The 144,179-nt window shown below is 41.5% G+C and overlaps 2 long non-coding RNA genes and 1 pseudogene across 4 annotated transcripts; all 3 read left to right on the top strand.

Moving 5' to 3' along the window:
- The first annotated feature begins 37,637 nt into the window (after window positions 1–37,637).
- Window positions 37,638–60,603, top strand: LOC110291792 (uncharacterized). The gene is made up of 4 exons (XR_002377614.3): window positions 37,638–38,165; window positions 42,435–42,593; window positions 58,827–58,915; window positions 60,311–60,603. It is a non-coding gene; the product is annotated as an uncharacterized LOC110291792 (long non-coding RNA).
- A 7,811-nt stretch (window positions 60,604–68,414) lies between these two features.
- LOC110291721 (small ribosomal subunit protein eS7 pseudogene) lies at window positions 68,415–69,045 on the top strand (annotated as a pseudogene).
- Window positions 69,046–87,544: 18,499 nt separating this feature from the next.
- LOC147005636 (uncharacterized) lies at window positions 87,545–114,822 on the top strand. Of its 3 annotated transcripts, none has more exons than XR_015046624.1 (3): window positions 87,545–87,630; window positions 113,683–113,834; window positions 114,682–114,822. It is a non-coding gene; the product is annotated as an uncharacterized LOC147005636 (long non-coding RNA). The 3 variants fall into 3 exon arrangements; XR_015046623.1 differs by lacking the exon at window positions 87,545–87,630 and adding an exon at window positions 107,356–107,403; XR_015046625.1 differs by lacking the exon at window positions 87,545–87,630 and adding an exon at window positions 111,043–111,091.
- Window positions 114,823–144,179: the final 29,357 nt, after the last annotated feature.

The raw sequence follows: 144,179 nt of genomic DNA, 5'->3' as shown, positions 1-144,179 counted from the left end.
GACACTCCACCCTATTTGAAGGGATAGTCGTCTGCTAAATGGGCTGTTTGGCAGCTCTGTATTAGACTAAAGTGAGTAAATGTGTTTGAAAGCCTTTCAGAATCCCATGCTAGAGTTTGCCCATCTACAGAACAGGGTAGAGAGAAGTAAATTAGACTACATTAATGAAGGGTGCTGTAATAACCTGTCTCTTGGTAGAAAGTTCTGAAAATGACAAATGCAAATTATTGTAGAAGCCACTGACAATCTTACACAGGCCATTGACTTCTTGTATCATAAAACTAGACATTTAATAACTCACTAGCTAAAAATATATTATATGTCACATCCCTGTTCTATTGGATTACTTTGTAAATTCCTTCTGAGATGACATTTCCTTGGCTAATGTGAGGATATCCCTGTCAGGGTTAGCAATTGTCATGGTTCCGATTGTTACCTTGGCACACCTGGGTAGATGGGCTCCCAAGTAAAGAATTGCCTATATTAGACTGATAGGTGGGAAAGGTGGTATATGGCAAGTGCCACTTCTTTTACATATGCCCACCTTTCAAAGTAAATTGTATATAACACGTCATCATGGCTGAGAACAGGAAGTTCAGGGCAGGGTGAGTAGACAGAGGAAACATGGTAAAGGATATTCTTAAAATCCAGCACCTTAATAGCTTGATTTTACCATTTAATATTAGTTTCTACACACGCACACACACACACACACACACACTTTTTTGAGACAGGATCTTGCTATATAGCCTACAATAGTCTCAAAAACTGAATTGTTGCAATGTTTATCCATCTGCTATTCATTCTTAACAGAGTAACATCCATGAAGCACAGTTAACATAGCAGACAGGATCCAGACTATTTTATTTTATGGAAACCTTTAATTCCTTTTAAAATATGAAGAAAGGGTTATTTTGTCTTTATGGGACTACAATAACATAGTAAAATACAATTTCATGTTTGTATCTATAGAGGAAGGAATGTATAGCATAAGAGTACCCAGGGATCCAAAGTCATCATGTGATTCCCGAACTCTCAGTTCTCTGATACCTGCTGCAGAGAAAATTAAGAAAACACAAGTTACCATTTCGTTAAAGAAATAAAAGCATTTTTTAAATTTTTATTTTATGTGTATGTGTGCTTTGCCTGAAGGTATGTTTGTGTATCACTTGTCTATGAGTCAGACATAGGCAAGTGATACACAAATGTATCACTGATGTCTACGGAGGCCAGAAGAGGGCATCAGATCCCTTGGAAATGGGGTTATAGATGGGTGTGAGCTGACATGTGGGTGCTGGGAATTGAACCCTGGTTCTCTGGAATCCAGGTCAATGCTCTTAACTGTTGAGCTATCTCTCCAGTCCAGTATGTTACCACTTTTTATTCTTTCTGTTTCAGTCTGATTTATTTTCTGTAACAAAATATTCAAGACTGGGTAATTCACAACTGAGATTCTTAACTCATGATTCTAGAATCTGTGCAGTCTGAGAACATGACACAAGCATCTGCTAAGCATCTGGTGAAGGCTTTCTTTCTTCATTTAGTATCATGGGTGTTATCATACCACTTGGTGTGCCTACTTAGAACCCTTTCTCTACTCCCCCTCATTCCGCTGCTTCTCCCCTCCTCCTCCCCTCTTCTCCACCTTCTCTTCCAACCACTAATGCTGGGTATAATACTTGAAAATAATCCCCAACCACCTTCAACAAAATAGGTTCTCTCACTGGCCTGAAATTTGCCAAATAGGCTGGGCAGGCTTACCAATGGGCCTAAGTAATGTGCTTGCCTCTGCCTCCCCAGTGTTTGGACTACCAAAGTTCACCATGACACCACTTTTTAAAAGATGGGATTTAGGGAACAAACTTAGATCTTTATGCTTGCAAAGTAAGCACTGTACTGATTGAACCATTTCCCCAGTCCATCAGTAACTTTTAAAATATCTACTTTTTGAGAATGGGCATGATTTTAAATTTCCTTTAGGAGGTAGATTACACTCTCATCAAACAGAAATATTCTTTACAATTGTAAGCAATGCTATTACTCCACAGCACATTTAGGAACGTCATTGTCCATACACCTCTTTAAGATTTGGAGGTGTGGTCTTTTCCCAGGAAAGATCGTGCCATAGTTCTTGTCCCCACTCAGCGTATTGTCCACGTGTATCTGCAGGAGCCACAGGACCAGAATCCTCTTGAGGCAAGCCTACTGCTGTGCTGTGCCTTCCAATAAAGCTGGTCAGGCATTGCTGTTAGCTTCAGGGTGAGATTGTGGCACATAAAATCCAACTTTATATTACGGGGCAAACCTCCTTTAACTAGGAGCTAGCAAAATCTTCAACACTGGAGATCACATTCTAAGTGGGTGGCAACTTGACATCTAATATGAACTTTATAAAGCACCCTTCAAGGTCAGATTAGGAGCAGAAATGGCCTCATTTCCAGGGAACTGTGGCTACATGGGATGCAACAATCACCCCTTTTTTAACCATTCTAAATGGTCAAAACACTACACAGAATTTGACCAGTCTTCCAGTCTTTTTCTTTGTGTCCCTACCCATTAATCTTTGTGGGCTTCTCTGTTTATTATTATTATTAATAATTTATATTTATTTATTTAGCCAAAGAGACAACCCCCAACTGACTCCAAGGAAGAAGAAGCACTTAACTAACAACCCTCTAACCTAAAAGGAAAAGTAGACCTTACTGGGGGAGAGGAAAAATATGAATTAAATCAAAAGTTAATATGCTTCTTTACATTTATCTCATGTTTTCCAACTCCGGTATTTTCCTAAAGTACTTTATAAAACATCACTTCTGGGGCACTTGGTAGATTAAGAAATTGATTTAGTGGGGCATAGCCATTTTTATTTTTTACCTTTATTGTAGAAAATACCAAATATATGAAGTATTAGAGAGAATACTAAAATCTCCTTTCAGGTGTCTGATACCCACCTTCAGCATGATCTCTTTCCGACTGCACCCCAGTCCCTTTTCCCAGATGTTTCCCAGCGAGTTCTGGAGCATTTCTAATTTGATTTGTATGTATGTAGCGCTAAAAGATGGCAAATGCCACTTTTCAATGGATAAATGGATACTGAAGGAAAGAAAGCTGTTTGATAGAGTGAAGCCACATTTTGTCAAACTTTCAATTGTGTGAGAGTGTACACACATAATATACTTGGCTGCAATATACAAAGTTTATCTCTTAGTCTCAAAACAATTCGGAAGCCACTGTTCTAGAAGAAAGCCTGGTGGAACCAGTCCTCATCAGCTGCATCAGCATCTTTCATTCCCCACCTATCCTTGTGTAGAGCCAAAGAGTCTGGATCAATTGAAAGGAGAGAAGTGAGTAAGGAGGTACCCGAGGGTTGGGGGAGGTACAGAAGTAGGGGGTGGGGGAGGTGCAGGAGTGGTGCATGGGGGAGGTACCTGGGGGTGGGGGTGGGGATCGACTTTGAGTTTAGGATGCGATTTTTCAGAGGACAATGTTTCTTGCAAGGAGATTTTGTGTCCCAGGTTAAACAAAAAGTTTCATCTGTCACATGTTTACAGCCTAGCCTTCCCTTTCCTTTTTGAAGGAGGTTTTGTGCCGCCACTTGTCCTGGATGGGCTCTGCTGTTTGGAATGCTCAAGTTCAAAGAGGCCTCGCAAAGCGAGCTGCGTTTCCTTAGTGAAGAGTTGCACAGAAACAAGGAGGGAAGTGGGAAACAGCCAACTTTGGAGGAGTTTAGAGGAGAGCTTGCAAGAGCAAGAGCAAGGAAAGGAGCCAGGAAGGCTTTCTGAATGGCTGTTGTGGAAGGATTGTAGGGCGAGCCGATACGAGCCATGCATTGTATATTACTTCGGGACTAGTAAAACAAAACAAAACAACAACAAAAAGCAAACAACCAAAGCCCCAAATTCATCATACGATAGCAATGCAGCCAGAGGATGGAACAGAGACCACTGTGGAGATGATAAAGTTGAAGGGGATAGGAGGGACCCATGATATCTTTTGAATGCAAATCAATAGCCTGTTCACAGGATTGAATACAGTGTGACTGTCCCCCCAGAAAACAAGTCCAAAAGAAAAACATTGAAACCATGGACTACAGAGAATGTTACTTTTCACAGGAATCCCATGCTGGAGGAAGGGAAAGAATGCAGACACTGTGCTAGTAACAAGGGGATGGAGCCTCCCAGGGAGAGTTTTTACTTAGAACATCCTGACAACTTAACAGCCCGGTATTTCCTGGCCTTTGTTAGTGTTTTCTATAGAACTGTAACACAGTTACAGCAAACATAGACAATGTTGTCTTTCTTTCCTCACTTTGTCCAAACTGTAAATGAACCAGTTCCCTTGGTCAATTTGCTTCCTCCCACCCCCTTCATTAGCAAAAAGAGAAGTACCTTATGTGCACTGCAGGGGGCAGCCGGCTGCTCAAGAGCAAGTCACCACCTGCTTTGATCTTGGTTCCCTTTGCTTCTTTGGTTTAGGGTGCTGGGGATTCATTTGTGCTTTATGGGTACTGGGTAAATGCTCACTCCTTAGGCATTGGAAGAGTTGAGGGTCATTCAGGATGGACTGTCCCACTCCCCTTTTCATAGTCAGCTTCGGCCAATAACTCTTGTGTCCCTGGTAACACCGAGCTGAGTTAGAGTCACACTGTGCTTCAGAAACAAATTTGAAGACAGAAGTACAGAACAGAACGGTCCATCCAGGCAGATAAATGGGCAGATAGCTGGACAGGTGCCATCAGGCGTATGAACAGGCAACAACTGGAGCAGGTTACATCAACATTGGGAGCTGGCAGTTCTCTGCTCTTAATGGCCTAACAGGTGGTTATCTAAGATGTCCTCTTCTCTATAGGGTCTGGGAAAGGACCTTTTCTTTCTCAGTCTGGTATGTTCTGTAATTTCTCAGGCTTGATTTTTCTGATAGGAGTCTACTATGACCCTATGCTTATCTGGGCCCCACTTTACTCTGATAAATTCATAGAGTGTCATCCATTTCTCTTTTAGAAATGTTATTTATTAGTCTGTGTCTAGTGTGTAGTGTCAGGCAGATGGTGTTGGTTACATGCCTACAACTGTACCAAGTCTATGTTCACACTCAAAATGAAGTCAAATGCTACTTGTAAAATTGTCTCTTTCGGGCAAGGCTCTTTCACTCTCCAAAGGGATCACAACCTACAGGCTGAGAACCACTGTTACCTAGAGGGTTTGCATTGAGAGAACAAACCTACTCCATCTTGGGACCCGACTCTATCTTAAAAGAAAAGGCCTGAGAACTTGACTTGCAGGTGAACCCAAACTATACCCAAGTACCAGGAAGCACCCCATGGCTTGTCCTTAGCCCATACCCCAGAATTACTCCCAGTGAAGTAGAAAATTCTAGTTTCTTTGTAGAGTAGTTATGTTAAATGATGTTTTGCTGGGGCACACAGAAGGAAAGGATGTCTTGCTAAAGCAATCATGTGAAAGACTATTTTCCTGAAGCAGACACAGGTGGAAGGATGTTTGGGTATGGCAAACCTGTGAAAGCACACTTGATGAAGGAATGTAAAATATGACCCCACAGACAGTGGGAGGTGAGCACTGAGCATTGGTTTGGTTTGCTCTGCCTTGCTATTCTTCACTAAAGATGCACATGTACTGGTTTGCCTTACATAGCATAGTAGAGCTCAATTTGTGGTGATGCTACTACCATTGAGAGAAACTTGCCCAAGAACTTGCCCAAGAACAGCTTGTGAGGTTCCTTCGGCAGCTTGCTGCCTCTGTGGCCTTGTCTTAGGCTGGCTGACAAGACTGGTGGTTTCTTCAGGATTGAACTACAGCTGCCTGATATCTGTTTGCTGAAAGGACTGGACTGTAGCTGCTGGTTCATGCCTGGTGTCTGCCTGCTTAGAGGACTGGTCTGCAGCTGCTGAATTGTATTTGGTGTTTGCTGCAGGACTGAACTGCTTCCAAAGAAGATCAAACTTGCCCCCAAAGAACTATTGCTGGACAGGTTCACTTTCCCCACATGCTAATAACTTTTCTCTTCTTCTCCCTCTGCGGGGTGGTGGGCTAGGGGAGAGGGTGAGCCCTTTTTAAAAGTAGGTTGTAAAAAATTTATGCCTACATCCTAGCTACTACCTAGCAACAGCCAATCAAGATAAGTATGATTGTTTCAGATGTAGTTTCAGACCATTTGTGACTGTTTATGGTTTTGCTTCAGAGCACCCACCTGTCAGCTTACAATAGTCATTCAGTTAGATGCTTGCCAGGCTAGGCACCCACTTCCTTGCTCACTGTTTCCTATAAAACCTTGTCCCACTAAGGGTTTGTGGCTGCTTCAACCAAACTGTCCTGCTGCGCCAGGATCAGTGTTGAGTAAACCCAAGCTTAAGTTTGTAATAAGAGACCCTAGTGCGATTATATCTGAGTCAGCTCCTGGGTGTTCTTTGGGGGTTTGAGAATGAGGCTCAGTGGTAGGCCTGTCTGACATGGGAGGGAAAATGATAGGAAAAGAAAGAGGGAGAAGAAAAGGATGCAGGGATTTTATTTTCTTATTTTATATGACTTTCTTCAATGTAGTTTTTTTTTAAATAAAATTTGAATCATTTTAGTAATTCAAGTGCTTATAGTTTAAGAACAAGAAAAAATTTTGTCCCAATCACATTTATAATTTCTTGGTTGCTTTGTTATATTTCTCAGTTTGTATGTCTCCTATTAGCTTTAGCCTCTGGTGGGACATTATTTTTCTCATCTCTCTGAGCTTGGGGAAGTGTTACCTCACAGCCAGCATTCAAATAATTCACACCATCCCTGCAACATCTAGAACTTTCTGTGGAAAGTGGTTTTAATATATTTACTTTTTAAAGTACATAGAATGACATCATCATCATCATCATTATTATTATTGACATTTGCAGTGCTCCCAGTATGATTGGAGTTCAATAGTAGGTTGCTGGAGCAATTGAAGCAGTTTCTATTTGAATAAACTATGGGTTATTTATCCCCTTTAGCCCTAGTCCAATATTGAAAATATAGTTCTTCATCTCCTCTCCAGCACAGAGTCTCTGGAACTGAAACTCAGACACAGGCACTATACATTTTTATAAGCTTCCCATTCTACTGAATCATCAATTGAGAAGTTCTAGGGCAAATATTTTTAATTCTAATAGCCACATGATTATTCCTTTCTAGTATTGGGGATTTTGCTCTCTGTTAACTACATATATCTATCTATAGGCAAATGAAGGCAGTATGCTCTGAGATTGCAGGAACAAGTCCACTAGATGCTTATTAAGTACTGTCTTAGTCAGAGTTTCTATTCCTGCACAAAACATCATGACCAAGAAGCAGTTTGGAGAGGAAAGGGTTTATTCAGCTTACATTTCCATACTGCTGCTCATCTCCAAGGAAGTCAGGACTGGAACTCAAGCAGGTCAGAAAGCAGGAGCTGATGCCCAGGCCATGGAGGGATGTTCTTTACTGGCTTGCTTCCCCTGGCTTGCTCAGCCTGATCTCTTATAAAACCAAGACTACCAGACCAGAGATGGTCCCACCCACAAGGGGCCTTTCCCCCTTGATCACTAATTGAGAAAATATCCCACAGCTGGATCTCATGGAGGTACTTCCCTAACTGAAGCTCCTTTCTCTGTGATAACCCTAGCCTGTGTCAAGTTGACACATAAAACTAGCCAGTACAAGTACCCATACTATTTTCTAGGTCAACTAGCATTCCTTTCTCTGAAGCTTAAGACTGCCCAAGAAGGGAGTCATGTGACCTCTGAGGAAGCAATAAGATAATGTGGCTGTGTTCATTGCACTTTTTTTATTAGATATTTTCTTTATATACATTTCAAATGCTATCCTGAAAGTCCCCTATACCCTCCCCCCGCCCTGCTCCTCTACCCAGCCACTTCTGCTTCTTGGCCTTGGCATTCCCCTGTACTGGGGCATATAAAGTTTGCAATACCAAGAGGCCTCTCTCCCCAGTGATAGCCGAAGACTAGGCCATCTTCTGCTACATATGCAGCTAGAGACACGAGCTCTAGGGGTACTGGTTAGTTCATATTGTTGTTTCACCTATAGGTTTGCAGACCCCTTCAGCTCCTTGGGTGCTTTCTCTAGCTTCTCCATTGGGGGCCCTGTGTTCCGTCTTATAAATGACTGTGAGCATCCACTTCTGTATTTGCCAGGCACTGGCATAGCCTCATACGAGACAGCTATAACAGAATCCCTTCAGCAAAATCTTTCTGGCATATGCAATAGTTTCTGGGTTTGGTGGCTGATTATGGGATGTATCCCCGTGTGGGGTAGTCTCTGGATAGTCCATCCTTTCATCTTAGCTCCAAACTTTGTCTCTGTAACTCCTTTCATGGTTTTGTTCCTTATTCTAAGGAGGAATGAAGCATCCACCCATTGGTCTTCCCTCTTCTTGATTTTCTTGTGTTTTACAAATTGTATCTTGGGTGTTCTATGTTTCTGGGATAATATCCACTTATCAGTGAGTGCATATCTAATGACTTCTTTTGTGATTGGGTTACCATACTAAGGATGATATCCTTGTGATACATCCATTTGTCCAAGATTTCATAAATTCATTGTTTTTAATAGCTGAGTAGTACTCCATTATGTAAATGTACCACATTTTCTGTATCCATTCTTCTGTTGTGGGACAACTGGGTTCTTTCCAGCTTCTGGCTATTATAAATAAGGCTGCTATTCATTGCACTTCTACTGAGAGTCCTTTTTGTGGCACTTGTAGGACCATAATCATTATATGTGGATTACATCTAACTGTGGTTTCCTGTATCTTCAACCCCGACCCTCTCATTAATCTCTCCTTTAAGAACTAGGCAATGTATATTGATGATGCCCCTATGCATAACAGATCCTCTGTACTGCAGCACATATATTGTGAAAATAGAGGTTGGGTATGGGGGGTGGTAGCAATGGAGATAAAATGCATGTTTTGTTCTCACAGTTGGATGTTTACATAAACATTTATGAGCACACATATTTTCCAATTTGAGTTCTGTGCTTGGGAATAAGGCCAATGACTTCTGTGGGAAATTTCAAACTCCAGGTCTTTTCCCAGACATCACAACCTCTCATTTGGTCTGGGTGCACATAAAATGCAATGTCACTGGAATGGCTTATGAAGATGCCCAAGATAGAGCCCTGCCTGGGAGGAGCTTGTGGCACCTGGCAAAGGAGAGTTTGCTAAGAGGCGAAATCATGGGTTCAAAGATTGTGTGGTGAACAATTGCTGAAGATATTTTCAGATTCACTACTGAAGGCATCTTAACTAGAAACATCAAAAGATAGGAGAACCAATACATGTAGCCAAGGGAACAAAAGACAATGTTGAAAAAACAGTGCAAAGTCAGTACAAAAGGATTAACGTCTTCAGTACCACAAAGGCTTGATCTTTGGGCTCTTTCTTTCCCTTTTTAGATAGAGTCTCACTACATCATCCAGATTGGCCTGGAACTCACTCTGTAGTTCAACCTAGCCTCAAATGTGCAACAAAACCTCCTGTCACCATCTAAGTGCTGAGTTCTCGTGTGAGTGTGTGTGTGTGTGCGCTCACGCATGTGTTTATCTGTGTACTCACATGGGTGTATGTTCCTGAGTATTTGTGTGTGCACTCAAACATGTGTATGTTCCTGTATGTGTGTATGAGTGTGTGTATGTGTGCACATATGTGCATTATGTGTGTATGTGCGTGTGTTTATGTGTGCACTCACAGGTGTGTATATTCCTGAGCATGTGTGTATATATGTGTATTTGTGCCCTTGAATGTGTGTGTGTTTCTGAGTGTGTCTTCCTGTGTGTGTGTCTGTGTGTGTGTCTGTGTGTGTGTGTGTGTGTATCCAGCTAAAGTGAGCAAATACAGGTTGATGATGGACTTCAGTGCAATCCAATTTCTTCTTCTTCTTCCCCACCCTCCCTCTCTTCGTTGCTTTTTTATTTACATATTGTTTGAGACAGGATCTCATGTAGCCCAGGCTGACTAGAACTTACTGCTATGCAGCTGAGAATGACCCTGAACTCTTGATCTCTCTGTCTCCATCTCCAAAGACTGGGGTCACAGAATTATGCAGTGGTACCCTAAAATCTGAAATAGTCACTGAGCTGTGATGTGGCAGTTATCTTCATGCATGCTGCCTCGAGACCCTGGCTCTCATGCTTTGCCAATTGGCCTGATGCTCCTGGAACTTGAACCCCATGTCAGCTCATCATAGCACTGAATCCTGTTTTATGGTTCCTGGCATGTCTAGCAGAGACAAAGGGAGACCTGGACATGTTATAATTTAATGGGTTGGATGCATCATTGTTCTTGGGGAAATAGAGCCAATACAAAACAGAATTTAAAAAAAAATCTGGTATTTTCTGTAAAGCTGGGCATTTAACTAGAGAGTTCTATGGTTTGATCTGGTGTCTAGATACAACGTTGAAAAAGGTAAGGCAGTAGCTAGGAGGAGTTGCTCTTTCTAAATTAACCTCACAATGTAATCCTCTAAAGATGTATGCGTAGTAGTAGGACTCGGCCTATTGCAGGCAGTTGATGTTGCTGCACTGTCCCACTGTTCTTCCTTCTGGTAGCTGGCATGTGTATGAAGCCGGAGCTATGATTTCATGAGCCAAATTCTCCTCCCTGGCTCCCTTTGTTTTGTCACAATTAGGTTGCACGTGCAGAATGGTTTTCGTGCATAATTGCTCCCACAAGAGAGTAATTGCACCCTAAAGTGGCTGGTTGCACCAGTGGCAGGAGCAATTAGCAACCAAAATGCAACTAATTGCAGCCATCTGAATTGTGGGCTTCAGAGAGGGACATCCAGAAGCCCAACTTAAGATCTGGCCTGTCCTTCTGCACCCTCAAAATCTATTTGTAATCTGAAATCAATATTGTAATCTTGGGACCCACCTGGGCTTTCTACTTTTGTAAAGACCCCCTGGAAATACTCTGAATTATAGGACCAATGTAGGGGGGAAAACAGACTGATTTGAACATATCAGCTCATTTATCAACTAAAAAAATACAGTAACTTGGAGTGAAATTATATTCTGTAAAGGGCTGGAATGGGGAGGTGAGGCAGGCAATTGAATAAATGTATTTTTATTACGTGCCTGATTCATGCCTTCCCACCAAATTTGGATAAAACAGGGCTGCAGAAATGGTAATAATGTGATTTATTTATTCTTTTAATTGACGGGGCCACTCATCATGTAATCAAAAGAACTCTAACTGCACATTTTTCCCGTTTCCAGCTGGGGGAGGCAAGTTGAACCTGTCTCTACAGCTTTGCATGGGCTGTCTGCACCCCCCTCTTCCCTTTTCCATCCACATAGCACAGCCGTGGTTTGGAGCTCTGCTGCTCTGAGTAGCAATAGTGAGCTCAGAAATTGTGCTTATGGCTTGAAAATAAGATACTTTCTTTTTTTCTTGTGAGTGAGGAAGAAGACTGTCTCCCTGCTGGTAAAGCCTTACAGAGCTGTGAGTGAATAGCTTCTTTGTTTTTTACTTTCTTATCTTCACTCTAAGTAGAATTCTAGATGTTTGTTGGATGGTGATGAAGCTAAAGGTCAAGGGTATGGCTGACATGAGCTCGGCACTGCCAGTCAAAATCAAAGTGACCTCTTCAAGCACTGATGTGCACGGGCAGAACTTCCTCCTTTTAGATGCTTCTTCCCATACGCATCTTAAGGTGTATAAGCACCCTTCTACAAACAGTCCTTCAAAGGGATCCCTGTTATAGTTCCATAGTGTTCCAAAGGAACCTATATGTGCACGAGGTTTACAGAAAAGGCACCCTAGGTTGTTCTGAAGTCCCAACTTTGGTGGTACTGGCTGACAGAGCAATGTTGTCCCAAGAGAGACACGGAAGGGAAAGAATTACATAGCAAAGCTTTGTACAGGAAAGAGCACACAAGCTCCAACTGACTAGCAGCCCACAGAGGCCAATTTCTTCAAGACAATGAAGGAAATAAGGTGTAAGAATATCTACATTGCTAAGCATTCATGTATTAGCAAAGCTTCTTCCCTGGGGAGTATTCCCTAAAGGAACTAGTGCTAATCCATCCAGAGAATGTGGAACAAATAGAAGACCTAAAGTATGCCTCTCCTCTAGAAATATCTCACTTTTGTTTTGTCTGCAAGGGAGCGGTAGAAATTGGATTACTTTGGAGGGAGAAATAAGGTGTGGGAAGTGAAAGAAAAACAGTTTGGAGAAATTACTGAGACACCTGTGGGCAGAATGTATTTAAAAACCAAAGGTTGGCTCAGCAGTGCCGCTCTCCAGGCCAATGCTCTAAGTGTGAACGTCTCCCTCCTCTACCCAAGGCTGGACAAGAAGTGGGCCTTCCATCTCTCTTACTATTTGCAGTGTCTGGGATGTTGCTCCATCATCCAGCTAACATAATTCTTTTATAACTGTAGACCGCCCTTGTCTATAAAATTTACCCAGCAGATTAAAGGCTTTCAGTGGTCAAGAATGACTAAGGGTGAGGGGTTATGAAGCAATTTTGCTGCAACTAACAGAACTATAAAGAGATTTGTATAAGTATATTTAAGAGGGCTGTTCAGATGTGGTGACATCAGCTCAGATATAGTGACACCGGCTCACATGTGGTCAGGCTAACTATTTGGATTGAGAAACTGGAGAAGCTAAGGTCACTCTAAGCACTTGTAAATCTCTTTGTGGGAGAAATGGCTGTACATGTGTCCCTGACCTAAAAGAAACCCTATGACTGTCTGTGGAAGGAATTTCCTGGATATGAGGTGCATTTAAATGAGGCGTTGATGATTTATTATATGAACAGTAGATCCTATCCTCAGTGACTCCATGACAGTGGCTTACAGAGGGAAATCCATAGCTGCTGGACTGTTGCAGAGTACCCCCGCTCCATGTTTCTTGATGTAAAAATGTAATTTAATCAGGGAATAAATATTTTAATTGCTGAACTTGGGTTTTGAATTCAAATATTGGGAGACAAAGTTTATTACCTAAAAGAAAATCAAATTCAAATTAAAACATGATTGACATGCAAATCTAAATCAGAAGGCAGACTTTAGAGATGGGAGTAGCAAACTAGAAATGTAATTTGTTGAGAGTTCTGGGTAGAGTATAGGACTAGGTATGAGATGACAATTTCCCAATGAGACAGGAGTTCTGGGTCAGGAGGGTGTCAGGAGTATCATTTCAGGATGTCATTGTCTTGTTTTCTCAAGTAAGGAACACTTATAAAATTGTTCTCTGTACAGGGCCTATGCTAATTTTCTTGATGTTATTCTAGTTTTAGGATTTGTGTTGCCCAAGTAACTACAAATCTGATGCTGTTTTACATTTATTATTATTATTAATTATTATCATTATTTGTGTGTGTGTGTGTAAATTAGAAGACAGCCTGTGGGACTCAGTTTTCTACCATGTGGATCCTAAGGATTGAACTCAGGCTATCAAGTTTGGCAGCAGGCATTATCAGCTCTATTGGTCACTTAGTCAGCTCTATTGATTTCTTGACTGTTCTGCTTTTTGAGACAGGGTCACATATAGTGCTGGTTATGAACACAGGCTTTAGGTAAGAACTCTCTCAAATGAGCTACACCTAGACCTTGAAGGTATCTCTCCATTTCATCAGATTGGTGTGTTTTCCCTTTTGTCAAGTAACAGTACTTCGTCATTGGAGACCCCAAAAAGAGGAAATTGGTGAATAGATGAGGCCAAAGAAGAGAAGCTCTATTTTTAGAGTTTTATGTTTCTCCTTGGTGTCCTTTTAACTCTTGCTTTGCTCTCAGAGAGGAATAGGTAGTCTTTGGCTTTACCTGGCCAAATTCTTTATTTTTGATTTCTCTTAGAACTCATCGATAAAGCTATCCTTGGGTAAGTTCCTGCAGGTATAGCAGCATCTCCCAAGGCTGGTGGGACAGGTAACTGTTCTCTGAGTCCTGCAGGGCATTCTGAAATGCCCTTGCTGCAGGCAGTTTTAAAGTCTCTAGTATTTAAGAATTCCCTGTGTGTCTTCTTTCTCTTTTCCTTTTCCTTCTTCTCCGTATCTCATCAAAAAGATGGACATGTCTGCTAGGGCAAACCCGGCTAGGGTGAGGGGCTGGGGAGTGGCTGTGCTGTTAAAGGCAGAGGCCTCATTAGTGAAGGCTGGCAAGAATGTACATTCACTGAAAAACTACATCACATGGACAATGCACAAGAGAACCGATTTGGGGACACTAGTCCTTAATGTCTTTTTGTCCAGTGAAAATTCAGAGCCTGCACGTATTTCCTAGACAATTTGTCCAATCAAATCATTCAGCTTAATAACAGGGCTCAGAGAACAGAATGATTCCAGGGTGATGCAAAATGCTACCTAATTTACAAAGCACAGGGCTTTCAGTTCCTCTTATGTACTCCAATTGTACTTAAAGGTGTTTTGTTATAGAACACTTGAAAAAATACTTGAAAAATCAATAAAGACTCCTGAGCATGGTGGCTTCCAATGCTTCACAGTGATGGAAACAATGTGTTCTTATATTCACATGTTTGTGTGAGATTTTTAAAAGTAATATTTGTGTATCTTTTTTTTTGAAAGACCCCAATATGTATGTCAGCTACTTTTCTGTTGCTGTGACAAAATACCAGGACCAAAAGCAACTAAGGAGAGTTTATTTTTCCTTATGATTCCAAAGGATTAAATGTACATAATGTCAGGGCTGCATTGCACTCAGAGACCACATGTCAACCACACACGGGAATCAGAGCAAGGGAACTAGAAACAGAGGAGGCTCTACATTCTCAAGGTCTGCCTCTTGATGTGTGCTCTCAAACAAGTCTACACCCCCTAAAGTTTGCAGAACTTTCCCAAACAGTTCCCAGGCAATAAGTGTTCAAATACACGAGCTATTGGGGGGGGAGGGGGCAGGGTATTTCTCATTCAAACAGATGGGATAACCCTTAAGTCTGACGGCCCATGAAATGGGACTCCTGCCTTACTCTTTCAGGAATTTTGACATTATTATAAAAGGTCTTCTAACGTATTAATAAGAAAAATAAGCCGACATTCAAAAATAAGACTAAGAGAGAAGCCACACCCTTGTGATGTCCTGTTTAAATGTTTAACAAACTCACCAATGAATATTTACTTACCCAAGGGAATATTATCTTTGACTCCTTTAAGATGCTTAAAGATCCTAGACATTGTGAAACTACATTTTAACTTATGATTTTTTTTAGGTGGTGTCTGGTAGAAATGCAAATGACTTCTGATAAAAAAAAATGACGATTTTGATTTTATTGCTCTATGAAACATTAACCAATTTTGTATCTATTCAAGTGAGCTCATTCTGTCTCCATGTTTAGTTGCCAACAAACATCCAGTTCTTCCAATATTCTTTGCACCAGATTTACCATTTTTCTAGTTCCTTTACTAATGAAGTAAGTAACATGTTTGACATGTGTTCATTCTATATTTATACGAGTTATGCCTTGACTTTTTGAAAATTCCATTTTGACGGTATATTAACTCTCCAAAGGAAATCGTTCTAGTTACCATTTACCATCATATCCACAGTATCTATCACACTTTGTATGGTTGCTATTGAATTCAGGATTCAGGATTCAAGCTTTTACTAAACAATCTGAGACTTTCTTTCATTTTTATTTGCCTGTGGTTAAGCATAGAACCCCAACATGAATACATGTGAACAGCCTTTCTGTCCCTGCTGACTTATAAATTATAATCACTGCCATTACCGTATGATAATGATACCGTATGAAGTTTTCAAAGCTCTGAGGCCTGATCCACCATACCCCATCCCCATCCCCACCCCACCCCACAACCCCCACCCAAAGAAAATTGCAAAGGAGTCCTCAGTAAATGTTAGTGTCTTTCCAATTACCTAAAGCAACTTAGAACTCAAAGTTGCCACATGTCTCTAGTTGTGTTTCTCTGGCAAATAAGCAGTGGTAGCAGAAGACACACATGCCTCCCAACACTTCTCCCTGTCATCCCTTCTTCCAAACTAAATGTCTTCTTCCATGACTGGACCGAGACATCTCTATCAGACCTGAGTCACTCAGAAACAAGTGGCTTCTCTCCCAAGGTCAGTGTGGCCTCCTGAACATACTTGGCTCCCACATGAGTTGAGACCACACCCATTTGTCCAACTTTCTACCATTTGGTTGGATCCCTTTAAATCAAGTATTATCTAGTTTCCCGCCATCTTGGATTTTAATTTTGAAGGAAAAAAAAATCCCATCTTTTTCCAGTTCAGTTTTCTAATTCTTTGAGAGAAGTGTGTCATGGAGTCTATCTGCATTATGCCAGTCTCCACAAGCCAGTCTGGTGGGGGAATTTTTCTCAGCTGAGTTTACCTCTTCCCAAATAACTCTATCTTGTGTCTTGTTGGAAAAAAAATTCTAACCAAGACAATTGATCCCTTGTCCACTTGACAAATCAATAGAACTTGAGGAGGAAAGATTTTACTGTATCTAACACTTCAGCATTTTATCTCTGAGGGAAGTCAGAGCAAGAAGCAGGAAATGGGAACTGAAGCAAAAGCCATGAAGGAGTGCTGCTCACTGGCTTGCTCCCCTCCACAGCTGTTGCTCTCTGCTGTGATCATCCATACCACTGGCATCTCCAAAATGCTGGGTCTCTGCTTCACCTGGGCTGCAGTTTCACCATAGACTCTCCTCTGCTATCTTCAAGGATGCTGGCCCTATCACATAGTGCCTCGCCTCAACCTCTCTCCAAGATCCCTTCAATCTTAGGGCTCTTAAAGCCACTAAGACTGTACCTTCACCAATGGCCTCTCCTGGCCTCTCTTCAGTGACTCCAGACCTGTCACAAGTGCCAAGCTCCAGCTTTTCTCTACAACCCCTTCATGAGCTTGAAATGAGTACCACTCGAGTGACTCTCATTCACTTCAAAATGTGGCTGTCAGCATGAGATGCAGCCTCCGCCCACCTCCCCCACTGCCCACCCCCATCCCTCACCCCTGGACCATATGCTAACTCACTCAGGACCACAACTGCTGTGTGCTCACCTCCTCTGGACTATAACCTCTGTGTGCTAATTCAGAGAAATCCCAGATTTCTGATCCTCAATGATGCTGTTCTATTCTTGATCATTGCTAATTTCTCAGCTCTAACTAACCAGCATCAATTGTCCTAGGAAAGCCAAGATTTCACTTCAGTGATTCTGCTCTCTTCTTAATCACAGCCAATTTTTCAGACCTAGCTGACCAGAGCCACAGATTCTTAATTGAAAATATCAAGTAGCCATAATAGTCCTTAAGGGACTTCCAACCCTTCCTTATGATGATTGAGCCAGACCATCATCCACACCACTTCCGTGATTATCTTCTAAGTTCTAACAATAACTGATCAAGGTCTGAACAGTCCATAGCATTTCTGGCCCAAAGTTCCAAACTCCTTCCACAATCCTCCCTAAAACAATACAATAAATAAAGTTCATCACAGAAATACCATACAACTAATTTCTAGCTTAGAGGTTTTGTGATAAAATACCATGTTCTAAAGCAACATGAGGTAGAAAAGGTTTATTTCAGCTTACAAAATCAAGGTCCTTCACTGAGGGAAGTTAAAGGCAAAAACTCAAGGCAGGAACATGAAGGCAGGAGTTGACATAGAGGTCATGGAGGAATGCTGCTTACTGTCTTGCTCTCAAAGGCTTTGCACAGACTGCTTTCTTAAACACTCCAGGAACATCTGCCTAAGGATAGCACGACTTGGCTCTCTCGCATTAATTACTAATTAAGATGCTCCACCGGCCTGCCCATGGCCCAATTTTATGGATATATCTTCTCAATTGTTGTTCCCTCTTTTTAGATAACTCTAGTGAAATGGAAGTTTCTGGTTAGGTCATATCATGCAGACTTACGTGTTGAGGCCAACTCACATGGTGTTTTGCTGAGTCAAGACCTGTGGGAGGACATGTGATATTTGGAGAAGATATAAATAGAACTTAAAAGACAGTGACAGGGCTCTTGTATAGCTAGCTTTGCAGTGCTTCATTGGTCTCCTGTCTTTCTGCTGATTCTTTACTTTTTTGAGAGAGGCATGGCAAAGAATTTCTCCTGGCATCCCAGCTGATCCTGTCCCCCCCCCCCCACACACACACACATGAGAGGTGCGGGGGGGGGATAAACATTATCAAAGGGGCAAAAGACCTCTATAGTGAAAAAAAGAAATTGAAGAAGATACAAGAAAATATCCATGTTCAAGTATTGGCAAAACTAGACTTACTATTGTAACAAATGACTACATTGATGAAAGCAATCTAGAAATTGAATGGAATGCTCACTGAAATTCCTGTTACATTCTTCCTAGAGCTTAAAAAAATCCCCAAATTCTTATGGAAGCAGAGAAGATCCCCCAATAGTTAAAGCAATTCTCAAAACAAAACAAAACAGAACAAAACAAAACAAAAACAAGCAACAACAACAAAACAGAACAGAGCAGCCCTAACAACAGCCTCAGCTGGAAGTGTCATGATATCTCATCTCAAACTATATTAGAGCAATGATCACAAAAATGTCACAAACCAAGCCACTAATAGACTAGAACAGAGGACCTAAAAATAAACCCATATGACTACAGCCTCCTGATTTTCACAGAGGTGTCCAAGACATACCAGAGAAAAGAATGCCCATTTAATAATTAATGCCTATAAGAATACAACTATGTAAGGTGAGAATCTTTATTTCTCACCCCCATATAAGAATTAATTCAAAATAGATCGAATACCTTACTGGAGGAGCTTAACATTAGAAACTGTGAGAGGATTCGCAGATAAATTGCATCAAGCTATAGGCCTGAGAGCATTTTCTGTCAAGGACTGACTAGCACAGGAGCTGTCCCAAGAACTGATGATGACATTATATGGGATTAGAGTTTCTGCAAAGCAAAGGAAACCATTAGAAGAGGGAAGAGACCCATGCATATTTTGCCACAGGTCTTTGGCAATTACATACCAGACAGTAGATTGCAAATAATTCAATACCAAGCCCCCATCTAATCAGCATACAGGTTAATAAACTGAACAGACAGTTCTCAGAAAAAGAAATGGAAATGGGCAATGAATGCCTCAAAGGATAATTAACATTCTTACCCATCAGGTAAGTGCAAATTAAAACAGCTTTGAGACTCCTCCTCCTCTTTTTTGTTTGTTTGTTTGTTTGTTTGTTTGTTTTGTTTTGTTTTTGTTTTTCGAGACAGGGTTTCTCTGTATAGCCGTGGCTGTCCTGGAACTCACTTTGTAGACCAGGCTAGTCTCGAACTCAGAAATCTGTCTGCCTCTGCCTCCCGAGTTCTGGGATTAAAGGCGAGCACCACCACCTCATTCTAGTCAGAATGGCTAGCAAAATAAATAAATAAAAAGCCCCAAACCCGTGGCAACAAATGCTGGTGAGGATGTGGGGAAAGACGAACACTTATTTACTCCTGGTGGGACTGTAGCCCATACAGCTATTGTGAAAGTCAGTCATACCAAAGACTCTCTTTGTCTTTAATTGAATTAAATCAGAAAAAAAAGTAGAAAGCTATCTGGGAAATCTCCAAATATTTGAAAGTTCAACAATACAGTGTTAAATAACCCACAGGCAAGAGAAGAAGTTCTAAGATAAATTACAAAATTGTTTCAATTGAAGAAAAATAGAAATATAACACTTTAGCTTTAAAATAATTCATACAGTAAAATTTACAGAGCTAACCTGAGTTAATTTTGATGTTATTTTTCAACTTCTAGTTCCAAAGGCTAGAAAAAAAGAGGGTATACTAAAATCCAGTGCAAGAGAAGAAAGCATATGTTTGTGGAAAGAGTAGAAATAAATAAAATTTAAAGTGGTAAAATAGAGAAAAGAAAATAAGTAAAAAAAAAAAAACAATAAATGAACAGATTTCATTAAAGAGAGGGAGGGAGGGAGGAAGAGGAGGAGGAGAGGGGGAGGGAGGAGAAACTAAGGCTGTAACTATGTTCTTGAGACACCAAACTGTATATTAAAAAGCTGTGAACCACTCACTCTTCCTGGACAAGTCAACTGAAGTAGACTTAAACTTCTTGAAAGGGCAGAAAGTACTGCATCCAATACAAATATGTGATTTGAGTATTCTTAAAACTGTTAAGGAATTAAATTGATGACTACAAGCCCTTCTGACAAAGCAGACTTCCACCTCACTGGGTTACCTTGATGAACGCTGCCCAGCATTAAAGGGATAATAATCTAGAAAACAGAAGGAGGAAAAGTTACCCAACTCACTAATGCCAGTTGACCAAGGGACCAGAACCCTCAAAGATATTGCAAGGAAAGAAAATCCAGACCAAAAAAAAAAAAAAAAAAAAAAGAAAATCCAGACCAATATCCCTAACTACCAATCTTCCTAGAAACAAACATTAACAAAGTACTAATAAACAGAATCTAGGGATATATAAAGATAATATGTCACGAGCAGGTCGAGTTTACTATAGAAATTTAAGAATGGTTCATCTTTTGAAAATCAGTCAGCAATAATTCATATTATATATGTATATATAATGTATGTTTCTATAAACAGACTACAAAGAGAAAACCCTCAAGATCATTTTAGTAGGCACAGTAATAGAATTTGACAAACTAATGTAGAAAAACACAGCAATCAGTTATCCAATATCAAATGGTCAGCCATGAACATTAATAAATTATGTTGTACAAACTGAGCAAGTTATGTTTATGTCTTTAGGAACAAAGTGTGTGTATGCATGCATGTATGTATGTTTTACAAGAGCTGAATAACAAGAGAGCATGAATTTGAAGGAGAGCAAAGAGTTTATGGGAGGGTTTGGAAGAGGAAAGGGAAGAAAGAAATGATGTGATTCTATTATAATCTCAAAAAATAAAAGAAAACTTTTAAAACAACAATGTAGATCTGTAATAGAAACACTCAAAAATCTAGAAACAGAACAGAAAGATCTTACCTTTGAAGAAAGTATTAGCTTGACCCAATTTGATATTTATTGACTGTTCCACCCAATGGTTAAATAAACAATTCTGTCTAATGTGAGTGGAACATTTGCCAGAGCCTATAAATTCAGTGCTATTATCATCCTTAATGGTGAAAGGTTCAACTACTTAACACCTGCATTAGTCAGGGTTCTCTAGAGGAGCAGAACCAATGATGTGTGAGTGAGTGTGTGTGTGTGTGTGTGTGTGTGTGTGTGTGTGTGTGTGTGTGTGTGCCCACACCTTACTAAGTCAGCTTACATTAAAATAACAACAATAGCTGAATCACACCTGAGAGACTGACACTTGGTAGTTGCTCTGTCCTTGAAGATTGGTGCCTCAGAAATTGGAGCAGGCACACAAAGGCTGACTTATTGGGAAGCAGAAACTGACAACCTGGTAGTTGTTTGGTTCACAAGGCTGTCCCAATCTAGTGCTGAAAACTTGAAAGTGTCCTGGAGAGCCAGTAGTCCTTAGTCTATGATGGAAGCCTAGATACTTCTGATATCAGTAAGGAAAGCAGCAGCAGCAACAGCAGGATAAATCAACTTTGAGGAAGAGGAAAGGCCAAACAAGCAGAGAGTGAGTAATCTTCCTTCTGCCATGCCCTTTTTATATACCCTTACTGTTACTATTGCTGCTGATAAAACTCCGGGCTCCGGATGAGAGGAGACACTATCTCCAGCTGTGTAGCCACTGGTGAACTCATCTGTCTCCAATGAGGAGTTTGAATTTATGGGCACACAAATAATACTGGTCAAATCTGGAGGGACACAAAAACCCCAGAAAGATATGAATGTGAGGAAGGGATAGCAAGAAGGGATGTGAACACAGGAAGGTGGGTGGTGAAAGAGGGTGGAGATAAGAGCAAAAAAAGAGGCTTTATATGAAATTGCCAAAGGACAAATTTAATTAACTTTACCAAGTGTAAGGGTTGGTGAGCGATCTTGTCTCAAAAAATAAGGTGGAAAGTGATAGAGAAACATGCCTAACATTGTTATCTGGCTCCACAGGAACACACCAGCACCTGTATACACACACACATACACACACAGCATTATTGTTAAAATACCATATTCTGATACCATATTCATAAAATAAGCTAAATGTATAATTATAATATAATCCAGAGATTTTACTTGTAGCTATTTACCAAAAAGAAAAAAAATATAACATTTACAAAAACTGTTGCTTGAATATTGGAAGAGCCGTCTATGTATTTGCCTCTGATTTGAAATAACCCAACATCAGTTTATCAGTTATTGATAGATAAATGAAAGAGTATCAGTATGATTGGATATTAGTCAACTGTGAGGAAAGAAGGAATGAGTGATATACAAAAGCATAGAGTAATCACAAAAGCATTTACAAAGTGAAAGACTTAGACATCAAAGATTATATGCAGTTTAATTCCTCTTAATGGTGGGATAAAGCAGGTCACCATTGCCACCATCCTAGCATAGGAGTTTTTGGCATGGTTTAAGTGTCCTGTAATCTTAATTTCAGCAATGGTTATCTGACCATATACATTTGACAAAGCTCTCAGAACTGTATACATAAAATTGGTGATTTTATAATGTATAGATCAGTAATGCTTGTTGAGAGGGAGCGATAAGGAGACCTAATGGCTACAAAGGGAATGGATTGATGATGATCAAGAATTACAGTATGTGTAAAGATGGAAGGCCCTGCTTGCATTGTAAAGATCCATCTTCTTCAGCCAGAGGACAGAAACTGCTGGAAATCAAAATAAATTCAACCATGAGGATGGCAGAAAACAGGAACCTAGCATGGCTTCCCTCTGAGAGGTTCTACCAGCAGCTGACCCGAGACTGATGCAGATATTTACAGCCAACCATTGGACTGAGGTCCGGGACCCCTATGGGAGAGTTGAAGGAACTGAAGGGAATTGCAACCCCATGGGAAGTCCAACAATATCAACTAACCAGGACCTTTGGGAACTCCCAGAGACTAAACCACTAACCAAAGAGCATTCACGGGCTGGTCTGTGGCCCCCTGCACATGTGTAGCAGAGGACTGCCTTGTCTGGCCTCAATGGAAGAAGGTATACCTAATCCTGTAGAGACTTGATGCCCCAGGGGAGGGGAATAGGGTGTTGGGAGGCTCATGGGTGACTGGGTGTGAGTGAAGGAGCATTCTCTCAGAGGAAAGGGGGATGGGAAATGGGCTGAAGAACTCTTGGAGGGGGGACCACCAGGAAGGGGAGCAACATTTGGAATGTAAATAAATAAATTTAAAAAGGGAATTAAAGCATGAGCATTAATTATCTAGAGATAAATTGAAAAAGCTCACAAAGATACTTGACTGAGAAACAAGGGAAATGTACATGAGACAAAAACGGAGAGCACAGAAATCCCAGGCGCAGATGAGCTTCTCAGACACAGACTTGGTGTCTAAGAAACAGGCATGATAGACACTCTCTTGGTACACAGTCCCCTTGTTCCTTCTTTTGTCCCACTTTGGTGTTTCTTAGATGCAGTGCCAAGCTGTTCAGGCTAATTGCAAGGCAGGCTTGTGCTAGCACCAATGTTTCTATTTTCAGGAACTTTCTTGGGTCCCTTGAGAACTGTTTCTTCTGTTGGTGCATGGTGGTTCTACCAGCTGGAGTGGGGAGGGTCACATGGTTACTCAGTTGCTAAGTCCTTATTCCTACTGTGTTCTCACCCTTTGACAATTTCCTGTGTTCTCATGATGCCGCAGAGGTAGTGTCCTATTCAATATCGGAACATACCTTATTTGTCTGAAAAATTAAATTTAACTGAGGTCTTTTTCTCTGTAATGTAAATTTAAGAAAACATCATCATCATTATTATTAATTATTATTATTATTACTATTATTATTATTATTATTTTATTGTGAAATTTGACAACAGTAATACTCCAGATTACTTCCCTCAAGGGTCTGCCCACTTTCTTTCCATTGCAATCCTGAGCTGCTGCCCTCAATGAAGCTTGTCATTTAGAGTTTAAGTGAAAGTGTGTTTGCATATCCCAGAGTAAAACCAAAACCAGGTTAGCCTGGGGACTGAGGGAGGTGGATATAGTCCTCTCAAGTTTCAGGCCAGAGAGGGGCATGGAGCCTCCTATCAGGATGTTGGCAGAAGGAGGTGGGGGGGCAGGATTTTGAGAGGGAGAACAAGAGAACCAGAGAGTGAGAGAGCCAGAGAATAACACAGTGGGATGTTAAGGAGACAACATTTTTATTCAGCATGTGGGAAGGGGTGGCCAGCACTGCCCTGAACCAAATCTCCATGGTCTGCTTGGACAGAAGGTGGTCTGGCTGCTGGCGTTTTTATTTCTTCTTTACACAGATGCTAAAAGAACAAAAAGTCTCTTACCTGGGGAGACCATCAGAATCCCCTAAAGTACATCCCTGGAACAGAAGGGACCTTTGTTGGTGTTATGAAAAGTGGGAGAAAGGGGAGCTTTAGAAGCTACCAATAAGAAACTGTTGGGTATCTTACCAGAGAAGACTGCTCAGAAGACAGGTTTAAGACAGTAGAAAGCCTTTATTAGGAGGCCAGCAACTACACTGGGTGTTAAACTATAAGCTTGTCACTTGTAGTTTAAGTGAAATTGTGTTTCCATGTTCCAGAGTGAAACCAAAAACTAGTTAACTGCAGCCCTGAGCCTTTCTCAGGGTGAGGTTTTTAAGAACAAGAGAGAGAGAGAGAGAGAGAGAGAGAGAGAGAGAGAGAGAGAGAGAGAGAGAGAGAGAGAGAGAGAGAGAGAGAAAGAAGAAGAAGAAGGAGGAGGAGGAGGAGGAGGAGGAGGAGGAGGAGGAGGAGGAGGAGGAGAAGAAGAAGAAGAAGAAGAAGAAGAAGAAGAAGAAGAAGAAGAAGAAGAAGAAGAAGAAGAAGAAGAAGAAGAAGAAGAAGAAGAAGAAGAAGGTGGAGGAGGAGGAGGAGGAGGAGGAGGGAGGAGGAAGGAAGGAAGGAAGGAGGGAAAGAAAAAGAAAAAAGGCAAGGGGGAAAAAAGCTAAATGTATCAGAAATATTAACCAGACATCAATGTTGACAAAATGACAAAGTTAAAGACTAAGACAGATTCAGGCTAGACAGATGACACAGACACACAGGTAAGGATCCTTGATACTCATCTTAGGATGCTGTGATGAAACACTATGACCAAAGCAACTTTGGGAGGGAATGATTTATTTGGCTTGTATTTTCACAATCTAGTTCACCATTGAAGAAAGTCAGGACAGGAATTCAAACAGGGCAGGAACTGATGCAGAGGCCATGGAGGAGTGCTGCTTGCTCTATATAGCTTGATCAGCCTGCCTTTTTATAAAAGCCAGAACAGCCAGCACAGGGATGGCACCACCCACAACGGGCTAAGGCCTCCCACATCAATCACTAATTTTAAGATGTCCTACAGGCTTGACTCGGCTCAATCTTCTGGAGGAATCTTCTCAATTAAGGCTCCCTCCTATCTGATGACTCTATCTTTAATGTGTTTAGGTTGTAAGCACTCTCTGCTCCTTGTTACTGTGCTGTGTGTGGAACTTTTGAGGAGGGGTGAGGAGAGTTAAGAAGAGTCAGTTGTTCTTGTATATCTGCAATGCAAACTTAGAAGGATAAGTAGGAAAGCGAGACTTTCTGCTTTAATCCGGTGCTCTGTCATGCTTTTAAAAATAACTAGGCAATGCATAGGAGATGAGTGGGCTTCATTTGGCCCAGCAAGGGTTTTCCCCCATCAGTCAGGAGAACATGAATTAATCAGAACCACTTTCTATAGTCATTTTCCCAAGAGTGTACTTGAGATAAAAAACCGAATTGAGGCTTCCATCTTTAGGAAGAAGGGAAACAACTGCACTTATTTATAAAGTGACAAATGACAAAATAAATATAGTTTTGGTTTCTCCTCATATATCACTCAAATAACAAAAGATGCATATTTGTGCAATTTAGTTAGGAAAGAGGCAAAATTGTGATGTAAAAAGCAGGTACCCTGGAGCCAGTGGCATAGGTTCAGTCCTTAGGTCTGCTTCCCACTAGCTGCTATTGAGCATCCCTGCCTCAGTTTTCTCACCCGGAAAGTGGGCTTAAAAAACCTATATACCTTGATATGGAAATGTGGATCAACTGGTGGGGAACTTGCCTAGCAGGCAGAAAACTCTTGGTTTAATCCCCGGCACTGCACACTCTGGGCATGATGGAACACATTCATAATCCAGGGCCTCGACCTCAGCCAAGAGCGCCTGCAGTCTGCTCTCTAATCAGGTCAAGCTTGATGCTGCCCCAGGGCTTGATACCTGCTGTCCAAATCACCTTACCTTCTATATTCCCACAACATCTCCTCTGGCAGGTGTGGCTGCAATTATCTCTCTAGAGAGATCTCCCCTAACAATCCACACATCACCATTGTATCACCGCGTTTCATTTTTTTCCTATGATTTATGAATGTCTAAAAGTTATCATTATTTTTTCATTTTTGCCTGGCATTTTCTTGCCACTCACATATATCCTCCAGGAAAGCAGTAGTGCTGGCTTATTTTTCTTGTCTCCCAATGCATTCCCTGCTTCTAGAATGTTCTAGTAGAACAGAGGAGCTGAGCGAACACTGAATACACAAAGGAAGAAAAAGAGCTGCCCGTTGTCTTCTGTCTACTTGGCTGTTGTGAATATACCGTATTTTGGTTTTAGTATAGCATATTGATAAGTATGATTAGTTGAGAACATGTTTCTCAAATGTTATTTCAGGCTTATATAGTTTTCTGGTGTGGCAAAATACCTGGCAAAGAAATTTAAGGAGGAAAGTGTTTATTGGGGGTCACAGTTTGAGGATGCAGTCTATCAGAGTGAGGACATCATGAAGAGGAAAGTGTGCCAACAGTAGCATGTAACCTCCAGTTGCATTGCATCTGCGCGTTTGCAGGAGGCAGAGGGTAGTGAATAATGATGATTGACACACATTCTTGCATTTAATCAGCCCAGAACACTAGCCCATGGATCTGCACTGCCCCAACTTGGGTGCCTCTTCTCACTCCGGTTTATAAGTCTGTAAACTTACAAGGTATGCCTCATAGGAGGTTCTAGATCATGGCAGCTTGACAATCAATACTATGGCATTGTAAGTCCTTTTACAAATCTCATCTCATTTGGTCATCACAACACAGGTCAAGTTGTAGATAAGGTAACCATTTTACTGATGTAAACGGAGCTCAGGGAATTTCAGTTGGGCTCAAACCTGAGTTAAGCTGACTTGCGCGTAAACAGCCTAAGATTTATGGCACCATTTATTTCAAGTGCTCAATGTCAGTAAATACACTTTTGGAAAACTTACCAGATTTTAAGAGCTCAAAACAGGTCTCAATTTTTGTATAAATAATGAAGCAGTCAGTTGAAAGGACATATAATTGCATTGATTTCTAAATATTCAGACAAGCTTGATCATCTTACTCCTTTAGGTTTTGATTTGCTTGCTGTGTCTGCTAGAGCTCAAGAAGAAAAGAGAACCAGAATGTTCTATGAAGAAAAAAAAAGTGCTGGCTCAGGCCTAAGAGCTCGGGAAGGTCAGATGTAACACTTTTGGCTCAGTCTTGGGATGTGAGATTGGGATTTCTCAATTTAGATTTTGAATTAGGATCTTAGCAAGAATCGAAACTGGGTGTGGTGGTACGTGTTTATAATTATAACACTTGAGAGGAAAGAGCAGGAGGGTTATGAGTTCAAAGCCAGCCTATGCTAAGTGAGACACTGTCTCAAAAACAAAAACAGAAACAGAAACAGATGAAAACAGGACATGTATAATATTGTTTTAGTACTATGAATCAACTGGGTTTAGCTTCTAACTTGTGAATGTGGACCTTGTGTCAATGTAACCTGGGGAATGATTGAAAATTGAATGGGGCTCAAAGCCTTTTTTTCCCTAAAAATCTAATTTGCCAGTTAATTTTTATTTTATGTGAATTAGTGTTTTTGCCTGTATGTGCATTGTGTGTATGCCTGGTTCCAGTGGAAGCCAGAAGAGGGTGCCAGATGCCTTGGAACTGGAGTTACTTATGGTCATAAGCTGCCATATGGGTGCTAGAAACCAAACCTGGGACTAAAGTAAGAACAAAATGGGCTCTTAATCATGGAGTTGTTTCTCCAGCTCCAAGACTTTAAATTTTTTTCCAAGGTTAATATAATTTCCTATTTTCAAAATGTATATGTTTGTGGGTGTGTTTTGTTTTTGAGATTTGCTGGGGTGTCATTGATAAAATTATATACATTCAAGTTATCCACTAAGATAATTTACATTGAATCATGACTGTTACAATCAGCTTAACTACCTCATCACCACCCCATTGTCATTCCATGTGTGTCTGTATTCTGCCTTGGTTCTTCTCTTTCATCCATCATTAGAGAAGGCAGGAAGAAAACAGTTGCTCACTTCAGGTTCAAGGCCATTTCTAATCTACTCCAAGAACCCCAGGACAATCAGGCTCAGGACTGGGTCACTGTCTGTCTTAGGATTTCTATTGCTATGGAAAAACACCCTGACCAAAAGAACTTAGTGATGGAGGAACAGGTTTATCTTGCTTACATATCCTAGGTCACAGCCCACTGAAGGAAGCCAAGGCAGGAACTTAATGACAGAAACCTGGAGGCAGATGTTGGTGTAGAGGCCATGGAGGAAGGTTGATACCAGCTTGTTCTTTCTGTTTTGCTCAGCCTGCTTTCTTACAAATTCTCAGGACATTTACTCAGTGGTGGCTCCATGCTTAATGGGCTGGGCCCTCCCACATCAATCACTAATCAAGAAAATGTCCCACAGGCTAATCTGGTGGGGACATTTTCTCAGTTGATGTTCTCTCTTCCCAAATGACAAACCTTGTGACAAGCTGATTCCCCAAACTAGTCATTACACTGGCATTAGGCTTGTTAAGGTGCCATCTCCCATATGTAAACAAGTCACACATCCCCTGGAGTCTTTCTCTTCAGATCATGTTTTTTCCTTACTTAGAGCCTCAATCCTTTATTGTCCCAGCCTTTGTTTTTCTGCTGCCTTTTCTCCTGGAGACATTATGCTTGGGTCACTTTCCTAACCTAAACTTATTTCACAAAAGTCCATGTCTATGATGGTAGCACCAAAAAGCATATGACCATTACATTTGCATTACCCTACTTTGGCAAAAGTTCTGCATTTGATGGTCACCCACAGTTACAAGAAACTTATAAAAAAGAGCATCCAAGGACTCATTGGAAGGGAAAGAGAATGGTTTCAGGATCCTGTAAGTTCTAGAGCACCTCTTGTGCTGAAAAGGCCTTTGGGGAATAGAAAGTGAATTGTCTCCCAATTATGGGCTTCCTGGACATTACAGAGCAGTGGGTTGCAAGTAAAATAAAGTGAAAAAACAAGATTTTAATATATTAGTGAGAGGAGAAAAGAACATAGACTCTAAAGGAAAGGGGAGGGGCGGTGTCTTCTTACAAGACACCCTGATGCTTTGGATGACACTGGAGAGTAAGCAGGAGGTATTAATGACACTTGGTGGCTTTTATAAAAAAATAAATAAAGAGAGAGAGAGAGAGAGAGGAAGGAAGGAAGGAAGGAAGGAAGGAAGGAAGGAAGGAAGGAAGGAAGGAAGAAAAGGAAAGGAAAGGAAAGGAAAGGAAAGGAAAGGAAAGGAAAGGAAAGGAAAGGAAAGGAAAGGAAAGGAAAGGAAAGGAAAGGAAAGGAAAGGAAAGGAAAGGAAAGGAAAGGAAAGGAAAGGAAAGGAAAGGAAAGGAAAGGAAAGGAAAGGAAAGGAAAGGAAAGGAAAGGAAAGGAAAGGAAAGGAAAGGAAAGGAAAGGAAAGGAAAGGAAAGGAAAGGAAAGAAGCCTAGAAGAGAAAGCAGGCTGTGCTGATTGGGACTGGAGTTTCATCTGAGAGATGCCCTTCAGATCAAGACATATAGGAAGCTGCTTTAGAAATTTTTGCTTCCAGAATCCTGTTATATCAGGGGCAGCTATGAGTGTCCCAATGTCAAAAGGTGATCTGGTTCTCCCAGATAGGAAAGGGTTCCAGGTAAGTTAGATTTGATTTCCATTGACCGGGGCCAGGAAAGAGGATAGTTTCAAAGTTGGTATGCAAAGCAGTCATTGTCACTCTGGTGACAAATCAGTCATGTGGTATTCAGAGATGGCACAAATAAAACCAGCTGTTCTCTGGTTACCAAAGGGTGAGAGACACTTAAGCTATGGACTCATCATGCATGCTGAGTCTTAGTGTCCCAAAGGAATGAAGGTAAAATTGGGTCAGGAGTAGGGTTTACCACATTGGCACATGTGAGAGGCTATGGGGCTCAAGGGGAGGGAGGTTTCAGAATCTCGATGCCTACCAGGAAGGAAATGAGTGCACATAAGTCTCCAGAGAAACTTACACCAAAACACCCCTTTGCTGTACTTGATGGGCTGAGCCCTGGTGTAACCTAGATAATCACTAATTGAGCTGTCTGAGAGCAGTGTGGACAACTGGTTTCATGGAGGGGAGCTTAGTGAGACAAAAGAATAATGTTTATCCTCGTTTTCCTTCACCATTGATCCGGTGCTTAGAGCAAGGAAGCTCGCTGGAAGAAGCCTACAGGCTAAAATAGACTGATGATTTATGCTCATTTCAAGCTCTCAGAGTATCCGAGGCTGTGGACTGGTCACTCCCATGAGCACTTGGTATTAACAATCACTGACTTGGTTAAAGAGGAAAGCTCTACAGCAGAAGGAAGAAAAGGACTGATGGATACCCATTCTGAAACTCAGTTCCAAAACAATGAGGTATTAGTCTGGGACCCTGGATCTGTTCTGGGTCCAGAAAAGTATGTAGAAGATAGGGCTCTGTTTTAAAGATCATGTCAAGGTGAAAGTCAAGAGGTCAGAAGATCAGTCAATATAACTTGTTGCCAGAGTTTAGCAAGAACTTAGTTTCAGGTAGAGGGGGAGGTCAGCCTCATGATTTGGGTGAGCTCTACTCTGTTCTCAAGACACGGATTAGTTTAGCCTGACTGACTGAGCTCTGAGATTAGTTCATAGGAATGTTAAGAAACCAGACACAAGATAAAACTTTCAGGAAAGAGACTATCCCTTTTCTGCTTGACAAGACTTTCCCTGGGCAATGGAGCATGAGGCCTGTAACTGCTAAAGACATGGGGACACATGAACAGGGTGGACCAGGTGGGTTGCTGTTGCCCATCATGTGCAGCCTAATGGTGGAGCTTATGTTGTAACTAGGCAAGCCCAAGAATTTCTGTAGTATCACCCAAGTTCCTGAGTGAATCCTCCAGTTCCACATAAAAATGGCAGCAGATTTCAAATATATAAACCAAGGTTTAGAGTTTCCATAAATTTTATTGCTATGTGAGTTTATTTCAATGGAATTTCTTGATCATCGTTGCACTGGCTGGTTTTGTGTGTCAACTTGACACAAGCTGGAGTTATCACAGAGAAAGGAGTCTCCCTTGAGGAAATGGCCTGTAGGACTGTGAAGGGCAGCCTGGTTCCTGGTGGAGCACAGGCTGGAAACCCCAGTAACCCTGAGGAATGGCAGGGGTTTCGCCTGGTTCCTGGACACTAAGGCTCCCGGCACAAGGCCATAGCTCTCCATAGATTTGTGGCCATCAGTCACATAAGGGAAATGCTCCAAGCCCCTCCACAGGTAGAGGATGTGACCTGTGGTCAAGTAGCCTCAAGACAGATCTCCGTTTTAATGTGGTTCCTAAAGGCCTGGAGGCTTAGCCAGTTAAGCTATCCTTCCCAGACACTCCTCCCTGCATAAGGTATTTAACCGCAGGCCCGCGAGGTGAGGCGAGGTGAGAGGTGAGGTATGGTTTCACTCATCCACTTTCCACCAAGACAATAAATGCCTTAAAACCCATGGACTGCCTCTTTTCATTGGGAGCAATGGAGAAGGCTTTCGTCTAAAGAGCCAGCTGTCTAATCTCCTGTGGAAGGTCTCTCTGTGCCCCCAGCCACGACCACCAAGCCAAGCCAGCTGCTGGCAAGCCAAAGACTCTGTCCCTGTGGGACACAGCTGGAGCTCTCCCTGATCCTCCCTTTGGCCCCAGGCTAGATGCAGCCTGCAGGCCCCCACTCCATTCTCAGCTCTTCTGCAGCATCCAGCAATGCCTGGATGCCCAAGAGCCTGAGAACCAGATGGCCCTGGCCTCCCTGCAGACCCCAGAACCCTTGAGCTAGCTCCAGGGCTGCATTCACCCACCCCAGGAGCCGGGTCCCGTGGCTTCCCCATAGCCTGACACCAGCCTGGCACTAGCAGGGGGTAAGCACAGTCAAGACTCCTGAGTCCTGCCTCCTTGAGGGGCTGGAGCCTTGTGGTGGTGTAGAAATGGGACCCCATTTAACCCTACAATGGCCTCCATGAGATCCAGCTGTAAGGCATTTTCTCAATTAGTGATCAATGGGCAAGGACCCAGCCCATTGTGGGTGGTGCCATCCCTGGACTGGTAGTCCTGGGTTCTATAAGAAAGCAAGCTAAGCAGGCCAGGGGAAGCAATCCAGTAAGAAGCACCCCTCCATGACCTCTGCATCAGCTCCTGCTTCCAAGTTCCTGCCCTGTGTGAGTTCCTGTCCTTACTTCCTTTGATGATAAACAGCAATGTGGAAGTGTAAGTTGAATAAACCTTTTCCTCCCCAACTTGCTTCTTGGTCGAGATGTTTTGTGAAGGAATACAAATCCTGATTAAGACAACAGTCTTACCTGATACACTGGAGGAAGAGGTGAAGGGACAAAGCCTGTCAGAATCATAATGGCTTAAGTCAGCTTGACACAACTAGAGTCATCTGAAAGGAAGAAACCTCAATTGAGAAAATGTCTCTGTAAGATCCAGCAGTAGGGCATTTTCTTAAATAGTAATTGATGTAGGAGAAGGCCCAAACCATATGGGTAGTATCATTCCTGGGATGGTGGTCTTGGGCTCATGGCTGAGCAAGCCATGAGAAGCAAGCCAGTAAGCAGCACCTCTCCCTCCCTAGTCTCTGCCTGCAGGTTCCTGTAGGTGTCCAGGCAGGGAAGTGAACCACAAGAGGTGAGAATGAAACTTTCTTCATGAGCCCCTCCTTCTTTCCTTTCTGCCACTGCCATGCCATCCAGATTGAGGGAGACCTAGAAACTCCAGGGCCACGTGAGCCACGTGAGCCACGGCCACGGCCACGGCCACATCTGTAAGCACTCCAAGCACCCAGGAGGCCGAGGGAATGCAGGAGGCATGCATTACCACAGGATCAACTTTGACAAATATCCAGGTTACTTTCCCAAAGCCTGTCATTGTGAAGGCCAAATTCTTCACTGAAGGGAAGTTTAAGGATGTTGCAGGTGCCTGTGTTCTGGTGGTTTAAAGCCACTCTGGAGGTTAATTAAATGCTAACATTTTCAAAAGGAGGAGGAGAAGGAGAAGGAGGGTGATGATGATGATGATGAGGAGGAGGAGGAGGAAGGGGGGGAGGAGAAGGAGGAGGAGGGGGAGGAGGAGGAGGAAAAGGAGAAGGAGGGTGCTGCTGCTGATGATGATGAGGAGAAGAAGGGTGGTGAGGCGGAGGAGAGGGGGGAGAAAGAAGGGGAGGGGAAGGGGAGGAGGAGGGGGTGATGAGGAGGAGGAAGAGGAGGAGCAGAAGCAGGAGGAGAAGGAGGGTGGTGAGGGGGAGGGGAGGAGGAGGAGAAGAAGGAAGAGGAGGGGGAGGAGGAGGAGGAGTCAGTTCAGATCAACTTTGTCAACCTGGATCAGACTTGGGGAGTCTGATACTGGGTGGTTAATTGTCAGCATATTTAAAACAGTACAATTTAGAGAAGAGTTTCCAAGCAACTATCATTTCGCTTTTAGGTGCACAATAAGGTACACTAAAGGTGTGACTAGTGAGTTAATTCTTTACAAAGTGCATGTGCCCATGAAGGCGGGTTCTATAGCTAAAAGTCTTAGAATCTAGTCTGGTCTCTGGCCAACAGCAGCTCACAGTTGAGAGACTTTGAATTTTAAAAGACTTTGGATTTTAAAGGAGATTGGAAAATTTAAAGAGATTGAATTTTTTAAAAATGGTGGGACTTAAATTTGGAATGGTTTTATTGGGATGTTGGTATTAATGTGTGATCCCGAGGAAGATCAAGAAAGGAAAGGTTATGGCTTAAAAGTATTGGGTTTGTGTCGAGTTGACAAGAGGTCAGTTATCCTGTCTAGTTTTACCTTCACTTGACACAGGTTAGAGTCATCTGAAAGGAGGTAGCCTTAATTAGGAGAAAGCCCTCCTAAGATCCTGCTATAGGTCATTTTCTTAATTAGAAATTGATGGGGGGGGGGGACCATCTCATTCCACATCCATGGCCTCTGCATCAATTTCCATCTCTAAGTTTTTGCTCTGTCTGAATTTTTGTCCTGACTCCCTTTGATGATGAACAGTGATGTGGACTGCAAATACCCTTCCCTCCCAAGTTGTTTTGATCTTTGTTTGTTATCACAGAGACAGTGACCTTAACCAAGACAGCCTAGAAGGGATTAGATTATTTGAAGTGGATATTAATTTCTTAATGAGATCATGTTTAATCCAGACCTTCTGAGGTAGGAAGATCCTTTAGTCTGTGCCACACCTTCTGCTGGCAGCCTCTATAAAGGGCATAGAAGGAAGTTCTCTTTCTTTGCCTGCTTGTTCATTTGCTGGCAAGTCCATTTCTTCACTGGCATTAAAGCCTATTTATGTGGGAGTCCAGCTTATATTGAAGACCAACTGAGACATCTAGCCTCATGCCTGAACAACTAATGATCGTTGTTCATCCAAAGACAACCAATGGACCACAGCCTGAAGTCATTTTAATGTCAATATTACACACACACACACACACACACAAATACGAATATATAATTAGACTAGTATAATTATATAGCTATATATGACTAATATGCCTGGCATTCCTAGGACTATAGATTTGGGGTAATCACTTGAGAGCAGTCTCCATCACTGGCACTTCTCTTTGGAAGCATCAACGCTTTCCAAGGAAGGAACACTAGGCTGTATTAGACATGAGCTGGTTGAAGGATGCTTTTCTTTCTGAAATTTCCTAACATGTAGTAGGTAGGCTTTCTGTTGCTCTGCTAAATATTTTGCTGAATTCAGCTTCAAGCTTGGAGAAAACTCATCAAGTTAGCACTTCCCAATTATTCAAAAGTCTGAAAAAAGTAAAACAGCCCTAAAAGCCACAAGCTGGCTGGGTGTGGGTGGTGCCAGGAGAAGACACAGTGTTCCAGTAGGGTACCTCCCCCTACTTGTGTGATTTTTTTTTTTCCAGAGGAAATGTGCTTCTGAGACCTGCATGCCACTGTCAGCCTTAGCTCCGGTGCTCTGTCAGAGCCATGGGCATATTGTACTCCTGATGTACTCTTTAGTTAGCACCCAAGAAGCACTCACTGGGCAGAGCAAACAGTCCCCTGAAAAGGAATGCCACACAAACAAGGGACCTTTCTCGGTGGCCCTGGGAGAGCAGGGAAGAACCCTGCTATAGTTCTCCTGGCTTTTATTCTCTCCAGTGAGAGAATGCAAGGGCTGGGGACATATGAGCAGGAACCCAAGGTAAGGTAATTTCTTAGTGCAAATGAGCCCACCAAACTTCCTGAGAGCACATTTTGGAGCATATAGAAAGCATGAAGCCATTGATCAGACAGTCAGTCAGAGAAAGAGAGCGGAAGGAAAGAATCAGGCATTGTTAAATAGCTGCTGTGCTTGGGGTTCTAGGTTGTATATATATATATATATATATATATATATATATATATATATATATACCTACTTTAATGTTACCCCAAGATAGTGCTCCAGACACTAGCCCTACAGGAGAAACAGATATAAACATTGTAATTCACCTGCCTCCTAAGAGGATTTTGAGAAACCACATATCATTTTACACATTATTAAGTCAACAGCTAATGTTCTTTTCATTGTAAGTTTGAAGGCTGTTTTAATGAACGGGAGTAAAACATATTAATCACTGATGAAGTCTGGTGGAGGCTTATCACAATGGACTTATAACTTGATCTGAATGAGTCCTAACTACCTTGTCAAACCAAGAACACCAAATTGGAAAGAATGGTATTTTTTTACTCTTGAGTTTTCTTTCACATAGCTTGAAAAAAATGGTATTCTCAATGCATTTTAGTTATATAGAATAAGCAACATACACCAAAAACCTGGACCACTTCAGTTACTTTGAATTCAAGGGTCTCAGCATATCCCAAGACACTTCATTAATGCAAGCTTCAGACTTAACAAAAGTCTGCCTAAGACGCTCCCTCAGGCCTGCACGATTTAGCGTTATAGAAACAGGCAATCCAGAGTACTTAGCTCCAGCAAAAGGGAGGCTTATGCACTAATACATATAGAATTAAGCTCTGGAAATGAATTCACTTTAAACTATCAACATCCCTTGGGGAGCCTTGGTGATTCCTTGAGGTGCACGAATATATGTATGAAAGTGACTCTCACAAATTATTTCATGGCAGTAGGCTTAGAAGGCTAAATTAATTTGGGGGAATGCATGCCTGATTCCTTGACTTGCACTTCACAGGCCAGAAGAGCACCTTCTTCTTTAGTCTAGATTTTTTTTTCCAAGTAAACTTATTGTCGTTTGACACCCGTTAGCACCAACACAAAAACATTTTAGAATAGCACTATTATCAGCATATAAAAGTGAGACTAAGTCATTTGTTCTAGGCCAGGGAGCTAGAAATTCTATTTGGAAAAGACCATGTAAAAACGTGCTTTGTTGCCAGATGTGGAATAGTTCATGCCTGGGATCTCAGCACTTACTAGGTAGGGGTAACTGAGGGCAGCTTGGTCTGGACGGTTATTTTTTGTCAGCTTGACACAAGATAATCAGGAAAGGGAGGAACCTGAATTGAGAAAACGCCTCCATCAGACTGGCTTGTAGGCAAGTCTGTGGGACATTTTCTTGATTAGTAATTTTTTTGTTTGTTTGTTTGTTTGTTTGTTTTTTGTTGTTTTTTTTTTTTCGATTTTTTTTTTTTCGAGACAGGGTTTCTCTGTATAGACCTGGCTGTCCTGGAACTCACTATGTAGACCAGGCTGGCCTCGAACTCAGAAATCCGCCTGCCTCTGCCTCCCGAGTGCTGGGATTAAAGGCGTGCGCTACCACGGCTTGATTAGTAATTTTTTGTGGAAAATATTAAAAAAGCAATCCACGCTACGCCGGCAGGCCCTGGCAGGCTGGCCCGCCAGGTGCATTGAGAGAACATATTTGAGAAGATAGTTTTCAGATAGTATACAAGCTAAACGAGGTCATAACATATGGATTTTTAAGTCTTTTAAGTTAGGATAGATGACAGAGTATTCTATTTAACGGACAAAAATTATGGGCTGGGTGTTAGGTCTATCTTGTACATTTTAATTGACAAAATGGCAATAGTGTTCAATTTATATCTGAGATAAGTCTTTAAATTGGACAGAAAGGGGAAACTGTTGTGGATAGTCCTGGTTCTGTTTGTATTTTGATACTAAGTCAGCTTCCCTAAGAAGGGCTACCTGGGACAAGGAGTGAATTACGTACTCAGGACTTCATGTGTACCCTTCTAATGAATAAAGAAACCAGTCATTGGGAGAGTAGGTGGGACTTCCGGGTCGGACAAGAAAACTGAGACAGGACAGGCCCCTGACATCCGGCCACCTTCCGGCCAGTGGAAAGGGGTCTGAGCGGAGAGGGAGCGCCTAGCCTGAGCATCGGCAGCAGACATCCTGGTTCCAGGACCCTGCCGAGTGTATTCTGCACAGAGGTTAGGGATCCGACTGGCCGAGAACGCTTTGCCTGAGCATCCGCAGCAGACATCTTTGTTCCGGGACCCCGCCGGATGTATTCTGCACAGGCCCCTGACATCCGGCCACCTTCCAGCCAGTGGAAAGGGGTCTGAGCGGAGAGGGAGCGCTTTGCCTGAACATCAGCAACAGACATCTTGGTTCCTGGTCCCTGCCGAGTGTATTCTGCACAGAGGTTAGGGATCCGACTGGCCCGAGAACGCTTTGCCTGAGCATCAGCAGCAGACATCTTGGTTCCGGGACCCTGCCGGGTGTATTCTGCACAGGCCCCAGACTTCCAGCCACCTTCCAGCCGGAGGAAAGGGGTCTGAGCGGAGAGGGAGCGCCTAGCCTGAGCATCTGCAGCAGACATCCTGGTTCCGGGACCCCGCCAAGTGTATTCTGCAGAGGTAAGAGTACAGAATACAGAAGCTAAAAGCTTCTGGGATGGGGGGAGCCACAGAGCTTCTAAGGCAGCCCCCTTTTCGGGCCCCAGACAGCTGGCCACTTTTCTGGCCAGTTGTTAGGGATCCGACCTGCCCAGGTACGCTTTGCCTGTGCATCGGCTCCGGGACCCCGCCGAGTGTATTTTGCACAGGCCCCTGAATCCAGCCACCTTCCGGCCAGTGGAAAGGGGTCTGAGCGGAGAGGGAGCGCTTTGCCTGAGCATCAGCAACAGACATCTTGGTTCCGGGACCCCGCCCAGTGTATTCTGCACAGCCCTAGAGATTACCAGATGGCGAAAGGCAAACGCAAGAATCCTACTAACAGAAATCAAGACCACTCACCATCATCAGAACGCAGCACTCCCACCGCACCTAGTCCTGGGCACCCCAACACAACCGAAAAGCTAGACCCGGATTTAAAAGCATATCTCATGATGATGGCAGAGGACATCAAGAAGGACTTTAATAACTCACTTAAAGAAATACAGGAGAATATTGCTAAAGAGTTACAAGTCCTTAAAGAAAAACAGGAAAACACAACCAAACAGGTAGAAGTCCTCAAAGAAAAACAGGAAAACACATCCAAACAGGTGATGGAAATGAACAAAACTATACTAGACCTAAAAAGGGAAGTAGACACAATAAAGAAAACCCAAAGTGAGGCAACGCTGGAGATAGAAACCCTAGGAAAGAAATCTGGAACCATAGATGCGAGCATCAGCAACAGAATACAAGAGATGGAAGAGAAACTCTCAGGTGCAGAAGATTCCATAGAGAACTTCGGCACAACAATCAAAGAAAATACAAAACGCAAAAGGATCCTAACTCAAAACATCCAGGAAATCCAGGACACAATGAGAAGACCAAACCTACGGATAATAGGAGTTGATGAGACAGAAGATTTTCAACTTAAAGGGCCAGCAAATATCTTCAACAAAATTTTAGAAGAAAACTTCCCAAACCTAAAGAAAGAGATGCCCATGATCATACAAGAAGCCTACAGAACTCCAAATAGACTGGACCAGAAAAGAAATTCCTCCCGACACATAATAATCAGAACAACAAATGCACTAAATAAAGATAGAATATTAAAAGCAGCAAGGGAGAAAGGTCAAGTAACATATAAAGGCAGGCCTATCAGAATTACACCAGACTTTTCACCAGAGACTATGAAAGCCAGAAGAGCCTGGACAGATGTTATACAGACACTAAGAGAACACAAATGCCAGCCCAGCCAAACTCTCAATTAACATAGATGGAGAAACCAAAGTATTCCACGACAAAACCAAATTCACACATTATCTTTCCACGAATCCAGCCCTTCAATGGATAATAACAGAAAAAAAACCAACAAGGAAGGAAATCACGCCCTAGAAAAAGCAAGAAAGTAATCCCTCAACAAACCAAAAAGAAGACAGCCACAAGAACAGAATGCCAACTCTAACAACAAAAATAAAAGGAAGCAACAATTACTTTTCCTTAATATCTCTTAATATCAATGGACTCAATTCCCCAATAAAAAGACATAGACTAACAGACTGGCTACACAAACAGGACCCAACATTCTGCTGCTTACAGGAAACCCATCTCAGGGAAAAAGACAGACACTACCTCAAGAGTAAAAGGCTGGAAAACAATTTTCCAAGCAAATGGCCTGAAGAAACAAGCTGGAGTAGCCATTCTAATATCGAATAAAATTGACTTCCAACCCAAAGTTATCAAAAAAGACAAGGAGGGACACTTCATACTCATCAAAGGTAAAATCCTCCAAGAGGAACTATCAATCCTGAATATCTATGCTCCAAATGCAAGGGCAGCCACATTCATTGAAGACACTTTAGTAAAGCTCAAAGCACACATTGCACCTCACACAATAATAGTGGGCGACTTCAACACACCACTTTCATCAATGGACCGATCGTGGAAACAGAAACTAAACAGGGACACAGTGAAACTAACAGAAGTTATGAGACAAATGAACTTAACAGATATCTACAGAACATTTTATCCTAAAACAAAAGGATATACCTTCTTCTCAGCACCTCACGGGACCTTCTCCAAAATTGACCATATAATTGGTCACAAAACAGGCCTCAACAGATACAAAAATATTGAAATTGTCCCATGCATCCTATCAGACCACCATGGACTAAGAATGATCTTCAATAACAACATAAATAATGGAAAGACAACATTCGCATGGAAACTGAACAACACTCTTCTCAATGATACCTTGGTCAAGGAAGGAATAAAGAAAGAAATTAAAGACTTTTTAGAGTTTAATGAAAATGAAGCCACAACATACCCAAACCTATGGGACACAATGAAAGCATTTCAAAGAGGGAAACTCATAGCTCTGAGTGCCTACAAAAAGAAACTGGAGAAAGCACACACTAGCAGCGTGTGTAGAGTAGAGAGTAGAGGTCTGAAGACAATATTTGTCCTTGGCTATTATCAATTTTGTTTGAGATACATTCTTTTTGTTGTTTTTACACTGTATACACCAAGCTAGCTGGCTTGCCATCATCCTGAGAGTTTCCCATCTCCGTCTTCTTATATCTCAGTCTTTTTGTATGATTACAGAGACTTGTGCTACACATCTGGCTTTTATGGGCACCCTGGAGGATTGAACTCCAGTCTTTTACCTGCTGAGTCGTTTCCCTAGCACTCTATTTTAGTTTTTTAAAGTATTCAGATTGCTTTGGCCTGCTACCAAGATAAATATATTTACCTGTGAATGCCATATATAAGCTGCCCTTTATTTGAACTCACACTTCCTTAGAGGAGTACTCTTGAAAAAAGTCTAAGAAAGCTCACCTTCATACAGAATCAAATGATGACCATTAACAATTTAGGCAGAGATTTCTCCCTGAGAGAGAAAATCATTTGGGGCAGCTCCAAAGTGTTAGTCGCAGCCATGAGGCCCCCTTGCCAGGGCCCCATTGCATCATTAACCTCTGGGGTTGTAAGAAGGGTTGTTTCCGTTTTTCTAAGAATGGTAAACAATAGCCATAAAAGCCCAGATATGTGGTTAAGCTTGGATGCTACAGAGAACTATAAAGAAGGGAAGGGATTAGCTAAACTAGATGTTAAGGGAGCCCTGAGACAACTGAGAGGAGAGCCGGTGTGGTTTGCAGTAGTTTACAAAATAGGGCCTCATTTTAGGTCAGAACTATGGTAGATGGAGTGCAATCCCTACCTAAACCATAGGTTGGGATAAACACTGAACAATCAGCAAAGTTGATTTGAATGGGAAATATTGAAATGGAACAAGATTTTCCTTGAGGGGACTAGGAAGAAATTGGAAAGTATGGCGAATATAGGATTTAGCTAAGAGCATCAATAGCTAAGGGATAGGAAGGATGGGAGATGAAGTTGGGGACTTCAGTGGCTACTCTGTAGGGGGTATGAGTGTATTTGTGCTCAAATGCATTCGCTAGGGAAAGCAGGCATGTCAAGCACACAGGGTTGTTCCTTCGAGGGAAGGAACACAAATGCCGTTTTCCACTTAGAAGGCTGAAGCAGGTGTGCTTTGTGTGTGCATCTATGTGGTAGAGATGGTTTTGTCACCGGACCCTCCTCCAGACCCTTATCATAAACTTGTTTGTCTCAGCCAATTTATAGAACCCATCTTTATGGACTTTCACAAAGAATTTTGTTGGATGTAGTTATGTTCTTCAAGGAGATTTATGTATGCTTTTTTTTGTGAACCTGGAATTGAGTTAATTATCACCAGAATAGTTTCCACAAAATTTTGCTATACCTAAATATGCCAGATAAAACTCAGTCACACTTTTAAAGTTTAAACCAATTTTAGCTACTGAGTAGCGCTGAGCTAAACTGTCTTCTTGCCTCCCAAGGCTCATCTCTCTACTACCTGTGAAGGTTGAAGAGATTACTCCTTTCACACACTCGCACACACACACACACACACACAGAGAGACATGCACACACACACTAGACATCTCAGGTTTTCTGAATATGGTGAAAGATGCCAGGGATGAGGGTTCCAGTACCCTGAACCCTATGATACATATTATGAAGCTGCCCTTACCAGTCATCTTATGTAAGATTCATGAGTTTTCAACACATATGATGCTCTTCAAAATAGACACTAGTGGCCCTGGTGTTAATTAACACCTGCTTTAATTCCTGCTTTAATCAATATTCTACTCTGTAATCATTGCCACCAATATAGTACAATGCTTAGATGTTCTTTTTACCTCTTGCTAGGAAGGACAGAGAATTACCTTCACCACGTGTAATGTCAGCTGCAGAGAAACAACATTGGAGAGAAGCAACATTAGAAGAATTCATGATCAAGTTGTGACAGACTAGGTCGGAAATAGCAGCAGAGACAGCCACCTTAAATATAGAAATCTCTGAGGTCAGGTCAGTGTCCTTCCTGCCCTTTCAGAGCCTGGCAGGTCCTAGTGACTGTTGCAGATCGGTGCTGCCAACAACCAGCACATCAAATGGCCAAGCCAGAGGCCAAGGGCACTTGTAAATTGTTCCTGATCATCTCTAAACATTTCTGGTCTTAGCAGGGAACAGCAGGTCAGTTTCTCTATGAGCCTTCTCCCTTTTCATCCTGCCCTGCTCAGAAGCTGCCAGCCTGTTGCAGTCTAGAGTCCCAGCCACAGCTATCTGATACCACACTGGGCTCCATTCCTAGCCACCAGAGCTGGCTGACAAAAATCAGATCCAAATGAGTATCACCACAGGCACTGCAAAAGCAGCCTGCTCTGGGGCTTTATGTTCCTTGGCACTTGGCTTTTCTCTGACGTGGCTCACTCCTTGTCCTTTGTCTGAGCCTACAACTTCCAACCTCTTCAGTGAATACCAACTACAAACTAGATTCTGTGAGTGGCCTGGCCTCTAAGATGGCCAAGGCAGACTACTGCTCCAAAGAGACTAAGGATCCAGTTAGAGAGAGCCGTGTACACAGGGGAAGGCTGACAGCTTTCCCTTCAAGCACAGGATGTTCCTGCACACTGTACCCTCAGGAGTGCCCGACACAATCATCCTCAGGGTTACAAGTTCAGGTTTACAAGTGCCAAATCAGAGGTATAGTGTGAGAAGATAAAATGTGTCTTTGTAGGTGGCAGAGAGGGTCTCTTGGGTTTCAGGGACAAGTGTAGACAAATACTGATAAGATATTCATGGCTGGGTGTGTAGGGAATACGAAAGTAGAACTTCTTTAAAGCCAGATTCATATTATACAATCCGGATGTGATATTAGCTCTGTTTTGTTTTATTTTTTCTTTGCAGGGGGGTGGGGTGGGGTAGCTAGACAAGGAGAGTAGATAAACAGAGGCCAGAGATGAACAAATGTATTACTTCAGGAACAAGACGGTCCTGACACATCCTATTCATTTTTAGCTCTTTGCTTCCTCTGAAAAGAAGTAAAACCGGGGAACTCCCTGTGTCCTCAGGAATCCTTTGTTCTTTGTACATCGCTGATCCCTCATTATCCCAGAAACTGCAAAGCTGAAACTTCTCGTAAGAAGCCAGCTGCAGCTTGGCTACAAAGTATCCTTTGGATCCTTCATCTGTAAAGAGAGAAAGTTTTCAGGGTGTGTGTGTGGAGGGGGGGTCAGTCTTATTTGCTGGAGATTCTGGACTCAGTCTATCAAGGGACATTCTTTCAATTAGACACCTTTCTTTTCATGTGTTTGTGTGTAGGCTGTATGTGCTCACACATACATACATATATGTGTATATATGTGTGTGCATGTATATGTATATTTATGAGTTTGTGTGAATGCAGGGGCATGTGTGTGGAGACCAGAGATTGGAGTTAGGAAGTCACCTTGATCTTGATACTCCTTACTCCTTTTTTTTTTTTTTTTTTGAGTCAGAGTCTCTCAGTTAAACCCAGAGCTAGCTAGCTGATAGGCTCATTACATTTGGTAGTTTTCTCTGAAAAATATGCTGTGCTTGCCTTTTGAGAGTGGAATTACCAGAGTGCTGTCACACACACTCAGCTCTTCAGTGGATTCTGGGGATTTGAACTCTTGGTCCTTTTGCCTGCACAGCAAGAACTTTATGGAATTATCTCCCTGGCCCCAGACAGCATGTTTTAAGGAAGCTGTCTCTGGGTCCCCCACTGTCATTATCTTAAGGGTGAAGCCATTCTGTGTTTCCCTGTAAGGCTGAGCACTTGAAAACAGATCTGTGCATATGGGAAGAGAAACCCCTAGAAGATGAGTTAGGCTAAGGTATGGACGCAGTGGCAGAACAGACATTATCCTCAAACACCTGGAGGTTTGAAGGAGTTTCTTGGTTTGTTTACATTGGTAATTTGAGTGTGCTTGACTCCCTGCCCTTGGTGGCCTTAAGTGTTCCCTCTGACCTTTTGAGACTTATCATATGCTAGGTACACATATTCTAGTAAGGGCTTTGGGGTCCAGCAGACACACTGCCTGGTCTGGGAAAGATTCCACCACTCAGTGTTCTTCCAGGATCTCATCTACAAAATAGAGAAAACAACAGTGTATAAGGTATGGGCTACCAGGACGCTCAACCACGGCCATGTCCAGTGAGTGACTGGCTAATTCAGACTGGGGGCTGGAACCTTCCCTGTCTGTGCTTGCCACTTAGTAGCTATAAATGGTCTGACATTGGCTTGGCATTTGTTTAAACCACATGGGAGAACATAACACTTGCTCACCAAGATGTTCAGAGACATGTCTAAATATGCGGGCCTGTAGTTGTGAGTGATGGACACATGTTGTATCTGGATGATGTCACAGCTGTCCCCTGTGGTACGGTAGAACAAGGAGTGGGACTCTTCAGCGCTCAGACACACCTGTAGGATACTTCTTGAGTTTGAGTCATGAATAGTTGTTTCTGCTGCTGTCTCAGTATCAATGATCACTGGTCAAGAAATAGCAAGCTTGATCATTCTATTTTTAGCACTCAAGTGAGACTTCCTAAAATTCCAATGACCAGTCATTTTGTTACTTACAGATTCCATGGTCCCGTTGCTTTCTGAATATAACCTGAAGACCCTTCAATCTCACATTCTAGATCCTCCTACCTGGTTCACTTGATGGCTAGCTCTCTTGTGTCTCCTACATTTTCTACTCAGCCAGAAGGTCTCAGTTACACAGGCTTAACATTGTTTCTGCTGTTCCTCTATCTGGAACACTTTCCAGCTTAGCCCAGCATAAGTGGGCTTTTGCCAACCAGCCATCCTAGCCATTGAAGTACCTTCTAACTTGGTTCAGAAAACAATGGCCCAAGTTCCCGAGTTCAATAATCACATAATAGGTAAAACAAGGAAGAGAGGCTAGTTGAACCAGAAATGACTGTAATAAGTTTTAGAGATGTTTGGTTTATGCCACTGTATCCACTACCCCAAAGTACTACTGTTTTAATGTAAATGAGGCATTCATTTTTATTTTTTATTAATTTCAATTATGTGTATGTGTGTGTAAGTGTGTGTTACATGTGTACAGGTGCCCAAGGAGATGAGAAGCATTGGATCTTGCTGGAGCTAGAGTTCCAGGTAGCTCTAAACTACCTGACTTGGATGCTAGAACCAATCTAGGTTCTATCTATAACCAATCTATAAGAACACCTTTGAATCATCTCTCTAGCCCCCAAATGAAATATTTCTAATTTTATAAAAGGAAAAACTACATTATACAATCTCTTGTATACATTTTTATTCTAGTGGCATAATGTCAATGACTCTCATGTCAGTAAATACTAATCTAAATATGTATAATGATAAAACAAAATATTTTTAGTTAATCTTCTATGGTTCACTCTTTAGCTTATCTTGATTTTTTTTCTGTTGCGGTAAATATTAAAAATGATCCAGCATGTTCCCACTCTAGTGCCAGCACTGGCAGGCCACAATAGTATGCCCTAGTGGGGTCCCACCCACTCTGTCCCACATTCCAGTAACCAAATTGAACTGCCAACCTCACGGTTAGATATTACCCCGGTAAAATCAAAACCAATTAGATTTATGTATCAATAAATCCTCAATTTATAAGATGTCAATAAAATAATTTCAGAGCCAATTGATAAAGATAAAAGCTTTATCCCAATTATTCTAACCTTATGATATCATAACAACCTGTGGCTGCTTAAAACCACGCTCATTCATGTCCACTTCCATTCTCCTTCTCTCTTCTCCCCCTGAGTCACTGTCTCTCCCCCTTTGCTCTGCCTCCCTTTTCCCTGCCTAATCACAGGCCTCCTCTATGTTAATGTAATTGGACAGGGAAAATGCTGCGACATTTTGTAAACAACATAATGAACCTCAAATTGTCTTCTTGAAGGAAATTTCTCAATAGTGACAGAATTCTTATGCTTGTGCTTGGACTATTGTATTGACTTTATAGATATCATTTCAGGTGTTCATTGAAAAGAGGAAAACAGGAGTATACACAGAGGTAAAATTAACACACAATTCCATCTGTCAGAGGTAAGGGTGGCCCAGTCTTGATGAACTCCAGCCCTGAGTCAGCAGAAAACTTACTACATTTTCTTCCATTTTCCCATGTGTCCAAATGTTTGAGATTTGCCTAGATATACCCACTGGCACTTTTACATTTTCAAAATTTTCTTTCATGGCTCATATTTTTGACATTTCAGGAAAAAATGAGATATTCAGACAGAAACAGGAAAAGGGATGGCGGATGAGTGCTGCATTTACTGCTCAGCACCGCTGTGACTTGGCAGTTGCTGTCACAGTCAACAGAACACAATCACAAAACTTCACCCTGTCACACCAACGCCTATATTTTCAACTCTCATGCTGCAGATCAAGTTCTCAGGCTCCCCAGATTCTGTGGACTGAGGTTTTATGAGCATTGATGAGCACTTTATCTTACACATTGGAAGTCACCTCTCTAATCAGAATTTCTCTTCCTTGTGTAAGAGAATTTGTCCAGTGTTAGTGAACCAGTCCTGAAAATCCAGGGTATAAAGGAGACTCAGTCCTAGATCCTCAATAGTCAGCCGCTTGGGACAGAGAAAAAAAAAAGGATCCTGATGCATCTATAAGCAGGACTTAAAAACAGAAAAGCCCAGGCTAAGACTGTGCAGGATCTTCCGACGGGGAAAGCTGCCTTTCCTGCAGAAAGTGTGATACACTGCAGGTGTCAGGTAATCTCGGCTGCCTGTAGGATGTTTCTTCTGTGGATGAGGGCAGTGGATCTAGAAAGCATACAGAGGAGAGAAGATTGAATGTGGTAGGGCTGGGTAGTGACAAGTGTTATTTAGCTTCGCCTAGGGGTAGTAGGCAGGGCTGTGAAAGTATGGGGGGAGGGGTTGCATTATCCCGAGGTGGGAGTGGCTACAAAACAAATACAGTAACAATGAGGAAGTGACAGAGCAGTGGAAATAGACATGGACAGGCTGGGAAGATGGCAAGGAACTAGAGAGTATGGATCTTGGTGCCAACATGGATGCCAGGGGTGAAGGAAAAGAAGCGAAGAGGATCAAGTTTTGGCTGTTGGAGCACCCTGACCCCTCCCACCATGTCTCTGCACTCTGCGTATTGCTATTGCTTCTGACTCATCTGCTTTCATCTTCTCACTTATTTCACACTCAGTGTAGGCATGACTTCTCCCTGAAAAATCTAGCTTCAGGCTCTTGTGGGAAAGTGATGGTGCATATTCACTGTGTAGGTAGGGGAATTATTACAGGGACAACTTAAGAAGATGTGTCCAGGGAATAAGGAAACCAAAAAGCTGAAGCAAAGTTTTGTACGGCTATGAAGACTATTGTCTTCCCAGAGGTAGGAAAGAACCAGAGGAGAGGTTCATAGAACGCAGGGGAAGAATGTACAGAAGTTGCCCCCTGCCAATTTTGACAGGTGCTGCATCCTTCAACAGTAGGCAATGTCCCTCAAAGGTAGAATCCCAGAAAATTGCATCTCAGATGCACTCTCTCCCCAGAGATCCACCCCCTACCACCCCCTAACCCTGTCTCTTTGGTCTGGGACCCCTATTGGTCAAATCCAATTAGAGGAAGCAGGCACAAAAGCACCTTCAGGCAATCCCTGTGAATCAGCCCCAGGAACAAGATAAGATGCGGGATACACTAGGGGATCCCTGTGGAAGGTATTCTAACAGTGCTGTGGACCATTCCTAGTCCCTACCTAGGTCAAGAGCTTCTTCTGTTATGCCTCCCAACACCCTGTAACTCTCACCAGCCCAGAACCACTCCCTGCTACCCCTACCTCCTAGACTATATCTCAGCTATCTATTTTGCAATGCTCTCTACAGAGCACATAGTAAGGGCTCCACGAGTGGCATATAAAGCAAGCTCTTCTAACCAGATCTGGGCTTCATTTAGAAGCTTAGCTGCCCAGTCTAGCATCAGCTGATGCCTTAGGGCTAATGGAAAGGAACAAGCTTCTGCACTGGAGATTAGCTCCCCCTTCCCAGAGACTCATATTGGTTTTTTACTCTTGCTTGAATGAATCTGTGTGCCATCAGTGAACAAACCTGCAGAAGTGCCCCCCATAAGGAGCTAGGACTCCTATCAAAAGTTAGCATATACTGGGGACTCATTTTAATTTTGTTTGTTTGTTTAATGTATGTGAGCACATTGTTGCTGTCTTCAGACACACCAGAAGAGGGAATCAGATCCTGTTACAGATGGTTATGAGCCATCATGTGGTCCCTGGGAATTGAACTCGGGACCTCTGGAAGAGCAGTCAGTGCTGTTAACTGCTGAGCCATCTCTCCTGCCCTCTCATTTTTATTTTGTAACAGGGGAAATGAAATCAACAGAAAGAAGTGGTGGTGTTTTATCCAAATGGATCAAATATATAGATATTTAGGGAAAGTAAATTTACCAGGTACATGCAACACCACAGAGTCCATAGCTGTTTATATCACTCTGCTTTAAGAGAAGGCACAGTCCTTAAGCAGGTGGACCAAGCTTCACATTCTAACAGTCTGTCTTGTCTGTCTATTTCCCCACACATCCAAGCTCTCCTCCTCCTTTAATCTGTCCTATCCTAAGAAGTTGGCAAACCTGCTCTTTCTGCTGTGTGTGTGTGTGTGTGTGTGTGTGTGTGTGTGTGTGTATGTGTGTGTATGTGTGTGTGTATGTGTGTGTGTATGTGTGTGTGTATATATGTGTATCTCATATGTTATCTAGCTTATTGTTCAAAACCCTTTGACAAGCAAATGGCTCCCGCCTCACCTTTAGTGATACAATATGCAGCTGTCACTTCATGGCAAGTCTGTGACTCCTCTTATCTATTATTATAGACAGGACTCTGTCTTCACACAACTGTGGGTTCCTCTACCACATACCACACCCCCTAAGCACTCAAGGGGAACTTCTGATCGCCAGTCCACTTAGATACAGCCATCCCGCAGCTGTCACCATAGCAACTCCAAAGCTTGTTTAAAGCTGATGGCAGAGATGTGTAATGAGTTGGCACCTTCCCCTTTTAACTACTGACCCTGTCTGTAGAAGCTTGATGTTGTACCTACCCCCAGGTGTGGGAAGCTCCAAACTCTATTACAAAGTCAGCAGTGTTGCCAGCGGGTTACCTGGTTCTTCTCTGACTCCACACACAACGCAAAGGGAGCACCTGTTTCCGTGTTACATACAAGTAGGCATTGTCCTTCAGCTGCAGAAATGTTGTTAGCCTAGAACTCACAATTCTACCAGCCACAAAAATCCTCTCTCTGTGTTGTATGGGGGACCATGGCTGAGGTCTTGGAAACCCTATTCAGAAAACAACTATGGAGTGAATCTTCAATTGTCTATTGTTCTTTTGACAGAGAAAGTGAATGGTCTTCTAAAATGACTCTCCAGAAATACAGTGAATCATTGAGAATTCTGGATCCATTCATACCTCCTTCCAATGACCTCCTATTGCCCCGTGAGGCAGCCATGTCACACGAGTCTGGGGATGTGGTGCTTTCTGGGACGGGAGAACTTGATGTGCCTTGTTTAACCTCTCCACTTCTTCCTGACACCATGTCCTGTGAAGATGGTTCTAATTCCTTGGCTCACTTACTTCTTACTGGATAGAGATAATAGCCAGCAGGATCCTGGAAGGTTGTGACAGAAAAGAATGATCAATGTGCCTGCATCTCTGTCATGTTGCTCTGGCTTTGCGGGAAATATCTAGAGCTATCCCCTGCACCAGATGATCTTACTTACCAGCCCTGTGAGGCCACATGGCTCCTACCAGGTCCTCTTTCAGACGGGGCCCACGAGTTCCTCTAACTTTCACGCAACACCCTACACATCCCTGGTTAGCCATCTTAACACCTAATTACCCAGTAGAATCAAGAATAATAGCATACTCACACTGAGAGTGAATTCTTAATTAGCCAATCAGATTTATGTATCAATAATAACACAATATACAAGATGCCAATACAATCATTTCAGAGCCAAATGATAATGATAAAGCCTTAACACAATTATTCTAACCTTTTGATAACACCACATCAGCCTCCATTCTAGTTCTCCCTTTCCTCCTCAGACCTCTCCTCTCTGTCTCTTCAACCCCTTGCTCTGCCTCCCTTCTAATCACAAGCCTCCCACTGCCCTAATGTGATTGGACAGGGAAAGTCCTGCAACAAGTTTGTATATACTTGGCCTAGGGAGTGGCACTATTGGGAGGTGTGGCCTTGTTGGAGTAGGTGTGTTACTGTGGGCGCGGGCTTTAAGATCCTTGTCCTAGCTGCCTGGAAGCCAGTATTCTGCTGGCAACCTTCAGATGAACACATAGAACTCTCAGCTCCTCCTGTACCATACCTGCCTGGATGATGCCATGCTCCCATCTTGATGATAATGGACTGAACCTCTGAACCTACAAGCAAGCCCCAATTAAATGTTGCCCATATAAGAGTTGCCTTGGTCATGGTGTCTGTTCACAGCAGTAAAACCCTAACTAAGCCACAGCTAAAAGCCCCAAACCCTGTCTCTTACAGTTTTGATGTTCTGCTTTCTCTGGCTTTGCTAGCCCTAGCACTGCACTAACCTTTGCTGCCCTTATCTTTTTAAATAGACCCAATATTATCATTTTAAATCTAACTCAGTGTGAGTATGGTATTATTCCTTCCTCATTCTAGCTTTGAATGATATAATAGGAAATAATCTAAAGGGCTGGCCCATTTGAATCTCAAGTTACTACGGGGAGATAGCAAATGGGAGTGAGATACAGTTGTTGTCGCTTTAGGTAGAGATAAGGACTGAAAAAGAAAATTAGACTAATGACATTGTGGCAGCCTAGGAAGGGAGGGCTACACAGGGTGGTACTAATCATAGAGGTGACCTACATGTAACCTACAACCAGAATGATAAGGGTACCTAGTTGCAGCCACACTGGTTGGGGCTTGTGGTGGCAATCCAGACAGGGGACAGTGGATCCAATTGGCTCCCAAGTAGGAGAAGTTAAGACAGTGTAGAGCCTGGGGGCAGAGGATAGTAGAAGGTGGGGTCTAGGAGGAAGGCAAGGAGAAGTCACTGCAGAATTTGGCATAGAGAAATTAAAATGATCTCTCTCCTGACTGATGCCAGTTTAAGTAGCAGGGGGTGGGGGGCATTAATTGTACCTAAGTAGCTCTAACTGGCACATGGGAAGACACACATAAAAATGTGTCACAGGATATGAGCTGCCTTCTATTGGGGTTCATGGAAGCCTGTTAGCATGCGGAGGAGGGTGGGCTGGAGTGGGCATTCCAGTAAGGCAGTGTCCAGAGTGCCTGGACTTCAGAGAACCTCTGAGCACACAGTGATCTGCACATTGGATGTGAGATGGAGGTGCAGGGACAGAATTATGTCATTTCTTCCAACTAATATCTTCAGCCAGTCCTGATATTTGCCAACAAAACTCAAGGAGTTTTAATAAACTTTAAAATACCCAGCGCTCAGCCAGGATTGGAAAAAACTGGGCAGCTGGTAATAACAAGTTATAGGAATGATGTGTAAGAATGTGTGTGTTGGGAGGGGAGGCTATCAAAGGGATTCCAGCATTAAGGTTTCCCAACCCCTAGTTCAGGCTTGTGGAGGCAAGCCACGTAGTCAGCATGAAGCCACCTCTGTAGGCTAACAGAAGTTTCCAGAGCTGTTCATAACTGTGTTCTCACTGCTATGCAGAGGCCAGTAAAACCTGTCAGGTGCTTATTTTGGGTTAAGCAAGGTATCCCACTGAAAGTACCACATGGCTGGTCCTGCCAGGCTGACAACAGCTTCCACACCTGCGATCCTCGATACCGAGAACGTAGAATTGTTATTAAGACAGAATTCCCAGGAAGAAAAGACTAGGAGTTACTCAGAGAAAGTAGATATTTGTAGTCTCTGATGTGGCTTTTCTCTTCTGGTTTTCAGTCTTTCAGTATAATAGATCTGGGGAAGTCATCATCATCATCATCACCACCACCACCACCATCATCACCACCACCACCATCACCATCATCAACAGAGGCTTTGCTCTCCTAACACACCTACCTCTACCCTTGACCACTAACCCATCTGAGACTCCTGGTTTCTGACTTGTTGACACTGGCTTTTAGCAGCAGAACTCTTTTCAAAGACTCTCTGCCATAGAAAATATTTTTTAGAGTTTTTTTTTTTCCTTCAAGAAACTCATACACATATATAGTAAAATACAAACCTACCCTCATTTACCCTCCTGCTCTCCTCCGGTATTACCAATATGGCCTTTCTCAAAATCATGTCTTTTTGTTATTGTTGTTGATAACCCAGTAAATCCACGTTGGGATACCTGTATGTGCATAGAAATGGAGCCATCCATGGGAAACCTGTCAGTGGCCATATCCCCTAAAAGAACTTTTTTCCCTCCCCCAGGGGCTATCCTCAGTAAGGGTTGAGGCCTCAAGAGTGTCTCTTTGATCTAAGCTGGAATTCTGGCTGGCTTCTTCTTGTGTAGGTCTTGTGCAGGCTAGCACAGCTGCTGGCAGTTCATGAGAGCAATAGCCATGCCTTATCTAGAGATACATTTTACAACACTCCTCCCCATCCACTGCCTCTTACACCATTTTCACTTCCTCCATAATGTTCTCCAAGCCTTGGCCAGGGTTGGGGTATGTGTGTGTGTGTGTGTTTGTGTGTGTGTGTGTTTGTGTGTGTGTGTGTGTGTGTGTGTGTGTGTGTGTGTGTGTGATAACAATGCTTCCCTATTTAGCCCATGTAGTCCTGAGCACTCCCAGTTATTCTCAGCACTTTGACTAAGTCTCTGCATTGACTGCTGCCCACTTCAAAAACAAGCTTCTCTGACCACAGTTGAGAGACGCCCAAGTCTATGGGTATCAACATCAACATTGAGAAATCGAATTAACAACATGAGAATGTAGCAAAAATAACAATAGTAAGCTCTACCCTAGGACTTACAACCTCCCCAGCAAAAGGCTTATGACTAGGTTTACAAAAACCAGTCATGAAATTCCCCTTATAGAGCAGGCCTCCATAAATTCAACAAGAAAGCAGTTGCTCGCCCTGTAACAGTCACACCATTACTGCAGAAGTGGGCATATCTTCCCTGGCAAATCAACAGGGATCCTGTATTCCAGTGCTGGGTAAGATCATTGATGGTTATGGGGGGCAGGGAGGCACCACTGGCTGCTCACAGCCAGGTTGTCCCTGCCAGGTCATCCCTGCCAAGTCACCAGGTTCGGTGTTGCTGGTGTGGACAGGAATGCTGGGACAGTCCCTCCTGTTGCTTGGAGACAGCAGCTGCACAGCCGCCCCTCCACTCACCTCTTGTCCCGAGTTCCAGTGCCTTTTCCTCCCAGTCCTGGGCGAGCCGTGTTGGGTTTGTCTTTATTTGACAAAATTGAGCTGTTGCACAGCCATTGGTACCTGAATTGGTGAAACAGCATACAAGCAAGAAGCTTACAGCCTCAGTGGTGAAAATTTTTTCATGTCAGAGATCAATAACAACTCTTGCAGTCATTTATGTCATCCCTTCTTCTCCAGACAGAAGATACCAAAAAGTTGCAATCAAAGATCTGTTCCTGTTCATCTTATTGATAAAGTCACTAATAAGGCAAAAGGTCTGCCAACACCAACCGCAGCTTGTGAAACCAGTTCTATTGCTATAAGATGCCCCGTTTGATTGCTAAGGTTGAGGGCAAAGGAAATGGAATCAAGACAGTTATAATCAACATGGTTGCTGTTGCAAAGGCCTCCAACATATCCCACCAAATGTTTTGGTTGTGAGATGGGAGCATAGACCCAGTTTAATGTTAAGAATGAGTTACATTGTCAATGGATCTCATGAGGCACATAAGCTGCAAGACATGTTGGATGAAATCATTAAAAAATTTGTTCTCTGTCTTGAGTGTGAGAATCTTGAAACAGACCTCTAAGAAATATGTCTCGAAAGAAGTTGCGAAAGAGATTTGTGTCAAAGCAGAGCCATTTATTAAAAGGTTGAAGGGAGCAGAGGACAAATCTTCTGGTGGTGAGGAAGAAAATGAAGATGAAAATATTGAGGTGGTATATTTGAAGACTGCCAGTGTACCAAGTTGAAACTGTGAAGTCTGACAACAAGGATGATGACATTGGTATTGACGCCATTTAAAAGGATGGATGCAACTTAGCTTAACAGTGTAATGCTGCAAACTTTTCTCCATTATCAGCCAGAAGTACAACACATGTACAAGAGCTAAAGTGGCTTAACCTCATGCTACACTTGATACTTAAGAGCTATTACTGTGAGTGGTCTATAATTAAGCCCAGTGAGAATCTAGGGAGTCCATACATATCAGTGAGTAGTTGTAGTTTGCTTATTTATCACGTTTCTTTCGGAAAAACTAGTGGTGGACACATTTGGATCACATTTATACAGTTATAAAAAAGTAAAGATTTGATTTTGGTTATTCTTCAGACTTTGGGCTATGAATGGCTTGTAGTGAAGTAATTGGCTACTTTTAGGATGTTACACCATTTAATTTAGGCTCCTTGAGTTTGATAGGTTGTTGGGTACTGAAAACTTGAAGAATGCAAACAAATAGAATGACCTTACTCAGCCATTAAGAAATGAAGTATTTTGAAAGTTGTATCTCCAGTCCCAGTCCATTCAGATTGGCAACTGGCAATTCTTGTCATTCTAAGGAAGTCTGATGATTAAATGACAGTGTGACATCCTCATGAGAAATAAAAATAGCCTGTGTGTACTATGGTTTAAGAGTACATTTTAAAACTTGGGAGTTGTGGTTTTTTAGTTTGTATATACTCACCCCAAATTGTATCTTTCAAGTTGTGTGCATTGCACGTTGGATAAGCCAAGAAGATTATTAACAAATAAGTATTCTGTGTGTACTTAGAGGCTCTTTTGTATTGAGAGAAAAGCTTTGAAGTGTGATTAAATCTTAAACTCTGGGAGTTTTTGATTTGGGAGAAGCAGGAAAAAAGGTTCACTTAATCTCTAGCTAAAACACCATATTTTTCAACTTTTACCCTTGAATTATAATTTCAAGAGTTTAGACATATTGTATCTTATGTTTGTGTTCCCCCTCCCCCAATATTATGGTTTATTTTATAATGCCTTTTAATTTGGATATAATAGCTTGTACTTTAGATTTTGATTGCCATCTTGCCAAAATAAGTGTTACTGTTTTTTCAAACTTAATCCCCTTCCCCAATTGTCTTATTTAAAATGAGAAAGTTAAACTAAAAAAAAAAAAAAAAAAAGAATTGTGCAGTATGAAACCTGTTGTATGTGGTTTCTTTCACGGAGCCAGACACTTTTAAATTCATTTATGATTATACCTATATCATGAACATGTTTCTTTGGGAGGGACTGGGTAGAATTTTTTTTCAGTGTTCTTCAAAGTTGTCTTTTGCTTTTAATTTCTTTTCTTCATAGACTTTAAAGTTCTCCATTCACTTAATTTGTTTCCTCAGTAAAACACCGAGAATGATTTCCTGGTTAAAAAAAAATCATTACAGAAGCAAATTCTAGTGAGGTGGTGAACCTGAGAAGCATCCGCATCTGCTAGGTAGGATCAGATCAGAGCTAGAACCCGGCCTCCAAATGCCTGTGCTTATCCTATGATCCCAAACAGCAGGGGTTTCTACTAAGAGTCCTGCTTACTTTCTCATTGTTAGTTTTTAAAATTAAGAATAAATTGATTTTTAAGCTGGGGAAAGAATGCAGATATTCCTCTCCTTAGATTGGCCTGATAGCCCAATAAACCCACCAGAAGTTGACCATAAGTAGAAAGTGCATTTAGCACACCTAGGTTATTTGATATCATAGCTTAACTATGATGAACAACAGGCATCAAACAGTCGTTTGCTTTGTAGTAGTTTGCTGACTGGATACTGGGACGTGTCACCTCTACTTAGTATGACAAGAGAATATAATATCACATATAAGCTAGTCTGTAAAACACCTAATACTTTTGTACCATTAGAGGGGGAAAGTCCACCCTCCTAAATCATGAGCCCTCTGTACAAAGGAAAGCATTTGTTCAAAAGTAAGCCTGGACTGCCACGCCTTCCAAGGGCAGATATGTGCTCCAAACACTAGTTCATGCAGAAGCTTCATCCCCAGATGGCGTTTGTGCAACCATCTGATAACCAGCAAGGGTTTTAGCTCCTTCTGAAATGAGCAGCAGAATGAGGCAGTGTCCTCTTCCCTCCCCATCCCCTCTCACACTGAACAGTCTGGATTCCAGGAGACAGAGTGACTTATTTCTCTGGCATATTTAAAGTATTTTTTGTTCTCAGTTTTCCTCTTCAAATGCATGGTGTTTTCTAGATGCTTTCAGCGCTAAGAACAGCCCCAGAAACTTCTGTGAAATATCTCGTGCGCAGCCACAGATAAAAGGGAAGCTGTGAAGATGGCCGGCATTGTGCCTTGATTGTTCTTAGTCCCTGTGTTCCTTCTTGTGTTTGAAGTTCTTGCTCCTTACTGTGCTGTGGGTTTCATTCATTCATTCCGCCATTGCTCCTGAAGGGAAGTTTGACTTATTAAGACTGGAAAGTGGATCTAAGCAGGGAAACCTGCTACGTAAAAGGGAGCGGGGGAGAGAATGCTACAGGGACACTTGTCAATTCATCTTGAGTCTCTCTTCTCTGCCGACCCATGCAGCACACTGGATCTACATTGATTACTACAGCAGGTGATAACAGGGTAGGAACAACCGTTCTGAAAGAAAGGAAAGGGGCCTCCTGGGAATACAGGATGTGATGCAAACAAGAAAGCAAGAGTCTTCTCAGGTGAAAAGGAAGAAGAAATGATTACTGGCTTGAGTCTTGAAAAGTTTATAAAAAAATGTTCTAGGTAGAAGAAAGTTGAACCCTTTATATAGAACAAGAGACTTGTGATATACAGAGTCTGGGGGTCAAGGCAGCTCCGGCAGTGTGTTGTGTTTAGGAGAGAGCTGTGTATGGACCCTTAGGTGGAGTGGGAAGTGGAGATGGCTGGCCTGTGGGGCCATGGGGCCTTGGTGCTCTGCTAGGGTTTGGATCATAACTGCTACTGATGTGATTTGGAAGGAGGATGGTTACTGTGTACTCGGAAAGATCCCCCTGGCATTTTAAATAGGAAAATCTGACAAAGGCTTGAGATCTAGTCTATCTGAGAGATGATGTACCAGCATGAAGAAATACCGAGAAGATGAAAATGGGAGTCCACTCCAGGGGTGTATCAGATGCCAGACTGACATGTAGGAGAAGGGTAACAGAAAGGAAGGTGTAATCAGCTTTATCTGGCTACTCCCAAAATATTACAATACAGGTGCCATGTTACTCATTTTACAGGTGACAAGACAGGTTTACCTAGATGACCAAAAAGAAGCCTCAGGGCTGGAGATAGTTCATCAGTTAAGAGCACTGGTGGCTCTTCCTCAAGACCCAAGTTCAATTTCCAGATCCCACGTGGCATCTTATAACTGTCTGTAACCCCAGTTGCATGGGATCTGACACCCTTATACAGATGTATACATGGAGGCAAAACACCAATGCACATAAATTGAAAAAGAAGGAAAGAAAAAAAAAAAAGAGAGAGATGTCACTAGACCATTGAGGAACTGCACCCAAGAGTTGCTCAGGCCTGTGAGATCACAGGAAATACATTTACGTGAGTTATAGAAAACTATTTAAAAGCCAACAGCAAATTGTTCCCTGGAAAAAGTATCCTCATTCTCAGAGATTAGGCAATGCACCACCGCGACAGGATGCAATGCGCAGATCTTAGGCCTTCTCAATCTCCGCGCTCCTTCACTCTGTCCTCCCTCCTAGCTCTGTGGAGGAGAGATCTGTCTGTACTGTGAGCATGTCAGTACAGACTGTGGCCAGCTGCCTTTCCTGGCACAGGTACATCCCCTACCCTCAATTTACTGTTTCTGGGTAAGTGGCCTCACCGCCCCATCCCTCTTCCTCCAGTCTTAAGAGATGAAAGGAGGCAGTGAGGAATTTATCCTGTTGCTTATAATGTTGTGGCTATAATTTAGGGATGTCATGACTCATGTGTAGAATGGTGACCAGAATGGTATGGGAAAGGCCACCTTCCACATTCCAGGGGAAGAAGCCCTGTTTCTTACAGCTGTAAGTTGCTTCAGCCTCCACAGGCAGCTACTAGCATAACCAGGCAGTGGAAACTAAGGGTTGAAAGCCACTCCCTCTCCTGTCTTTATGTTTCCTCATATCCAGATTCTACAACTAATTCATCCTTCAAATGCCATGTCTGGAGATGCCCCGGAAAAGGCTTAGAGCTTGGCCTTCTTATAGACACAGCCTGGGTAAGTTAGAATGGCTCGGTTACCCTAGACCCATGTCCACCAGTAGTTATGAGTTCTAAACAGTTGAAGTGTTTATTTTTCTCGTGTCTGTAGGATGTAGTGCAAAAGCCCAATCATTTTCCCCATCTTTAATCTGTTGATTCCGGGGTCTACTAAAAGTTTGTTGTCACATTATTTGTGTGTGACAGAGTTGGGGGTGGGGGCTGCTACTGCACACATGTCGAGGTCAGAGGACAATTTGTAGGAATCAGTTTTCTCCTTCTATCACGTGTTCTGGAAATTGAATTTAGGTTCACAAGCTTGGTGACAAGCACCTTTCTGAGCTGAGTCATTTTCCTCACTTCCCAGGTCAACTTATCCTTAAGACCCACTGCCCTAAGTGTGCTCCAGTGGGGTTGTGGGAGCTATAGTGAGTGTCCTGAATCTGACTCACAGCCTACTACACCCTGTTCTGTTCACTATGCTCCTGCATGTAGCTATGAAGGTTTATGCATCAGGAAATTCTAGGTACTTAATGCTCACTGAAGTGTCTCACTCAATCCTTACTATAGCCCTGTAAATCAGATATTACTGTTACCACTTTATAGTTGGGGAAACTGAGTCACAACAAATAAGGAGAAGTAAAATTTGAACTCAAGTCCAAGTCAAAGGAACTCATCAAACTAGAAATGTTGCCAATGTGAATTCATTTTCTTTTCTTTTCTTTTTTTTTTTTTCCTTTTTTTTTTTTTTTTTTTTGAGACAAGAGTTTCTCTATGTAGCTGAGGCTGTCCTGGAATTCTTTCTGTAGACCAGGCTAGCCTCAAATTCAAAGATTTGCCATCTCTGCCTCCCAAATGCTGGGATTCATGTCTGATTGTGAATTAAATTTTAAAAGAAGTAAGACATGTGCCACTTGTCCTTTAGAAAAGAGACAGGATTTTTATTCTGCTAGTGAGTGTATAAATCCTCAAAGCAAAAGTTGCCTCAAAACACAAACTAAACATTTTTTAAAGATATCATTTACTTTCTGAAGTTGCTAACTTCTTATGCTTGTGCCTTCAGACTTAAAGTTTATTCTCTGGGATTAGACAGCTTGGATTCTAATTTAGTTCCACCCCTTCTGCCAGTGAGACTTCCATTAAGGAACTTAATCAACTAGTGTCTCCTTTTCTTCATTTTAGAATGAGGATTCTAGGTATGTTCTTTGCCAGATTGTATTGGTTTCTAAAACAAAAATGAATAGACATAAAATACCTAAAGCAAGACATGGTATATGGCTATGGTTGGCTGTTATAGTAGTGACCCCAATGAGCCCTGGATCCCTTGTCTTAAGCTCCTTTGTAGTCCTCTGACTGTTGGAATACTAGCAGAGTTTTAGTGAGGTCTTATCAATAAGACTTTGTCCTCTTTCAGAACTTGGAGTGCCAAGCCTTCATATAAAGCACTTGGGATGTCCTCTTGCAAAAGAACACCTGGAGAAGATAACCAGCCAAGCTCCAGCCTTCCCACCATATTGCTGAGGTAGCAGATGTTGTGTTAGTCATTTCAGCCCTGTTTGCCTCTACCAGAGAAGAAGGGCCACTCAGCTGAGCCCAATCAACCCATAAAACTCTACAAGATAAGAAAATACTGTCTCAAGAAATGCCATTTTGTGATGGCTTGTTATACTGTGCTCTCACAAAAATAGCAGCTATGTTGTTGTCCTTGTCTTAATTTCTTCTAAGAGAGTTATTATCAACTTCAATGATAACTGTAAAAAGGTAAAATAAATGAATATAAGATATGGAAAACTCTCCAAATTTGTTCATTCCAAAAATAATGTGCTAAGTTACCATGATGCAGAGAGCAACAATAAATTATTTCCCGTTTTTTTAATAAAATGGTAGGCCCCCCACCCTAAAAAAAAAAAGTAGTTCTAAATCATTAGATCTACAAGGCAGAGAACATTTGAATTTCACATCAAGCTTAGTGAATTAGAAAAATGCACAACATCCTTAATCATCAGTGAAATGCAAATCAGAACAACCCTGAGATTCCACCTCACACGACTCAGAATGGCTAAGATCAAAAATTCAGATGACAGCAGATGCTGGCGAGGATGTGGAGAAAGAGTAACACTCCTACATTGTTGGTGGGATTGCAAGCTTGTACAACCACTTTGGAAATCAGTCTGGCGGTTCCTTAGAAAATTGGGCATAGTACTACCAGAGGATCCAGCAATACCTCTCCTGGGCATATATCCAGAAGATGTCCCAACCAGTAAGAAGGACACATGCTCCACTATGTTCATAGCAGCCTTATTTATAATAGCCAGAAGCTGGAAAGAACCCAGATGCCCCTCAACAGAGGAATGGATACAGAAAATGTGGTACATTTACACAATGGAGTACTACTCAGCTATTAAAAGGAATGAATTTATGAAATTCCTAGGCAAATGGATGGACCTGGAGGGCATCATCCTGAGTGAGGTAACACAATCACAAAGGAACTCACACAATATGTACTCACTGAGAAGTGGATATTAGCCCAAAACTTAGGATACCCAAGATATAAGATACAATTTGCTAAACGCGTGAAACTCAAGAAGAATGAAGACCAAAGTGTGGACACTGTGCCCCTTCTTAGAATTGGGAGCAAAACACCCATGGAAGGAGTTACAGAGACAAAGTTTGGAGCTGTGACAAAAGGATGGACCATCTAGAGACTGCCATATCTGGGGATCCATCCCATAATCAGCTTCCAAATGCTGACACCATTGCATACACTAGCAAGATTTTGCTGAAAGGACCCAGATATAGCTGTCTCTTGTGAGACTATGCCGGGGCCTAGCAAACACAGAAGTGGATGCTCACAGTCAGCTATTGGATGGATCACAGGGCTCCCAATGGAGAAGCTAGAGAAAGTACCCAAGGAGCTAAAGGGATCTGCAACCCTATAGGTGGAACAACATTATGAACTAACCAGGCCTCTGCCTCCTGAGTGCTAGGATTAAAAGTGTGCACCACCACTGCCTGGCCATGAGAGGGGTTGGAAATATTCAGCATTACCTCAGAACCATAGACTTCCAAAGATGAAAGGGTATTTGAAAGTTAGCTAGCATGCTCTACTCTTGGTATGCACTATTCACATCTCTGATAGCAGGCGAGATGCCTGCTTTAAAGTTCTTCAGACCCTATAGCAGATATCAAACCCTGAATACATGGCAGTGATATTTCCAGGAGAAGTTCCCTCGTGTCCCACTTGAGGCTGGAACTTAGGGCCCTGCTTGTGGCCAGGAAGTGGACTTCTTTGGCTTGTCTCTCACACACATACCAGCTATGTGTGAGTTAAAACCTAGTTGTGAGGTAAGGGAAGGAAATCTGTCTACTGCTTCTGCTCTTGACCCATCTGCTTTGTGTTGAGGTCAAAGGAGTCTTAGTCTTACATTATATGTCCCTCTGGACTGTCTTCTTATGTGAGACCCTCGCCACTGTGCATGTGTTGACATATAGAAGCCCACCAACCATTCAGTTCTAGAAATGATTGTCATATGCCTGGAAGAGGCCAGGGGAAATATTTGGTTTGAAGACAAATATTCATAAGGAACCATAAACTTAGACTTTGAACATTGCTTTCAACCATGGTTATAAATACAGTCCTAGGCGCAGATGCTTCTCTTCAATTCCAAACCCAGGCGTGCCTCGTGACTGTACTGGTTCTACCTCTAGAATTCTTTCAGTTAATTAAAAGAAAAAAAAAACCTGAGCTGCAATTACCCATGAGAACCACAGCTACATACCATTGCATTTTTTTTAAATTAAAGCTTATCATTTGTTAAACAAAAATGTTAAGAACATACTACAGTTCTGTGACCCTGTTTTGACAGTGCTTTGTAATGCTAATAGCTAAGCGTTTATGGAGAGCTTATGTTCTGGCCTTAGAAAATTCCACAACAATTTAAATAGAAATGAATGGTCACGCTGCTTTACAAACAAGCAAACTGCGGCTCAGGCCTATGGAAACAGATGTGCTCATGGCCATTGGAGAACAAGAGGTCAGACGCTAACGCTGTTGGGTTCAATCTCATCTCTGCTCCTCAGTTTTGAAGGTCTCCATGGAGGAGGGGGTCTTGTCTCAAAAGTGCTGGACCTGCAGAGGACAGCTGTGGGAAGGCTGGGTGAAAACTGTGTTAAATAGGAAGGGAGGGATCCTGAGGAGCTGTGCTGCCTCAGAGGTGAATGAGACTGCTTTTTCTGGAACGTTCTTGGCATGGGCTTGCCTTCCTGGCGTTTTCCTACATTGGTGACTCACTGTGTAGATCAGTGATTCTATGGTAGCTCTCTCTCTTCCATTCCTACCCGCAAGATTCCACCTAGAATCTTGAATCTCACCTGTTCTCTTGTTCTAGCCTGTGCCTCACCTTTCCTGTGTGTTTCAGAGCAAACCAATGATGTTGCTCTAGTTAGCCATGGCAAGGCCCAGAATTTCTGCTCATGGGCACTATGGATCAGTGCCTACAGCTCTGAGGTTTGGGTTGTTGGGATCACTGGAGCTGCAGAAGATCCGTGAGTGAGAGGATCCAGTGAGAGGAGGTGGGCACAGACAGTGCTGTTTGCTCTTGTAACAAATGGAGTGTGGGAGATATGTGTCTTTCACAACCCTTGGTGGGTGTCATGGAAACCTGCTGACACTGCAGTTCATCTCATGTGCAGTGACATGGAGACAGTTTTATTCACAGACTGCCAACCAGACTGGGCCACACAGATAGGTCTGGTCACAAGCTATTTGCAGCCAGCTCCACAGCCGCACAGAGCATGTGAATTTCCCACAATGTGTGGGGCCTGACTTGGAAAAAATGTTTTCAACAACAGAGAATTAAAGTATAAAATAAAAATAAATGTCAACTAAATGAGTACAAGCCATAACAGCATATCATCTAGTTAGCCACAAGTCAATGCATGTAAATGAGATTTAGTGTGGAATGTTTTCTGTGCTAGCCATGAAGGGCAGAAGGTGAAATCCCCGAAATGTGTTCGGGGATTTGCAGAGAGGGGAGGATCATAAGCAGACAGCACACATCTTTTAAGGAGGCACAGTGAGACAGGAGGGTCTGCACCAAAGATACCCACATGTTCTCCCAAAATGAATTATTTCCTACTAAATAAAATTGCTCAAATTGCTGTCTTGGTTCAAGTGAATGTCTTGCAGAAGTCAGCCAGGAAGTAGGCTGGGTGGTTAACATTGAGGCTTGTCTCTCTGCCAGCATCTCTAAACTGAGCCCAACTCTATTCAATGCCAGTTGTATGTCTAGCATCTCATAGCTGAAGAAGCCACAATAAGAGTCGTTCTAGTGTGTCTTCTGCTTCTGAACAAGCTTCACTCCAATGTAACCGTGGCTATTCAAAATCAGGAATACGATGCTCTGTTCAGATGAATTTCCACCTCCTTCTGGTTAGTAATCCCTATGCTATCTCTCTCTCCATAGAGTTCAGTACCTATCTCCAGGGCTCTCTCCAGGGTGCAAGTAACCCCCAGCCACGTACACCTACCTTTCTTTCTATAAACATATTCAGGTCAGCCAGGCACTAGAGCATGGACCTGGGTGTTTCTCTCTTCAGGGAATTTCTCTCCCACATCCACAGGTCCTGGCCAGGGTCATCTTTCAGAGAGGATTCCACCCACTGGGTAGAGCAAGTTGCAACAACAGGGGCCTCATTTGCCTTGTGCCATTTTCTTTATGTGCCCTTTTTTGTCCCCCTCTGAAAATGTCTTTTCATGCTCTGATTTTGTTTCCATATCTTCGTATTTTGTTTGCCTGCCTGCCTCCAGCCAGTGCGTCAATCCAGACAGAACAGGAATTTAGCTGTGGTTCAAACAGTGCTGCCATTGCTTGTAACAGTACCTGGGATCTGGGTGGTGGTGGTCGGAAGCTAGATTTTGGAGTACCAGGCTAAAATAATGAGCAAGTGGGGTTGAAACGACATGATCCATGGGAGTTTAAAGTCACAGAAGAGTCTGAGGTTCAAGGGTTGGAAGTAAACTCATTTTCACCTCATCTCTGAGTCTCCAAGAAACATCTGGTTTGTGTATGTGTTTAATTATAATGTACCTCATTACAAAAGAATTTGACTGCATCATTTTCAAAGATATGTTTGTATCTCTCTGAATCCATGAAGAAATATGTAAATATATTATAATAGGCATTTTAAAGAAAACAGAGGGAAGAAAATAAGCATTGCACACTTCACATGAAATGGCGGGGGGGGGGGGCGGGGGGGGTGGAGGCGCGAGATTGATCGTTACTGTTACAACGTTTTGTCTTTCTAGAACTAGGCACCAAATTTAACTTTGAACTTCTTAAGAGGCCAGTGATAGCTATTAAGGGCCCTGTGAGCCATGTGAAACACTTACAGCATCGGATTATTAGTAACTGAGTTTTACAGATCATATATATTCAAAGGGATTACCCAGCTCTATAGATTCATATGCTACTCACACAACCTGGAAAACGTTGTAGCGCCTCCTGGAGGAAGGACAGCCACGCTCCTGAATAGCACAACTTCTAACCTCACTTGGAAATAGGTACCTGGCTTTAATTTTCAGGCTCCCTTAATAATATTGAGGTCCACTCTCTTATGCGACTTTCTCAGCCCTCTTTGGTAAAATCCCTCAACAGATTAAGCCTGTTTACACATGCTTTCCAATGCTGGTGTGTGTGTGTGTGTGTGTGTGTGTGCGCGCGCACATGCACGTGGGTGTCCTATCCCTCTTCCTCCCTTCTTGCTCACACACACACACACACACACACACACACACACACTCAGGCACACACTCTGAAGGCAGTATATGTCAGAGTTGAAAGCACTGACCTTGGAATACTGAGCTGCTTAGTAGCAGTGTGCCTCACTTTCTTGTTTTGCCCACCTGGGTGACGATGGGAATTAAATGCATTGGAAGCGCTTGGCACACGGCATCTGAGGCTCACAGTTATGTGAGCATTAGTGACTTTTATAATTAAGGACCATTCCCCTTTAATATGCACCCTACCCCCTTGCTATACGGTTTATTTATTCCTGTTGTCTGTCTCTGTCTCTGTCTCTGTCTCTGTCTCTGTCTCTGTCTCTGTCTCTGTCTCTGTTTCTGTCTCTGGGCATGCCTGGAATTTCCTTCTGCTTTTCTAGTTTTTGCTTTGTCTAGCCTTGTTTTGAGACAGGATCTTCCTATTAGCCTAGCCAAGCTGGCTTGGTACTTGGATTCTCCTGCCTCAGACCCCTGGGAGCTAGGATTATGATATACCAAACGTGCTTTCAGCCCTTCAGTTCTTGCGGAATGCCTCCTCATCCTTAACAACGAATCCTAGACATTCCCTCCCATAGAAAGCCTTTCTTAATCTTTGTTTTGTTTTGCTTTGTTTTCACTTGATAAGTCTGAATGCTTTGCCTATGCGCACCACATGAGTGCCCTGTGCTTAAAGAGGTCAGAAGAGAGTATCTGGTTTCTTGGACTGGAGTTAAAGATAGCTGAGAGCTGCCATGTAGGCGCTGGAAACCAACACCTGGGTCCTCCACAAGAGCCATAAGTATTTTTAACTGCAGAGCCATCCCTCTAGCCCCAGAAGACTCTTTCTTAGTGAACTCACTGGCACTCCCCTGTGGACACTCACAGTAACCTTTTGATGGCTCGTTTTGTTTTGTTGAGACAGGGTCTCACTTTGTAGCCCAGGCTGGCCTCAAATTTGTGGTAATCTTATCTCCCCAAGTGCTGGGATGACAGACACAAGCCACCATGTCTGTCTCTTTCCACCGCAGCTAGAATGCTTGGGACGTGATATCTGTTTACTTGCTTGTCTCCATAGTGGACTGTAAGAGAATGACCAAACTAAACCTCGTGACTCTAGTAGCTCTTGTTTGCTTGCTATACACTGTTGTTCAGGTCAGTGGTTACTGAGCAGAGCACTGATAGTACGCAAAATGGGCAGCTAACAAAGTAACAGACTCGTGGATTTCACAGTATCATACTTACCTGGCCAGGACTGAACAGAACTACTGACGTTGAGGATTTATTGCTTAAATGAATTCAGATTGAACTTATCACGGCTGAAGGCGAAGACGAAGTCTTACTTCTTTTTCAGCAAGCACGTCAGGTACATAGTGTAAAGTGTTGGCTCACTTCCTTTACTGGATTTCAGCCCCATTTCTGTATTAACTGTGAGATTTAAGGCAAATTGGTAAGTGTTCTAGGGACTCAGCATTTCCATCTGGGAATAGACATTATGTACTTGACTTGTGTGTCCGTCACATTTCCTGTTATAATTAGGCCTGATGATGTACATGGGTGTACTTTTGAATAGCACATTACCCAACCCTCTGCAGACGCAGGACTAGATTATTTGGGGGAGAAATGGAAAGTGAGCGGCTATAATGGCTGTAGGGTAAACTGGAAATGTTATTATTTTTAAAATCAAGATTCATCTGCCGAACACTCTGTACATTTACCCTTTTCAATCACACCATTTCCTTTAATGTTAAAAGATGGTTTCTGTAGAGTTTCTGTACATGCCCTGCTTTAACAACAGCAATGTCTGCAGATCCTAGGCCCGGGGTATTCTGACAGAGAATGTTCAGTATTTCTAGGAAAGAGGCTGACTTCATACTTACCTCAAAGGAGCAGTGAGTCAGAGGTGACTGCTAAGGACAAAGGCCATCTTACTAATCCTAAACACAGGTCTGTGTGGTGATGGCTGTTTTTACACAGCCGCTGAGCCAAGGAAACCTGCGTATGTTCCAGTTTGCCAGCGAGAGAAGCTTACAAACCAGTCCTTCAACATTGCTTTGCTGCTTTCTGATTTCACTGCGATGATAACATAATGAAACCGCGGCCCTTCCATCAGAAGTCAGAACATGTCTGTGAATAATTAACAGACTACATACAAGTTTCCCAGCTAATTTTCAATGCCAAATGTGGGTTGGTTTTTGTATATAAATTGCCAGTGTGCCTTTTCCCTTCCAGTGGGAGCTTTGCAAAGGGAACATTATTGCTGTGATGAATAACAGTCTCTCCAGAGAAACCGGTGTGACGCAGGCATTTCATCCCACTGAGAAACACCACGCTTGCCACCAACTGATGGTAGGTCTCCTGCAATTAAATAAATATATACATATGTCAATTGGCTCCTTCCAAGTTCTAGGTCTTAGAGAAATAAAGGTTTTTGTTTTTTTTTTTTTAAGAATCTTTTTTTATTTTACTGCTTTTTAAAAAATGTTTAAAATTTATTTTTATTAAATCTTCCCCCTTGTTTCTTATTATTTATTAGAACATCCTTTAACTCCTTCTATACATCATAATAAATGGCCATGTTCTGCCATTTAATGTGCCCCCAACCTGCCATGAGAAGCTGACACCCTGCAACCAGGAACCAAACTAAGTCTTCTAAGTTGTTTTGGTCAAGAATTTTGTGATAATAATACAAAAGCCTAAGGCTCATATTCAAAATACACTTTAAGCATTCCTATGCGTCAAAAAGAAAAAGGAGCTCGCGAGAGCCGTCCCTCTTTCTAAGCCCGCGATCCGTCAGGGCGAAGCCATGTTCAGCTCCAGCGCCAAGATCGTGAAGCCCAATGGCGAGAAGCCGGACGAGTTCAAGTCTGGCATCTCTCCGGCGCTGCTCGAGCTGGAGATGAACTCCGATCTCAAGGCGCAGCTGCAGGAACTCAACGTCACCGCAGCCAAGGAAATTGAAGTTGGTGGTGGTCGGAAAGCTATCATAATTTTTGTACCAGTTCCTCAGCTTAAATCTTCCCAGAAAATCCAAGTCCGGCTATTTCGTGAATTGGAGAAAAAGTTCAGTGGCAAGCACGTGGTCTTCATTGCTCAGAGGAGGATTCTGCCCAAGCCAACCCGGAAAAGCCGTACAAAAAATAAGCAGAAGCGCCCCAGAAGCGGTACTCTGACAGCAGTGCACGACGCCATCCTTGAGGACTTACTCTTCCCAAGTGAAATTGTGGGTAAGAGGATCCGTGTGAAACTGGATGGCAGCCGGCTCATAAAAGTACACTTAGACAAAGCACAGCAGAACAACGTGGGAACACAAGGTTGAAACTTTTTCTGGTGTGTACAAGAAGCTCACAGGCAAGGATGTTAATTTTGAATTCCCATAGTTTCAGTTGTAAAGAAGATCGTGTTTATAATGTGGGAGAATGGTCTGAACAGACAAAATAATATGTAAATGAGCAATAAAAAAAGGTACCTAGTACCTTAGCCATCAGAAAGATGCAAATGGAACCCACAATGATGTATCAATATATACTCACCAAATGACCAAGATAAAATAAGCTAGCAAAGGAAAACCAAGTTCGGTAATCAATCAATCAAACAAACAAACAAACAAACAGCTATCGATGTCAGGAGCTGGCAGGCTGTGGGACAGCTTTTTGGCTTCCCACCACTGTTCTCACATGAAGCAGCCCTTCTTTCTCCCACTGAAGGATTCTCGTGCGTTGATTCATATCCCGTTTTACTGGCATAAATGGTCTTTGATCCTTTTCTAGGAAAGAATAGGTAAGGCCTAAATACCTGAGGATTTTTAATTTAGTGGCATTTCCCCCACTGTTTTCTAGCCCCTAGTATTGCCTCCGAGGAAGATGGACCTACTTTAATTCCTGTTCTGCACACTGTGAACTTGAAAGACGTGGTCATATGTAAGACTTTCTCCCCCCTCCCCGTAACTCCCACCCCCACCCACCACTTCACTATAATGAACTTCTCAGGCCCAGTAGCTCCGAAAACTTCCTGTATAATCTCCTTCATCCCCTCATCCCCTATCCTTTGTTTTTCCTTCCTAGCTTCCCATTGGAATTTGGGGTCATTTCTTATCTTCTTGTTTAATTTTAATTTCTTATTTCATATCTCTACTTGTAGGAGATTTCCTTTGACTCTACTATTTCACCCCTAATTTTTAATATCCATTTTCAGTTTAAAGAAAAGTATGAAATTTTAGTTTCCAGTATTATAATTTTAATTTGCACGAACAGATTCCTTGTTGTTTGATTTTTGTCATTGTTCTTATTTGATTTATTTAATGACCACAATCACTTTTCTTTTTTATTCCCAGAGACTCTGAATTCTGGTAGCTTTGATGTTTCCCTCTTCTCTTTTCATAATAATCGTTGGTCCACCTAATTCCCTTTTGACTGCATATCCGTTTGGGGGTCACTTGCTTTCACACTGGAAGATTTTTGTTTTTAGTATTGATGATCCTTGAACTGTGTTTATAGTTTAGTGAGAAGAATTAAAGTGTGCGAACCTCTCAGTGTGTGCACAGAACATCTTCTGGTGGTTGAGAAGTTGAGAACACAGCTCTCGGTCAAGAAGCTTCTCAGTTTATAATAAAGTAAGGACACAGCTAGTTCTGAGCAACCAACAGATCTGCTGTCCAAGCCTGGGACTCACCTCGCGTCTCCTGTAACGTAGAGATGAGTGTGCTATGTGAACTTCCTAATGGGATCCTTTCCTTCTTTGTTTTAACTCCTGGACAAAATCACACTGTTAAAAGCATAACGCTGCTCCAGAGTTCTGTATGTCGTTGGGATCTTTTTTCCTTTTCACATCATGGTTTTCTTCTCATGAGTAATTAAAACTGCAGCAAATCTATACCATGAATCTGAGAATAATATCCCTCGAGGTTGAAGACCCAAAAGTCTTCAAAATATAATACCTTTCAAATTTTACTCCATTTAGGCACTTAAGGAAAATGACACTTGTAGACACTATCAAAGCCTGTTGATTCACCTTCAAGCACAGTGTTTGCCATTAAATCATTTGTCATCATAGCCCCATTAAGTCATCAGCCTTAGTTTAGTTTTGCTTTTTCCCTCCTTTCCTATTTTCTCATCATTATTTATCGGTGACCCCAATTCTTAAAGTCAGTTTTGGTCTTTGTTGCTTGCAAGATTGCTGTCTGATTTATTTGGGGGAGGGGAGAAAGTGGAATATCATCAGTGGTGCTGACCTGCCAGCATGCAGGAGTGTACAGAACAGACCATTGATTGATGAGCCTCTTATTTTAATAGGAATTACTTAGCTTCCTTCTTTACAGCTTAATTTTCTGCCCCAAATCAGGTAATGACCAAATGTGTTTGTCTTAAAAAGGATTCCTTGTATATTAGATCAGAAAAGAGCTGAGGGTTGCAACTTAATGCATAAGATATAATTTGAAATGTGAAAACAGAGGAAGTATATCGGGAAGACAAATTGTGAGAGCATGAGGCACAGAGCATACCAGAGGACAAAGCCATCCCATTCTGCTCTCAGCTGCATAGTAAGTGTGCCTGGGAAGCTTTGAAACAAATACCAAGAGGTGGGTTCCACTCCAAATCAACTGAAACTGGACCTCTGAATTAGTGGCCTGAAAATTAGTGTGCTTTAATATTACCAGGGGGTTCTAATGTACTGTAAGGGTTAAAGACAGTTGACATGGGACAAGGTGGTTCCATAATGAATGGGAATAATGAAGTTTCCCCCAGCCTCAGCTTTGGAGGATTCTGGGAGAAGAAATAAAGACAGAGGACACAGAGGTTTTTCTATTCTGTTTGAGAGGCAGGAGAAGCACCAGGGAAGGAACCAAGAACTGTACAAAGCCATGAGTGCCAGAGATGTTACAATGATATTGGAAAGGAAATCCTACTGTTAGAAGGAATCAAAAGGCTTCTAAGTAAGATGCTTATTAGAGCTTCCTAGGGAGTAGGAAGTGAACACTTGGGCAAATATATGAAAAGAAAAGGGTCAAGGTGGGATGAGTCATAGGGGACACAAACTGGGATGTCCTGGGATTGCATTAGGGTTGGTATGCTCCACTCTTGCTACCACCCTTCACCCAATGCTTTGCCCTAATCACTGCTGGAATGCTTCTGCAGTGTCATCACAGAGAGAAGAATTGGCCCAACGAGACTTAGATGTCAGAGAGTTGGGCTCTGTTATCCACACGACCTGGTCCTGAATGACCAAAGGGAAAGGTGGGATTACTCACTAACTACAGCTGTGATACTAAGAAGGGAAGAGTCTTAGGGCAAGGGGGAGACAAAACAGCAAGCTGGCCTCTACTGTGAGGAACCCTGAAGTCTTATCAAGAACTGAGGTGAGGATAGCAGGCTCAGAAGCCTTCAGAAGTTTGCTAAACAGTTCAAAACAATGCTTTACAAAGAGATTCTTCCAGGTTCCTGAGGCAAGTTTGAGTGTAAGGCAGAGTCTTCTAATATGTCAACATGGTTTTCAGGATGGATGACACAAAATTTTAACTTTAAATAGCCTTCATGTGTTTTCTACTATTGTGTAAGTCTTATATAAGGTCAAGCAAGATGTTTCTTGCTTGCCATATATGCCATACATGACCTTGAATCTGTAGGGAGACATTTTGGCACCTGAGGCAAACAGTGGGAGATAATTGATGATAGGGATCACAGATGGTCATTATTAACTGTGGATACCATCTGGCAACTTCTCGATTTAAATCATTACTCTGGTTAAATAGATATTAAACTTTCAAAAGTTATTATTTAGAGTTTTGTGTCCTCTGAATCTTCATGCTTCAGGTCTAACTCTTTTCACTTATGTGACTCATGTCCATCCTTGGTCCATAAAGCTCAGGTATGGAATAAGAGTATGTATTGTGCATATACACTTACACAACAATACATTGAGAACATTAGGAGTTTAGTGACTTCCTCTTAGTAATATAAGCATTAGTTATTACTCACAGCACTCAAGAGGTGATATCCAGGCCATTTGTGGAGGTTTGAATAAGAATGATCTTTATAGGCTCATATATTTGAATGCTTAGGCACCAGGGAATAACTATTTGAAAGGATTAATAGATGTGTGCAGGGGGTGCTTCTGATGCTTTGACCAGGAATCTGCACGTGAATGCTGAAGGTCTTGTTCCCCAATTGGGTCTTGATTGATCAATAAAGATGCCAGCAGCCAATGGCTAGGTGGAAGAGGCGGGACTTCAGGTTCCCACAGGCAGGCTAGGAGATGCAGGAGGAGAAAAGAGATTTGCCTTGCTTTGGAGGGAGAATCACCCACCATGTGAGATCTTGGGTGGAGTGGCCATTGGCCACTTCCCCAGGTGGGAGATTAGAAACTCAACTAAGCTGAGAGCAGATGTAAGGTGTTGAGCAAGGAGAAGGTAACTGGACAACTAAGCCAAGGGAATATTTAGAGTGTTGAGAAAGGAGTAAAGGAAAAGGCGCCCTAGCCACAGGAGGCTTAGAAGAGCCCAGCTGCTGATCCATAAGGCAGGTTAAAAATGAGCTATGTGTGTATGTGTCTTTCATTCACAGATCCAAAGGAACCAGGGCAGTGGTTGGTAGTGCTGTCTGCCTGGAGCTTAAAGCCGGGTAGTAGAAACTACACGCTACAGATATGACCTTGTTGGAGGAAGAGGGTCACTGGGTGTGAGCTTTGAGCTTTCAAAAGCCCATGCAAAGCCCAGGTGTGTTTTGTCTCCCTCCCCACCCACCACACACACACCTATAGATCAGGATGTAACTCTCAACTACTGCTCTGGTGCTATGAGTCATGACCCTCTGACACTGTAAGCAAGTCTCCAAATAAATGCTTTCTTTTTTATGAGAGTTGCATTTTTCATGGTGTCTCTTCATAGCAATAGAACAGTGGCACTATTCACACTCATGTATGCTGTGGTGAGTCCATTAAGGGGTTCAGAAAGGATAGGAATCTGGTGGGAACCCAACAAGAAGGTGGCATGGATGTCATTTGAACTCAGATGTGTGACTCTAAGGCTCAAAATTTCTTCTCAGCATATTTCTCAAACTACCCAGGGACCATTTATATTGAAGAGAGGTCCCAGCCATGGCCCTGGTCTTTTGGGCATTTTCAGTTTTGTGTGCTGATGGAGCTGTAGTTTTAGGTAGACTGCATTGTTGAATTCAGATTAAACCCAAATAAGATGAAGGTACTGGAGTGGACCAGTGCTCTTCACACAGTCTTTGGAACTTACTGCTGAAGACTACTCAAGGTTAAATATCCATTCCTATGATTTTTTTAGTATTTTCATTGTGGATCAATATTACAAACACATGTAAAATATTTAAACCATACAAAAGGGTACATGCCTCTCAGGAATTTGGAAAAGAAAAAAATTATTTCCAGAAGGTTCAAATTAAGAGATTTCAATGAAAGGACTGTTTACAGTAGTGTGCCAGGGTTAGTAGGGAAACAAGGGACATGGGGAACCCAGACACTTAGCCAACAGCCTGAAGGAAGAAGTAGTATTAGTGTGGTCCAGTTTGAGTTGGGAAGGATCTGCTTTGAGACAAATTTATGTATTGCCAGAGGCACAGTACCAAAGAAGGAAGGAACATGGAAGGAAATCTTCAGTCTGTCTTCTAACTATGAGATCTCTTGTTGTGACTCATACTGAAGAAACCCAAGAAGTCAGACATCAAGAGAGGCACAGTTGACTGTGTCTTCTGTGGAGGATGCATACGGAGAGCAGGAAAGGTGGTGCTGGGGTTGAGCAGGACCACAGAACAACCAACCACAGAAGCACTGGCTTCTCATCCCAGATCCCTGAGGGATCTATTAGCCTTTTCTTTGGAACCTTCTAGAAATAGTATTTGCACATACAGCCTGCAATTATCTTAACCCATCTCCTCACAAATAGTAATGAACCCCTCACCTTTCACTAGCTCCCACCACTGCTTTTTTTTATTTTTTCACCAAACATTCTATCTTAAATTTGGGTTTCCTGTAGAACTCATGGAGCTCCCTGTAGTTAGTTTCTAACTACGTCAAGTAGACAGCACCAGAATCACTTGGGAACATGAGAATAGTATAAGGAATTAGAAACTACAGGTGAGTTGCAACAACCAAGGAGCCTTCCTCTTAAAGGTGTCCCACTTGATCCAGGGGTATTAGCAGCTCACATGTCAGTGTACTCAAGAATCTATGCCCAGAGACCCATAATATCAGCCTGCATGGCCATGTGCTTATGGGATAAGGAAAACAAAGGGCAGTAAGCATTAATGTGGGTATTAATATCCACTGTTAGTACAAATGAGAGTCTGGAATCAGCATAGTTTTTGACACATCTATCTTATATTTCCCCTTGTGTTTGGTTCTTTGGACCCAGAAGCTGTGCCTTTATCTCTGGTTGAGTCATTGACACAATCAATACAAGCTAAGTATGATTGTGAAAAAAGCACAGTGACCACACAGAGGCAGCAGCTTGGAATCTACAGCTAGACGACTTGCATTCCACCCTGGCTCTCCTGCAGGAAGTGTATGTGGATAGTTTGGAAACTTTGAAGACTAAGTCAAATCTTTAGGTCACAGTTCCTGAACTCTGGTACTTTTAAAAAGTGCCCCAGGATTGTCTAAGATGCAGCTAGGCATGAAAACCCTGGTTTATGGACAGATATTACCTGCCAAATGTGTGTGAGATGCTAGATAATCTAATATTTCTTTTTGCCTTCATTGCAAACCTACACATCATATATTTTGTTCCCCACTTGTGGTTTGAATGAAAATGGCTCTCAAAGGCTCATAGGGAGTGCCACTATTTTGAAGGACTAGGGCATGTGGCCTTGTGGAGTAGGTGTGGTCTTGTTGGAGGAAGCATTCATGGGAGTGGAATTTGAGGTTTCAAATGCTTTCTCTCTTCCTACTACCTGCATATCCAGATGTAGATCTCTCAGCTCCCTCTCTAGCACCAACTATGTCTGCCTGCGTGCTGCCATGTTTTCTGCCATGATGAAAGTAGACTAAACTTCTGAAACTCTAAGCCAGCCTCAGTTAAATGTTTTCCCATGGTCATGATGTCTCTTCACAGGAATAGAAACCCTAATACCATGTCAAGAGCAAATAAATATCTTCACAGCACAAGCAAGTATAATGGATTTTAATTAACATGAAAACCTAACTTCATACCCCATCATTGGAACCACACCCTTGAGCCTCAGAGTCCTCTTCAATACAAAAGAAACAAATGATGGTTATGTCATTAGATTGTGCCGAGAATGAAAAATACAATATATCAATAGTATGGTTATATATATTAGGTATCAGTATTATTAACATTAATGACTTGTATATAACTTGGACTTTGAGGATTATTATGTTGAGAAAGGCTAGAATTATGATCTATCAGAAATTTCTCATAGAGACATAGAGAAATTGATAACAAGGTAAAATTTAAAGACAATAGATTATGGAATATTAATGTAGAATAAGCTATATCTATGGTGAAGTTATGCTACTTGTTGAGGTTTAGGGCACTAATAAACAATGCTACCCCATGCTCTTCTGAATTTGGAGTCTGTTAAACAGTCATTGCAATAGTACAAAGATTTCCAAATCCAAGTGAATATTTTGCTACTGATCAAAGCTGGCTTGCTGTTGGGCAGTGGTGGTACATGCTTTTAATCTCAGCACCCATGAGGCAAAGGCAGATGGATCTCTGTGAGTTTGAGGCCAACCTGGTCTACCATAGCTAGTTCTAGGACAGCCTGTTCTACACAAACAAATCCTGTTTCAAAACAACAACAGTAAAACAAAACAACAACAATCACAAAAACAAAACAAAACAAAACAAAACAAAAAAATCACGAAACAACAACAAGGAAAAGTGCCTGGGTTTAAACCACCTGGGTTGAGTCTCTCTGGTTTCTATGGAAGACCTTGCTCACAGTAAAGTTTCAAAGCAGAGATCTGATTCCATGAATTCATGTTTAGGCTGCAGATTTCACACCCCTGAGGCTGAAAGGCCTGCACAGAGCAGAGCTGAACATGTGCAGTGCCTTCTCCCAGGTTTTCAAGCAAGTTTGCCCTCCCAGGAATGGAGGTGGTAAGCTGATCCTTCTCTGGTGCCTTAGTACAGTGAAGTGGGGGTGCATTGTGCAGGGATTGTTCTTATGCTGGCTGGCATTATATCAACTTGACAAACAAACTAGAGGTATCAGAAAGGAGGGAACCATAATTGAGAAAATGCCTCTATAAGATCTGGCTGTCAGGCATTTTCTCCATTATTGATGAGGGAGGGCCCAGCCCAGTGTGGGTTGTGCCATTTCTGGCCTGGTGGTCCTGGGTTCTATAGGAAAGCAGGCTGAGCAAGCCAGGGAAAGCAAGTGGCACCCCTCCATGGCCTCTGCATCAGCTCGTGCCTCAGGGTACTGGTACTATTTGAGTTCCTGTCCTGATTTCCTTCAATCCTGAACAATGATGTGGAAGTAGAAGCCAAATAAACCCCTTCTTCCCTACTTACTTTTTGGTCTTCTCTTCTTTTCCCTTCCCTTCCCTTCTCTGCTTTTCTCTTCTTTCCCTTCCCCTCCCCTCCCCTCCCCTCCCCTCCCCTCCCCTCCCCTCCCCTCCCCTCCCCTCTTTTCTTTTCTTTTCTTTTCTTTTCTTTTCTTTTCTTTTCTTTTCTTTTCTCACCCCTTTCATTACCTCATCTGTCTCCTCTCTCTTCCATACCCTCTCTCCTATCTCTTCATCCTCTTATTGTTTCTCCTTCTCTTTCTCCCTTACCTGTCATATCTTGTTTCATAAGACATGGTCTTTCTGTGCCACCTAGACAAGCCATGAACACACATGTTTTTGGCTTGTCCTCTTTAAAGCAGGGATGGCAGGCACTGACAGGGGTGGCTAGAAGACACTTTTTATGACTACTAGATGATAAGGACTTCCACCAACTTTCTGGCATAACCCACTGTTAGACAAGAGGCACAACTCTGCAAAGAGCTGAGACCTGATTCCTACAGGCCACTTTGGAAGCATCTAAAAATCACGCAGAGGGAGACACACAGAAGGACATCAAGTGATGTCATCTCTTTCTCCAAGAAAAAGATGAAGAAGAAGAAGGAGGAGGAGGAGGAGGAGGAGGAGGAGGAGGGTGCAGGGGAAGGGGGTGCTGAAGTATGCTGAAGCATTACTTCCCCCGATGTACCACACAAATGAGTATAGCATACAAAATATTTAGGGCATGGAGAGAAGAGTTGAGAGAGAGAGAGAGAGAGAGAGAGAGAGAGAGAGAGAGAGAGAGGAAGAAGGAGGAGGAGAGGAGGAGTGGCCAGACATGGGCATGTGGAGAGTGAGAGGGGAAAGGAATGGGGAGAGAAGAGACAGGAAAAAGGAGAGGATAAGAGAGCAGGAGAGCAAGAGAAAGAGGGTAAGTGAGGAGGGGGCAAGCATCTCCTTTTATACTGAGTCAGGCACACCTGGTTATTTCCAGGTGACTGTGAGGTAGAGCCTAGAAGAAATGCTAACATTCCCCCTTTTGGTTTAATTAAAAAGAAAAAAAACTAGAAAAAGGTGATGGTAAGGCAGGAATAGGGTCATCATGATCTTTAGCTACTTCCTTCTGAATTTGGGGTGACGTGTCTCTGGAAAACCTAAAAAAAAAATGGACATGAGGATGTTGGACCAGTCTTAGGAGAGTTGGCTGTTTCCTTGCTGTCCAGGGTCCAAGGAACCATCTGCAGATAGGAAGGAACAGGTCCAGTAGAAGCATCTGTGTCTGTGAGAGAAGATTGGAGCATCTGTGGGTTGCTTCTCTGGAGCTGTCCTGGTTATAGTAAATGCCTGGACTTGACAAGATGCTGAAACACACACACACACACACACACACTACACACACACACACACACACATATATATATATTACACTATTTATATTACACTATATATATTACACTATATATATATTACACTATATCTATTACACTATATATATGTGTGTGTATATATACATATATATTTTACAGGTAGAGAATAAAATTAAGTAAGCATATTTGGGAGAAAAAATTCTTTTAGGTGTACATTTGAAACCCTTAGGTCTTGGTGGTTGGGGTGAGGGGAATTCCAATCCCAGGGCACAGGAGAGGAATCCCATCCTCTGGAATAGGTAGCAAGTGGGAACTTAGGCTATTAATTGGCAGGGTACTTATCTGGATGGAGTCTATTTGGTCCATAAGAGATAGAGCTGAGTGGGTTTCCTGTAGCTTGTAAGTTTACAAAAGAGATAGAGATAATTTGTTAACAATATGAACAATCTTTAAAACAAGCTCAGGGAAGACAAAAACTTTTTGTGGAGCAGAAGAAGCAAGGAGGGTTTTTGATTTTGTTTTTTCTGTCTAGGAGACTGAATATGCATATAAATTTAGTACAATGAGAAACAATTTTAAGTTTACATTTAAAAGAAAAGGAAACTCAAAACTTTGACCTTGTGACTATGATAGTTGATCATACAGTTTAGCATGAAAAATACCTTAAGTCTATAGTTAAAAGATAACCAAAGGAAACGTGTAGTTGAGCATGATAACTTAAAGTTTAGATTTAGCATGCGATCTTAAAAGGCAATTAAAGGAAACTTAAAATTTGAACTTACGATTATACACTTGGATACAGTCAGAAATATGGGAAGAACAAAGTATAATCTAGGAGTTATGTATTAATTAAAATGACAGAGGTTGGTCTATAGTCCACTATCTAAACAGTTCCCAGGTCCCTGTTGTCTCCATGGCAACTTGGGTAGAGTCAGTAGAGTCAGTCTGGCCACCAGGCCCAGAAGACTAAAAGTTTTTTCCTGTGGAGTAGGTACTTATGAAAGAAATGGCCCACCTTGACAATATATATATTGCAGTGATCTTTAACTTTTTACTGTTTAGAAATCTCAGCCTTGCAGCTATCAGAAGAGAAAAACACATAAAGAGACACACATTAAGAGACAAGTGGTTTGAGTTTTATCTGGTGCACACTTGGTATAGAGCTGGTGTGGACCAGAATGGGGAGGAAAAAAAAAAAACAGAGTTGACAGTGGGCTGTGCAGCAGCTTGGCTGAGCCAAGTACCAGGTAGGGGCAGAAGGCTAGTGGGACCCAGGCAATGTCAGGTCAGTGTCATGGAGAGGGCTGGTGAGTGAGCAAGAGAGCACACTGGCCCATTTCCCAGGCTACCCTACAGAGTGGCCTCTGCAGAGGGTGGAGTGGTGGTGACCTGGGGACCTGGCTCTGGGGCAGAGGGGATGGCTGTGGGAATTCACAGCAGTGGCAGCATAAACAAGGGGGAGGGGCAGAGTTAGAGCTAGTGACTGAAGTAGCATTCTCTTAGTCTCCTAGCAACTCAGCTCAGGAGGTGTGAGAAAGCTCTGTGCCTGTGCCACAAAGCACAGAAAGGTGGAGATGAGCGGGCAAGGGTGGTGGCAGCGGTGACTACAGGAAAGTAAAAGCAGGAGAGGGCGAAAGTCTGCCACAATGGCTTGGCAGAGAAGAGTCCCGAGCAGAGCAGAGTCCCAGGCAGAGCATGAAGGGACAAGGCAGATGGCTGATTTTCCCACCACCACAGCAGAATCAAGGGGCAGGGAACTGGAGCAGAGAGCAAACGGTGAAGAGAAATAAGGGGGGGGGTCTACAGATCAATGTTGTTTTTTAAAATGCCAGTTAAGTGGCCATGTAGAGATATTGCTTGCTGGGTACTGTGAATTGGACCTGGAGACGCCCCAGTAAGTAGAGACGCGGCAGTGAAGACTTCCCTTTGAGTGTGGGATATTATTAAAATGTTTCTACTGGCGTCCTGAAAACAAAATTAATAACAAACAGGAAGCCAAGCCTAGACTTGCCAGGTTATCACATGGAAGCTAGTGGCTGAGTGGGTCCCAGGCTCACAGGAGAATGGTTTAAGTAAGCTTAGGGCTTTTCTACAGCAGTGACAGAAAACCAGTTCTGAGAGGGAGAGGGGTCATCCAAGGGTTAGCGGTCCTAGAAGGTCAGTGAGGGTCAGTGAAAAGACCAGTCATAACAAATGAATATCTCTGTCCTCAAGGACAGCACAGGGGGTAGCTGTGAGCTTAACAACCTTCCCTTGGGACCAGGGGACATTTACGCTGACCAGTAGGGGAAAGAGCTTACCAGTTCTCCAAAGTTTGGATGAATAGGTCTAGCAATTGATGGCTGTAATCCCACGTGGCAGCAGGAGATGTGAACCTACAAGTTTCTAAATCCAAGAGTAGTCTTGCCATCAATGTTGTGTGTTTTGTAATATATATATAAGAGCCCAGAGTCCAATCCATTCCTTTTCTAAAGGCAGTCTCCTTCTTCCTTAGTGTGGGCCTGTTGAAAGAGTTTTGTGACTTTGTGGTGAAAGAGCATCTTGGCAATCAGGAACCAAGGAATGTCAGAACAATCAATGCCCCACCTCCCCACCAAGACCTTATGAAAGAGATTTATTGGGAGGTGGGGATGGCTGCTTCTGAGCGGGTGGAGACCACAGCAGAGCATGTTCTGATTGCAGACTGAGAGTATGGAGAATTCTAGTAGGGAAAACATGGGCACAGTGGTGATGCTGGAATTGTATATTGTCTAAGTAATGATGGGGTTAAGTCATTAAAGGCTGGGTGGGGGATGGAGGGCATCTGGGTCTGGAATGTAAGTGGTTGTTAGTTGATGAACATTTCTCCCTTTTGTTTAACAGTTAATAAAAATAGGAAGGGGTGACTGGTGAGGTAGCAGTGAGGGTGCCATGCTCTTTAGACTGTTTTCGGATAACTAGGGCTGTTGACATCTTTGGGGGACCCAAGAAAGATGAATGCTGACCAAGGCCAGGAAAAGCAAGCTGTTTCACTTGCTGTCTGTCCAGGCTCTGAGAAACCATCTGGGGCTAGGGAGGTGCAGGCCACATTAGAGCAGTTTGTAGTCTTTGATTGATTGGAAATCTGCTGAAACATATGTATTAGGGCCAGAAGGCAAAGTTAAAGAGTTTAGGGAAATTTTTTTTACCTTGGATATACATTTGAAACTTCCAATAGTGGGGTGAGTATAGTCCCAAGACCAGGAGAGAGAGAGAGAGACAGAGACAGAGACAGAGACAGAGACAGAGACAGAGACAGAGACAGAGAGAAACAGAGAGAGAGACAGAGAGAGACAGAGAGAGACAGAGAGAGACAGAGAGAGACAGAGAGAGACAGAGAGACAGAGAGAGAGAGAGATCCTACCCTGAGGAGCAGGTGGGGAAACTTATGAGAATTTAATTTATCTGGAGTCCATTTGACCTGTGAGAGGTGGATTAAAGTAGATTCCTTGAAGTTTACAAGGACTTTCTTTTTTTTAGGTTTAAAAAATAAAGTAAAAGTTTTAGATATGTTAGCATTACTACTGCTTATAACCAGTATGGAAATCCACATGTAGAAAAGGCAGTAGAAATATACCTTTGTATCAGAGCTTGGGAACCAAAGAATGATGCTGGCTTAAAGTGTTAACATTCTTTCTAGAGGGCTAGATATATAGACTGGGCAGAGGAATTTTTGGCATGATTGAGAAGCACTCTGGGGCCTATTATTAGAAGGTAACCAAAGAAAATGTAAAATCTTGAGCTTGTGACTGATAACAGTACTCAGTGCTTTACCAGCTTATCAGAACTCGAGGCAGAAAGAAATATGGAACGTTTTCTAACTTTTTATATATCACTTTCTAGACCTTTACAACTTGAATTAACATACCTTAGGAGATTTCCTTAGACCTTCAGAACTTACATAAACTTTAAAGATTTTCCTATCCAATCATTTACCATAAGACACAGTTGGTAAATTCTGAAAGCAGTCATTGTAAAGCAATTCCTTTGAAATAAAAGAATAGTAAAAAGTTACTTTGAAACCTGTTTTGTGAGTTTATCTCTTTTCAGAGTCTGGTAACCAGGTGAACTGTTTTCTCAGCTGGAGAAGTAGTAGGTCTAGAAAAGTGAGGCCTGACTGGGAGGTGTTTGGTTTTGACCAGGGGACAAGAAACTGAGATGCATATTTTACATGCCAAAGCGGACCTGGCCTCCAGGTTCTCCCAGCATCCTTCAGTCCCTATCTGGCATACTCAGCCCCAAACCTTAAACTTTCTGGCCCAGGGGCTGGGCTGCCCTTCCCCCAGAGGCTCTTCCCTGTATTCAGACATTTTGGGCTCTCTTTTCTCTTCTCTCTCTCTGTGAGTGCCCCTTTCCCCCTCTCCTCCCTCTCCCTCTCCCTCTCCCTCTCCCTCTCCCTCTCCCTCTCCCTCTCCCTCTCCCTCTCCCTCTCCCTCTCCCTCTCCCTCTCCCTCTCCCTCTCCCTCTCCCTCTCCCTCTCCCTCTCCCTCTCCCTCTCCCTCTCCCTCTCCCTCTCTCCCTCTCCCTCTCCCTCTCCCTCTCCCTCTCCCTCTCCCTCTCCCTCTCCCTCTCCCTCTCCCTCTCTCCCTCTCCCTCTCCCTCTCCCTCTCCCCCTCTCCCTCTCCCTCTCCCTCTCCCTCTCCCTCTCCCTCTCCCTCTCCCTCTCCCTCTCCCTCTCCCTCTCCCTCTCTCCCTCTCCCTCTCCCTCTCCCTCTCCCTCTCCCTCTCCCTCTCCCTCTCCCTCTCCCTCTCCCTCTCCCTCTCCCTCTCCCTCTCCCTCTCTCCCTCTCCCTCTCCCTCTCCCTCTCCCTCTCCCTCTCCCTCTCCCTCTCCCTCTCCCTCTCCCTCTCCCTCTCCCTCTCCCTCTCTCCCTCTCCCTCTCCCTCTCCCTCTCCCTCTCCCTCTCCCTCTCCCTCTCCCTCTCCCTCTCCCTCTCCCTCTCCCTCTCCCTCTCCCTCTCCTTCTCCCTCTCCCTCTCCTAATCCCCCCACCCCATTTCCCCACAGTGACTTCTCTGAACTTGGTCCTTGTGGCCACTGAAGTCTCCCAGAGGAGAGCATCTTCCCAATAAACCTACCCTTAATGTAATCTAATCTGGTTTAAATTGGCTCATTTCCAAGAGAGAAATAACCTATTAGATGATGCCAAACCCAGGAGAAGTAGAGTCTCCAGCCTGACAGCCCAGGGTCTTGACTTGTTGGGGGACAACTTCTGACCCTCTGAGAAAGATTCCATTGCCTTGCCTGGCCTGACGTGTAGACAAGCAGGGACACCTGACATGCCTCAAGATGCTTAAGTCAAAGTAAGGTCAGTGTCCCAAGTTCCTCCTCCACAGGGAGGCCTCTCAGATTTGCTGGGCTTGGCAGCCTAAAATTGATCCTTCCCTGGAACCTGTGTCCCCAACAAAGCCATTGACATCACAGGAACCTAGTAGGGTAACTGTCTGGTAATGGGTAAGTCTGTCATTTTGATCGACACATAGGACATATATATATATATATATATATATATATATATATATATATATATATATATATATGTGTGTGTGTGTGTGTGTGTGTGTGTATGTGTGTATGTATGTATGTATATATGTATGTATATATCCTTCCCAGGTCTCTGAGGGGTTTGAACCCACTGATCAACTGCCTGTGTCTCATGGTAAAAAAATTAGATAAAAAAAAAGTTTATGTAAGGTCTGAGAATATAAAAGCTTCTAAGAAACTAAAGGTCCTCTCCTGCCTCTCCCTCCTCCTCCTCTTCTTCCTCCTCTTCTTCCTCCTCCTGCTCTCCTTCTTCCTCCTCCTCTTTCTCTTCCTCTTCTTCTTCCTCCTTCTCCTCTTCCTCCTCCTCCTGCTCCTTCTCCTTCTTCTAGGGGTGGGGTGAGTGGTCACAATGGTGCAGGGAATACTGGAAAGTGAATGTGATCAGATTGCATGATATGAAATTCCCAAATAATCAATAAAAATAGTATGTAATTTTAAAAAAAAGCTCAAACAAATCCTTACCCAAGGGAAAGAGCCAGGAGGTTGGTGAAGAGGGTTAAGACCATCATTGGTGGTACCTCCTCCTCCAAAAGTACCAGAGAGGTGCCAGACACTCAATGGTCACTTTCTTGTTCTCAGAGAAGCATTTATAACAACAGAGAAGGATCACTTACCAATTGCTGGTGATGGATGGAGGGCTCAGTGATCTGTGAGCCAGAAAGGCAGTCTATTGTGAAGGTAAATCTGTTGTGAGTGCATTAGAAGTGAGAGGGTCCCAGTATAGCTCAGACCCTGGGGGAGATTACAAGCACCAGCCTGTTCAAGTCTTGGCACCTATTAAAGGGTTTTTCAACTGAAAAGGTATCTTTGAGATCAAGGGCCAAGGAATACCACAAAAATCACACCACATAACAAACCTCTCCTCATACAAGAGATTTATTAAGGGGGATGGATTGCAAAATGGCTGCCTCTGTGTGGGAATGAGTCATTGAATGGTGTATAGGAGAGGGGTGAAGTGGGGGTGGGGGTGGGGGGAGATGCGGAACATCTGTTTCTGGGATGTAGGTGGTTCTTAATTAATTAAGGCTTTCTCTTATGTCATTTCTCACCTGTGAGGAGGTCCATGAAGGGGTATATCTGAGAACACAGACCATGACATTTTTCTTTTGTTTTAATATTATATTATTTTTAAAAGCAAACTATTTCATTCCCTTCTTCCCTTTCCTCTCTCTCAACAGGAAGCTACACTTGTCTAATTTTCCACACACAGCTTTCTCAAAGATACTTACAAACTGATCGAAGGAGTGGATAGGAAAGGGTCTCCAGAAAAACAGGAATAGCACTGAAGAACATCCCCACCTCTGGTTTCTCCCTCTTCTTCGTCTCTTTCAACTATACCAAGAATACCAAGTCTCTCAGTGTGCGCGTACTGTTTTGCGGTATCTCTGAGAGAGACAAGATAATGAGTATTTGTCTTAGTTCATCCATGAAGTTAATATGTGAGCTATTCTTAATTACATTGAGGAACATTAATTCAACTTGGTGTAAACAGTAATTTCAGATAATTCCCACCAACCCTGATGCTATAATAGCTCTATTGAACAAGCCCTTTGATTCCCTCACCTGGGCTCTGGAGACTAATGCTGATGTTTAGCTGCAGAAGTCAGGCTTCTTATTTCCTCTTGGCTCTGTCTAGCCTTTACTCTCTTTTGGTTTTCTAGGACAAGATCTTTTTTATTTTATTCACTTTTCAGACCACTTTATCTTACCACCAAGGCGAGAATTCTGCTACAGGAACCACACTGGGCAATCCCTTTCCCTTCCACTTTCCTCACAAAGCCCAGAGCAGCACAATAAAGAAAGAAAAGGTAAGTGTGCCTTCCTTGCCAGAACACAGGAGGAAAGCAAAGCTGCCTCTAAGCTTTTCCTAATCTCTTTAGAAATGAAAATGTTGCATCCCCCATACCACAAGGAGGTTTTTGAGGCTCTCAATGCACAGCGCAGCACACCAAAATGCTAACTGTTTGGAGAAAACAAGTTGAGTGTGTTTAGGAAAGTACAGAGGAAATGCCCAGCAGTAACCATGAGCAAAACATGATCCAGGTGAAAGGCTTTGCAGCAGAAAGCTCTGGTGCCTTTGGATTGCTATGAGGATGTTTGTCTGTGTATCTCTGTCCTATGGTATGAATGGTTGTGTGGCCTTCAAAAGCCATGTCAAGAATTTAACTCATCACAACAGTCTTCCATGGTGGCAACTTTAGAAAGAGAGTAAATCATAAAGCCTCCCCTAAGAGGGTGACATCAACACTTTGTAAAGGAGACAGGGAAAGCTGGGCCCTACTGGATTTTCTGCAGTTCGATCATATGAAGACATAGTGTCCATTCAGTCCAGCAGTGATAAGAATCAAGGAACTCTGTTTTTAAATGTTTTATTCATTAATAATCTTTATTTTTACATGTATATCATGAAATATAGCCATATCTACTCAATTTTGTTCCAGGCTCCCTTCCAACCTACCCCTCCCAACTTCAGCTTTATCTCATTCAACCTCTATTTCTCTTTTTTTCTTCAATAACCCAGTAATCTAAGTTAGTGCTTCTTATATGCACATGGGTGAGGGGCCATTCCACCAGGGGCCACACACCCCAAAGCAGAATGATTCTCCCTCCTCCAGCAGTTACCAAGTGTCAATAGTTCTTTAGTTAGAGGTAGAGTCATCTAGAAATCCTTTCTTATTTTAGCTGATGTTCTGGCTGACTTCTGTGTAACCATAGCTGATGTGAGTTCATGAGTGAAGTAGCCATGGTACGTGCAGAAGACAACACTTCAGAAGACTTCTCTTCCTCCGGCTCTTGCATTATTTCTACCCTATCTTCCTCACTCTTCTCTGAGTCTTGGCAGGTGCAAAAATGAGAGCAATAGTAAAGGTATCTCATTTAGAGCTGAGTACCCACTGCTGCTCTCAGTACTATGGGCCTCTGTACCAACTGCTTTTGCCCTCTATTCTCTGGCTAAGATTGAGAACAGTTTGGGTCTATGGATGTAAACATATTTAGAAGTCAATTTGAGAACCATGGCCATTTAGCAAAAATAACAATAGCAGTTTTATCCTGGGGCCTATGACCTCACTAGCTATGGGCAACTGACCAAGTTTACAGCATGAAATCCCCTCCTGTGAAGCAGGCCTCATTCTAATCAGAAAACACTACATTGCCACCAAAAGTTGTGTCCCTGTTGCACCAGTGTGCCCATCTTGTCAAAGTGCCTTCCTGAAAGCAGGAAAAAAAATTACTTAACCAGACACCACAGCTATCAGAAACTTGATCTTGAATCTTCCAGTTTCTGAAACAATGCACTATATATTCATCCTCATCATAAAACCCCAAATCTATGATATTTCATTATAGCAACAGGAATGAACTAAGATACTCTGATGTTTGCTTACCTACTCATTGACCTGATATGCACCTCTATAGTAGCATATGCTGTAAGATTCTAACGAGTCTTTGCTTACCAGGGACCCACGAGTGAACATCGTGGAGCTGGAGATCAGTGCAAAAGCAAGAGAAAATTATTGTTCCAGCATGCTGGGGTCATCATCCTGCACTGGAAGGAGAGGCAGCAACCTGTTCAGTGAGTTTTTAAACAGTTTCCAGGGGTGGAATAGAATGTCAGCAACTAGGCACAATATGATTGGTGGAACAGTGCACCCTTTAAACTGATTGGTCGTTAGAGAATGAGGTAGTAGGGGCTTAATTAACTGCTCTGACCTGTCTCTTCCAGGAGTGAGGGGTGCTTGGTAGAATTTTCCAATGGCTCTGAGCTGACCTCTTCAATGCTATAAAATGCACTTATAATTCAATGCTAACAATAAAGAACAGAAGGGTAATTTATCCTCAGTGAAAATGCTACCCATTTTCTTTATATTCTTTGTCCAAATAGGTGTGAAGTAAAAGTTCAGTGTGGGTTTGGTTTGCATTTGTTTTATGATATACAATGTTGAATATTTTTAATATGTTAGCCATATGCATGTTCTGCTTGTGAAAATGTTTACTTAAGTGTTTTTGTCCATTATGAGGTATCTGAATTTTTATTGTTGCTGGGTTATATTTTGCTCTTAAAAATTTTGGTTGGTCCCTCATCAGATATATGATTTATATATATATATATATATTTCCTTCCATTCTGAAGATAACTGGTGGTGTGAATGTGTGTGTGTGTGTGTGTGTGTGTGAGAGAGTGAATGGCTACATGTGTGCCTCTGTGTGTGTGTGTGATGGAGAGAGAGGTGAGAGTGTGGAGGTCAGAGTTTTAGAGTTGTTTCTCTCCTTCTACCTTGAGACAAGGTCTTGCTTCTTTCTGCCGTGCTGCATACTTCAGGCTAGGTGGCCCATGAGCTCTTGGCAATTCTCACCTTTGCCTCTCATCTAACAGCATGAGTGCTAAGACTGTAAATCTGCACCACTGCCTCTGGCTTTTTGATATGGATTCCAGGGCTCAAACTCAGGTCATTAGGTTGTGTAGCAAGCACTTTTACCAGCTGGGACATTTTGCTGACCTGGTATTTTATGATATGTAAATTTGGCTTCAAGGTTACCCATAGTTATTGTGCAGATATGCAACTAATTTTGTATATTGCAGTTTTGATGAATTGGCTAGCTAGTTCTAACACCCTTTTTGAGGAATCTTTAGGATCCATATAGACACAATCTTTGCTTAGGAACAGTTCTTCCTCTACAATTTGGATTGCTCTTTTGATTTTGTTTTTCTTGACTAGCTGCCCTTACTTTAATTATCTTCATTCTCAGGATTAGGAAATTAATGCTTAGAGATGGTAATTAGCTTGTGTGAGGTAACATAGCTAAGTGGTACAAAACCTCGAGGCTCTGAACTGTAGAGTCAAGGATGGAGTCAAAATATTGTGGAGGATTTTAGCAGGTTGGGATGGAAAAGGTATGAAACACTGGGCAAGTAGATTTTGACTGTTTTAATATGGCCCTCTATATCTTTTGGAGAGTACCACACACTAAATCACTAAATGCAAACATGTTTAAAGCAAAGACTAAGGGGAATATAACTTCATCTTAAAACAATGCTAATTCAGAAGTCAACATTTGCTTTCAGATCAGTTAGAATAGCAGTGTTAATTGGAATGAGTTGGTGCCAATGATTGACAGGTTATAAAACCTGCCTTTGTCACTATTTTCCTGAAGCTGTTTGTTCTTACACTTATCTCTCACCACTACCCCTCTGTTTTTTTAGTTTCTCTCTTTCCCTCTCTCTAATCCTCTACACAGCTTCAGACTTTTAAAGTTGAACCAGACCTTAGGAGAAAGAAGAAAACAAAAACTCCCTCCTCTCTCACTTCTCCTTTCTCTTACCCTGCCCTGCCTCTTCTCCGTCTTCCCTTCATCCCCTCCTTCCTATCTTGCCTACTGTTCAACTAAAGCAAGTTGCACAGTAGCTGTCCATAAGTCTCATTTAAAAGAGTGATGATTTCCTCTTCAATCTTACTCCATCTTCTCAGATGACTAGATCACATTTTAAACAGGATTGATCTTTACATAGGCACCTATTATATAATTTTTGTTATTTAAAAAAATCAGTCAAAAAGGAATGGTACCTTGTCATGCCCAAGAGTCTATAATTGCATTTACTTCACTCTGTAACTTAAGCAAATTTATGTCATGAAAAGGCTGCTGTGGACTCAGCTAATAACTCTCAGATACTCTTTTTTTTCTTAGTAACTGAAACTTCATGGTAGCATAGAACATGCCAGCTACCAGAAAACACATATTAGCATCTTACTACCAAAGGCATTTAAAACCTGTTTCCCAAGGTTCTTATTTTATATACACACCAAACAAGTCAACAGGAACAAAACAGTTTCCTAACGTGACTCAAAGTTTTTCACAGTTCAGTCGTTGATGGGTGACTTTAAAAGAAAGAAAGAAAGAAAGAAAGAAAGAAAGAAAGAAAGAAAGAAAGAAAAGAAAAGAAAAGAAAAGAAAAGAAAAGAAAAGAAAAGAAAAGAAAAGAAAAGAAAAGAAAAGAAAAGAAAAGAAAAGAAAAGAAAAGAAAAGAAAAAAGAGCCTACAATTTCCCAGGCTTTATCTCTCTTTCAAGGTGAGCAACCCTTGCTAAGGGTTGTACTGTTACTGTCACCAACTGAAAGTATTTACAAATGAAACCTTTAAATGTTAGATATAATGCTAAACATTTCTTCTGAAACACCTGCCACATAGACAGCATTCAGCTCTGTGCACTGTCTCTTGGTTCTGCTGATGAGGAAGCTGAGAGGAGCTATGGAACTTCTGTCTCGTCAGAAGGTTGGAACTCGTGAGTGGTGAGCTGGAGTTTGGACAGCTCTCTCTCTCTCTCTCTCTCTCTCTCTCTCTCTCTCTCTCTCTCTCTCTCTCTCTCTCTCTCTGCTGTGAGTGACCTGAAACCTGAATTCCCATATGATATCTCAGGGTGGGGGTGTGCTTTCCTTCTCAGCTCCTTTGGAGAGGCGTGCTCTGCTGTTTGGAAGTCATTGGTTTTGAAATAAGAACAACCCCTAATGGCCATATGGAGATTAGCGATTCTGCCTACATTAAATTAACCTTATTGATGGATTTCCTGCCAAGCTCAGCTTCATTTATTATGCATGTTCCTTTTGGTGGGTGGAAGAAAAAAAAAGTGTGAAAAGTATCCTCTAAATAAAGCAGTGTATAAGTCAGGCTTATAATTTTTTTTAAAGCTTATTTTTATTTGCCAAGTTTTTCTGTGTGTCTTTGGGGCAGGGAAATGTGTTTATTAAATAAAGTGAAAAGCGCTATCTTGAAACAAGGATGTTTTGGTAGTACACAACTAGCAGCGAGTCTTTCTTTTTTTCATTCATCATTGTCATCTGGGAACATTCCCAAACAGCAGCCAGGGTGGAGTGGTGTCAAGATGGCTGAGCTGAGTCATGCTGTTCTTTTCAGCTTCCAGAAACTTCAGCTGAAACATACATCATGCTTCCTGGGAACATCACTGAGGAATGTAAATGGATTGTGCTAGTTAGTTCTAAGACATACCTTGAAGTTTCAAGCAAGGAGAGGAGTCCCTTCATGTGATAACCTTCTCATCTTGGGCTACCGTATATGAATCAAGGCTAAGGTGACCACACAGTATAGACTGTCTGAGATAGCCTCAGCTTTTATATAACCCTGAACATAAATAATTGAGTCACAGGTGACTGTTTTTGTTATTGTTCTATGTAAACTATGCTGGAACTGAGAAGATGGGGAAGGTTTTCCAAAACAGTTTGCAGCTTTGAAATTTCTTTAAATAGCTTGAAGCTCCAGAACTATCTTTTCAAACTGTGAAAAATAATGACCCAGATTGATCATCAGTTATGTACGTGGGTTTATTCATAGAATTTGTTAGTCTACATGTTTCTTTCTATAACAAATATTTTAATACACTTTTTGCTATCCTAAAATAAACTTTTGTCATATATCATGAAATAAATACCTGGGGATACTGCTGCTCTTTCAAACTCCCCAAGTGATTCCCAGCACCCACTTGGTGGCTCACAACTGTCTGAAATCTAGTTCCAGGAGAGTCAAACCCCCTTCTGTCCTCCACAGGCATCAGGCATGAAATGGGTGCATGAAGGTAAAAACATCCACACATATTAAATAAATATTCTGCCCTATGAAGAGAGCTAAAAGGAAGTCAGTTCTCAATAGATGTGAATATCAATTGGCAAACACTAGACAAGACTAGTGTTGAAGATATTGTTCTAAAATACCTTCTACAGCTTGACTCCCATCTAGACGGGAAGATGCACATTCATATTTTAATTACTTATGATGGGCAACCTGAAAGGATGACATAAACCCCTTTTGTCTTTATTTAAGGACCAGGCCTGATTTAGAAAAGAAGGCTACAGGCACTGGCTCCAGGAACAGACCGTAATCCAGAAACAAGTTCATAAGACCTCCTCCCAAAGAACAGCCTGGGGGTGACCACAAAAATTGGGAAATACCTTATCTCAGAATGAGCCATCTCTGCTGGGCAGCCCTATCTCATCCTATGGTTAAACGTTCATGACATAGGAATGCAGACCACTGACCACCTGTGACCCCCCTAGCACCCACCAGTGAAATTTTAGATTATCTAATCCTTCTAGAAAGTTCCTCTGGTTCCCTATAAGAAGACCTGCATGCCTTTGTTTGGGGCTGCCATTTTGGAGAATGGTTGATCCCCACATGCTGGTTGTTTCTGCAGAATAAACATTTCTTGTCTTTGCATACTATCTGAGTTTGGGGTCTTCCTTCAGCAATTCTTGGACCCTTACAAAGGCAAAGCTAACTTCTTCAGCAGTGAGCAGAGGGAGTCAGTTGAGCCTTTACTACATGGTAGAGAATGTACATGAGTACTGATGAACACTATTTTCTCATTGTTCTTTTTTGCCTTCCTCGAGACAGGGTTCCTCTATGTAGCCTTGGCTGTCCTAGAACTCATTCTGTAGACCAGGCTGGTCTCAAACTCCTGGAGATTTTCCTGCCTCTGCCTCCTGGGTGCTGGGATTAAAGGCATATACCAGTACTACAGTTTTCTCATTGTTCTTAAATATCTGCATTTAACAGAGTTGAAGAACATTTCACATGAACTTAGAAACAACTCAAAGTCACCATTTTCACCATTTTCCCAGTTTTCCCACTGCTATATAGAGATCTTCCCTTTCATTTCATGAAATAACCATACATTGGTGATTATATGAAAAAATATACAGGACAAATCAGACTGACTAAACTGTTGCCCCCATTACATTAAAAAGTGCTGCCTTCAGGTAGATTTTGAAATGAAAAGCAAATCTCGGTAAATTTCTGAATATATAAAGTATACTTCTTTTACAACATGCCTCGAACTTCTCTGAAATTCAATGTTTTTAAAACTATTTGAAAACAATCTATATGTATACTTAATGAATATAATTGACTTGAATGGAGATAATTGTATTTTTCTGGTTGGTAATTATGACATAATAGTTGTAAATAAGAAAACTAGAAAGTTTAAAAGATGCGGTCCCCACAGCAAACTCTCTTTCCTTTGCTTTACAAGGGGCCCATCTCCCTGTTTCCACTCAGCAAATGTCAATGGTGCTTTTCCAACCACTGTGGCAACCAAAACCAATGTCATAGTAAACAGCACTCTTCATCATAGCAGAGGCATTGTTGAACTGTGCCCTTAGCAGATCACCTGCTCAGCTAGGGAGCAACTGTGGAGAAAGGCAGGTTGCCTTCATGGTAAGAAACTACAACAAAGAGATTCCTAATCTAGAGAACTGTCTGATTCGTGCCTTCTGAATGGCTGTCTTCCCAGTGCAAGTCTTCAGCTGGGTGAGAGACCCAGAAGGCCTCTCCCTGAGTATTACCCACCTGCATCCTCTTAGTTTGCTTCTGTGTTTTTGAAGATGTTTGGCCTTCTGTTATAGAGGGTAGGCTACCAGTAGAGGAACTCAGATAAAAAATGTCTTAGTCAAATAACCCAAAGGGACAGAATGACCCAGGAAGTGATAAGACCGTGAGTTCTTGCCAACCCAGGTGATAGTTCCACTCTGACTCAGCCCGCTATTGTTAGATATATGATTGGTTTTCAAGGAAAACTAGAAATCTAAATTTATATCTAAAAATGTCAGTTTTAAAACGTTAGCTCATGTGTATATGCATGTAGGAAACAGCTATACCATTTGTACATACTGTTCCTTACAGTATACCCATGAATAAACTAGTCAATACCTTAGGTACTGACTATGCTCGTCATTTGAGTCAGAATGAAACCTAGGAGTTAGATTTAATTTACTCTATCATATTGATAAGGAATAGAAGCTAAGGGGAACTAGGCAAATTGTCTAGTTGCTGAATAAGAAACAGGACTCAAATCTTAATCAGGATTCTATTTCCAGGCTAGAGTTTTGCCTAGTCTATGAAGACAACTCGGAACATTGTGGTCTTCATTTTTAATCACTCAAAGATAAAAAAATGATTCTTTGAAAATGCAATCAACATTTAACAGTGGTAGGAAGACAGAGCCCAATGCTACTATCAGCATCCAGGGGAGGTTTTCTTTGGGGAATTCCACTTCAGGTAAAGGTGAATCCTTTACGAGGGCCACAGAAGTTTGAAGTAGAGGTAATGAGTTTATTAAGTAGAGTCAAGAAAGAGCACAGACTTCAGATTTATGTGCAGGGATTTAGAGAGAAGCATGCCTTCGGATGTCTACATAATGACTACATATACAATTCTATGACTTTATGACTTATATTGCTTAAAAATATAATTTACAAAGATTGAAGATTAAACAACGTTCAAAAAAGAATTCAAGTTTATAAATTAAGTTTAAAAATACAAGGTGCTTCACTTTTCTTTTCTTTTTTTTATTTTTTTTCCTAAAATTTTCCTTTTGGGCTAGAGATTTGACTCAGTAGTGGAGTTCTCACACAACACTCATACACATACACACACATGTATATTTTTTCACTCTAGGCTTTATGAGGTACATTGTTTAGAGTTAGAGATGAGAAAGACATGCTAATGCATTAAAACCCCAAAGCCACAAACATTCTGGCTGAAAATAAGCACAGTCTCCCCTCAACCCCCATGGATAGGGTTACCATGTTGTGTGGAGTACTCTGAGTCCATAGAGGGCACGAGATTCCCTGGCATCGATGTTGATGGTGATTTTGAGCTGTCTGGTATGCACTAGGAACTGAGCCCAGGTCCTCCACAAGAGCTATAAATGATCTTAAGCTCTGAGGTATCCCTTCAGCTCCATAGTATGGTTGAACATCCTGCTTTGTGAGATAGTCACTGTGTTGCAATTTCAGTTTCTAACCACCAGCTCCAGCCAGAGTTCAGGACTTCCTTCCCTTTCCATAGCCTCTCAATGTCTCTCTTTCTAGGCTGCTTCATGAAGGAACCATGGCCACTGAAAACAATAGAAATGCACTTATTTCATTAAGGACAGTCAAGCTTTCTCAGTGCTTCTTAATCCAAGTGTCTTTCTGGACAGGGAGGAGTGCCTAGGTTTTTATAGTGTTTGCTGAAGATGCGGTGAGCCATTTGCTGATTTGTCTGCCTAGCCCTTAAAGCCAGCGTTGAAAATGACTGTGGGCCTCTTGTGAAACCATTAAAAGCTTTAATTGAAAGGCTCTCCTCTACAAGCCACAGATGAGTTTTTGATTATGCATTCCTCTTTTGACCCTAAATGCTCTGGAGCCTTGCCAAGTGTCAGGGCAAGGTCATTCTGAAGTACTTAAGCCATAAGCCTCTGGCAGTTCTTTGATGGTAGTTGGCCTGGAGACCTGTTCAGCCCCAAGGGACAGAGACACACTGAAACCAATGCCATCTGTTAAAGTCTGTGGCTTAAACCAGCCTATGGAAAGGAGAAAGGTTTAGTGTTTGAAACATCTTGATTGAAATATTCATATGGTGAAAATGATAGGCTCGGCCTCTGAAGGGGACCTATTTTATTATAATAGGAAAGCAGGATTCCTACAGAAGTGCCTCATAAGTTCCATGAAACGCCTCTATTGGTTTTTAATCTGTCTGTCTGTCTGCTAGCCTGCCTTCCTGCCTGTCTGATTCTACCAGTCTACTACCTATCTTCCATCATCTATCTATCTATCTATCTATCTATCTATCTATCTATCTATCTATCTATCTCTGTCTATCATCTGACTATTATTTATTTATCATATATCTAATCTATCTTTCAGCCATCTATTTTCTATCTATATGTGTATCTGTAAGTAAATCAGCATGTATATATGTATGTATGTATGTATGTATGTATACATCAACATCATCATCATTGTCATCAATCCTTCTGTCCATTCATCCATTGGTTGATGTGATCTATTTAAGGTTTTTAACTTGATCCCCTTAGCCTAATATACTCTTTGTTTAAATAAGCAAGCTTTCTTCTTCTAGAGCAGAACCTTAAGGAAGGTATCTGCAGAGCTCCAGGATTTCTGAGTTAGTACTCTCATCCAAAAACCTTCAAATGATCAGATGAACAAACAGATACCCTAGTCCTTCGCAAGTGCTTTTATTGCATCCATAATACATGCTCATTGACAACAACGTGTCTGGCACAACAGTCCATGCCTGTGATCCCAGCACTTGGGAGGGTTGTGAATAGAGGCCAACCTAGGCTACATAGGAATATTTTATCTTAGAACCAGCCAGGCAAATAATAAACAATTGTCCTGTCACATATACCAGTGAAGTACAGAGATGAAAAATAAAAAGGGAAAGGTCTCGAAGACGCCATGATTTGGAAAATATATGTTGTTCATGCTAAGCTGCAGAAGGTATGTCAATACAGTGTTTTGTGAATCTAAGAAGTTAGGCAAGAACTGGAAAAAAAAAGTTATGTTCTCTCATTCTTATAAAACAGCAGACAATCATCCATTTCCCTAATATCTCTTTGTGGATATTTGTTTTGTATTACAACAATTATCCTTATTTGGAATAATTTAAAATTGTTTAATAATTATATATATATATATATATATATATATATATATATATATATATATACTCTGAGCTCATGTCTGAAGCCCTTCAGGCTCACTGTGTGTATATTGCAAATGATCTGCCATGATGTAGGCTGTCTGTCTGTTGATAAAGATGAGCAAGTGATGCAAATGCAGGAACGAGATGTAGGGCAGCATAAATCGCATAAGTGAAATCCAGACTGTTTCTTGGAACATAATTTCATGAATAAAGATGATCCAACATCTCTGAACTATGTATTTTAAGATTAATATTTCTCAATAGTTCTTGTCAAAGTGACTGGCAGTAGAATCCATAATAAGTACTTTATTGAATTATATTTAGTTTAAATATAAATGTAGAAAGACACTATGAATTCTCATGTCAAATTATGTTACCCAAAAGTTAATTAGTTGTGTAATGATTCAAAAATAATTATATTTAATTTGGTAAAATACAGGTTTGTATTTCTAACAATTCAATCAAAGACATTTTAATTAATGAAATTTAGTTTTGAGAGCAGCTTTAGGTTCATGTCAAAACTGAATGGAAATTACCGAGAGTTTCTATGTATACTCTGTCCCCACACAGGCACAGGACCACTATTGGCATTCTGCTCATTACAGCTATTGAACCTATACTGACATATTACTGTCACCCTAAGTCCATAGTTTACATTTGGGTTCACTCTTGTACTATACTATGCAGTCTGGCAAAAGACTAGTGGCAGTTATGGTGTCAACCATTACAGCACCACACAGAATAGTACCTCTGCAAGTCATTCCTCTGTGCTTTCTGCAAGCACTGATCTATTACTGTACAAATACGTTTGCCTTTCTGATAATGATATACAGTTGGAATTCCGGCTTCTTATACTTAGTAAAGTAAGGGCTACTTTTCTCTGTGTCTTTTCATAATTTGACAATCTCTTTTTCCTTTCTTTCTCCTTTTCTCTCTCTCTCTCTTTTTCTTTCTTTCTTTCTTTCTTTCTTTCTTTCTTTCTTTCTTTCTTTCTTTCTCCTTCTTCCTTCCCTCCCTTCCTCCCTTCCTCCCTTCCTCCCTTCCTCCCTCCCTCCCTTCCTTCCTTCCTTCCTTCCTTCCTTCCTTCCTTCCTTCCTTCCTTTCTTCCTTTCTTTCCTTAGAATTGAATAACAACAGTTTGTCAGGATAGTCAGCAATTATCCATTCACCAACTATGAATCATTTTGGTTGCTTCCAGTTTTTGTCCTTCATTAACAAGGCTTCTAGTATTATCTATGTGTGGCTTTTTAAATAGAGTTGTCAACCACTTTGCATAAATAAAATGAAGTGTAATTACTGGATTGTGTGCTAAGAGTATGTTTAGGTTATAATCAAATGTCAAAATGAAGCAGGGTAAAAAAAAATAGGAAAATTAAGGGAAGAGAAACCTCCTCTCACTCTACAATTTAATTGGGATTCAGAAACTTCAACACAACTGATAAAGTTGAAATTATATATACATGTATATTTCATTTATATATACATTATATATACACATATATAATGATATGTATATGTCATTTATGTATATATTTATATATTTTTTATTTATAAATACTTATATTTATATAAGTATGTATAACTTAGATACACACACCCTGTCAGTGGCATCTTCAAAACAGAACAACCGTTTGTACTCACTATAGACCAGAACATTTGGAGTTTTGAGTTGAACTGTATTTTCACTCCTCTTTTCATCACTCAATCATAAAGGATCTGAAAAATCATCTTAGAGTTTTATTTACAAAGAGAAGTTTCTTAAGTAAAATAAGTAAACCAGGATGATTTTTTTAAAACTTAATTTTTAAAGTTGGTTAATTTTTAAACCTTGCTGAATTTCTAAACCTTGATGTAAGTTGCATGCATTGAACCATGCATCTTATGAGACTTATGTATGCTGGATACTGACCTAATGAGGCACCCGAATAATGTAACTTAAAAAACAAAAACAAAAACCAAAACCAGAAAATTGGCAGGCCACATCAGTCAGAAGAACAGGTGAGTGACCACCCTTTCAGCTGAACTGCTCTACTCCCTAGACTTTGTTCCTGAAAACACATTCCATTGGTACCCTCCACTTTACTGCCTGCCCCATGGCCAGGCCCCTGCTGCCAATTCCAGCAGACTCCAGATGCTCAGATGCAGGCCACACCAGTCAGAACAACAGAGACATCTCCCTCCCTCTGCAACAAAGGCCAAGCAAGTTACCAGAAGTCAAGTCCTCAACCCGGTCCAAGACTCCCTAGTGGATCAGAGGTCAAGCAAGATGCCATACATGTAGGCCACAAAGATCAGTAGGTCAAGGGATGTGGGGAACAAGGAACAAAACACTCACCCAACAAAGACAAATTTAGAAATCAGCACCTAGGCCTATAATCAGCCCAACCCTAGATTCCTAAACACCAGAGTGATAACACAGTGATAGCAGCCTGGGCAATATGGCATCACCAGAGCACAGTTATCCTATGACATCAAGACTAAATATTAATGCATGTGAACCACAAGAAAATTATCTTAAAACTATTTTTATGAAGATGCTAGTCCTCAAAGAAGGAATGAAAATAATCCCATAAAGAAATCAAGAAAAAAGACACATAAAAACTGGAAGAAATCAAGAAATCCCTTAAAGAATGCCAGAAAGCCAAGAAAAAACAAACAGGACAAGGAAACTATTCAAGACCTGAAAATGGAAATAGAAGCAATAAAGAAACACAACCTGAAGGAATTCTGGAAATGGATACTCTAGGTAAATGAACAGGAATTACAGATGCAAACATCACCAACAGAATACAAGAAATGGAAAAAAAGAATCTCAAGGGTTGAAGATGTAATGGAAGAAAGAAATTCATGGATCAAAAAAAGGTTACAACTCTTAACACAAAACATCCAGAAAATCTGGGGCACTATGAAAGACCAAACCTTAGAATAATTGGGATAGAATAAGAAGAATCCCAGTCAAGGACACAGAAAATATATTTAACAAAATCATAGAAGGAAAATGTCCTTACCTAAAGAAAAACATGCCTATAAAGATACAAGAAGTATATGGAACACCAAAAAGATTGCATCAGAAAAGAAAGTCCCAGTACCACATTATAATCAAAACACTAATTTCCCTTATGACTATTGATGCAAAAATACTCGATAAAATTCTCGCAAACTTATTCCAAGAACACAACAAAACCACCGTTTACCACAATCAAGTAGGCTTCATTCCAGGGATGAATATATGGAAATCCATCAACATAATCCACTACATAAACAAACTCAAAGAAAAAACCTCATGATTATTTCACTAGATGCTGAAAAAGCATTTGACAAAATTCAACATCCCTTCATGTTAAAAGTCTTGGAAAGATCAGGAATTCAAGACCCATACCTAAAAATAGTAAAAGCAATATATAGCAAACCAGTAGCCAACATCAAACTAAATGGAGAGAAACTTAAAGCAATCCCACCAACATCAGGGACTAGACAAGACTACTCTCTCTCTCCCTATCTATTCAATATAGTACTTGAAGTAATAGCTAGAGCAATTAGACAACAAAAAGAGGTCAAAGGGATAAAATTGGAAAGGAAGAAGTCAAAATATCACTATTTGCTGATATGATAGTATACTTAAGTGACCCCAAAAACTCCACCAGAGAACTCCTACAGATGATAAACAACTTCAGAAAAGTGACCAGATATAAAATTAACTCAAACAAATCCGTAGCTTGTCTGTACTCAAAGAATAAATAGACTGAGAAAGAAATTCTGGAAATGACACTCTTCACAATAGCCATAAACAATATAAATTATCTTAGTGTGACTCTAACCAAACAAGTGAAAGATCTGTATGACAATAACTTCAAATCTCTGAAGAAAGAGATCAAAGAAGACCTCAGAAGATGCAAAGATCTCCCATGCTCATGGATTGGCAAGATTAATATAGTAAAAAGGGCCATCTTGCTGAAAGCAATCTACAGATTCAATGCAATCTCCATCAAAATTCCAACTCAATTCTTCATAGAGTTAGAAAGAGCAATTCCCAAATTTGTTTGGAATAACAAAGAATCTAGGATAGCAGAAAACTGTTCTCAACAATAAAAGAACATCTGGGGGAATTGCCATCCCTGATCTCAAGCTGTGCTAGAGAACAAAGTGATTAAAAACTGGATGGTATTGGTACAGTGACAGGCAGGTATATCAATGGAATAGAATTGAAAACTGAGAAATAAACCCACACATGTATTTTCACTTGATCTTTGACAAAATAACTAAAACCATCTAGTGGAAAAAAAGATAGCATTTTCAACAAATGGTGCTGGTTTAACTGGCAGCCAACATGTAGAAGAATGTAAATTGATCCATTCTTATCTCCTTGTACAAAGCTCAATTCCAAGTGGATCTAGGACCTTCACATAAAACTAGATACACCGAATCTAATAGAAGAGAAAGTGAGGAAATGTCTTGAACACATGGGCAGAAGGGAAATTTTCCTGAATAGAACACCAATGGCTTATGCTCTAAGATCAAGACTTGGCAAATGGGACCTCATAAAATTGCAAAGCTTCTGTAAGGCAAAGAACATTGCCAAAATGGCAATCAACAGATTGGGAAAAGATTTTTTTACCAACCCTACACCCAATAGAGGGCTAATATCCAGTACATACAAAGAACTCAAGAAGTTAGACTACATAGAACCAAATAACCCTATTTTAAAAATGGGAAACAGAACTAAACAGAGAATTCTCAACTGAGGAATACTGAATAGCTGAGAAGCACCTACAGAAACGTACAACATCCTTATTCATCAGGAAAATGTAAATCAAAATGATCCTGAGATTCCACCTCATACCAGTCAGAATGGCTAATATCAAAAACTCAGGTGACAGCAAATGCTGGTGAGAATGTGGAGAAAGAGAAACACTCCTCCATTGCTGGTGGGATTGCAAGCTGGTGCAACCACTCTGGAAATCAGTCTGGCAGTTCCTCAGACATAGTACTGCCTGAGGACCCAGCTATACCACTCCTGGGCATATACCCAGAAGATGCTCCAACATGTAATAAGGACACATGCTCCACTATGTTCATAGCAGCCATATTTATAATAGCCAACACCTGGAAAGGACCCAGATGTCCGTCAACAGAGATATGGATCCAGAAAATATGATATATTTACTCAATGAAGTGCTACTTAGCTATTAAAAACAATGACTTTATGAAATTCTCAGGCAAATGGATGGATCTATAAAATATCCTGAGTGAGGTAACTCAGTCACAAAAGAACACACATTGTAGGTACTCACTGATAAGTGGATATTAGGCAAGTGTGTGGAATATCCACAAGACAACTCACAGACCACATGAAGCTCAAGAGGAAGGAAGACCAAATAGTGGATGCTTTAGTTATACTTAGAAAAGGGAACAAAATAATCAAGGGAATTAGAGGGGGAGAGACTTTGAGGAAGAGAGGTGGGTGAAAAAAAGGTAAAGAATCAGGTATGGGAGGAGATGGAGGAGATATACAGAGGGTCAGGAAATTGAACAGAGTTGTGTAGCAATGGGAGATAGGGAACTGGGAGTAGCAACCAGAAAGTCCCAGATGCCAGGAAACAAGAGCCTCCCAGGAACCCACAGGGATGACATTAGCTGAAATACCCCACAAAGGGGAAGGAGAACCTGTTGAGACCATATTCAGAGGTTAAGCATGCCGCCCCTTCCCCCAGTTGAGGGATGGGGCCACCCACCCATCTCCAAAATTTTAACCCAGAATTGTTCCTGTCTACAGGAAACACAGGGAAAAAGAGTAGAACAGAGACTGAGGGAAAGGCCATCCAGAAACTGCCCCATCTGGGGATCCATCCCATATGCAAACATCAAACCCAGACACTATTGTGGGTACCAAGAAGTGCTTGCTGACAGGGCCTCATACAGCTGTCTCCTGAGAGACTCTGCCAGATCCTGACCAATACAGATGTGGAAGCACACATCATCTCACTTGATGGTGAAAAAGTCTTTGACCAAATCCAATACCCCTTCATAATAAACATCTGGGAGAGATCAGGGGCACAAGGGACACGTCTAAATATAATAGAGGCAATTTATAACAAGCCTATAGCCAACATCAAATGAAAAAGAGAGACACTCAAAGCAATTCCACTAAAACCAAGGACAAGACAAGGCTGATCTGTCTCTCATATCTTTTCAATATAGTAGTTTAAGTTCTAGGTAAAGCAATAAAAGAGCTAAAGGAGATAAAAAGGATACAGTTAAAAAAAGAAGAAGGGAAAGTATAACTATTCACGGGTGATATGAGAGTATACATAAGCAACTCCCAAAATTCTACCAGGGAACTTCTACAGCTGATAAACTCCTTCAGCCAAATGTCTGGATACAAGATTAACTTTAAAAAAAAAAAATGAGTTGCTCTCTTAAATACAAATGGGAAACTCGCTGACAAAGAAATCAGGGAAACATTCTTTACAATAGGTACAAATAATATAAAATATCTTGGGCTAACTCTAACTAAGCAAATGAAAGTCCTGTATGATAAAATTTTCAAGTCATTGAAGAAAGATTGAAGACAATATCAGAAAATGGAAAGATCTCCCATGCTCATGGATCAGTAGAATTCACAGTAAAAATGGCCATTCTACCAAAAGCAATCTACAGATTCAATGCAATTCCCATCAAAATTCCAACACAATTCTTGAAAGAACAATACTCAAGTCCAAACAGAAAAACAAAAACCTCAGTATAACTGAAACAATTTATACAATGAAAGAACTCTGGGAGGTATCACCATCCTGATCTCGAGGTGTAACAATAAAACTGCATGGTGGTAGCATAAAAACAGACATGTTGATCAATGGAATTGAATTGAAAACCCAGACACAAATCCATACACCTATGGACATCTAATTTTTGATTAAAAGAAATCAGAAATATCAAATGAGTCAAAAAAAATTGCATCTTCAACAAATGGTGCTGGTCTAACTAGATGTTGATATGTAAAACAAACAAACAAACAAAAAATGCCAACAGACCCATACCAATCACCCTGTACAAAACTCAAGTCTAATAGATCAAAGACTTTTACATAAAACCAGACATACTGAACCTGATAGAAGAGAAAAGAGGTAATAGTTTTGAATGCATTGCCACAGAACACAACTTTCTGAATAGAACATCAATTGCACAGACTGTTAGATCAACAATTAATAAATGGTACCTCATGAACCTGAAAAGCTTCTGTAGAGCAAAGACATCGTCAATAGGACAAAACGGCAGCTTACAGAATGGGAAAAGATCAACAACTCCACATTGGACAGACGACTAATATACAAAATCTATTAAGAATTTGAGTCACATGGCTTTGGTTGTCCTAGAACTCATTATGTAGGCCAGACTAACCTCAAACTCAGAGAGATATGCCTGCCTCTGCCTTCCTAGCACTGATATTAAAGGAGTGTACCACTATGGTGCTTGAGAGATCATATCCTTACAACAGCTTTAAAGCTACAATAAGGAGATGTGCTGTGGCATAGCTAGAGAAGGACTATCGGGATTCTGGAAGGATAATTAACCACCTAAGCTGAGGGCACTTGTCACCAGAGGTAAGTCAAGCAGTGTCCCATATTTCAGTTGAACTTTTTTTCCTTGGTAACAGGAGACAGGGAGACAAAGCTATCGGTACCCAAACGTTTTTCTCTAATTACTTGCCCTTTGGCTGCATCTTACATAAATGGGGCACTTTGAAAATCAGATGATATCAAGAAAAGGAAATTAGAATGTATGCTATCCAGTTTGATGAGAGTATAGTTTAGAAAGCTGAAAGTTTGAGCCCACTGAAGGCACTCTAACTGTACTACAGACTTTCAATTTCAATTAGTTTGCACAAGGAAAGGTAAATGATCTTCAGATTCTTTATGTTTAGATCTCTATGATATTATTTCAGATCTCCAAATCATTGAGGATTCACAAAGATGACTATGCTTCTGTGTCTCTGGGAATTACTCATGATATCTCTACCAGGTGTGCCCAATCTTTTGTCATCTACAAAGTTTATGCCCAGGAATCATGCAATAGAGTCATAGAAAATTTTGAAGGAAAAAAATCTCATAGTGCTTTAAGTCAGTCTGTGATTTTTGTGTTGAGACACTCTGCCAGTTTGTTGATGTGATGTTTTGTTTTGTTTTGTTTTGTTTTGTTTTGTTTTGTTTTGTTTTGTTTTGTTTTTGTCAACTTGACACAAGCTAGAGTCATCTAGGACAGAAGAATCTCAACTGAGAAAAATGCCTCTATCACATTGCCTGCAGGCAAGTCTATAGGGCGGTTTCTTGTTTAATGTTGTATGTGGGTATTGCCACTCATGAGCAGATGGCCCTGGGTCTTACATCTGGCTGAGAAGGCATGGAGAACAGGCAGTAAGGCCAGTTCCTCCAAGGTCTCTACTTTAGGTCCTACCTTGGGCTTCACTGTTTCCCTTAATGGTGGACTGAAACCTGTAACCCAAATAAACTCTTCTCCCCAACTGGCTTTTAGCCATGGTGTTTATGAGAGCAGAAGAAAATAAACTAGGACATATTCATATTCATAGCTCTTCTTAGTTCCACGGGCCACAAGTTAGACACATTTGTGAGAGGATATTACTAAAGTCTCATCTAGAGAGGCTATTCCTACATCTCATCAAGGGCATTGTCAATTTTAGGGCAACAACAATGCAATAATTCAGAATCCAGGGAATCTTCAGATCAGATTCCTAACAGTCCCAACGCCACCTCTTTAACCTTCAACTTCTTCAACTCCTCAACCTTTAGTATCCTGTTTAAACTGTACCTTATGTTATTTGTAGTAATCATGAGTTATTTTTTCCTTGTATATCTGCATAAGAGTGATCACTAATAGACACATGAAAACAGTCAATATTAGGACATCTTGAACTCTCATCTGTAAGTCAAATTAGTCCAAAACTCTTGCATTTAGACTCAGGAGGATTTCTTAGGACAAGGGCAAAAAGCAGCCACATTCTTTGCCAAAATATTACAAGAATGATCTCTAATCCAGTTGCTAATATTGCTCTCCTCTAAAACCTCTTGAGCTAGTCCTCCACAGTCTATGTTGCTCTTAGTACTACTATATTTAAAGATCCTAGAATGGTCTTTTAAAACTCTACTTACAGCATTCAACTGCTTTTCTAGTCCAAAGTCCCAACATCATCCACACATCTACAAAGACCAGCATAGTCAGGCCTGAACAGCAATACTCTACTCCCTGGAACAATCTTTTGTCTTAGTTACTTTCCTATTAAATGAATATTAAGAGACACCATAAACCAAGGCAAAATGAGAGAGAGAGAGAGAGAGAGAGAGAGAGAGAGAGAGAGAGAGAGAGAGAGAGAGAGAGAGAGACTATAATGGTGTAAGTACCTCAAAATCCACTTAGTGACATACCACCTCCAACAAGTCTATGGCTCCTTCAGCAATGCCACACCTCCTAGACTTTGCCAAATAGCTCCACCAACTGGAAACCAAGCATTGAAATATATGAGCCTATTTGGATCATTCTCCTTCAAACTACCACATTTCTGTTATATCCAAAATCAAAATATCTGTTTGATTTTAATAGTAGAAACTTTATATATATATATATGTGTGTGTGTGTGTGTGTGTGTGTGTGTGTGTGTGTGTGTGTGTGTAATGTATGTATTTATGCCACAGGGATTTAGAGGTAGCCCTCACCTTTTTGAAAATGCAAAAATAATTAATATAACTATAAAAAAACCAGGTTTACTTCAGTAGACAGGTGGCCTATGTACAGCCCTGCAAAATAACGTTCTGAAATTTCTAGGAATCACAAGATAATGACTACTATCTCAAAAGGCTCAAGCTTCCCAACAATTGGTAAAATATTTGGGACATGGGTAATTTTGCCTCCTAAAAGGAAAAAATTTCTCCTATGCCTAGGACCTTCATAAACTATGCTTATAGCAGAGGCTTTTCTAGGCATGGCTGCATTCTGCCTATTTGGATTCCCAATTTTGGTATCATTGCTAAGAAGACACTCCATCAGGCCTCACAAGGACCAGGCCATGGACACCACCAATGGTTGGCAAGCTTTTCAAACAAGTTACTCTTGTTGGCGTGGACTTGAGAATTCTTGATTTAGAAAAATCTTTAGCCCCGTGTGTGACAGAATACAAGGCATGGCACTGTAAATTTTGTAGCTATTTCCTTCACATTAAAACTCATAAAGATCAGGTGGGATCGTGAAAGGCAGCCTGTTTTCTGGTCAAGCTAGGTTTAAACCCCGGAGACCCACCAGATTAATCTCTAAGGAATGGAAGGAAGTTTGTCACGCCTCCAGACACTAGGCCCCTGACTCGAGGCTCCAGCTCCATAATTCTGTGGCCTTCAGTCAGGTAGGCTGTCCGGACTCCACCCCCACCGTTACCTGGCAACAGCCAGGTATCCTCTTCCCCACAGTTCTCTGGCAACAGCCAAGATGGCCCAGCCCACTATAAAAGGAGCTGCTTGCCCCTCCTGGCTCTCTTACCTCTTATTCTCTTGCTCTTACTCTTGCTCACTTGCTCCCCCTTCTCTCTCCGCCCTCCCTTCCCCCCTCTCTCCACGTGGGCATAGCAGCCCTCTGCTTCTCTACTCTCTCCTCTCTGCCCTTCTACAATAAACACCTTAAAACCATGAACTGTCTCTGCTCATCCGAACCTGCCGTGATGGAACAATGGAGCAGGTTTCCCTCTAAAGAGCCACGTGTCTAACCTCCCTCTGAGAAGCTTCCTTGCACTCAAGCCAAGGTTTCTGCCAGCCCAAGCTGCCAACTGAGCAAGCCAAGGACTCTCATCCCCATGGTAAATTTCCAGAGCTCTCTCCTCCATACCCTTTTCCCTTTGGTCCCTGGTCCAGAGTCTGCCCGAGGATCCCCACCCATTCTCAGCTCTTCCACAACATACAGTAGTGTCTGGGATGTCCAAGAGTGAGAACCTGACGTCCCTGGCCTCTATGTGGCCCGGGGACCTCAGAACTGGCTCTTCCACGGCACCCAGTGGTGTCTGAGTCGGAGCCCAACTCGGGAACCACGGCCTGCACCCTTCCCCACGCCAGAGCAGAGCAAGATCCCACAGCTTCTCAGAGTCCAAAGCCTGTCCTGCGGTGGCCTAGGGTCCGTGCAGTCAAACTCCCCGCATCTGCCTCACCCAGCAGCCCTTGCCCCAAGAGGATGCAGGACCCCACTTTTGGTCTCACATTCAGGATACTGAGAAATGTTATGTCCAGCTCACAAGATCCCCAAGAAACCACCAGGGACCCCAAATCTGATGCAAATACACGAGAGTCTTTATTCAAGCTCGAGCTTGGGCTACAAACCTTCCTGATGTAACAGGAAGGAGAGTGACTTCAAGCTCTAGGTGAAGTGGGTTTAAAAAGAAAACAAAAAAGCAAACAAACAAACAAAAAACCACAAGTGGGGGTTTCTAAGCCTTGTTATTACATGAGAGGGTAAAGGAATGTTGGTCTTTCCCAGAGCCCAAGGGTGGGGGCCATATCACTTCAAGGACAGCAAACAGTACATTTTTTTCAAGGACAGCAGCTTAAAATAGAGTTAATTCTGTTATCCCTGTCCCTTCAATGTACAGGTGCAAGAAGCTCATGAAAATTCACAACCATCTGTTCAGGGCTGTAAAGGGTATGAGGGGGATCTAGGACCAACAAGCATGCATACAAGTTGTGTAAGGAGCTTCAGGAAGTCAGCTTTCATGAATGAGCTTTTTGGTGACAGAGCTGCCTTTTGAGTCACCATGCTCCTCTTAGTAGTAACTCAGATAGTGCTCTATCTGGGAAAGAGATTTTTTTTTATGTCTCTCCAAGAAAAGTCATACAATAGGGATTCTCACCCAAAAGCTATGGGACATTCCCAGATCCATAGCCTGTCTCTTCAAACAACTAGACTCTGTAGCTCGTGGATGTCCTAGATTAAGCAGAAGCAGCTACAGCAAGGCTAATAATCAAAGACTTACTAGCCTACTACTAAATTCACTCCAGAATACTCATAAGATGTACATTTCTGGTTCTGTGCCAATTTTTTTTTTTGTTACTGTGACTCACTAATATAGTTTCAAATCAGGTATGATGACACACCTGCAGCCTTGTGCATTTTGCTGAGGATTGGTTTGGCTAATTGGAGTGTTTATGTTTCATAGAAGTTTTAAGACTGACTTTCTATCTCTGGGAGGACTTCCTTTGTTGCCACTGAAGAACCCCTGTGGCTGTGACTCTTCAGTTCCTACTGCTAGTGAGAGAGGATGGTTGTTTTCTCCTACACTTTCACCCTCAGACACTAGGAGTTAGTGTTTCTATTGAAGTGTTTCTATTGACCATCACAAACAAAAGCAGGTAAAGAATAAAAGTTTTGCTTCATTCTACACACCTGCAATACAGTCTACCTCTGAGGTAGTCCAGGCAGGAACACAGGACAAGAACCTGGAGCCAGGATGTGATGTAGAGGGCTATGAAGATGTGCTGCTTAATAGCTCCCACAATGGCCTGGGTCCTCCCATAACAATCATTAAGAAAATGCACTATAGGCTTGCCTACAGACCAGGCTAGAGCAGTACTCTTTCAGCCTCAGATTCTCTCTTTCCAACTGACTCCAGCTTATGTCAAACTGACATAAAAACCACCCAGAACACCACATGTGGTTTAGAGTTGGTTGTTGTGAGACCTGTCATTGTCTACACCTTGCATCAGCTTAATGATAATGATGATATAGGTCTTATTTTATGCTTACTCTATGTACATTTTCATTAGTGAGTTGCATTTTCCCACATTTTAATTGAGCTGTTTGTTTTCCTATTGTTCAGTATTAAGGGTTCTTTGTATATTTTATATTGATAGTCTGTTGTAGTTTGGTTTTGGGGAAGAGAGGTGAGTCTGGCATGAACATAAGGCGAATAGATAACTGGCCACATTGTCATGACAATGAAATAAGAAGAACAGTAGACTGATAGCTTAGGCTAGGGGTGATGGTATGAGGCAATTAGCACTCCCTAGTAGAAATAAAAAGAGGGATAGTCATGGGGGTGTGACCTGGGATTCCACCCCAACTCTCACCAGCCTACCAGCTACACAAGGTCTTGGTAGATGGAGGAGCATATAGAGGGCAGAAGATTGACTGAAGCTGGAACTCCAGGAAGCAATGTCTGTGAAGGTGTCAGTCCTGATGGTCTGTCACCCAGGATGGTGTGGGGCATGCTCAGTACAGCTCCTGCTCTCAGCTATCGGTGCATCTGTAATGAGTCCAGCAAACTCATCAGTTCAGCACCTTGGATGTAACCATTGCTTTGGTCTCTCTTTGGTGCCCTACCTGGGGTAGACAGATGGTTGTTCATGTCTCCACAGGGAAAGGTTATACAACATAGTCCTTTGTTAGAATTCCTCTTTATGCCTATAAAATACCATAAACACTCATCAATGAACTATTTATGTATTTCAAAATTTTAGTATTATTTTTATGTAGTTCAAAAATTTAAAAAGATCTCGCAGGTTTCTCTTTTGATCATGTATTATTTAGAAATATGTCATTTAACCTCCCAGGATTGTGGACTTCCTAGATACTTTTCAGTTGTCGATTCTATTGTAGTCTGAAAGTAAATGGTATATGACTTCTTGTCTTGTGTATATATGGTGTGTGTGTGTGCGTGCATGTGTGTGTGTGTGTGTGTGTGTGTGTGTGTGTAGGGACCAGAGGTTGATATTTAAGTGTCTTCCCTCATTCACCACTTTGTCTTTTTGAAACAGGGTCTTTCACTGAACCTAGTGCTCCCTGACTGGCTACAGCAGACTAGAGCTGACTGGCCAGTAAGCTCAGGTATTTCACCTGTTCCTGGCCATTTAGCTCTAGGTTAGCCAGCCCTGGCTTTGTATATAAGTGCATGGGCTCTGAATTCCAAGTCTCATGATAACAAGAATTCCCATAGTCCCGATTGCTTATCGTTTAAATTGGTGAGATATGCTTTATATCCTGCAGTGCAGTTAACCTATAATGGTAAATATTCCAAACAATCTGGAGAAGAATGTGTACTTTTATTATGGGACTAAGTACTTTATAAATGAGAATCATACAGCTGTGTTCATGGTACAGTTAAGGTCAACTATATTCTGATTTTCAGCTTGTTGGATTTGCTCATTTGTACTAAAGACTTGAACTACAATATCAGATTTAATCTGTTTCTGCTCAAAAGTTCTATTTTATTTATTTATTTTTTTGCTTCTGTTATTAGGATGCTCAATTATTAGGCACATACACATATGCATAATAAATGTTGTATGTCTTCTTGAGTACTCATTCTTATATTGTATGTAATGGTATGTTCCCTTGCTCTGAAGACTGCCTTATATGAAATGAATATAGAAACTCCACTATTTGGTGTTGGTGTGGTATATTTTTCTCTGTCTACTTATTTCTAGTTGGCATGTGTAATTATGAGACAGATCAGTGGACTCCTCTTCTGAAAGTATTTGGCTGGGATTAAGCACTGTTCGGTAAGATCTGTTAAAGAAGGATATTATTTCCAGATTAAGTTCCTATTGCAAACACTCCTCCATATTCTTTTCCTTTTACATGATTGAAGCCGTTAGTGGCAACACAAAAACTTGATTGACAATCATCAGATCCGGTCCATGTGTTGGCTCCAGCGGGCAGCTGTGCAGAAGCAAAACAGGAAGACACCCCAGGTCAAACAGAGGTGGTATTCCATGGAGCTGCAGAATATTATTGCTATAGCTCCTACATGTCCCTCTGGGCTGAGAAAACCACTTCAGCCCAGTCCTTTCATCTCTGTGGAGGCTATAATGAGTTGTCAATGAAGCAGCTACTCCTGCAGCAGTCATCCTGGGGGCCCCAGCTGCTTTAGCCATCACACAGCTGTTCAGGAAGAAGCCAATCTGGTTGCTGCTGCCCAGGAAAGCCATCAAAACAGCCACAGACTCCTGAGGAGATTTTTTTCTCCAGTTGTGGGAACCACTGATGCCATCATGGTCACTCTTCCAACTGTGGATTTTCTCAGGAAGCCTTTGATTCTGTTGCAGCTGTTCTAAATACTCCAAATCATTCAAGGAGGCTTTGCCCATGTCAGCTTCAGATGCTACTTAGATGACTCAACTGACAGCTGCTCTAGATATGCAGCCAACATCTTGCCCAGGCTTAGCCTCAGCAGTGCTCACTCTGGTCAGGGAAAAACACCGTCCCTGTGCATCATAGATGGTGTACATGGATGGCTTACTATATAAGCAGTATTCATCTTGCCGTAGGTGGAGAAGGCTGGGAGACATTCCTCTTTGCCAGTCTCCTGCCTGCTGCAACCTAAGCCCCAGAAAGCCTCTGTGGGTTTTTTTGTTTTTTGTTTGTTTGTTTGTTTGTTTGTGGGGGGTTTGTTTGGTTGGTTTGGTTGTTTTGTTTTGTTTTGTTTTATAATATGTAGAACAAGCTAGTCTGGTGACACAAATGGCAGACAAGGCTCTCTGGGCTGGAAACTGCAGACATACCTGACAGCACCAGCTAGAAAATGGGTGATGGGTTTCAGAGAGAGGGTAGGAGCACAGTCAGTGGGGACTTGAGACTGCAAAGGACAGTCCCAGTACTGAGAAGGTAGAAGGTAGGGAGCGGAGGCTGCAAAACACAATGTCTGAAAAGAGCCAATCTGTGAAAGGTGTAGCACTGCTAAGGGTTGAGAGTTTGGAAGAGCTGCAAACCCTGATGGCCAGAAGAATTCTGGCCACTGAGCTCTGGCTGCTGGGCATCTGAAACAGTCACCGCTGAGGGTTTCAACGCCCTGAGCTCAGAGCTATGGCACTGAGATTGGAGATTCTGATGCTCCAAGGTAGGAGCTATAACACGAAGAACTCAGAGTTCCCACACTCTGAGCAGGAGCCAAAAATGGCAGCTTTAAGCTCCAAGCCCAGACTGTAACACTGATTGGGTCCCAACACTCTTAGGCACAGGACTGTTGACACCAAGAAAATGTTTTCAATTTCCATTTCAATCGAGCAAAAGAACCCTGGGCCTATGGTGACACTCATATTGAGAGGGGTTTACTTCTTGACCAGCCCTAACAATCTCTGGCCTCTTTTGAAGGTGTTCAGACCACTGGCACTTGAAATGATGTAGTTCAATGTATTGGTGGATGTAGTTGGCTATATCAACTCTGATGACATAGTTAATGCCTGCCATGCTTGTATCTAGTTTCTTCCTGGTGCCCTTGCTCTTTGCTTTTGGGTGTCTCTCATTTTCCACCTCCTGTGACGTGAATGAAAGATTTTTTATCTAACTCTTAAAATATTTTTCTTCTCAGCACATGAACTACTAGAACATTTTTCATGATTACTCTTGAATTTGAATATATGTTTACAATGCCCTCACTTTAAGTTAATTGGCTATACCCATTCATGGTAGTATGAGTGCCAGTTAATAACAAGGTACTTGTAACCCCTCTGATCTGTCCCTGTATTGTGTTCATTTTATATATATGGTGAATATGTGGTGAAATGCTGCTATTTTTGACTAATAGTTAACTTATAGATTAATGAAGAACAAAGTTCCTTCTCTAAATCTCTTCCTTTCTTTACAAAGGTCAGAGTTTTAAACTGATATTTTACTTGGCTTCAGAGAATCACCATTAATATTACTTGAGAGGCAAATCTAATAATAGCTTTCTGTAATTTTGTATATCAGAGCCCTTTACATTTCTCCTTCATTTCTGAAGGATGGTGTTATATCCTGTAAAATTTGATGCCATCAGACTTTCTCACCCAATGCTTTAAACATCATTTCCACTCCTCTTTTTGCTTTAATGGTTTCTAAGGGGGAAAATGGGCTTAATTATCTTCCTTTTAAATTTTTATGTGTGTGGGAGTTTCACCTGCATGTATGTCTGTGAACCATTTGTGTGCCTAGTACTCACAAGACTGGAAGAGGGTGTCAGATCCCTTGAGAATAGAGTTAGAGAAAGTTATTAGCCTCCCTATGGATGCTGGAAATAAAACCTAGGTTCTCTGGGAGAGCAACCCGTGCTCTTAGCTACTGAGCTGTCTCTCCAGCCCAATGTATCTCATTTTTTGGTTTTACTCCTCTACAGATCAGGGGTTGAAGGAATGAGAAGACTCCATGTGCATCGCAGTTGCCTGTGTCCAAGGGAGAGCTAGCCAGAATCATTTGCTTTCTTTTGGCTTCTTTCAAGATTTCATCATCACTGCTCTTTCCTCTGAATTTTGCCCAGAACAGGTCCAGGTATAGTTTTATGGAAGCATTCATCCTATAGGATGTTCTCTGAGCTTTCTACATCTGTGATTTGGTGTCTAGCATTACATCTAATTCTCAATAACCATTGTTTTACATATTTCTTCTGTTCCCATTGTTCATAAATCACAGCTTTTTTTTTCTCAGTGACTTGAAATTCTGTGTTTTCCCCCTCTCTTTTGTAGTTTTAAAAGCTTGTATTGGGAACCATGCCAGAACACTATATCCAATATTAAGGTGATTAACTTCTAGAATACTTATGTGTATGATAGCATAGCCAATTACTGGGTAGTTGCCACCAGCTCCTCCCAAAATTATATTCAAGGCCACTAGAGCCTTAGTCAAAATGGGGACCACCCAGCTCCTGCTTTTGTGTACTGCCACAGAGCCAGCTCATCTTTTCAATTTTGTCAGCTTTTAGAAGAACGTGGAACTGCTTCTTTCCGTAGCAAATGGTTGGGTTGGCGGATGTACTTGAAGTACTGGTCAGAGATTACGATTTCCCCTTTTCTTGGGAGTAATTTTCATGTCAGAAAACATTCTGACAAGTCTCTCATCTCTAGCACTGACTGATTATCCTCTCTCACCATCATCCGCAACGATCCACTTAATTGTAAACGCAGAATGGAAGCCGAAAGCCCCCAAAAATCGAGGCATGGAAGGAGGACATTAGGGGAATAATTTGGTCAGAGGACAAAACGAGCTCTTCCGGAATAGAGAGACAACACTGGAGAATAACAAAGAAACCATTAACACCTGTGAGCGGGTTTGGTGAGAACACCAGCTCTTTCAGCTCGGCGTGAGTACATTGCACTGTTATGTTTTACTCTATTCTTAGCCTTGAAGAAAGCATCAGAATACAATGGTTAAAGAAAGCTTTTGAAAGTGAAAAATAGCCACGTTGAAAGTTCAGAACACCGCTGGGGTTGAGTGCCCTCCACCATCTTTAAGCTGGGATGCCTGGAGAGCCATTCTGAAATTCCACCCTTGTTCTCCCGACACCAGAAATGTTGCCCTGCTCTTCATGGATCGCCTTGCTTATGTACGTTTTCATTTGGTATAAGCCATTCAGGCTTCAAAATTTTGGTGGCCTTGTTGCTTTTGTCTTGAGTGCCAGAATGATAGCTGTGAACTACTGTTTCCAACCGGCTTTGTTTTATTTATATTCTTACTATTTCATTTTGTTAAAACTGAGAGGTTAACCCGAGGGTTGGATAGAAAGCTACCTGATAGGGTGGTTGCAGTTGATAATTTTGTAAAAACACCAAGGCTCATCTGGAACTAAAAGAGAACGGGGACAGTAACATTTATTGAGCTCTCTATACATCCAAGAGTGAATCTTTTATTCATTTGTTGAGCTCAAACTGTGTGTTCCCTAAGTACATTGCCAGCATTAATTAATTTATCCTTATAATGACTATATGAGGTACTGTAATAAAACAGACTTTAAAATTAAAGAGAAAACAATGAACTTGTAAAGAAAAAAATAATAACCATGCAGTAGCAGGGGGGAAATTTCCTTGCGTTGATAGCCCCACAAGTGAGGCAAACAAAGCCCTGATAGCCAGTTCCTCTGGTCTTTTCACTGAGTGTTTACAACTCTAGGAAGAAGTGTCTCTATTCCTTTCCCCTTTTGTTGCGTGGAACAATTTCTTCCTGTAAAAAGATGGGGCCCAGACTGATTTTCAAGAAAAAAAGTAGACCAATTCTCTGTCTTACAGAATCAAAGACTGTGTCCAGACAACACATACAGATGTGCATGTCTTCTGCTCAGTTGTTGAGCTAAGGCTGTGTGCTGCCCTGAGCGGCTGCACATTTGTGAAATGGTGTTTTTCCCAACTATGCCTCTCTCACAAATACACTTAATTTCACAAATAGCTATTGACTCCTTTTTTTTTTTACTTTTGAAAATCACATTTGTTTATTATTTTTCTTTCTTTATCAATCTATGTGTGTGTGTGTGATTGTGCATGTTTGTGTGTGTGTCTACATATGGATGCATGTGTGGAGATCAGAGAACAAGTTGGTTCTCTTTACACCATGTGGATCCTGGGGATTGTGCTCTGTTAGTGCACAGACAATTCCACTGACCTGCTCTTAGGGACCTGCCACTACCACCAGATGCCAGGTGTGTGGCGAGGATAAAAGGACTTGCTCGCCACCCCAGCTCTCTCCCTATTCTCTGCGTTCTGCTCTCTGTTCTCTGTGTGTGCCCCTCTCCCTCTCTGATTCCTGTCTCTGCCCTCATCTCTCTCTCTCTTTGCTTCCTGTCTGTTTGCCTGTCCATATGTCTCCTTGTCTACTCTATCCATTCCCCAGGTCCTCACTCCATTCTTTGCAATAAACCTCAGATCCATTGCATGACATAATTTCTTGGAGGTACACCTTGGCTTGGGGCCACCAAAGATACCCCTATACCAAATTATATTTCACAACATGCTGAAGTTATCAGATTTTGTGGCATGGAACTTTATCCACTGAGCCATCTGTCTGACCCATTTGACTACATTTTGAGGATATACAATAAATCTGTACCTTATAAGATCTGTGAATGGCAACTTATTCCAGCAGCATCCACATGGTATAAATTGTTAAATTACTTATTCCTGGGAATAGAAAAGGTGACACTCTATAAAGTTTTCAGTGTAAACTGGTACTGTAGAAATATATAGATAGATTAAGAAAACTGGACTTGAAAACTTATTGGACCCATCAGACCAAGAAAAGGCAGTGGTTCTCTCATCTAAACACCATAAGTAGATGGACACCTAACAGTGCAGTGAAAATGGCCCTCGATGACATGTCATCTATGTAAAGCAACTGACAAAGAACTCCCAACTATCTCTTGGGTCATCAGTTGAGCTTCGTTTCTACCTTTAACATGGCCAGTTCTACTACTGTCTACCTGTCTCAACCATCTTCATAGACCTCCATCCATCCATCCACCCATTCCTCTGTCTGAACCTGATCCTACCTCTTTGCCTTGGCAGCTGAACTCAGCCCTGTAGCTTCATTCCAATTACAAAAGTCTAACTGATAGCAGTTACAGTACATCTGGAGCCAGTTCAGTATCTCACCCCCACCTAGACTTCTTTGCATTTCTATCAGCCCCCCAAGTTTCATTCTCTGTCCTCTTTGAAACCCCTTATGACTTGAACCCTTTGTAACCATTATGCAACACACGTACGCATGCATATTGTGTGATGTGCAATGTGAAGTCTGAGAGTTATTACTAATAATTATTATTACTAAGATTGGAACAAAAGAACCCATTTTTGCCTCAGCCAGGGTTATCAGGGAAAATGGGACTATCTGGTAGATTGTTGCCAATGAAACCACTGTATCCTGTAAACTTATTGCTATTCAATAGCAATTTTGACATTGTGGAAAAAACAAATAGATATAACTGTGTTTCCAACAGAGAATACTTATAACATCATCAACCCACCAAAAAACAAAACAAAACAAACAAACCAACAAACAAACAAAAACCTGTATGAGGTACAACTTAGAGAAAGCATTCGAGGGACCAGACTTGTTAAACATGAGGGCCTGTTTTATTCAAAGGAAGACAATGACTAACAAACACCCGGTCACCCAGAAGACTGGAGTGGATGTTGTCTGACAACCTGATGATACGTCTGCTATTCTATGGAGCCAACCTTCTTGAATCCCACCTTCCCCAATCCTAGACATTGTTTAGGTCCTATTACAGAGCTTTGTCTCTCAGAAAAGAGAACCCATTCTTTTGAAAGAGGTCCATGTGCTTTGCACTTTCCATCAGTAGAATTTATCCTTATTACAACTCCTTCCTCCTTAAGCTGTTTCTCTGAGCACTGTTTATCAATCAATAGAATTCATTCTTATTGAAAAGATAGTGGTCTTACCATTGCCAGGGTCTGTGTTGATCTTCATGGCCCATGGGGTCCTCAAAGGTCATGTAGATGTTCATGGTCTCTGCTGCCACCTGAATCCATGTTGATGTCCATGGGCCATGGGACCACTGGAGGCCATACTGATCTGAGTGACCTCCACTGCTACTGGAGGCCATGGTGATGTCCAGGCCCATGGTACTTCCTAGGGCCATGTCAGGTCCATAGTCCGACTGCAGCTGGCATCTGTGTTCATGTTACCACCAAATGCCAAGAGGAGATCCATGGTCTGTGGTGCAGCATGAGGCCATCTGATGTCTGAGAGCTGTGCTGCTGCCAGGAGACATATTGATATGAGGCACCTGTGCTGCCTCTGAGGTCTGTGGCCCTACTGTAACCCGGAGCCATGTTTGTGGTCTGTGCTGAGGCCAGAAACCATGAGGATGCCCATGCTCCATGCTCCCACGGACTGTAAAGAGCAAGACAGCTACTTTGCCTGTGATATTGATGACTGCAGATGCACAGTTGAGAAAGAAAAACATGGAAGGCTTCTGTGATGACCCCCCACTCCCCAAAATCTGGCCCCTCCCCAATTAACAGCTAAAACAGGAAACCATCAAAGAGAACTCTTAAAAAGTATGATAAGAATGCTGAGTGTAGTTCTCCACAATTGATGGTTTCTGAGTTTGGGAGGGAAAGGACTCAGTTCTATTTAAGGGGTGGGCTGTTTAGAGTTTGATCACATTCCAGTGAGTATATAGATAACACAAATTGAACTTATATTTTTTCCTTTCTTTCCTTCTTTTCTTTTTATATTGGCTGGGGAGGACACAAAGGGCGGGCAGACATAGAAGGGCATGGAAGCAAGTGTGATCAGGGTGAATAATGTGAAATTCCCAAAGAATCAATAAAAATAGTATGATGAAAAAAAGAAAGAAAAGAGGTCACAGGTGGGGGAGAGGCCCTTGGTCTTATGAAGATTATATGCCCCAGTACAGGGGAATGCCAGGGCCAGGAAGCAGGAGTGGGTGGGCTGGGGAGCAGGGCATGGGGAGGGTATAGGGGACCTTCGGGATAGCATTGGAAATGTAAATGAAGAAAATATGTAATAACAATAAAAAAGAGGTCACAGGTTTTTGCTAGGAAATTTCTATGTAGCTATGCCTAACCCTTTGTTGAAATAAAAATTGTCATGCGGAATCATTTTTCAAAAGTTTTACTGTGCTTACTAAATATGTAAGAAGAATAAACCCTGAGGTCAGACTCTGGAGGTTTTGATCCAGCACCTGCTGAACTGCTGACCTGAGTTTCATTTCTCACCTCGTGGAGATAGATTGTTTACCTGCTCTCCATGATGCTGACAGGGTCCACCACAAAAGCCAATAAACCTTTGTTAATGGGGAACACTTTTCTTTGAATTAAAAAAAATGTTTATCCCATTTTTCCAAGCTCAGACTTGAATAAACCTATTTTGCTCATCAACTTCTGCTTCTAATGTGCTTCAGCAAAGACAGTAGGTATCAGGACTCCATGATCCAGTAACAGTGGGATTCTGCCTAACTGTGACAGTCTTTATTTATATGAACGAATGTACTGAGGGGCTTGCCTCCTTATAAAAAAGTAGCTGCCTATTGGACAGAGCCGACATGCAGAAGGCAACTGCTTTGTACCAGGTTCCATGATGAGCTGGCAGAACTTGGTAGCATTATTCACATGATACAAGTCTTTTTTTTTTTTATTACATCTTTTCCTCAATTACATTTCCAATGCTATCCCAAAAGTCCCCCATACCCTCCCCCCCCCACTTCCCTACCCACCCATTCCCATTTTTTTTGGCCCTGGCGTTCCCCTGTACTGGGGCATATAACGTTTGCAAGTCCAATGGGCCTCTCTTTCCAGTGATGGCCCACTAGGCCATCTTTTGATACATATGCAGCTAGAGACAAGAGCTCCAGGGTACTGGTTAGTTCATAATGTTGTTCCACCCATAGGGTTGAGGATCCCTTCAGCTCCTTGGGTATTTTCTCCAGCTCCTCCATTGGGGGCCCTGTGATCCATCCACTAGCTGACTGTGAGCATCCACTTCTGTGTTTGCTAGGCCCCGGCATAGTCTCACAAGAGAGAGCTATATCTGGGTCCTTTCAGCAAAATCTTGCTAGTGTATGCAATGGTGTCAGCGTTTGGATGCTGATCATGGGATGGATCCCTGGATATGGCAGTCTCCATACGAGTCTTAAAGGCATGGAAGTTGCAGAATGGAGGACCTCACTCCATGGCTTCTGAGAACAGCTGAAGCCAAGCAATACATGGCAGGATCAGAGTTCCTGCCAAGAGGCCTGGGGAGGTCATTGTGTAAAGATGTGAAGTATCGTCTTTTTGTTTGTTTTTTTGTTTGTTTTTTTGTTTGTTTGTTTTAAAATCAAAATCTCAGTCGTTCAATTTTATCAATAAAGATTTGGTAGCCAGATGCTGGGGTGAAAGCCTGCTAGCCCAGAGAGGCAGAGAAAGCATGCAGCTGACCTTCCTCCGCAGGTGTCATCCCTAAAGGAAAAGCAAGCTCTCCTCTCCCTGCCATCTCAAAACCCCTTCACAGTGAATGTCTCTCTTTTCTACTTCCTGTGTGACTTTCTAGCCATCCTTCTGACTTCCTCTTGCTCTCTATGTTTTTTCCTCTGTTCACTGCTTGTCAACTAGCTGCTTGTTCTGCCTCTTGACCTGTGGTTGACTTTATTTAATCCTGTTTATAATAAATAGAAAGCTCTTGGATTACAGGTGTGTGTTGGGGATGAGCCAGAGCACAACTAGAAACAGATTTTTCCGGTAAATAACACAATCTCAGGGTTCACAGTGTGATCAAATATCCTGCAACAGTGAAGGTATCACAGGGGACCCCAGGATGTTGGATGTGCTGGAACAAAAGGACACCTATCAGTAAGATCACTACAGAGTAGAGATGACCAAGAGAGAGACTATATGTGCTGAAGATGGCTGAACTTGAGAGGTGGGTCTTCCCAAGCCCTTTGCAGCTCATGATCTCCAGATGCTGGTTAGGGAGCTACAGAATTTGGCATCTTCTCTGGTGGGTTTTTGTCTTGCTTTAATCCAACCATCCCTTTCTATGTTCATACCTTCACTTTGGAAGGAGACTGTTAACTCTGTGCCATTAGGTATTGGAATTAACTGATTTTTTATTTTACAGGAATTCATAGCTAAAAGACTTAGAACTTTTTGAAAGTAGATAAACAATAATGCCTATGGGAATGTTTTAAGTGGGACCGAATACACTTACATGTCTTGTCATGAGCCCATGGAAGGAATGGAAGATTTAATTAAAGGCAATCTGTATGGATATCAAGTTGGCAAGAGGAAGATTGTGTTGTCAACTTGACAGAAAATATAATTACTAGGAAGATGGGGCTCTGAGCATGCCTGTAGGAGATTTTTTAAATTATGGTCATTGATAACTCAACTTAATTAAAGGAGGGACCACCCACTAGGCAGGGCATGCTGGACTATAATACATAAAATGGAGAGGGCAAGCAGGTAACTAGGATATGTTTATTCTTTGCTCATATGTGACCAGAGATGGCTTATCTTCTCTGCCATTGTGAATTGCACCCCTGAAATGTAAGCCAACATAAACACATTCTCCAAATTACTTTTGTTACAGCATCTTTTCACTGCTACAATAAAATAGGCCAAGATATTAACCTACTTTATAGAGGAAATGAACGAACTAAGTGACTTACCTATTTCCTAAGGTCACATGGCTGGTAAGTGGAAGATGCATGGCCATGTAGCTTTTAATATCTCAGAGAACACACTAGGGACAAAATTTTGTTGGTCTTCCAAATTTATAAGATAAAGCCCTAATCCTGAATGTGATGGTATTTTAAGGTTGACTGCCAATGCATTCTCAATGTAGACTCATCTACAGTCCCTGATAATTATGATTTTCATGTAAATATTTCAAATAAAGCACAGTGGATATAGAATATGACATATAGACCGTATAAGGCACGGTTGGGTTCAGTAGAGTATGCTCTCAAAAGGTGAGTGGACAATGGGAAAATGGCTCTTCATGCCAAACTACATTTTAGAAAGGCATCATGTTATTTTTCTAGAACAAGCAGTCTTTCCTTTGTTCTGTCCAGGAAGTTGACTGGCCTACTTAGTTTGAATTTTATATGAAGGGGTGACAGTGTGTTATTATTCTTTATTAGAAAACCTCTGGCTAGATTTAAAAAAAAAAAAAAGAGGCAACTGAAATTAATCACGTTAAATGTCTCAGTCAGTCTCAGAAAGAGAAATATCAAATATTTTTTCTCATTTATGGTATCTGGACTCATAATTATATGTAATGATACTATGAAAATAGAAGCAAGAGGCTGGAGACTGACTTAGTGCTTAAACAACTATACTGCTTCTGAAAATGACACATGTTTAGTTCCTAGTGCTGACAACTATGGCTTACAACCACTTATAACTCCAGCTTCAGGGTATCCAGTCTGATGTCCTCTTCTGATATCCACAGGCATCTGTACTCATGTGCATATACCACCACACAGACAGGGACAGACACAGATACAAACAGACACACATACACACAGATACACACAGACACACACACTGATATAACAGACACACATACAGACAGACATGGACACATACACACACATACACGCACACCATTGGGAGCACAGTCAACAGAAAATAGAAGCAATACTGTTGAGGAAATCGAGGTTTGTTTTTATAAGATCATCAACCACTCTGGAACTAGAATAAATCTTTTGATTCATGACTTATTTTCAACTGTACTGCTACATTCAAATGGAGCTTCCTAGTCTCCTAGGCTGAATATACACTATCATCCTGTTGTAGGCACTTTGCCAGGCAGACTTTCCTGCCTCTATCTTAGCACTTTTTAGTGGTATAATTCCTTGTTCCTGGAAACAGCTGTTCGTATCAGAAGACATTTACTGTCATCTCTGGCCTCTCAGTACTAGGTGCTAAAAGTCCCTCTCTTTCTCTCTAGATGTATAGATGTCTCCTCCTGGGGTAGTAAAATAGCCTCCAGACAAGAAACTATGCAATAAGGCTAGTGGGTACCACGTGATCAGTCCCTTTATTGTGTTGAGAATACAAGTCCCAGATCATGCAAGTCCAGGAAAAGGATAAAAAAATGATCATAATTATGTCTAAATATTGACATTGCATCTTATAAACCATAAGTCTTTACTGTTCCTTGGTTTTCTCATTTTTTAAAATGGTGATAGTAATGCTCAAATGATAGAAAGTGTTTGAGAGGACATATAAAACATTAATTCAACTAAGCAACTACCTTCTGGTCCAGAGCCTGTGGGTCCATTCATTAAAGAATTTACAAAGGAAGACAATGTAAGAGAAGGAATATTTATTAAGGATGAAATTAGATGAACTTGAAGACAGGGTTTTCATTTTGAAAGAAAAAAATAGATGAGCTTTGAGTTTGAGAAAACACAATGTATTGCATTTGGACTGATGAATTTATGAGCACCCGCACTCTTGCTTGTTACCTCATTGAGTGATCTTAGAGAAGACAAAGAAGGCCATGCTTAGGGATCAGTTGCAGTTTTAAGTTATTATGTACCCTAAGTTGGATGAGGGGAGAGTGTTTTAAGATCTGGCAAAAGTAGGATCAAAAGAGGAGACATTATCCGGGTAATAAGGCAGATTAGAAGAATCACCATTGGCACTCAATGAGAGAAAATAGTCTAAGAAATACACAGTACGTTCTTTTTCTTGCAAGAAACAATAAATGTACTAAGTTAGGCAAGATCCCCACAGGTAGGCAGGTGGGAACACTGAGAATCTTAGGACTGTAGTCTTCTTAAATGGAACCATGTAGAGGAATCAAGTTGCCTAGAGAAAAGCATTAGAAATTGCAGAGTAAGTGCTGTTCCTTACAGACACCATACCCGCAGGACCAGAAGAGGGTGAGATTCAAGCAGGGCTCCAAAGTAACTGTAAGGCTCCATGATTTTCGAAGAATGCTACCCCAGACTCAAATAGTATGCAACAGCAATACTAGAAGCTACATGCAGTGGTCTACCATACATCAGGATGGAAGACAGGGGTATCAACTTTGCAGGATCAATTTATAGCTTCTTAGGATGACTTCTACCTTTCTTTCCCTTGATTGGTTGGTTCTATCTCCAGGGCTATAGGTGCCTTTGTGATTGGTTAAAGCTCTGGTGGATTTTGGGGACTTTTACTGATTAACTATACTTGGATTCAAGCTAGGTGGTGAGACAGCTTCAACAGCTCCTGATTGGCTACCCTTGAGGATGGCTCAGGCTAGGTGATGGGGCTGCTTCCCGATTGGCTGCCCATGAGGAGTGTTTGTTTGTTTGTTCTGGAATTGACTTGTTTTGGACTTTTCCAGTTCTGAGAAACAGAAACTAAGCCTCGCCTCCCAAACTGCTGGCTTGCAGCCTGCCATGGAGTCAGCCTGGTTCTGGATAATTCTGTCCTCTCAGAATTACCAGGAAAGGATTTTATTCTCCTCTTCTCCCCATGTCAGAACTGCTCAGAACATGGAAACTTTAGAGACCTGTGGTTTCCATTCTCCCCTTCCACATAGCACCAAGTGGGTCCTTTTTGACTCTAGAATCTGAGAACTTCTCCTTTTGGACAGTATAGCCGCACCATCAACTTCTTCCATAAGTATTCTTTAAATTTCTTCTTTTCTGTTATTTAATATTAACTCTTCCATACTTCTCATGATGGCTTATCTTCTGTCTATCTATAGCTCAGTTAGGTTTTAGGATTGCTGTGGCTTCTCCATAGCGTTCATGTAATGCTATCTCTACTTTCAGCCATGTCTCATATACTTCCCTTCTTATCCCTTTGTTTTTCTTCATCTTATCCTTAGCCCCCACTTAATTTCCTAATTAGAACTCTCCACCGTCTTAATCTCTAAATTCTCTGCCAATGTATAGTACTCAACATTATCCCAGCTAAGTTCATGTCCTCTATTTTTTCTTTTCAAACACTATCTTATACTTCTTTCTATTCTCATCTACTTTACTTCTCTCACACATACAATCTGACTACATACCATACTATTATTTATTTTTGTCCTCCAAAAGTTGACCTGAACCTTCAGGAATAAGGGTCCTGAATAGCAAGGTGTTGAGGGGGAAGAACAGGGATGAAATATAAAGACGATAAAGAGAAAAATAAAGAAGTTTAGGCTTTGCATAGATTAATGGCTTCTATGAAGCAAATTTATTAAGCAGCACAGCTTCCTACATATTATTTGCAGGGAGAAAATGGACAAGGTCAGCAGAGAGCTAAATCAGACACTGTTGGCAAAGAGACCACAGGATACTTCAAGCATAGCTGCCACAGAACTGATATGTACAGCAAAGGGAGAAGAATCAGATACCCCCAAACCACAACCTTGACTCCTTCAAGGCCCTGGCTCTAGCCCCAGACTAAACCTGGTTCTGAACAAGGACATAGAACTAACTTTTCCTTTGTCCTTTCATCAGGCATTCTGAAAAAGACTTGGATCAGCCTGGCTCTCAACAGTTATTGAAGTCGAATGATAACTTGTTAATTGGCTGGTATGATACGCACATGGTGAAAATATTCAACAGTAGTAATTGCCCTCCTAGCTAATAGTCTCAGGCAATAACGTAAGAGTTGCATTGAGTAGCCACTGAGTATCTGGGCTGAGGAACTATTTTCTGAACTACTCACCTCTATCACATCAAAGCACCATGTGAACATTTCAATTCACTTGTGCAATTGAAATAATTCAACTTAAAGAATATAGCTAGAAGAAAAGAAACAACAAAAAAAATAATACCACATGTGTAAGTCTCAGTGTAGTAATATATGAGAAATACACACACAGAAAAATTATGCCTCCAAAATTTGCAAATCTTTCAGTCATGACCTTCAGTGTGAGACAGATAAAACCTTATAGAATTCAAAAGAGTAATTATAAATATATTGAAAGAAATCCCGAAAGTTCCTGATCCAGATCATAAACAAATGGCTGGCTGAAATAAGGAAGGGAACATAAGAAATGAAAGAGGAAATCAATGAAGTGATATAGATAATGAAGAAAAACCTATAACATGCTGGAAATTATATATACATATATATATATGTATATATATATATATGTGTGTGTGTGTGTGTGCGTATACTCTACACAAAGTACACACACACACACACACACACACACACACACACACAGGTTTAAGCCAATATAAAGTTTTTATTAGCCAGCCAGCCTGCCTGAACACCTGGTATTCAGGATCCCAGTGCAGTCTCAAGCCTTCCTTAGGGTGAGCACAAAAAATATATCCTGAGCTGAGATACTTTGGTTAAAAAGTAGCCAGAAGCAAGTAGTCAGAAGCAGAACTACAGAGGTCAAAATGTTCTAGGGACATTAAGGTTCAGGTAGCCATAGACAACTACGGCAACCAATAATGTTACATGCTCAGGAACCTTTCCTAAGTGGAGGAAATGCCTGTCTTCTGCCCAGAAGACGATGAGTCAATATTGCTAACAACTCAGTTACCTTTTACTTTCTGAAGAGGCAGCCCTCACACAGACCTCTCGCACTCCCCAAGCTGTCTATCCCAGAGTCTTAATCTTTAGTTAATATTTCAGTTAGTAGATCCTAGCCTTAGGAGACATGTCACATGAACTTCATGGTGTGCTGACCTCTATGTTATCTCAGTCAGAGACTACACTAGATTATAGGCCTTTTAGCTATAGAATAACACCTTCATGGTCACATGTACTTTGTAAAGGAATTTCTATTTAAGCTAAAGTGTGCACCTGAAACTTTAAGGGTTGTTACCTGGAAATCTTTTTACAAATTATATTGTGTTTAAATAGGCTGACATTAAACCATGTGGCATCAGACTACATGAATTGTGATCCAGATTGGTTAAATCTATCTGAACTGAGTTTTTATTCTCACTTGTGGATCACTGCCTGCTTTGACCCCAACAGAAAACAGAAACCCCCTAAAAAAACACACACACACACACACACACACAAAAAAAAAAAAAACACCATCAGTACATATAGGGACTTTCTCAGAACTATAGATTTTGATGAATTTGGTCTTTGTTTTTGTTTGGCAGATTGTGCTCTCTATGTGCTGAGTTTTATGGCCTAAATGATACTTTCATCATAGAATCAGTTGTGCCTAAGGTGCAGAACCTACTAAGGTCTGAGGGCCTGCTACAATAATAATTCAAATTAAAAGTTCTTTGGAAAATATCCACAAAAGAATGAATCAAGGGAAAAGAAGAGTAGCTGATCTTGAATAAAAGGTGTGGAGGAAACAGAACAATCCTACAAGGGTGTTCTGGTGAGATTTATGTCAACCTGATACAAACTAAATTCATGTGAGAGGAGGGAACCTCAATTGAGACAATGTCTACATAAGACTGGGCTATCAGCAAGCTGGTAGGCATTTTGTTCATTAGTGATTGATACGGGAAGACCCAATTCATTATGGGTGGTGCCACCCCTAAGGTGGTAGTCCTAGGTGCTATAAGAAACTAGGTTGAGAAAGTCATGAGGAGCAAGCCAGTAAGAAGCACTCCTCCATGGCCTCTGGATCAGTTCCTGCCTCCGGTTCCTTCCCTGACTTCTTTCAATGAACAGTGTTGTGGAAGCATAAGCCAAATAAGCCCTTCCTCCCCAAGTTGCTTCTAGCCATGGTGTTTTATCACAGCAATGATAACTCTAAGACAAAGGGCAAATATAAAACAATAAGAAGGTATAAGTGGGAACTCCAAAATCCATGTGACACTATTAAAAGACCAAAATCTACAGATCGTGGACATATAAAAAGCCAAACATTGACTGGAAAGTGGTGGGACACGCCTGCCTTTAATAATCTCAGCACTTCGAAGACAGAGGGAGGATCTCTGAGTTTGAGGCCAGCTTGGTCCACAGAGTGAGTTTCAGGATAGCCAGGGCTACAGAGAGAAATACTGTCTAAAAAAAAAAATCAAAACAAGCAAAAAAGTAGAGCATTGTTCTGAAGACATGAATAATTTTTAAAAGAAAAATAACAGAAAATACCCCAGAGTTAAGGAAAGAGATGCCAATATAGCAACAGGAGACATATAAGACACCAAACAAACAAGACCAGAAAGAAACCTCTCTTGTCATATTTTAGTTAAAGCTCTAAATATAGAGAACAAAGAAAGTATATTGTAAGAGAGAATCACCCAGTTGTACATAAAGACAAGACCTATAGAACAATAGGTTTGTCAGCTGAGGGCCTGGAGAGATATATTTCAAGTTGTGAAAGTCAACAACTGCCATCATGGACTACTACACACAGAAAAAATATTCATCATTATTGAAAAGACATTGTCTATGATAAAATTGGCTAAAGGACTTTATGACCACTAAGCAAGCTCTGTAGAAGACACACATCTCAATTGATTCTTTATTAGGCAGTTATTTGTATTTATTGTTTGCTTATTTATTTACTTATGGTTTGTGTTGATGCCATCAGTTCATCTTGTGGAGACCAGGCATCTTAGTTAGGGTTTTACTGCTGTGAACAGATACCATGACCAAGGCAAGTCTTCTAAAGGACAACATTTAATTGGGGCTGGCTTACAGGTTCAGAGGTTCTGTCCAGTATCATCAAGGCAAGAACATGGCAGCATCCAGGCAGCATGGTGCAGGAGGAGCTGAGAGTTCTACATCTTCATCTGAAGGCATCTAGCAGAATACTGCTCCCAGGCAGCTAAGACAAGGGTATTAAAGCCCACATCCACAAGGCCACACCTACTCCAAGAAACCAACCTCCCAACAGTGCCTTTTTCTGGGCCAAGCATATACAAACCATCACACCAGGCATCACACTGAGTCCATCAGGCTTGGAAGCAAGCACTGATGACCCTAGAGTTGGTTCTTTGGAAAGATAAGTAAGACTTGAAAATTTTTAGCTAAATTAGTCAAAGGAATGAGATGTCCCTAATCAAAAAATCAGAATGGAAAGGAAGCCATTACAACAGGTACTAATAAAATTCAAAAAATTAGCTTGTACCTAAAACATATTCCACTAAACTAGAAAAATCTAAAAGAATGAATTTCTAAATGAATATGACAAACAAAAATTAAACCAAAATGCAATCAACAATAGCAACAATGCCCAGATCTACAACAAGCAATGAGATAGAAGCTATAAATAAAAATTCCCCAACTGAAACAAGTGTAGGCCCAGATGCATTTCCCAGACTTTCAGGGAAGTACAAGACCAATTCTCTTAAACTATTCTACACAATAGGAAAGGAATGTGCATTGTCAAAATATTTTCACAATGATAGTTTTATATAAAAGATGAATTTGTAACAAGGAAACTATAGATCAATCTCCATGATGAAAATAGATGTAAATTTCTCTTCAAAAGACTTGCAAATAATTTGAAATTACATAGAAAGATAATTTGCCATGATCAAATTAGGTTTATTCTGGAGATTCAGGCATAGTTCAATATGCATGTATCAATAAACATACAAATTACATAAATGGTTTCAAAGACAGAAATTACATGGTTATCTCAATAGATCCATAAAGGCTTTGGACAAAAATTCAGCATTCTTTATGAGGAAAGTCTCAAAGAAATTCAGAATAGAAGGAACATATATTATATAACATAAACATAAATTACATAGAAAATAATGTATTCCTCCTTCAAAACAAGGAGTTGCTTGATATTCCCAGCATCCTCTGACAGAAAGTATAGAATTACTTTGACCAGAATCCTTAGGATTGGCTCTGACCATTGTCTCGAAAATAAAGACCTGACCTCGTACACCATGGCACCCAGCATTTCCTCATTTTGACAATGACTCAAGGCGACCTATCTTTGAAAGATGAAAGGAGGGTTAGACAGATCTCAGAGGGGAAACAAAGACTTGGAAAGCAACACAGGCAGGCGTAAGTGAAGCTCTTTCAGTTCTAATGGAAAGACTATAAAAGGCACAAGGTGGTTTCATCTGCCTTTCAGCAAACAGCACAGTGGGCTGGATGATCAATATTCCTTTAAAGTGCCCAGGAATTGTTACAGTTTTGACCAAAGGCAAGTAAGTAAATGAATTGTCCTTTAGGGCTATAACATCAAAGCCTTTAAATGAAAGCAGCTTACATGAATGCAGACAAAATGTGTCCCTTGTGATCACTGTAAGCATAAAATATCAATCAGGAGAGTGCTTTTTAAATGCTGAGGGTGGGTCCATGTTGCTGTGGTGTAATCCTGAAAGAGAAGGGAGAGCTTGATAAGGACGTTTGCTCCACACAACTTTGTGCTCTTTCTCCCTCTGAATGTAAGCACAAAATCATTAGTACTAGAAACTAAAGAAAGAGCAGCCAAGACTCACTGTTAAGTGCCTACAAGTCCCACTTTCTGTATTAACTCTCTGTACTAACTCTGTATTATCTCTGAGGAATATATATATATATATATATATATATATATATATATATATATATCCTAAGCCATGCATTTACACAAAAACTGGTTAACAAGGAAGATCAGAAAAACAGTAATCATCTATTCCCACACAGAGATAAACACAGAGCCATGCATTGACACACATACACACAGACACATAGGCAGACACACATACAAAGACATACAAAGACACACACACAGAAGTACACTCACACTTAAACACACACCAACAAACACAGGCACATGTACACTCACACAGGCACACAAACACATGGATATACACACACATACAGATACACACACAAACACATTCACATACACACAGAGACAAACACATGTACACAGACACATTCAAGTACACACACAGGTACACAGATGAATGCACACAGATATACATTAGACTTGCACAGACATACACATACATATGCACACAGAGAAACACACACATACTTAGACACTCATATACAGACACATACATACATACTTACATACATATGCATGCATACACACATGTGCAACCATGAACATACACATATGCACATGATAACTTGACTAGCTAGGAAGTGCCAATGTTCAGATGCCCTCCAGAAGGAAGTATTCTGTTCATGAGCTATTGTACTTCAAATGATGTCAGACTAGGAGCCTTGCTGTATTGTTTGAAATGAGGTCATACAATATTTCCTTTTAGGACCTCTGAGGTAGGTTTATTGTTAATTCTCTAAAGTCATTTTATATGGTAGTTCCAATGTCTGATTTTATATATATATATATATATATAATATTATATATAATATATATATATAAGCACAAGGTCAAATATAAAATGTTTGGTTATATTAAAGAACACAATCTTCAATAATCCAAGTTACACTTTAGTGGAGCTGAGCAAGGGATGGGCTGGGGGTTTGGGGTAGGAGGGACGGCAGTCAGGAGACTAAGGAGAAGAGATCCAGTGTAATTAAGAGTCTTGCCAGTGAACACAGAAGTGGATGCTCACAGTCAGCTATTGGATGAATCACAGGGCCCCCAATGGAGGAGCTAGAGAAAGTACCCAAGGAGCTAAAGGGATCTGCAACCCTATAGGTGGAACAACAATATGAACTAACCAGTACCCCAGAGCTCTTGACTCTAGCTGCATATGTATCAAAAGATGGCCTAGTCAACCATCACTGGAAAGAGAGGCCCATTGAACTTGCAAACTTTATATGCCCCAGTACAGGGGAGCGCCAGGGCCAAAAAGTGGGAGTGGGTGGGTAGGGGAGTGAGGGGGAGTGTATTGGGGACTTTTTGGATAGCATTGGAAATGTAAATGAGGAAAATACCTAATAAAAAAATTAAAAAAAAAAGAGTCTTGCCAGTGGACTGCAGAAAATCCTGTTACATAAAAGTCCCCAGGGAAAAAAATGACTCAGACACTGACTGAAAGACACACATCCCATCTGAGGATTCTTTGTTCCCCTTTACAGCTCCAGTGTGATTTCTCTTTTACAGGAAGCACACTTGCGTAGGGAAAGCTTGTTCCTTCCTGACCTGGAGACATGCCTTACTTCCCCAATAGTTGACGTCCTCCTTTCCTTTTGGCCAGTCACAAGACGCCAGGCAAAAAATCCATCTTTGTATTTGTTATCTCAGAGCCCATATGCAAATACTTGAGGTAAAGGCTTGTTGAATAAGTGAATGCTGAACAACAAAAGAAGTGAGCAGAATGGGGAAAGGGTTATGACCCTCCTCTGATCAACCTAGCAATCTCATTCATCCTCAGGAGATGAGTCTTTGCTGGTCCAGTACTGACTGTAGTGGGAAGCACTTTGTGAATGAACACCTCTCAGAGTGACAGAAGGGGCATTCCATTTCATTCTGGGTTGTTTTGGTTGTGTTTGTTTGTTTGTTTGTTTGTTTGATGCAGCAAGCTTTCATTGCTGTCTCACATTTACCCTTACATAGAAACTCGGAATTTCCTTTGTTAATTTTTACTTATGCTTTCGTGGGCTGGTAAGTTCCACGGGATCTCAGCTAGCATGAGTGCCGAGAGAAATAGCCTTCTGAGAGATGGTTTTCAGTGGAACAGCTCTCCTCTTTTGGGGGTAACAAGGACTATATAAACCTTTACTGGGGAGTGGGTAGGGGTTTGAGGGTGAGTGTACATTATTGGCTAGGGCTCAGGTGCCCAAAATGATTCATATGCATGAAGAGGCATTCCAGGAGTTTGCTGGACATATCCTTATAGGGAGAGGACGTTATACCTGTAATTTGACCACCAGGCTATGTGACTACCTCAAGGGTAGCAGAGATGAGGGTACTATGTTCTATGTGTGCTGGGACATGCAAAGCCAGAGCAAGGAGAAAGACAGTCCAACTCCTGCAGGTCTCAGGACGAGATTTTCGGGGTTTGGACAGTCTAAGCCTCACTCTTACTCTGGAGTGACTCCCCTACTCACACGGCTTTTCGGCCCCACATAAAGGAATTGCCTCAAGTTCCTAAAAGGAATTTGGACGTGTGGTATACCTTGGACTAGCCTTAGAAACTGCTTAAAGTGCTGACGACACACAGACTTCCTTGAAGAACATTTGTAGAGACAGGGATGAGGGCAGAGCTATGTCTCATCATCATTAGAATTTGTATGATTCTAATCCAGTTTGATTTAGAATCTAGCAATCTATAACTATGGGAACAGAGCAGAAGACGCTTTCATTTAAACTACTGATCTTTATTCATTAAAAAAAAAAGATCTGTGTTAGCTACTAAGAAATAGCTTAGAGATAGGTCTAAAGTCCAAATTTTTCCATGGTCTTTATAATTTTTGCCATATTTATGTGTTGTAACCTATTTATTCAATTATTTTTCTCTCTAAATTACATTCAAAAACTCAAATGTGAGAAATAAAGACCTTTTTTTTCCCTAAATATCAATAGAATATCAGTATTGTCTACCATCAAAGAAAGATAACTCAAGTTTGGGCTGCCTCCTTAGGAGTTACTAGGTCCGAGGTTCCCAAAACCCCCAAATAATGCAGACACTCACTACTTCTGATGCTTGCCAACCAGAACCTGATAGTAAGATTCTATTTCAGAAGATACCACATACTCTCTTGACTCTGGATAAAGAAAGGTCACACTGGTACTGACTTGAAGGCATTCTCCATTCTAGATAGCCTTCATAAAGCTGGAAGGCACTCTACAACGCTGGAGGACAATTATCATCACAGTCTTCCTCAGCTGTGGGCCCTGTGTGCCGCATTACTGACAGGTCAGCAAGATATGCATAGTGATTCAGTAGTAACAAATCAGGTATCAGAGTAACCAGCCAATTGTACTTGGACTTGAGACCCACTCCATACGAAGGGATTCATATCTGGTGCACTACACATGGTCAGAAGTTCATGGCTTGAGAACTTACAGACTCTAGTACAGACTGCTGCTTGTTCTGTTTTGTTTTTCTGCAAATGGGCATTCCTGGAAGAAGAAAAAAAAAGCTCTCTAAATGATTATGTTTATGCCCATAAATTAGTGTGACTCTTGCGTTTGATCAGAAAACCTTCTTTTTACATTTGGCATTGGTTCCTACAGAGATTTATAACTTGTTAAGATCAGAAGAAGAAACAGTTAAACTCAAACTTATAGAAGCTATGGTTACCTGTTCAAAGCATGCACAAAGATTGAGTCCATCAGCAGCCAGTTATAGTGTGTGTGTATATGGTTTCTCAAGACTCCATCCCTCCCTGAGAATCTACAGGAAGTTAACAATTTCTGGGTTAACGTCTCTTCAGTGATATAGCTACTAGTGAGGTGCCTATCATTCTGTAAATAACACTAATAAAATTTATTGGATATGAAAGTAGAAGGACTGTCTGGGAAGAGGGAGGAAAGAGGATCAAACTGGGTAAAGGGGAGTAGCAAACATAACTAAAATACATTATATGTATAAAAATGTCACATTGAAATCAATACTGTATATTCCATATATGATAGTATAAATTCTGTACACTTACCATATGCTAATAAGGAAGGAAGTAACTTAAATAAGACAAGCTCCTCTCACACTAAAGCCCAGTCAGATACTATTTCATACCTGTTTTACTATGAGAGCCATGACAATGATGACTCTTAAAAAGGAAAACATTGCATTGGGGTTGGTTTTCAGGTTCAGAGGTTTAGTCCATTATTGTCATGGTGGGAAGCATGAAGTCACATGAGCAGACATGGTGCTGAGCTGAGAGTTCTACACCCAGATCAGCATGCAGCAAGAAGAAGGAGTAACAGGAAGCCTGGACTGACCATTCAAACCTACCCCACTAACACACTTTCTCCAGCAAGGCCACACCTACCTCCACACAGCCATAGGTTCGAATATGCAACCCCCCATAACCCTGTGGGGGCCATTTTCAGTCAAGCCACCACGTTACGCCAAGGTATACAGCCAAAAACTTGCTTACCTTTTATTTAAAAGGAGGTGGCTTTCATTCCCTTATAAAAGAGCAAGGACAATGGCTTAGTGCTATTCTTAGTCATTGAGACTGTTCATAAAAAAAAAAAAGTAAGACAAATTATGAAACATGAGAGGAAGATTTTCCAGAGGATTAAGGAGAACAATTGTTATTACCAGTCTTACTCGACTGTGCTCCGTGTATGGTACATGGCTGACCGGTTAGCATGCTATCCACACTAATCCAGTATTGTCAGGTCAGTTTTTGGTGTCACACATGTATTTCACCCTGTATGCGGAGTGGGTCTTACATCTAATCAGAAATAGGTTGGTCCCTTCCACGACTTTCATGCCACTCTTTCGTCAGCTGCCGTATCTTGTCAGGCTGGTCATCACTGTAGCTCTCAGAGTTCACAGCTGGGTTACAGTGATAACTACTTTTCTCCTCCAGGTGAGTGCATAGCACCTTCTAGTGCTATGAAAGCTAGCAAGAAGGGGCGAAGCTTCCAGATCAGGACCAGCTTTATCTCCTCACATTCTTGACTCAAATGTAGGGTCTTTTCAGCCGTAAGGTCACACTGAAAAAGAAAACCTGTTCCTTTGAAATCTAATTTCACACAAGAACTGATATTTTCTTTGCAATCCAAGGCATTCAGACATATTTTGTTGCTAAAATGAAAGCCTACACACATGAAACTCTGATCAAAGCATTTTCTATCCTCTTTCATTCTTTCTTTCTTAATGTTGTATGGTTTTTTGTTCCATCAATGATGGCCATCATCCTTAATGGTTATAAAAACGATGAAGAAGAAAAATAAAGAACAAAAGGCCATGTTTATAAAATGTGCTCAGCAAAAATGTGCCAATATGGCTAGGACTATAGGGAATACATTCTTATTTTCTAATTACACACACACACACATATATAACATTACTATTTATACTGAATTTAGTTTCACCATATTAATTTTTAATTTGTCCCCAAAGCTATTCTCCTCCAGGACAACTAATTTTCGTTCCTTTTGCAGTGGCTTTGTTTCATAGTTTCCTGTTGCTATGCTAAAATACTCTAACAACAACAACAACAACAACAAACCTTAAAGGGAAAAGTGTTTATTTTAGCTCCCAGTTCAAGGTTAGAGTCTGTCATAGTTAGGAAATAAACTTAACAGCAGCTTGAAGAAATGGATCACGATCACATTACATATGCTGTTTGAAGAGAGCAATAAATGAGTGCATGCTGTGTTCAACACACTCTTTCCACTCTTACACAGTTTAGGATCATCTGTCTAGGGAGTGGTGCCTCCCATAGTGGACTGGTCTTCACACCTCAAGATAATACCCTACAGGCACTCCAAGATGCCTTTCTCCAAGATGGTTCTAGATTCTTCCTCATCAACAGTTAACACTAACCATCACATGCAGTAAATTCAATTTACACCTTCCATAACATTCCTAGATCCAAAGGTGGGGGTGACAACAAGGGCTACATGCAACCTTTGTGCCAGAGTCACATTGAGCAATACTGAAAATGGAGAATCTAATAACTCATGCTCCCTACTAGGCCAGAGGTATATTATATATATTTTAATGAGGAAATTTGTATCATAGTTAATTTTTCTTTCTTTATATTTAAATATATTTTATTTATTCTTGGAGAATTTCATAGATGTGTACAGTATATTTTGATCATATCTAGCCCCACTTCATCCTCTCCAACCTCTTCAGTCTCTACCACCACATAATCTCAAGTTTATATGCTTAAAAAAATAAACCAACACAATAAGCTTAATTAGTACTGCCCAAAATGCACATGGATGCTGGACCATCCACTGGAGCATGAACAACTTACCAGAGGGCAATACCCTTGAAGAAAACACATTCTTTCTACTCCAGCAGGCTTCAATGACCAATAGTTCCTCATTGTGGGTGGAGCCTCATGGACCTGACCTTGCAAACCAGGAGATGCAAAGGAATAAAGAAATGACAGGCACACATACAGAAAGGATGGGGTTGAGTGGAGGATGAGCTCTGATGGAGAGCCAACAGCAGGAACCTGAAAACTCAGCACCTTTATACAACTGAATTGAGGAGACGTGTGTATCATATACAGCTGAACAAAGAGGCAGGTTTAGCTAATCCTCATAGGATTTCTCTATGGGAGAATAGTCTCGGGCTACAGTCAAGTGGGAGGTTGAAGCTCCAGTTGACATTTTCTACACACACTGTCAACATCCATAGAGGGATCATGGGAAGGCTTTGCCATATCCCTACACTGATGGGAAGAAGGCTTTGCCATCCTGTTGGGTCTAAGACTATACCTTTTGCTCTCAGTATTCCTTAGTTACCTGTAGTTCTTTGTCTATGGATGGGGCATGTGTAATTTCTCTCTTCCATGTCTTGTTTGAGTAGCCAAATTATTAAGGTGTCATGGGGGAGGTTCCTCTGCCATTTCTAGGAGACATAACCTAACAGCAGGTTTCCTGGTCCTCTGGATTTTACAATATCTCTGTTCCCTCTTTGAGGATGATTCCTGAGCCTTAGGTAGGAATTGTACTGTAGGTCTATCAATTGGAGCTGGATACACCCCAGTCACTTTTTCTCTGCATTTGGCATGTTTTGATTTTCTGTAATGCTCACTAATTGTTCCAAAGAGAAGTTACTTCAATTAGGGGTGAGACCTATATATGTGGATAAATGGAGAAATATTTGGAATGCAATGAGGACTTCTGTTATTTTAGTAAATTGGCATATTCTCCATATTCTCCTCTAATATGCATGACCTCACAAGTGTTGGATAGTTGAGTAAGTTTCCAATACCAGGTATTGTTTCCCTCCTGTTGAGCAGGTTTTAACTCTAATTATAAAATTGTTGGTTACTGCCAAGGTGTGTGTGACCCTATTTTATCCTTAGGGATATCTTGCCATGCTTGTCACCACTGTGTCTCATAGGTAGTAGAACTACTGGTTACATCCCTTCTTTGCAAGTTTGCATAGTGCCTTCCAATAATATGAAAGCTAGTCCTCATGGATGAGGCTTTCAAGTCAGATCCAACTTGGGTCTTCCAAGACTTATGTCCAAAGTGCATTGTGTCTTCTAAAATAGAGACTTACCTCTAAGTTCTAGGGGTAACAAAAGGCAGCTGCAATATCCTAGACTGTTTGGGGAATCTCTCGGGCTTTTCTGATCAAAAATGTGAAAGAGATTTTTCTCATGCCTAGTATAAAGGGTTTTGTTAGTTTATCGGTCTTTGAAGGAGCATTGTTAGCTCAAGTAGGATAACTTTGTGTGTGTGTACAAACTTATATGTGCAATATATCATTTTAGGTAAGTAAATAATAATATGGTTTCTTTTGTTTTTTTCAGACATTTGTAGTGTTTAGCCAATTTTCTATTGACTAAAAGTATCATGAAGAGATATCATGACCATAGCAACTCTTATCAAGAAAAGCGTTTAATCAGGGCTTGCTTACAGTTTCAGATGTTTAGTCCCTTATTATCATGGTGGAGTGCAGGCAGACATGGTGCTAGAGAAGGAGCTGAGAGTTCTTCATCTAGGTTCACGGGCAGCAAGAAGAGAGAGACACTGGACCTGGCTTGGGTCTTTGAAACCTCAACGCCCACACCCAGTGACACAGTTCCTCCAACAAAGGCATACCTAATCCTTTCAAATAGTTCCACTCCCTAACATTTAAATATATGAACCCATGGGGCCATTCCCCCACAGGTTCCAAACCTATGAGCATGGATTCAAATAATGTGTCTCTTTGTTTTACAATAGCACAGGCTTCTCATGACCACAAATGCACTGTCAGGATGATATAATTTATTCTTGTTTTGGTAAATGCTTGCCATTACCAAGTGACTATTAAAAACCAGGTGACTATGAAATCATAAGGATGGATATTGGAATGTATATACAGACACAAAGAAACACACACACACACACACACACACACACACACAAACCAGGTGACGTGTTGTCCTTAAGAATGGTGTGGCAGAGAGCAGGGCTTCCAGCATACTTAGTGTTATTTGATATGTTTACCTCCCTCTCCTCTCTCCATTTAAAGCATCCTTTAGCCTGTATATCATCTTCTGGCATCATGATCGCTGTGAGGGAAAAAAACTACCAGGTTATTACCAGCTGCTTTTTTTCTATGTCCAGTGACTTCAGTAACACAAAATCAAGATGAAAAATGATCTTTTTCATATGCTCTATTTTCTACACTAGACATGTATTTCCCTTTCAATTGGTAAAGAAAAAGGTAATAATGTTGTCTTAAAAGATGAACTTAAAATGTGACTCTTGCCTGTGAGTTGCCCACAACTTGGGAAAAGAAGCAGTCACATAAATAAAGATGTCATTGAGGCACTTACATTGAGTCCCCTACCCATTCTGCATTGGGAAGGCATGATTCAGAATTCTGGAAAACCTAGGAAAAGGATTTCTTTCCTTTTTTTTTTTTTTTTTTTTTTGCACCTCATAATAAATGTTATTTTGGCAGTTTATAAACAGACTGCTAAATGTCACCTTTCAAGACGTGTGGCAGGCTTGTGGGAGAGGACTGTGGGGAGTCAGTCAGGTGGGCCAGCCAAGTGTGATAAGTGGCTGAGCTTGGCTTGAGCTGCAATTTGACAACACACAGATCTTTGTCTGCAGTGCTGGCCCACACTGGAGGATCATAAGATTGTCACTCTCATGTAGACAACAAAATGACCTTGCTGATCCTCTGACAGCCAAACATGTAGGTTCTGTGTGTCTTACACAATTCCTGACACCTCTCACACCTCCCTGAGAATAGTGTGAGAGACAGCACAGTGTGCAGGATACGCTGACAGTCTCTGAGCACAGAAACCAGCCTGAAGTGAGAGCCACACCACCTGCCTGCTCCCTGCCACATCATTCTTAAGGACAAGTCACCTGGTGAAGCCAGTGTTTACCAAAATAACCCGATCAACCTGCCGAGAATAAATTAGATCATTCCGACAGTGTGTCTGTGATTGTGGAACAGAGAGACACTTTATTTGGATCCATGCTCCCTTAATGCAGAAATCAGCTGTCTGCTGAGCTCAGGTCCCTCTGACCCCACCCCGAAGATGGAGTCCTTAAGGCTATGCTTATCATCACGCCGTGGGTGGAATGCCATGTGACCTCCAGAGAGGCCCAAGATGCTCTTACTACATGTGTTAGTCATGACATAGGCCAAGTTGGAAATCAGGAAAACACAACTGTATTTGATAAAGTGAAGGGAAATACTACATATCTTGGGAAAAGAAAATTCCCCAAAACTCCATAGCAACTCTGAAGGGTTCTTCAAACAAAAGGTCTGGTTCCATTCAGTAGCCTCCAAGGACCACAAAGCCTCTTCAGCTTAACAGTGTAATTCTTAATGACAAATGAGTCACCGAAGAAAACTGCTTTGCATTTAGATGGCTCAGATAAGCCCCCAAGTTTTGACCCCAAGTTTTTAGACTGTAGTTGCAACTTCTCTTTGGGGATGTGTATAGGTAGAGTGTCACTGTCAAATACAGAAGCCTCTGACCACAGCAAGTACTGGCAATGTGGCTAGACCCTGATGACAGGTACTGCAAGACACAGCACACATCCTGTGATAACTATTCTTGATTGTCAACTTGACTCAATCTGGAATGAACTACAATCCAGAAATAGAAGGCACACCTCTGATCTGGATCTTGAGGCAGAAAGACAACAAGCTTTTGACCCAGATATTGGGGTTAGAAGACACAGACTTTTGATTCAGATCTAGGAGCTGGAAGGCACATCTTTAATCTGGGCCACACCTTCCGCTAGAAGCCTATACAAAAACCATGGAAGAAGGAAGCGTTCATTCTTCTACGCCTGCTTGCCCTCACCTTGCTAGCATCTTCATTCTTTCACTGGCATTGGCACCTACTTCTTCTGGATTCCCACACATACAGAAGAGCAGCTGAGATACCTAGGCTGTGGGACTGAGGAGCTATTGGATTCTTGGGCTTTCCACTCACAGCTAGCCATTGTGGGACTAATTGGACTGAAGCCTATAAGTTATTCCAACAAATTCTCTCCCTCTGTCTCTCTCTCTCTCTGTGTCTGTCTGTCTGTGTCTGTCTGTCTGTCTGTCTGTCTCTCTCTATATATATATATAATATATATATATTTTATATATATATGTATTCCATAAGCTCTGTGACTCTAGATTATGATTGCAATAAGGTGACTTATGTTATCAAAACCCATTTCACCCATTGTCTTTCCTTTTTTTATTTATTGGGATACCTTGTGAGGTTTTGTATTTGTTTTGATAAAACAACACAAGATTAGTGCTTTCATCCCAAGTACCTCCAGTTCCCTTTCACACATGTCTCCAAAACACGTCTTCTTCTTTTTTTTTTCCTATTTCAAAGCCCATTCAATGATATAACATTTTTTTTCTATAATCAGGGACAAAATTGACAAGTCCAGTTAAGTTTTCTATTGCATCTATATACTTACGGCGCTTGGGCAGGATAGGCATAGCATGGGACGGGCACGTATGTCAGAGGACAGATTGCTGCAGTTAGTTCTCCCCTACCATGTGGGCCCCAGGGTTGGAGCTCAACCTGTCAGTCTTGGTGGCATAGGATTTTGTTCATTAAAACCTCTTGCCAGACCAGTCCAGTGACTTTTAAATGAGAAATTACTCAATAGTTCTAGAGCAGGGAAACTGGGCAAGAAACTATGTTTGGTGTTTCTTACCTAATTTCCCCCTCCAATATCTCTCTCTCTCCCCTCCCCCATTTGTGTATGTGTGTGTGTTTATACAAGAGGTCAGTTGTAAAGATCATGAGATTAATGTGTTTGCAGATCTCATTATATAGCCCTAGTTGGCCTAGGATTGAAAGCTACATATATGGTTCACACGCTTTATGGCCAGTGGCTGGAAGGCTTTATGACCATAATCTAATAAAGTTTTTTGTATCAATCAAATTTACTTATTTTTGTGGATCAGTTACTGTGTCTGAGGTTACAAAAAGCCATCTATCCACAAAGCATTGCACAAGGGCTGAGGTGTAAGAAAGCTGAATAGGTGGCTCCTGTTCGTACTGAAGTGACAGGAAGCAAAGGCAACCATGCCCCTCTGTTATCTTGGCACACGAGGCCATGGAGACTTTATGTGCCCTGCTTACTATCCCAGAGACCGAGGGTGTAAGAGGAGTTATAACAAGACTTAACTCTTCATGTCTGTGAGCCCTCTTGGGCTGTTTGTGAAATAAAACCAAACCAAAACAAAACAACAGCAGCAGCAACAACAACACACTATTGCTATTTTATAGAGATTTTGAGAGTCTAAAGTGAGGAAAAATGACTTCTTTGAAACCCAACCAACAGTCTTCTCCTAGGCACACCCTTCTCCTTTGTGCTGGGATACAGGAGGATGCTTGGTTCAAACTCCTGAGTTCCTAGGGACACAGAAGACAGGCCTGGTGAATGTGAATTTTAGTCCCCATCACCAAGGCATGAGTGACTGGGGTAGTTATTGTTTTTCCTCAAGTAACAAGACTCATGAAGGCCTTATTGATTTACCATTGGTCTGCTTGAGGTAACAGAACCTTGTGCTTCTGCTGAGCCCATCAGCCATTTTCAGCTAATCTGATCTGACAGGAAGGTCCATGTCTTCTCTGCTTCTATGTAGATGGGTTTGCATTTAATTCTGGGCTTAGGGCTGCTGAACAGTCTCAGCTGTCCTCGGGACTACTGCCTTTTTGGCACATACATCTGACAGCTTATTTCTCTGTAAAATAAGGACATTATCTTTCTGGTGTCCCTTCTAGTATCTTACAGATTCCCATGTGTGTAGCCAGACAGCTTCTAAAAGAGAAAATGCCAGGGTCGTATTTAAGTGGAGAGATATTCCTGGCTACTTTTTTTTTTATTTCCAAACAGCAGCAGGACCAGGACTCATTGAATATCAAGAATAACAAGCTTTTAGAACAATCTCTAGGGTGGAAAGTAGAGGCTACATTGTAACAGAAAGCCAAAAGTTACAGGAAAAGAAGATGATAGTGAAAATAAAACTTTTAATCCAAAATAATAACAACAACAACAATAATAATAACTTGGTAGAAAATAAACTATATTTCAATTGCTGTAATAGTAATAATACAAGAAATCCTTTAAGGACTGGAAGGCATGAGTTTCTAGACTGAATTTCAAATAAATGCATTAAGTAAAGAGTGCTCTTAAAGCTCGTCATCACAGCATTTTAAACAATCCTTATTAATTCTTTGAGAATTTCACTCAATGTATTTTGAACAAATTCATTCCTCCTCCCTCAACTATTTTCATATGCGACCTTTCGACCCTTCCATCCCTCCATTCCTTCCCACTCAACTCTGCAATTTTTTTTTTCTTTCCTTGTGAACTCCAGTTTACCTTGTGCAGCTAGTCCTGGGCTTTGCCCTGGCATGTGGTCTGATATACTAGGGGTCATATCAGTCAAGGAATGGGACTTCCCTTCACCTAGCTGTTATTGAATGCGCGTGGCTCCTCAGCTAGTCCTGGGATTCCCTACCCACTCCCCGCCCCATGCTGGGCGTTAATCTGGCTGAAGTCTTTTGTGTGTGGTGACCATGGCTGTGAAGGCGCATGCTCAGCTGCCCTGCGGTGACTGGGGAGGACGTCATCCTCAACGCTGACCTTCTCCCTTCCCTTCTTGCTCTTTTATCCACTCTGGCCCTTCCTCATTATAGCACTACTGTCTCCAAAATTTGGTGGGAAATTCTCCACCAGCGTTCTCCACGTGTCTCCAAAACGTCTCCTGGGAAAAGCCATGTCGGAGAGCGTCTGAAAGCAAAACAGCAGCAGACTCTCAAAAACACTGAAAAATAAAAGAATAAGAATCTCCAACCAATTCGTTTATAAAAGAGTGAATTCTCATCCACTGTAAAGAGGTTACAGAGTGTGGCCACCGTGGGATTCAGTATTACAGTTTTCCACATGATACATAGAACCACCATGTATTCTGGGAATCCTCCATCAGGCTATTCTCAGATGGTCAGTAAGAAATCTGCACGTTATGCTTATTTCAACATTATTTACAGTAGCCAAGTGATAGAATCGACGGTCCAATCACCGAACAATAGAAGAAATGTGGCACATATAAATAATAGACTACTACTCAGCCTTAAAAATGAAGGGAATTCTGTCATCTGTAATGCATGGATAATACTGACTACACTGTGTTAAATGAAATGAACTAGGCAAGGCAGGCAGTTGCTAAACAATCTCATGTTGAGAGCCAAAACAATTGAAGCCATAGAAACAGATGGTAGAGAGGTGGTTCCTCCGCTTAAAGGCTTGAGGGAATGGGGTTATGATGATCAATGTAGTCATTTTGCAGCAGAATAAGACCTTGATTTTTTTTTACTTCCTGCAAGTTGTGGTGATATTTATAAAGCATACCATCATTTTATATTCCATAAATATATAATAAATTGTCAGTTTATAATAAAGTGTCTTTCCTTTAAAAAGATCTAATGAGCTAAAAACTTTGTTAACAAATTA

Source organism: Mus caroli, unplaced genomic scaffold (genome assembly GCF_978045245.1).
Source record: "Mus caroli unplaced genomic scaffold, Mus_caroli_1 scaffold_3, whole genome shotgun sequence".
Taxonomy (NCBI): Eukaryota; Metazoa; Chordata; class Mammalia; order Rodentia; family Muridae; genus Mus; species Mus caroli.
Note: the sequence above shows the minus strand (reverse complement) of the source record. Positions and strands in the feature narration are given on the sequence as shown.